Consider the following 144,179-nt stretch of genomic DNA (forward strand, 5'->3'; position numbering starts at 1 on the left):
CACTTTGAAAAAGAAAAATGTGCTAGAATTGAATGGTATATGGGCTGATGGTGGTCATCTTTTACCATCTAGGTGATCTTAAGGGGCACGAGGTATTTTTAAGGCTGAGAATATAACACTAGTTGAATTTATCCTCCTGTGCCTTGCACAGCATTTAAGCTAATCCCTATGTTGTGAGGGAGAAATTAATGAAATAATAAAAGTCTCTTGTACATAATTGCTATTATGATACAGTTGAAATGCATTACTTGTAAGTGGAAAACATAAGGGCTTCAACACCTAAGTTAGCAGTTCAGATTACTACATTTTTAGGTTAATATGCAGGAATTTATACACACACCACTGATTAATGATATTTTACTTCTTGAGACTACATAAATTTCTGTAATTTACTTGTCTAGACAGTTTTATAGTAGTCTGCTGTCTCCTAGATAATTTCTGTTGTTCAATTGTCTGTTGTCTCCCCTTGCCATGACAGAAGGGATACATTTCTCACTGTTTTGTTTATTCCACATTTTCAATAAGATGGAACAATTATTTCCAAAGAGGTTCATTTGTATTTCTGTCATAGCTGTATTGCATGACTAATGTTTATCATATTCCTTTCCCTCTTTTTTACTCATTTATTCTTAAGCTCTTTTCCTTGACATCTCACATCTTAAATTTGGATGAGAAGTTGTAGTAAATAGGTGAAGGATCTGCCAATGCAGGAAGCCAGCTTGCTGAACTGGCTTCCACCTCCCACAGGGCATCCCTTGTTTCTCAGCCACCACTAAGGATTCTACCAACCTGAACCTTGCCAAGTTTCTCTTTCCTGCCGAAATCCTTTTGTAGATTAAATGGATCTCATTCTGTCATGAAAAAAGGTCATGTGCATGTTGCACATTCACTGCACATGGCTTTGAAGGAGCCGGGTGTGCGCCCCTTATTAAGCCAGCTATAGCTTGAATGGAAAGATACTGGTGGAATAGTTTTGCAGTTTATTTATTTATTTAAGCATTTTTATCCCGCCATTTAGCCAAAAAAAGGCTCTCACGGCGGTTTACAAAAATATTTCATGACACTCCCTGCTCACAGGCTTGCAAAGAAAGAGACAGATGCCAATCTTTGGGTTTAAAATGTTGCCCCCAACGTGGTTGTTTACTTCCATTCATTAATGTTCAGCAAGGATTAGTTTGCATATTTGGTGCAGGCAAAGACTTTTATATCTAATTAGCCCTACCCAAAGAACTGGTCTGGGTATCCAGTCCCAAATTGCCCCTTGGGCAACGTGGCTCAAACCTGAACCATATGCTACATTGAATCCTTATGCCTAACTATAGGGTTAGGCAAAGAGCAGTCCCAACCCCAGCAATTGCCCAGCCTTTCTGGGTGGTCCTATCCCTGCCACCCTGCTGCTGTTTACAGGAGCCAGGCTAGCTCTGGTTTCTCCCTGACCAGTGCTAAGAGCATTAGGACAGGTTTGGAACCCCTGCCCCATTTTTCTCCTTCCCCTGTTGATTTGGTCCTACTGTCCCACTTGCCAGCTTTGAGGGGTATTGCTTAATTTTTAATTGTGATCCATATCTGGCTGCAGTGAGGTTGCTCCAATGATGGCGAAAAATGTGCCCATCCAACAACCAATCAGCACAGCACCAACCCCCCCAAACCTTCCTGACCCCCCCTCCAACTAGAGGCCAACCGGCCAATGCCTGGGATAACCCAGCATTTATTGTGGTTGGATGAGTTGCGCTGCTTGTCCCTTGGTGATGAGTCCAAATGGCATCTTGTTGGCCTCAAAATCTCATGATAGCTGGAAAATCTCGCCCATTTTGAGATTACCTTAAGTCTTGTGATGCCTGGGAAACCTCCTGATATCAAAAGATTTACGTCTTCAAATCTTGCAGCAACTGGGAAGGCTCTGCACTATATTGCATTGAAGATGTCATTCTCATGCTTCATGGTAAGCAAAAGACAGCCAGAATATGCAGTGGCTAGAGAGAGAATGGCCACAGCTAGACCTAAGGTTTATCCTGGCATCATCCAGGGTTCGCCCCTGCCTGAGCACTGGATCCCCTGTGTGTCACCTAGATGAACAGGTTTGATCCCTGGACGATCCAGTGGTCTAGCTACGGCCAATGTGATTTACTCTATGTCTTTAAGTTAGAGTAGGTTACTCACAAGTAACCTGCCTTAGATACAATCATACCATTCATTTATTTAGGCCACAGCTAGACCTAAGGTTTATTTTATTTATTTATTTATTTAAGGATTTTTATGCCACCATTCAGCCAAAAAAGGCTCTCATGGCGGCTTACAAAAGTATTTCTTGACAGTCCCTTCCCACAGGCTTACAATCACAGGTTTGACCCCTGGACGATCCAGGGATAAACCTTAGGTCTAGCTATGGCCTTTAGTCTACTTGCATCCCACCATTTTCCCCATGATGGAACTCAATGAAATGTACACAGAGCAACATTGGCTGTCCAATGTTGCCTCATAGTTCTCATCTGTACAATCATAAACTAACAAAACTTGACCTCCGTGCTGTAGAGTTTCCAGGCTGTCTCCCATGCAGGCACTGACCAAACTCAGACCTGCTTAGCTTCAGCCATGTGGTTGCATTGTCTCCTTAGCATGGATGACGCTTCTTGGAGGAACAAAATGTACATACTGCTCTAAGATTGATCATCAAGTATGTTCTTTTGAAAGCAGAAATGTCAACCAGGGCAGTGAGCATGCACTCTCCTGACTGGGTAAAGCTCTTGCATGGAGACAAGACTGTGGATTGCATGCATTTCCCTGGCTAAGAAGAACAGATTTCTTCTTTGGTTCAAGTTCATAGTTCAAGTTCACAGGGGGACTTACTCTTCCTAAGCTTTGTAGAAACATACACTCTCTCCTGGCTGGGGGAACATATATGCTGTACTCTGACCAACCTTTTAGGACTGCTTACTCCAAAGAAAGATACCTTACCATTGGAGATGGTCTGTGGGACTATGTGCACCCTCTTGTGGCTGAAGAGAGATCATGCACTATCCCGCAGCTCCAATCTAAGGAAGCAGATAATTTACACATCAGATAGAGACAATAACATGGAAGTCAAGTTTCATTTGATTATGGCTGTACAGGTGTGAACTATGAGGCAATATTGCAAGCCTTTGTTATCCTGTGTACATAACTTTCCTTTTCTGTGTTCTGCTGTGGTCTCTGTCAAAACTATTTTCAAGGGCTTTATTGTTGGTGAAGTTGAAACTAGCACCCACAATTGTGACCACCCACATTTTGGTGTAAGTACCATAACCCATGACAAGCAACATATTTCCTCAAACAGCTTTGGCAGTTTTAAGGTTTTTTTTAAAAATAATAATAATTGTATTTCTCTATATACACAGTATCTGTTTGGATGTCTCATTGTCATTTCAAGCTCAACATATATAAGACAGAACTGTTCCTTAATCCATAAGCATTAACACCCCTCCTTTAATCTGTTCATCAGGCTTACAGCTGTGGCTTCATCTTTGATTCTTCTATCTCCTTTCTTCTACCTACTCAATGAGTTGCCAAATTGTGTCGCTTCCCCATGCATGAAATGTCTGTGCCACTGACTCGCTTTCTGTCCCGTCCTCTATTTTCCTGTACAACTGACTATTTTAGATTGTATATTGACAGCAGGTTCTGAAAGGCACCATGTACACTACATGCACTGTGTGTTCTGATGATGATGATGATGATGATGATAATAATAATAGAAATAGACATGAGGTCATGTGGAGTCATATAGCCTCATATAGTCACTCATATAGCCCTTGAAAAAGGAATAGCTCAAGGTAACCTGTTTCTTCACAACACAGGACTGCCAGCTCAGGAACATTACCTTGTAACATCTATTTTTCTTCAATGTATACTCCCATTTCACAGCATTAATTAATAATAATACTACACTAGCAGTTTCAGTACACAATAAAGCCTATTCACAAGCTATGGATGACACAGCTGCAGCCAGCAGCACTTGGAATGGACCTCCATTTAAGCTGTATCTTTCATTTTGTCATCTTACACTAAAAAGAATGCTTTACAGAGCAGTCCTATGCATGTTTACTCAGAGATGGGTCCAATGGGTCTTACTTCCAATGTATAGGATTGCACCGTGTTTAAAACAATGACTATTTTCATGCTTTTCATTTCCTCTTCTTAATATAAATCGGCAGGACTTTCAAAGTTAGCATGCTGAATGGATGGCCATGTCTGCAGTTTACACCTATTTATTTATTTATTTATTTATTACATTTTTATACCGCCCAATAGCCGAAGCTCTCTGGGCGGTTCACAAAAATTAAAACCATAATAAAACAAACAACAGGTTAAAAACACAAATACAAAATACAGTATAAAAAGCACAACCAGGATAAAACCACGCAGCAAAATTGATATAAGATTAAAATACAGAGTTAGAACAGCAAAATTTAAATTTAAGTTAAAATTAAGTGTTAAAATACTGAGAGAATAAAAAGGTCTTCAGCTGGCGACGAAAAGAGTACAGTGTAGGTGCCAGGTGGACCTCTCTGGGGAGCTCATTCCACAGCCGGGGTGCCACAGCGGAGAAAGCCTACTTCCTAAGTTTAAATCTGCACTGTAATATTCATCTGAACTGTAAGTCATACAACCAATTAACCCTCAGCATATGTGCAGTGATTATGTTATGTGAAAGCAGTTAATCCAGCCTATCCATTACAGACCAGCTTTCATGCACATCTTTTGCCATGTAAACATCCACATTTAAATTTACATGACTAGTCGAAGAATATTACATCTTGCAGAATATCACATCGTGCACTACCATCCATACGTGGGTCTTCTATTCACACTTTATTAAAAGCCTCTATCCTTAAAAGTGGATCTGAAATTGCCTTTTCAAGCAACTGGTTTTCATCTATTTTACTTTCAAAAATTCTAGGTCTGCAATCTTAAACGTACCTAGGAGAGTATAAACACCACTGAACATAATAGGGGTCAATTCCTAGCAAACATACATAGTACTGCACTGCAGATTACCATTCTACTGAGATGCATTGAAGATGCTTCAGTATAATGCAGAGGCCACCAGTGAGGGAGGAAGCAGCAGCCAGGCACCTCTCCACCGTGCCTGGGTCCAGCTCCAGCTGAGAGCCCCCTCCCTCCTGCTGCCAACTGTCTCTGGAGAGGCCACCAGTGAGGGAGGAAGCAGCAGCCAGGCACCTCTCCACCGTGCCTGGGTCCAGCTCCAGCTGAGAGCCCCCTCCCTCCTGCTACCAACTGTCTCTGCAGAGGCCACCAGTGAAGGAAGAAGCAGCAGCCAGGCACCTCTCCATCGTGCCTGGGTCCAGCTCCAGCTGAGAGCCCCCTCCCTCCTGCTGCCAACTGTCAACTGCTGAACTTTGCAACTAAGATTGTAGTGCCTGAATTTTCTTTCCTTTCCCCCCTCCTCCCCCCTCCCAATCCCCTTTCCTTTTGTGTCATGTCTTTTAGATTGTAAGCTTGTGGGCAAGGACTATCAAGAAATACTTTTGTAAGCCGCCATGAAAGACTTTTTTGGCTGAATGGCGGCATAAAAATGCTTAAATAAATAAAGAAACTCATCATTTACTTCAATATCAACTGGCCATATAAAATGACCGAGGTTTCCTGCTTCTTCAAAATGTAGGTTGAAAAATTAATTATAGGTTTTGAAACTGCTGCCACCTGTTTCTTTCCCCCTCTACTTTTGGAGAAAGCAGCCAAGCATTTGAATAACCAAGTTGGCTTTTTCCTCAGTTCATATTCTCAACCCCATTTATAATATGTTAAGTACTAGAACTAAGAACAGATGTCACCTGGTGGAATTTAGGCATCTGTTTAGCCCTAAATTATAAAATGTCACTTCATGAAAACTAAATTGTAAAGCATGTTTTTCTCCAGAGAAAACTGGGTACAAATGGCCCAAGCCGGTTTGGTACCTGATATCACACCAGCGTTATACTGTGCAATCACTGTGAATTGCATGCAAAGGACTCAGAAGTTTTCCACCTTATAATCTGCTTTGATTGTGAAGTACTCCCTGCTTTAATTGTGCTTCAAAGGCAAAAGATTCGCCATATTCAGCCCCTGCTTTTTGAGCATATCTTCCGAGCCGCCGCTAGGGCGCAGGAGGAGGATTTTAAAGAAATGCTTACATCTGCGTAAACTTTAAAGATAAAGACACCAAAATTGGCACATTAATAGATATTAGGGAGAGCTTTAAGCATACCAAATTTGAATTGAAGTGGGTCATCTGTTGATTTGTAATGATTTTTTACATCCCCCCCCTTAAACTAACTTCCTGGTATGCAAATGATCGCTCTCGCCCAGTAGCAAAAACAACAACAACCGCAAAAGCTAAGTGCTACGGGGATAATCCGAGGGAAGCAGGTACGTGTGATAAAGCTTTGAGACAGAAAATCGAAATGTTGCCCCTAGTGGTAAAAATATAATAAACAAAATAACTGGCAAGTTGCTGGCATCAAGGTACCCCAGAAGTTCCTGTCTCTCACTTGGCCCAGTTACAGGATTGACCTTGCCTTTCGCTCAATGGTGCTACAATATAAGCAATGATAATATTATGCTAAAAACAGATGAAATGTCTTTGATAGAGCAAACTAAGAAAAAGGGAGGATTTAGAGATCATTTGTTTTACTCACAGCCTACTAATTGCCCACATAGCACTGGGATTATAACACTTTAAGGAGAAATGGAGACTGATAGGTGGGGAATTCTTTTTAAATGGCAGCCCAATGGCAAGAAAACAGAGAAGAAAAGGGAGAGGTGAAAGATAAAGGGCGGACAGGGATTAACACATTTGAAGTAATAGAAACACAGGGTCAGATGAGATCATGGAATAGATTATTTTGTGGTGAAGACAAATATACTGACGAACTAGCTTTTCTTTTCTTTTTTTTTAAGCCCATGGGAACTTGGCTGATGCAGGTGTTAGAGGATGTAGTGGTTATGGATAAGGACACTGTGTCTAAAATTATATACAGTACTGGATGTCTTCACAATGAAGCCAGGAACCTGCCATGTGTGTCAATCACAGAAATAGCTGCCAAGCCTTAAGCATAGCATGTTTGAGGCAGTGGAGGTTGGTGGCTCCAATGTCAGTGGGGTGGTAAATCCACTCCAGCTTTCACTCAGAACCAGTCAAAACTGGTTCTGACTGAAACCCAAAGTGGATTCACCACCCCACTGACAGAGATAGAAGCCATCAGCCTCTGCTGGCCTGAGGGATTATGAAACAATGTTGGAGTAGAACAGGGATGAAAAATCTCAGGTCTCTGGGCCAACTCTAGCCTGCCTGGGGTCCCCATCCAGTCCTCTGGAGTTCCCAAGATGCTATGCTCTCTTCCTATGGCCCCACCTTCTTTCCCTTGATGGCCAATCATTTGATGGCTTATCGGCTTTTGTGGGGGTTTTCCCATTGTAAAAAATTGAAATGCCTCTCCGGCTTAGTTACTGGTAGTAAGAGTTTTAAGTTAAAACATATTGGCATTTGTTGGTATTTTGGCCCCTTTTGCCTTCCGCCCTGCCCAACGGAATGCAGCTCCTTCATCACTGAATTTGGCTCTCGGTCTGAAAGACGTTAAACAGCTCTGGAATAATACACTGATAAAAAACTAATCCCTTTTTCCCCTCTTCGAGGCGGTATAGTCTTGCTCTTTCTAGACAGCATATCTTCTATATAGCTAACAAGGAGCTAACTCTTCTCTTAAGGAGGCACTGCAGTTCAGTGCACAATATCCACATTTGATCCTAGGCACATTTGAGATAGACATAGCAAGGTTTGGTACCTCACAAAAATGTCCAGAAACCAGACTACCTTGCTTTTCTGTTAGAATACGAATAGTCTTATCTCAAATTTAAATTTGTTTTCACAGGTCTCTACTGCTCTGAGGAGAAAACTGAGGTGGTCAATACGTTGGATAATTCAAATGGGTCAATTTTCACATGGAGACCAGGGAGTGAAAGAGAAGAAGATGGACTGTGAGGTTTGGCAGAAGAATGTAAAAGAAGGCATAGCTTTTACCAAAGGTGTGCTCAGTTAATGTCTCTGCCTGCCACTGGCCTTTATTGCTTCTCTCACCAATAGTGCCTGCCAGCTGAAAAGAAGTATGAACAGATATTCTCATAAACAAGTATATCCTGGGAGGTGATGCCACTTTTGGCTAGGGATATATTGGAGAAATCCACAACAGGTTTAAATGAGTTTGGATTTTTTTTTTAATCTGACCTAGGCTTCTGCAGCAGAGCAGCTTTTTCTGAATTGTGTGGATTTCACAGACTTGTGGATTGATTTTTTTTTCTTTTGGTGGGGGGAATTTGTGCAAATTCACATTTGCACTAATGCACATTAGTGCAACTGAACTTTGCATACAACCTTAAAAAAAATCCAGTTCTGACAATCTGGGAAGCATAGATAGAACAGATTTAACAAAACCAAGATAGGAAGGGAGGAATTAGGGCTGGTGCAGAAGGTAACAGGAAACTGAGGTTAATTCTGATGTTTGCTGGCAGTTATTGTTATGATAAGAAATGAGAAATAATGGATATTAATATAATTTTCAATCTTAGGGAAGATACGGATATTCTAAGGCCATATTTAACTGTAAGCAGTATGAGCTGAATGAACTGTGAAACACTGGGGCCTAAACTATATATTTTTAGCACACGCATGATGTAATTGCTCTGAATCATCTGCTGATTTTGACCTTAATTAAATTGTATGGAGTCTAATTATTGCTTTTGTAAATTTAATACAAACTATTTAATAAGAAATAAAGCAACTAATTTATGCCGCACTGAATGTTTTTCCTCAGTCTTTTCCTTCCTTTCTAGCTCCCCCCTCCTTTTTAAAAGTCTACAATAGAGATCTACAAGCTTTTTGAACACATCTGAATTTTTGAGAAAATGTTGTGGGCGCTGTTACAAAGTGGCTGCTGTGGATGGGGGAGTCACAAAATTTATTTCTGCAACAAAACATCCATTTCATAGAAAGGCAGACTGTTGAGGCTAAAGGACAAACACCTTCCTCTGAACCCACAGTTTTTTTGCTCCAATACAATACCCATTTCACAGAAAGGCATGCTAATTTCCTCAAATTCCCTCTAAATACATTCTTCTAAAACTAATGTAAAGCCACAGGTGCTAGTAGTCTGAGGGCCTTGCTAGACCTACCGGGTGTTCCGTGGTTGGGGAGGGGTGAAACCGGATTTTCCTGTTTAGGTGGTGACGCCTCATGGTCCACACGTTGTGTGGATTATCCCGGTGTTGGAGGGGGGTAGTTGCAGGAGTTTGCTCTGGTTGTGGTGCTGTCGGGTCGAGCACGGGTTGCGCAGCCACACCAGCCTGAATTCCGGGTGTGTGTTTTTCGCCCGCCGCACGATTTGCGCAAATGAGAAAGAGCACAATCAGCGTAGATCAGCGGCGGCTGAACTGGTGCTGCTGCTGTTGTTCCGTGCCCCCCCCTCAGGCTGGGCACAGGGGAGCCAGTTGGGATTGGGGGATGACCCACAGGGGGCGTGGCCAGCGGTGGCAGGAGGATGGGAACGAGTGGCATTGTTGAGCGGCAACATTGACAAGGCTGGGATGCTGTCATTTGCTTTCGGGGGTGATGACAGGCATTTTAACAGCATTTTAACAGCATTTAATAACGTTAAGTTTGTTTTAATGGACCCCAGAATTGTTGTTTTAAATGAATACTGTTGTTGTTTTTATACTGTTTTTATGTTTTTTAATTTTTTTTGTATACTTTTAATGTCTACTATTTTTAATTGTTGTAAACCGCCCAGAGAGCTTCGGCTGGGGGGAGGTATATAAATGTAATAAAATAAATAAATAAATACTGTGATCCGAGGACAGCCGTCTGCATGGGCACTCTGCTCTTACACATCCCATCATGCCTCTGGGTTTTGCCGGCGATGACCGGCCCTGTACCCTTCCCCCCCCATCCCAACATCCTTCACACCACTTGTATTCAATAAATGCATTCAAACTGCACGACGTCTAGTCTTCCTGAGTCTACTCCGAAGGGCAAACCCTGCTCATTGGCATCGTTAGCAGGAAGAAGTGGGGCTCGTCAGTTTCCGCACCAGCGGAGGTCTGAAACCGGCGTCAGCAGCCTGCCGCCGTCACTCCCCCCCCCCAGCAAATGCAGTCGGAGGGATAGGGGAGTGTATTGACACAGTGCAAAGGGGCCCCAGGGCACTTGCCCACCCCTGGGCTGATGCTTCCCTGACCTTCTGCCTGCCACCGCGTGGCCGATGGAAGATGGCCGCCCACCCTCGCTTGTTTCCCCCTTATAGCCAGCTGCCGCATACCCACACCAATAGGCACACAGCCCTGCGTGCCTCTACCGTGCCCATCATTCCCCGCTCGCCTTTACATCTTCCGCGCAGCGTAAACCACCGGCATTAGGACGGTACCTGTGGCTGCCCCCCGCACCAGGTCACCAACTTCCCATTACAGTTGGATGCCCGCCTTCCCGAAAAGTGACCCACACAGAGGTACCGAGCTGCACATAACCCACACATCCACCCCCCCCAACCGCTCACCAGACACTTTTTTGGTCCTCCGTTCGTGTGCAAAGCGGACCCGTTTGGTAAAAAAACCCAAAGCAGCCGCGCTGCACCGCTGCCACAGCTGCGCACGGGGTGCAAACAGCGGAGGTTTGGCCGAAACCGCTGACCAATCCCCTTAGCACGACTTTTCCTGACCAGTGCTGACCTCGCCGGAAACTGCGCTGACCTCATTTCGTCCCACACCTCCGCCTCCCGTATCCAAATTAGCGCACGCCGACAGAAAAAGCAGTGCTTAAGCCGTTTCATAAAACACGGGAAAACAGAGGTTTCACCACAGGACGAACACGGATCCTGGTGAACGTCATGTGGATCTGTAAAGACGACGATGGTATGTAAAGCGAGCTACAGCCCTGTCTAGCAATGGCCTGAGAGTGATTGGATGAAAATATGTTTGGCCATTTCCCTTGTGACTGGAACAACTTTTATTTATTTATTATTGCATTTATATCCCGTCATTTTTCCTCCAAGGAACCCAAGGTGGCATACATAATCAGGCACTATTTGGTTCAGAGCAAATAAACCAGTGCTGAACTCTAGAGCAATAGGAAACTTTTGGTGTGGGGCAAATAAACATACTGTTTTACAATTAAAGCTCAAACTTTGAACTTTTTCAAAGTTCCCAAATTTCTGCATATCTACACTATTCAAGCTTCAGTTTTTGTTTTTTAAAAAGAGCAGCATTGGTCGGGTAGATCTCTTGTAATAAGCCACACACACACATACTCTCATTCATTCATTCATTCAGATAACCACATATTCCATTCATCACACACATACCTCCCTCCCCCCACTCCCAAGGTTGCTCTCCAGCTGCCCCCCGACTTTCCTCTGCCCACCATAGCTCACACCATAGCTCCCACTACCTTGCCTTCCCTCTCTCTCTTCTTTCTTCACCAGTTTTCTGACTCTCCTGAACAATCAAAATGGTAGCATGGCCTGAGAGTCAACAGAAATTGGGTCTCAGCGGTCATTGTAATTTATAATCCAGCAATGAGAAGACCAGATCTTGGTGGGCACCTTGGTAGGTCTCTGCGGACATTACACTGGTGCCCGAGGACATCACACTGGGGACCCCAGAGGCACCATTAATAGATGTCACAACATGTAATGTTTTGAAAGGGACTTTTGTTACACTCTGATCAGTGATAGTAGAACCCGAACAGTAAACACAATATGATGTAACTTGTTAGAGAGACATTCATTGGGTGACCTAGAAATACTGTTATTTTTCAGCACAGTGGTGGCTCTGCCACTCATGCTGATTGTGCTAGTTCATCTGGATTAGTAGTGATTAAAATGGAGACTAGCCCTTTTAAAATGTTCATTGCATGTGACTGATGGTCTGATTCAGAAGTATGCTTAACAAAATGACACATTGTGTGTTTTCTTAGATTCAGTGAATCTAAAATATTTTGCATAGTTGTATCTTCAACACCATATTGCAGTGATTCTATGATGAATTAGGATGCAGTCACCCTGGGTGTGTGAAGGTGCAGCTGTGTATCCATGAGTGTAACATGCAACTTTACATAGACATACCTCAATGATTCAGAAGCCCTGGGAAATCCAGGAATCTTATTGATGCTTATTACATTTCTATACTGCCCATTAACCAAAGCTCTCTTATCTTACCATCAACCATGCTGCTGCTGTCCAAAGAAGATCACAACACCAGTCCTTCTTGCAGTTGGTAGGGAAGGAAGCAGCGGGTTTGGGATTTGGGATACTTCCACAATCACAGAGGGAGAAAAAGCTGCTCCCCAAGCCCCTGCACATGCCCATCATTTGCATGATTCCCCATGTTGAAATGCAGCTTGGTGTGTTGTCTGACGCCAACGTGGCAAATTTTCGATACGGGAACCAGACTCTGTTGCAGACCCAGATGCAAACTCAGGCAGCACTGTTCCAGGAACTAATACTGCAATCCACAACATCAGGAATTCAAAAACCTGCTCAGTTGGGAAAAAAGGGGACTGAGCGGAGATCTGATAGAAGTGTACAAAATTATGCATGGTGTGGAAAATGTGGATAGGGAGACATTTCCCCCCATTCCCATAATACTAGAACCCTGGGTCATCCCATGAAGCTGATTGGTGGGAGATTTAGGACAGATAAAAGGGCTTCTTCACATAGTGGATAAACTATGGAATTCACTACCAGAAGATGTGGTGAAGCCCATCAATTTTGATAGCTTTAAAAGGAAGATGGATAAATTCTTGGAGGAGAAGTCCATCAATGGCTGCTAGTCCTGATAACTATGTACTATCTTCAGAATCAGAGGCAGTAAGACAATACACACCTGTTGCTGGGGAACATGGGTGGGAGGGTGCTGTTGAACCAAAACCTGGCGTGGGCCCCTGGTTGACCATGGCGTGCATAGAGTGCTGGACTAGATGGACCCTTGGTCTGATCCAGCATGGCTCTTATGTTCTTTTATGATAAATCATTTGCCAGCAATGTCCTATTACATTCTACATAGGACAAACAAGTCAGTTTCAACACAAAAGAATAAATGGACACAAATCTGATATGAGGAATGATAATGCAAAACAAAACATAAAAACCCCAGTAGGGGAACCTCACAGGACATTGTCAGTGACTTTACGGTGGCTATTCTTGAACAAATAAATTTGAAAGACAGATATCAATGCAAAACTGCTGAAGTACATTGCAATGTTATGTTATCCCCCAACAATATTTTATGAATGACAACTGTTAATTATCATTGTCTGCACTTTTTGCATTTCAGTTTCCTCTGATGGTTTACATTCCCTTTCCCAGTATATGATTTGAGGTTCATGCATTGGATGAAGTGAACAGTGTCCACGAAAGCTACAATAAATGTGTTAGTCTTTAAAGTCTTTGTTATTTTCCCTTTTGCTAGTTGCTATGCCTTTATCTAGCCATAATGGCTATATGCTATTTCCAGGATCAGAGGCAGTATGCTTCTGAATGTCAGTTTCTGGGCAACAACAGTGTGAGAGAGCTTTCGCCCTCATATCCTGCTTGTGGGGTCCTAGAGGCAACTGGTTGGCTACTGTGGGAAACAAAAATGCTGGACTAGAAGCTCCATCCGACAAACGTTTTATTGCATGTTCATTACTGGGCACTCAAGGAGTTTGCTCAAGTCGTTCACATGACGTCTTCTGTCTCCTGCGCGCCTTCCGCCCTTTCTGGCCTTCCTTGTGCAACAAAAAGTCTGATGTTTTTTTAAACTCGGAATTGCTGCTCTCTCCTGCTGTGTGCAGGAGAAGCAGCGCCATTAGAACAGCGGACTCAATGGGCCTCGTGCTAGTTGTGTACTTCCTCCTTTGAAAAGAGGAAGTAACTGAGTAATGAAAACACGGGCATTGAAGTGAAGGTAGGGAGTGTGTTAACCCCCGTGTGTGACGGAGCTTTAATAAACCTTTGCTCTGATCCAGCAGGGCTCTTATGTTCTTTGCTTATTGGAGGGCTTGTTAAAGCCATTGCTTTACAAAGCTTTCAAAACATCTTTGGTGATGAAATAACTGGCAATCTGAATTCTTTCTTCTTTTCCTCCTTTCCTGTATGATCTCAGGAATGTTTGGTGAGATGAAAATCTGTGGGGAGAGGGATGATCAGGAAATGCTTGATTTCATTAAATGTTGAAAAAGTAAAATATTGTAAATAGAAAAGATGTTGCTAAGTGCTCTAGCTAGGAAGAATATGAACTAATAATGGGTATAGATAGATCAAAAGACCTAGTATCTGCAATTCCACATAATTAGCAGAGAAAAGAGTAGGGAGGTGAATCCTCTGAGCAGAATTTCCATTCTTTAGGGATGTTCATTCCATTCTTGTATCTTCCTTTCTTGCTGTGTAATTTCCATTTAGACAATAAAACTTAATATCCTCTGAGTACTTAAGGTGTTGTACTCAAAATGTCATATTGGAAAAATAGAATGAGAATAGAATGGGATTCAAAATTACTTGTTAATACTACTGAATTTTAAAAATTGAATTTGTTTATTAAATGTATATACCGCCCCATAGCTGAAGCTCTCTGGGCGGTTTACAAAAGTTAAAAACAGTGAACGTTAAAAAGTATACAAAATTTACCTATTGTATTATGCCAATTTAGCTAAATCAATTGGTGTTACCTGATAATATTGTGTGCCTTACGTGAGTTCTGATGCTGCAATCCTATACACACTTAACTGGGAGTAAGTCACCTTGAATTCAGTGGGATTTAGTTCTGGGTAAATATGCATTTGATTGTGAATAGTTCAAATGAAACTGGAGTTAGGTTTTTAAACTTAAAAATATTGGCCTGGTTCAGACAACACGCTAAACCATGCTGCTTAACCACAAAATGGTTAAGGAAATGCACTATTTTGTGGTTAAGCAGCATGGTTTAGCGTGTTGTCTGAACCAGGCCATTGAGTTGGATGCAGCCTTAATTAAACTTAGAATAAATCCATGACTAACTTAAGTCCCATTGATTTCAATAGGTCTACTCAAAGTATAACTAAGAGTGTAATCAGACAGGGAAAAATTGCGTTTCTCTACTATTGCTTCCCCCCACCGCTTCTGTCCCACAATACTTACTCTTTCTTCACATGGGGAAGAAAGAGAAAGTAAATAATGACCACATGGCCCATTCAGTGGGTGATTTTGTCCTGCTGCTTCTGCTGCACACGGCAGGAAATAGTGGCACATTTTGCTACAGCTAAAAAAGGTCGGATTTTCCAGGTCTTTTTTTTTTTTGGCAACAGGAAAATGAGCAGAAGGGGTGGGAGATGCGTGGGAGGCGGATGTCATCGTCAAAAGGACCTGTGAAAAACCATGAGTGGCCAGCAGCGAGCATGTGATAAAACGTTCATCTGATGACGCCTAATGACTTGATCAAACCTATCAGAGCACAGAAATGGTAAAACAGAAATTTATTACTTGTGTATTTCACTTTTGGGTGGAGGCTTAGGAGTACAGAGTGGGGTTGACAGGCACAGGTTTACCTCAGACACCTGAACGACTGGACTGTTTTGGAAACTCACAGAAGGGCATGGGATTGATTTTCCTGAAAGGGACTTATTTTGAGAAACCAATTTTCAGGCCTCAGGCCATACTCCTATCAATATCACGTCTCATATCGGTGGACATGGCTAGAAGGTTGCTCTCAGCACATGAATAAAAGCGCTCCCCCCACCCACTTTTTAAACCATCCTGGTGAGTCTTGGGCAGTAAATCCTGGCAACAAAAGGCGACGAGAAGCTGTGGTGAGAATCTGCCTTCCTCCACGAGGGCGAGGAGGCAGCCGTTGCTGGCCCTGAGGGCTCAAAGGCCGCGGCCTGAAAGAAACAGTCTCGTGACCTAAACACTCAGGACCCGAAACCTCCTCTTCTCGGATCCCCACTTTCTTATCACGGCGCAAGAGATACCGCCTTCTTCGCGCCTCCCATGGGCCAAAAGGGGGGAAATAGAGAGCCGGGGGTCCTCCGCCCCTCTCGCAGTCATCCCAGAGGGTGGTTTCTGCCGCCGCCGCCGCGGCTCCGCCTCCCTCTTCCTCCGCCCCAGTCCTGGCAGCGCCTCCCTCCGCTGTCAGGGAGCGACGGGACGAGTTGGGCCGGGCCGGGCGAGCGAGCGAGCAGGGCTGGACTGGCCCCGTGATTTAGAAATGGCTCCAGGGAGCCCGCGGTGAGCAGCCCGGAGACGTCGTTACCCTGGAGGGGACGTGACCTCTGCCACAATGTTTAGGAGGATTTTACAGAGGGTAAGGGGGAAGTGGCGGCGGCGGGTGGCGGCGGCGAGGGCGTTTCTGCCGTGCCTCCTGCTGCAGCAACAGCAGCAGCAGCAGCGTTAGATGCCCGAGGTCCAGCAGGGGCAGCGGCACGGGCAGGGGGCTGCACTTCGTGGAGCCGGCCCAGCGGCAACGAGGAGGCAGCAGCCCAGCACTTGAGCGGGGTCGCGTACACACGGCCACGGCAGCTGGGAGTCTGCCGGGCTTGCCTGCCTCCCGGCCGCCGTGGCTAGCCTGGCTCCGCTCTTCGCTGCGAGCAGCCGCGTTTCCTTTACTTCCTTCTTCTCCAGGCCGTGGCCGCTTGCGCTCTTAGGCCCCTTCCTTCTCCCTTGCCCATTCCCGGGAGAGGAAGGGGGAGGGAAGTGGCCAAAGAGGCTGGCTGAGGAAGACGGAGCAACAGGGGCTTTTAATGATGGTGGGGGTGGGGAGGAAGGCGAGGCTGGCCCCATGGAGGCGTGGATTTGGGGAGGGGGCGAGAATAGGTTCTGTCAGACCGTTGGTGTTTAGGCTAGGCTAGATTATGGTGGGATGGGGAGGGAGGAAATTCTGGGGCTCCACCTCGGTGGTGGGGAAAAAAGGGGGAGTGATATATCGAAAGGAGGAATTGACTGGGAAGCAAATGGGGTCTCCTCCCTATCCCCTACCCCCAAATATATGTGGAGCTTAGGCTGCTTTGAGGGTTTTTGGCCTGGCTCTTATGAATCTGAGTTCAGCTGCTGTAGGCCTCAGCACTTGGCAGGGTTAATCATGGCTCGCTTCTCCCTCTGACAGGGAGGTGTCTCTGTTGAGGGTGGAAGACATTACTCATTGATTCTTCCAAGGCTTGTGTTATTAGACATAGCAGCAGATTAAATCTCTCTGTGAAGTTGCACACTGGCTCATATTTATTCTACACATCTATCTGAGGGACGGCTTGTTCATGCATACTGAAACGTAGGTGGTAAAATAGTGTTACCGTGCCTCTAGTTATTGACAACTGTCTGAGTCTCCACGTGCCCATTTTGCCACTCTCACATGCTGTCTGGGAAAGGAGTTGTAAGTGGTGAGAAATCCAAAGGAATAGAAATAGGGAGTAATTCTGCGGACTACTGTGTTCATATGTACTTAATAGTAGGTAGTACATGCAGTGGGTGGAGCATAATAGTTCTGTTGCTTGCCAGGGTGGGTAAGTATTACCCAGGGTTGGACTAACATTAAGACTTTGGTTAAAATAAGATGTGATGACATCCATCTTACTCTCTCCCCTTTAAAATTCTCCACAGCTGAGAACATGGGAACTGTTCCTTATCACAAGACCAGAAAGCAGTAGCCCAAATTCTATTGTGAACCCACAATTATAAGGTGGTGGCAGAATGATTGTGCTATATAACTGGAATGATACTTTATGTACAAGTGGGAGGCAGAGGCTGCTACCATTGTGTGTCTTTATACATCTCTTTGAGTCCTGGCAGTGGAGATGTTATAGTATAGGCCCAGAATACTGGACACCTATATTTCAGATCAAGTGCACTTCCTGGTACTATTGCTTGATTACAGTGGATGCTGTGACATGTCAGGCATTAGTCACCAAACTTTAAGTACAATCTCTGTTTAAAACTGTGCGTTGAAACCTCCCAGGTTCATACCCACAGTAATATTGGGTAGTGCATTTTTATTCCACTTTTCTCTTCTGGTGGTTCATAAACCCAAAAATACTCTTGTATTAAGATGATGTCAAATACCTGCCAAATCAATGCATACCATGCCGCTGTCTTGTATAGCTCTTTTAATCTTTAATCATGCTTGTTGCTTCTATTTTATACAATCTTGTTATATGTCTTTGTGATTCCTTTCATTTGTACCCTGTGGTGAGATTGTGGAGGGACCATAGCTACTGCTTTATGTGTACGAAGTCCCAGATTCAATCTCTAGCTTTTGCAGTTAAAGGATCTTGGATAGAAGAGTTAGGAAAGATTTGTACCAGTGATCTTGGAGAGCTGCAGATGGTAGACAACTCTGAGCTAGATTTACTAGTGGTCTGGCTCAATGTAAGGCAATTTACACTGCACCAGTTTGTTCATACACACTGTTTAGGTACACTGATTGAAGATTAGTAGCCTTTACTTCATGTTTTCAAACTAAGATAAAGTGAACATGATGGAAACAACAATCCTATAATATAGAGTTGCCTCTTACTGGTGGATAGACATCTCCTAAACGAAAGGACATTCCTTTCTCTTCTGAGTTTTCAGGTCTAAACTATACAGAATACAGTCAAGTCATTTAGGCTGCAATCCTATACACACTTAGTTGGGAGTAAGCCCTGCTGAACTTAATGAGAGTTGCTTTTGATTAGACATGCATAGGATTTCACTATTAGTGAGTTGAAAGAGAGTGCTCCAGTTTTTGAGAATCTTTCATATAACAGTGTAATGAAGAACTGAGATCATGTGGTGAAAACTGCAGTCTGATATCCATTACAAAAGTCCGTGAAAGGAGCCTGAGAACTTTAAATATTTTGCTGGTAATTAATTTAGTTGTCTTTGTTGAAGAACACTTATGATAATAAGAATTAAGCATTTTTACTGTGGGTTACAAGATCTCAAGAAGTTTTAGAATATCTTTTGCTGTTGAAAGCTTGATTACCCAATGTTGCTTTCACTATTATGTAATTTCTGAAAGATCATTATCTTTTACAGGTAATTGTTTTCTGATTTACTTATGACATCCTAGCTAACTTCTAACTTTTAAAATAAAATGCATATAAGAGCAGAAAGTGTATGCTTTGTAGTCTTGGGCCATGCACTTGAAGTATGTACCTCTGGTACTTGAGCCAGTCATTTTATTTTTATTGTACTTTTTTTGTTCATGAATGACCTTTTGACTTAATTTACCACTGCAATTTTTCTTCATGGAAAAATGCATTTGTTTGTTTCACAGTAATTAATAAGTACTATGTATATTAAATTTATATTACAGTTGGTCAAATCTTCCTTCATTTATGAAGTAACCAAGATGTAGAATGGCTACCAACTTTAAAAAATGTATGTTGGCATAGCAACTTAAATCTAGAGAAGGACAGGTGGGGATCCAAATATTCAGTAGGGCTTTAAAAAGTGTTCAGCTGTTCAGCAAAAGTTTTTTTTTAAGTGCCATTGAGGGTGATCAGTCTCTAGCACATGTTCAAAAGGGCAGTGATATTGTTTTAAATCATGCTTAAGATCCACATTTTATATGGAAAGCTCATGAGTGGTTACTAGTCTTTCCTATGAAAACAAATGAAGTGGGAACAGCATTCTTGTATCTTTGAACATCCATGTAAGTACATCTGGGACATTATTTGGCTATGGATGGTTTTTGTTGCATAGTCTATTGAAAAAAATGAGCATTTGTATCTTGCAATGAGAGATGTATGTTTTTGCCTTACATATTTTATATGGCTTTTTCTGTTCAATCTATAAAACTTCATACAGTGTTGTTTCTCCACTCCTTAATGTGCCTGAACTCACGTACAGGCTGTGTTCAGACAACATGGTAGTCAATGGTGGGGTAATAATCAGCTTGACAGTTGTTTATCTAAGGGATATTCCCTACATTACATGATAATAACCATGGTCTGGATTAGGATCAATGTTGAGTTGACTGTTAGTCCACACTGAGTTGACTCTCTCCCCCCTCAGTCCTCCCGCTAGTATCCCATCAACCATTGCTGCCAGAAATCTATCCTGCTGGCTGGACTAGAGTGGCATCTGCCAATTTGACTGCTCTTGCCTTGTGACTCTGCTGGCTCGTGGGGGTTAAGATAGGATGGAGGTGCCCTCTTCTAGCAGGGGGGCATATTCTCCTGGAAATCCAGTTATGCCTGTGGAAAACTCAGCAGGCGTACACACCTGTTGGTGGGAGGTGGCCAAACACTACTTTTCTGGGGTGGGAAGGCAGTAGCTTTAGATCTGTTGTATGCAAAGCTCCTTTGATCCCCCCAGGGATGGTTCAAGATTGGGTCTATAAAGTATGCTACTCTGGAAATGAGATATTTCTTCTCTGTTGTTTCAGTACAAAGGGTGGTGGGTGATTTTTTAAACAAAGGATCCCCTGCCAGGCTGCTCCTCCTCTTCCACCCTGACCAACATGAGCCAACAGAGCTGTGGAAGTAGCAAAGGATTTGCCACCTTCCTCCTCGTCTCACTTAGAATTTCAGTGTTGCTTTATATTAAGGTGATATATTACATCTTTTCCCCCCACAGACTCCAGGCAGAGTTGGGTCTCAGAGCTCTGACTCTGATTCATCTGCAGTCCCTGGAAATGCAGTGGATGTCAACAATGAGAGCTCTTCAGAGGTACTGTATTGCAACAATACATTTTCTTAAAAAAACCCTTGGATTTATTTATTTACTGGCATAGCAAATCTGAGGATGGGGTGTAAATTACTCAAAATAAAATATCCATGAGTGCATGTCTGTGTATGAGTGTATGCTTAGGACAGGGGTGGCTACACTTCGGGCATGTATGATCTACTTTGTGGACTTTAGGGCTCTAGTAAAACACAGAGCCACTTCCAAAATAGTGAGGGCTAGGAGCTATATTTGAATACAGAGCTACATCCAAGTTACAATACATTAGGGATTCTAACACAAAGAATAGAGGTGGCCAGTAGTTCTGCACAAAAATCTGGTCAAATGAAACCTAATACCCATACTTATTTATTTTTATTTTATTTATTACATTTTTATACCGCCCAATAGCCGAAGCTCTCTGGGCGGTTCACTACTTTACAGGAGAAGAATACTGAGGTTAATAGATAAGTGATTAGCACAAAGGTAGCCATGGGGGAGAACTTGTACACTGGTCACTTTTATTATTAGTGTTAGAATCTTTATCTAATTAATCTAAATAAATACCTAACAAAATTGTCATATAATATAGCAATAGTTGTGTTTTTTGCACATTTTAGCAGATTAGAAAATCTCAACTTCTGTGTTGTTTATTTATAATGATTGGATCCTGACTTGTCCACAAATGGAAGTTTTTAATTTGGAGGAGGGATCTTGCTAGAGCAGTGGTTCTCAACCTTCCTAATGCCGCGACCCTTTAATACAGTTCCTCATGTTGTGGTGACCCCCAACCATAAAATTATTTTCGTTCTTCTCTACACGATCCATTGTCATGGGATGGTTTGCTAATGAAAATAATACATAACAATAGCTTTAATAATACAAAAGATGATACAAGACATAGTTCAGTCAATACAGTTTCCTAAGACCATCAGAAATATGTGTTTTCCGATGGTCTTAGGCGACTCCTGTGAAAGGGTCATTCGACCCCCCAAAGGGGTCCCGACCCACAGGTTGAGAACCGCTGTGCTAGAGGAAGGCGGTGGCTTTTCCTAATTCCCTCCTTGCACTGTAATCCCAGAGCCACTTCCCACTCTGTTTCACACATGACGGCCCTCCAACCTTCCAGAGCACAGTTTTGGAGGATGGAAGGGGATAGGAGAATCAGCAAAAGTCTACTCCCCTGTCCCTTTTGCTGGCAGGAGCAAAACCTGAATCCAACATTATATAATTTACGGTCATGATGAGGCTTTAAGATACACTAAGACAGAACTCTTGTGAAGTTGAGAGTATATTCATTTGATAATTAACTTGTAGAGTTTTCATATTTCAGTTTTGGAACTTAAAGTAGGAAATAGCATAGACCTGAGAGGTTTTTTTTCCTGCTTTAGGACGTGTTTAATTCTAGGGGTAATATCCAGGCCTTCCAGCAAATTAGCATAGGGTGCTGTGTGTCAGTCAGCAACTTCATCTGTGCTAGTTTCATTTTAAAAAAATGGGTTAGATGCAAAAGTAGGTTTCTTGAGCGTATCTTGTTCATTTCAGTGGAATTTGCACATCATGGTACAATCCCTTGAAATTCTGTACGTTTTGTGAAATTGGGCTGTGTTAGGTTTCAATTTTAATTCTCAGGGGTGAGATTTAGTAGTCCATTTGGATTTCCCATGTTGCTGATTACCTGGTATGCATAGGGTGACCATATGAAAAGGAGGACAGGACTCCTGTATCTTTAACGATTGTATTGAAAAGGGAATTTCAGCAGGTGTCATTTGTATATATGGAGAACCTGGTGAAATTTCCTCTTCTTCACAACAGTTCAAGCTGTAGGTGCCCTGCCCTCTTTTAAATCTGGTCACAGTATAGCTGCAGAATAGCTCCTGCGGCTTTAACTGTTGTGAAGAAGAGGAAATTTCACCAGGTGTGACATGCCTACAAATGACACCTGCTGAAATTCCCTTTTCTATGCAACTGTTAAAGCTACAGGAGACCTGTCCTCCTGTTCATATGGTCACCCTAGGTATGCATAATATACTCCTTTCACTGAGTGAAAGTAAAATGGATTCTTCTAGGAATATATAGGAATATATGAAAATATGTTCTTTCAGATGTTGGGTTTAGGAAATACGGGTTATTACTGTGATACTTAACTGCCAGGGAGGGAGTTGTTCTGCAAAAAAGAAAAGTGTTACATCATTAGTTTTGCTTTTATTAATGTCCAAGCCCCAAGCTTATTATTTCAGTAGTTCCTACCAAAGCCTTTTGCCTAGTTCGTGTTTTCAATACTATACATACATAGTATTTCTCAGTTGAACTGTTGGATAGGCCAATGCTATCCCTGCCCTTGCATCTGTTGGGTTCAAATTCTGTGCCCATCATGATACTAAAATCCTGGCTATGTTTCTGATACTGTGCACATCCATGAATAAATATATAGACTTGGACTGAAGTGCCAGCAGCCACGTGTGAGAGAAATATATGCAAACAGTTACAGGTGGGAGAAAAGAAGGTTGGCCCAAGAAATCTGTCATCACTAGTAGGCTAAGGAAGAGACAATTAGCCATTGAACTATATAGTGCTGCCGGATACTGAGAGTTCTCTGTGGTGCTATACCTATTGTTTTAATAGATTATTCTTATAACAAAGCATGAAACAATGCATGAAAGAGGAAAGCAAAAAAGAGTTATACTTTGACCTGGTTTGCATGTAATGGTGGCATGCCACCGCCATTTTGAATATGCCGCCACCATTTTGAAGATGGTGGATTGGAGATTATTTCCAATCAGCTGGATTGGAGATTATTTCATGGTGTGTGAACCTGCTCTATCGGTTAATCGTGGGTTTAGAAACCCACAGTTAACCTATGATTACTTCTTAAGTTAACCTTGGGATGTTTAACCCACAATTAACCATAGCATCTGGGTTGCATGTCACAGAATAATCTCTGATTGGGCTGATGAGAGGTTGCTTATTAAAAATGGTGGCAGCATATGTCTGGCATGCATCTCGGCAAATCATGAATTATAATTAACTCATGTTTTGCCACCACTACATGCAAATGGGGTCATTGAAATGGTCCTTAACTCATTGTTTCCTCCAATAATGGATGTCAAGTCTTCTCATAAAATCAGTAATGGAATACATGGAAATATTGTTCTATTGAGACATATGATGATACATTAGAAAAAAAGTGATAGCTAGGTTATTTGGCCAAAACGTGGTATTTTTGGTATTGCAGTGCTTTTTTAGAGCAACCTGAAGGCTTCTTGAAAAAAAATTGTACTGATCACTGTCATTTAAGTGCTGCTTATTAAGTTTAAATGTAGATAGTTGGATTAAAAACTGGTGCTGCAGTAAAATAATTCTAAAAAGAATTGACAGTGGATTACACTAGCTTTTCCAGCTATAGTGCCTTAGTTTTTTTATTTGTTGTCTAACTTTTAACAGCTCTACCTTTGCCTACTTTGTTAATAGATTAATGTATTTTAAAAACTTGTCTAAAAACATAAACAAAGATTACGCATAATTCTAAAATGATGGTACTTACTGAGAAATATCGGGTTTAAGCTTTTGACATTCAGTTTGCTTATAATGTTTAAAAAGATATATATGCCTAAAAGCAGCTGTTTCACAGGGCTTCATCTGTCCAGTGTGCATGAAAATGTGCGTTACTGCCACTGATCTGTCTGAACATTACCAGAATGAGCACGTTGGGACAGAAACAAGAAGACTGGAACTTCAAGAATTGCCTGCTAGTACTGTGGGTTTTAAAAATTTGGTTTCAGTGGCTTGGTTTTGGGATACTAATAACAAATTGGTGTTTTTCCTTTCTGGTTGCTTGGATGCGGGCCTCTTCAGCTTTTCTGGATAATACCTGCTATTATGAAATTGTCATTTTTTCTATTTTTCATAGAAAGTGTATGCTAAGCAGTGTATGTCCTGAGAGTGTTTTATGTTTTCTTTCTGGTTTGCAACTGTCTTTTATGGAATGGCTGAAGTATTCAAGACTGGAAAATAGTTTTGCAAGATTTTCTTCTTTTCTAAATATTTGAATGGTTTGATTTATGGCTTGGATTTTTTCTGCATATGTCATACTGAACCTACAGAATAATATATAAACATTTAACTGTTTTAGGCTGGTTGACTTCACACTTAGAAATTCTCCTAATAGGTTTTCTTGATATAGGCAGAAGTGGGTGGCATGGTTTGTGCTAAAAGATTTATTTTTTTTTGCCACGGTGTTTCAAGCCTGTGTGGAATTATCAAAACCAAAAATATGCTTTAAAATGAAGATAGCTGGAATAGTCAATATTGGGATTTCAATATCTTTCAATATTGTAATTATTTAATTCAAAAGTTTACTTAACAATGTTGTAGATTGCACTGCAGTATTTTCTTGTTTGTGATATTATTACAGGACATACAACTTGACCCCTTACATTTTAGAACATGGATAAAATTACTGAAGTTAACTATATTACATGCTGATAGTTAAAGCTTGAACTTCCACCCTTTAAGATTTCTATTCTTCCTAAAAGCTTAAAGTTTACCACATATATTGGTTTGGTTCCAGATTTAGACATACATAGATTAGACTGCAGCAACCATGTAAACTAGGAGTTAATAATCATCAGTGATGTGCTTTGTTATGTAGATAAAGAATCTCAGACTTGACTTGGAAGCAAATGTTGTGTTGTCCTGCTTTTTGCATTACATTTTTCTTTGTGTAAGTGTGTATAGAATTGCAGCCTTAGTTATGTATTTTAGTTGCTAATGGCTGACTGGGTGAAAATTGGATGATTGATAGGTAAGAAAAAAAGTTTACATTATACTTGAATGCTATATCTACAGTTTAGGAGCACATACATCCGTAGTATTCTTGCATATAAGGCAGGGTACTGGCTGAGTGGGTAAGTGGAGTGATCAATGCCTCCCTTCGCCAAAGCAGGGTGCTAGCCTGCTTGAAGGAGGCAGTGTTAAAGCCCACGTTGAAAAAGCCCTCTTTGAACCCCACTGTATTGAATAATTATTGGCCAGTCTCCAACATGACATTTTTGGGCAAGGTATTGGAGCGTGTGGTGGCTTCCCAACTTCAGAATTCCTGGATGAGATGGATTATCTATATCCATTTCAATCTGGCTTCAGACCTGGTTATGGGACAGAAATCTTCTCCTGGAACTGGACAGGGGGAGTGTGTCCTTGTTGGTTCTGCTGGACCTCTCAGCGGCATTTGATACCTTCAACCATGGTATCCTACTTGGTTGTCTTGCTGAGATGGGACTTGGAGGCACTGTTTTACAGTGGCTCCATTCCTTCCTGGAGGGGCGGACCCAGAAGGTGGTGCTGGGGGATTCCTGTTCGACTCCTTGGCCATTGGCTTGTGGTGTCCCTCATGGTTCTGTTTTGTCCCCCGTACTATTTAACATATACATGAAACTGTTGGGACAGGTTGTCCAGAATTTTTGGGTGTGGTGCCACCTGTTCGCTGATGACACCCAACAAGACAGAGGTGCTCCTAGTCAGTCAAAAGGCAGATTAGGGAATAGGGATTCAGCTTGTGCTGGATGGGGTTACACTCCCCCTGAAGACACAGGTCTGAAGCTTGGGGTACTTCTGGATTCAGCCCTGAGCCTGGATGCCCAGGTTTCAGCAGCGGTCAGGAGTGCATTTGCACAGTTAAAGCTAGTGCGCCAGCTGTGTCCATTCCTAGAGATGTTGGACCTGGCCATGGTCCAACCAGTTATATCCTGATTGAATTACTGTAACATGCTCTACGTGGGGCTGCTTTTAAAGAGTGTTCAGAAACTTCATCTGGTTCAAAGAGCTGTAGCCAGAGTGTTGACCGGGACTAGTTACGGGAGCATATAACTCCCTTGTTAAAACAGCTCCACTGGCTCCCATTTTGTTTCCGGGCACAATTCAAAGTGCTGGTTATAATCTATAAAGCCCTATGTGGCTCAGGTCCAGGTTATCTGAAAGACCATATTCTCCCTTACAAGGCTGCCCATGCTTTAAGATCTTCAGGGGAAGCCCTTCTCTCAGTCCCACCATATTTCTATTTCTATATTTCTATTAATAGGTTTTAAATGTATATGTTTTAAATTTTGTAATGCTGCCTTGAGGCCCAGCATTGGGCAAAAGGCAGGATACTATTACTACTACTACTACTACTACTAATAATAATAATAAGGCAAATATGACGTTAGAAACATCTCTTAGTGATGGATGCCTACTGTACTATATTCAAGAGTTTGCAAGATCTTGATTATTGTTTTTATTACAGGGTGGATAAATTATCACCCTTCATTTGATAATATCATAGTAATTCCTGATGCAATTATATTACGTTTTAAAAACATTGTTTGTACTGAATAACCTGTTTTACAAACACCTCAAAGATGGTTCAAGAAAAATTTAACATCAACAATATTCACTACAAAAATAAATGTAATACAACATAAAGATGCCTTATGTTCTATTAGCTAATCAAGGAGAATACAAGACCAAAACATTATTTTTTCTTTATTCTTCCATTAGGGAATTCATCAGCTATTCCACCTTGTATTCATGCTTGAGAGTTGTATATAGTGAGTTCCATGGTGAATATACCATTTATTTTTAAGTGGTAACTTGAAAATGGTCAAATAAAAAAGCAAAGGTAGTTGTATTGGCCAAAAGAAAATCCCAAAATCCCTATCTCACTGTAATACTTTTATTAGGCCAACTCAAAAATCACAGAATACTATGCAGGCGTTTTAGTCCTCTGTAACCCTAAAACTCTAAATCAGGTGAGATGGTAAACAAAGTAAAAGCGAGGTATGTGGAAAAGTGGCTAATGTTCAAGCTATAGAGTTTGCATTTGGTTACAGCCTTAGGATGGAAAGTGGGAGGAGTGCGCATATATTCAAATTAGGCTCTACCAGATACAGAGTTGGTTTCATATGGGGAATGCTACCTACCTATTTTTAATACCCAGGCTAAAAGAAGCTGCCGATTGGCCATTATGCATGTAATCATAGGGATTTAATAGCTAAATGGGAAAGGCTAAGCTAAATTCTCTTAATTTTTATTATAAATTATGTTTATAATATATTTTATTATGTTTTGTACCAAATGTGATACATTTACCTTGCTGAATTCTGCTATAAGGGATCTATTCATTGTCATTATTTTGAGAGTGAGATCAATCTTCATGTGATCAAACCATGTGAGTCCTTTGCTAAAAACTCTTTATTGTTATACTTAGCAATCAAAAGACTATTGTGTAACATGGTAAGTAAACAAATTGAGAATATATATCTGCATAAAGTTTTGTCAATGTGTAACAACACATGATAAATGCAATGAGATCTAGCAATTACGGTATCCTTGCAGAATTCAGTGTTACTGCTTCTTGCTGTATTTGCATAAAGTTCCAATGTATATGTAGAACATTTTTCTTCCTAGAGGAGAATAAGAAATCCATGATTGACAGACTTCAAAATGAGTTGGTAGTCTGTGCTTGTTGGCCTGATTCATACATTTCTTATATAGAAATTGTTTCCATAAATAGTCATATTTATTTATTTAAAACATTTGTATCCTGCCCTATATTATTAAGATCTCAGGGTACAGATAAAAGCATACAGTATAAAACAATAAATATACACAACTAAAAACAAATTAAACCATGAACCAAGTTAAAACAATATATAATTTAAAAACAATTAAAACAGTCATATGTGACAGTTGCACCTGTGTGTACATGAGAAATTGCCTTGTACCAAATCAAGCCATTGGTTCATCTAGTTTAACATTATCTACATCTGATGCAATGGTGGTTCTCCAGGATTTCAGACAGGAGTCTTTGTCCAGCCCTTTTTTTTTCATGTACACAAGCTGGGAAATGTGCAACTAGCGGTGGCTTCTTAGTGGGTCTTAACACACAGAATAGCTATAGTTGAATGATGAAACACATACTTTCTATGCAGAAGGTCTCCAGTTCAGTCTCCAGCATCTCCAGGGAAGACTTGTCTGGAACCCTGGAGAGCTGTTGTCAGTCTATGTAGGCAACACTGGGCTAGATAGACCATTGGTCTGAAGGTTTTCTTTGTTTATTTATTTATTTATTACATTTTTATACCGCCCAATAGCCGAAGCTCTCTGGACGGTTCACAAAAATTAAAATCACAATAAAGCAACCAACAGGTTAAAAGCACAATTACAAAATACAGTATAAAAAGCACAACCAGGATAAAACCACGCAGCAGAAATTGATATAAGATTAAAATACAGAGTTAGAACAATAAAATTTAAATTTAAGTTAAAATTAAGTGTTAAAATACTGAGAGAATAAAAAGGTCTTCAGCTGGCGACGAAAGCAGTTGATGATAAGAGACATAAATGTGAAATTTCCACCCATGATTTTCTGCATGATTTTCTTTTCCTATATGGATATGCTCTGTGTGTAAAAAATCCGCCACTCCCCAGAGCCCCTGGCTCAGCTTGTACTTGCAAGCTGATGAGCAGGCCATTCCCCCAAATCTGGGAACTTTTATGGTTTTCCATGGCAGAAAACAGAGGTGGCGCCTGTTAAACTTTATAGAGAAGCCAAAGTAAAAAAATTTTTTTATAAAAAGATAATAGAATTAGCAAGGCACCCATCCTCTTGTCGCAACCCTTTGACACTCTCCTCACCACCTTGTGCCTCACCTCCTTTACCTAGGCAGGCGAGGGCACAATGACTCCCCTGAGGAGAGTCCTCCTGGAGGCCAACATGGCCTCTCCACAAAGTGCCCTGGAGAAAGTACACGCTGCTGCTGTACTAAAGCCAGGCCACTGAAAGGCACTTCCTAGTGTGCCTGGAGGTGGGCAGGCTGGGAAAGGCAGGATTTGGTTGGGTTCCCCTCTCTTAACTAGGCATTTATGTAAAGCAAATTGTAGCTGTAATTCACTTAATTTGCTCATATTTCAGTTTTATATGTGCAAATTAAGCAAATTAGAGCCATAGTATGCTGTATAGGCAAATTGCTCCCACAATTTATGTAAATGTCTAGTTAAGGGAAAAACCAACCAACCAGAAATCTACCAGCTGGCCCGACTTGACACAGGTTGAGTCAGGCCAGCTTGCCGACGGGCAATTCAAAGTCCAGGGGGCCGAGCCACTGAAAGCTTGGCGGACTTCACCCCACACCCCTGGCGGAATCCTCTGAGATCCCTAGTACAAAGTATGTTGTGGCACTTCTGATTCACAAAAGAGTATTAAAGCAGTAGTCATGCAGGTTGAGCAATGGCAGCTTGGAGCTGTAAAGAAAGAAATTAGCCTATTTGGAAGTTTTACTATTGCAATACTGGATTAGTTCTGCTTTGGCAAGTGGCTGATACTAAACAATTTGAGCAAATTGATTTTAGTTCCCTAATATTGGTATTATCTAGATGCACAATTAAAAAACACTGTGGGTTTGACCTCAAATGAATATTTGGGAATAATTTTTCTAAGAAGATTAATGATAAAATTGGGATTTTGGCCAATTGTTAGAACAGCTAGGGTGCAATCCTTTGCATGTTTAGATAGAAAAATGAAATCCTACAACACCCAGCATTCTCCAGGCAGCCATGCTGTAGGACTTTTTTCTGTCTAAACATGCCTAGGATTCTGCCCTTACTGAATGAAAGACCACTGTCTCATGTCATGTAAGATTTAGGAAAAATGTTTTAAATTTCAGATCTAGTTTTCGGTCTTAATTTTTATAAAGATTATGAAAAGGGTGGTTGACTTGCCCAAGGTATTGAAGAAAGAAGAGAAATGCACTTGTTACCATATGAAACCTATTTCTCTCTTCTTGAATTGTAAAATGTGAATGAACTAATCGTATGCCTCTGATCATATGTTTTTATAATTCTAATGAGAGATTTCATGTAAGAAAGAATCAAGAAGAGGAATAAAATATCCAAATACAAAGGTGGTGTCAATATAATGGGTTTAAGGGAAGTGTAAAATATCACACTCATCGTGGCGTCAGTTCCTGAGTTGCTTAACTAAAGAGTGACAGGGATGAGTGCCCTATCCGAGTTATGTTCTTTTCATTTCCACTTTTAATTAACAATCGAAGAACACCCTTTCCTGGTTTTTTTTGGTGATGTGTCATGCCAGACATTCTGGATTGTTTATGGGTTAAACTATCCAGAGCTCACCCAACAACAAGCCATGGGCAATTGTTGTGTTCTCTGGGATGTTAAATCCATAAGCAACCCAGAATTTCCAGCTGCACTTGGACCATACATGCATTAAGCTCAAATTTAGGCAAGTACAAAGATGAGAGGCTGGATTTAAGGAGTACTATAAGTTGAACATAACTGACCCAAAAAGTGATAGCTATGATACATTGTCTGCTATTGACTTAGTATTTTTTTTTTTGCATATTGTATTCAAAACCAAAGCTGGTGTTTGCTGCTGCAACTATTGGTAACACTCCCCCCCCCCAAAAAAAAGAATCTGTCACATGCATCTCAAGTTGTTTCTCTAAGGAAACATTAAGAAATCACTGTTTTCCTGTTTGTTTTTTTGCCGCAGAATTAGAACATCATTTATTTAGGTGTAATGGTGAAAGAAAACCTGGAACTTTTTGCAAATTCAGTAAGGCCAATGGAAGTACTACAAAAAGGAAGAAAACAAGAAAATTCTGTTAACTATTTGCTTTTTTGCTTCATGTTATAGGGATTTATTTGTCCCCTTTGTATGAAATCCCATGGATCAGCTGAAGAACTTTTCAAACACTATGAAGCAGTTCATGACTCTGGTATTGATACAAGTCATGGAGGAGAATCTAACATGTCTCCAACAAGGTGCTGAGCAATACTGGCTTATTCATTTGTTTTTATAGTTACTAGTGTTAAATAGTAATAATTTATTGTAATTGCATTTAAATATGTACTAATTGGCACTACATAATACACTGAAATATGTTAATCTGCAATTGCTAAAAATGGTACAGTTGAATGATGGAGTGAGGGCTGCCAATTTTAGAAGGCTTCAAATGTGTTTTCCTACAGTAATATAGAACAAAATAAAATGAGCTAAAATTTCATGTTGTCTAGCAGGTTGGATAGCTTCCTGTTTTGCAAAAGACCGGAGAAGGGAGAGACTGATTTTGCCACAATGTCCCCTGGGATATGTGCTGGAGCTGGCTGGAGGATTAAGGGAGAAGGAAGCGGAGAACAAATCACGGCAAACCTGATCACCTTTCAGGCGTATCGTGGGTTGTTCTGCCACTGTGGGTTGTTCGCAGAGTGGCTTAGCATGACATGTGAACATGCCCATTTTATTTAACTTTTATTTTGGAATGTACAATTGAAAGTGACTTGTTTTAAATATATCATTCTGGACAAATAAATTGAATTTAACTGCAATCATTTTAACACAAGTTTAAACATTTGTCTCCTCTTTAACATGGGATGTGGTCAGAGATGACGTAACACTACTGCGACAAGAAGTTCAAGACTTGCAAGCTTCACTTAAGGTTGGAAGTGTGCAATACTTGTGTATGCTGTTCTTTATTTTAAATTGCAAAATCCACCAGAAGATTGTCAAAGTTATAAGCTCATAAAATGCTTTTAATTTCCTTTATTAGGAGGAGCGATGGTACTCCGAAGAGCTGAAGAAAGAATTAGAAAAAGTTCAAGGGCAGAGGCAGCAAGTAATTGCTTTAAAAATACTTGAAGCAGGTTTACAACAAGCAGTTTGTTATCAACCTTGAAATGGAAGATTAATACCCTTTTTGTAAGGCACGTGGCCTGATTCAGTTAGTTCCATAACATGTTTACTGAAGTATGTAAGAATCTCACATGTGTATTGTATATCCCATTACATATTATATTCAGTAATATTTCTTTAACCTATGCAGTAGTACTAATAGTTTGACTAGTTTTTATCCTAAGACAAAATATGTTCATTTCCCCATCCTGCTGTTTTATGTTGGTCCTTGGGTCCCTACTGAACTATGGACTCAGATTTTCTCCTCTGCAACTTCCCACCATCTCAATTCAGTTTTATATTCCTGCTACAACAATTTCCTTCTCCTCTGTCTTTCTTCTGCTAATCCTTCTTCCCCTCTCTACTGCTCCTTAAAGCAGTATAAGCTACTCAGAAATTGTTTAAAGTGCTTTTAAAATTCACTCTAAAAATAACATTAGATACCAGCTCATATTTGCATGTACTAATCAAAATATATTAGCAGAAAATACTGCTCCTGTCCATCACTTCTGTATTTACTTATGTTAGGTGTATCATTTTGCAATCCATGTGGTGCCATTGCTGCACAACCTGTTATTCATTTCAGTGGCGTGCGAGTGAAATGTATGGAGGTTGCATAATAGCAGAGCATAATGGATTGTGCCTCTAGTGTGTGTGGTGGACTTTCATAGAAACATTGATGTGTAGCAGAGGATGTGTTAGTCTTGGAAGCATACTGAAGTGCAGGATTATTCTCACTTATACAACTCTATTTAATATCTTGGTATTTCTGTGTTCTCTGGTGGTAATTACACAAATGATCAATACTTAAATTGCTTATAGCATGAAGTATTAAAGTGTGTATCTGAACGGAATTCCCTTAAGTAGCTGTTAAAATATTTCTGTCATCCCCAATGTCTAGTCAAGCATTTTTCTTTTTTTCTTTTCTTTTTTAGGAGTCTAAGCCTGATGGATTGGCATCTGCTGCATCTACAGGTGAAAAGCATATTTTATTTATTTATTTATTTATTATTTATTTATTACATTTTTATAGTTCATGTGGGTAATATAGGAAAATAGATTCAAAGAACAGGATTCAAGATTGGCTAGAGCTGTAGGCCAAAATGTCTGGTAGGCCACAAGTTGCCCACCCTTGCCAGGATCCTTTAATTACATAAACTGATAAGTACATATAATATCACACAAATCCTGAAACCTTTACAGACCTAATTTTAAAAACTGTTTCTATGGTGGTGGTCTAGTAATTATGAGCGAAAGAAAGAACCCTAATGAAACTTAGTTGTCAAGATCATATTGTTACATGATCCACATACCTTTTTAGAAAGCATTATTTCATAACATTGTCTACTTCAGTAATGGGCTGAAAGCAGCTATCCTGCAAATATCTCAATTTAAAACATATTTCAAGTACTCCAGAATTTTGCAGATTTCTCTGCTTTTGTTTAGAGTCCATTCTGTAGCTTTAGAAAACCATATATCAGTTCTGTGTGTTGATGAAAGAATGAGAGATAAATTTTCTCTTGGAGTGTGTATGCCCATGTAGCTGTGCCCCATAGAACATTGTGCCCCTGTTGTCTTTGGTTTGATCAACGTTATTACAGCTACAACATAAAGATTTTAAATGACCTTTTTTATTGAGAGCTAAAACCACACTTGCTATTTTTACCAGATCAAATAATTGGGAAACCATTACGGTTTATAATTAACACACAGTTAATTTGCTTAACTAATTAGGTGCTCAATTTGCTGTGGAAATTGCTTGCAGTCTCCTAGTTTAGTAGCTATATTAAAACAAGCAGGAAATTCTTCTAGTTCATGTGGGTAATATAGGAAAATAGATCCAAAGAACAGGGTTCAAGATTGTCTAGAGCTGTAGGCCAAAATGTCTGGTAGGCCACAAGTTGCCCACCCTTGCCAGGATCCTTTAATTACATAAACTGATAAGTACATATAATATCACACAAATCCTGAAACCTTTACAGACCTAATATTGTAAAATATACTACAACATAAGCTAAATGTGTGATACAAAGGTCTTTGTTGGTGGCCTAATAATATTTTAATTCTTGGAATTCAGATAGTAGATATGTGTTATTCAAATCAGTGTTTTTTTGGAAATTGTGTCTACCAACACAGTTTAGATGGCCAACTACAACAGGTGTTGGAAGAGAATAGTTTAGTCTTCCCCCTCTTAAAGTTTTGCATACAAGAACCAAAGCTTGTTGATTTGTTATGACGTGTCAAAACATGTTCAGCTTCTACAAACCACAGTTCCCTGAGTTTGAATGAAATGTGAAACTGCAGTTTTGAACTAGCAGGAATAATAGCTTTATGTCTCCTCTTTTCCTGGCTAGTTATTTATGAAATGGTTAGTCTATTGCTCATCATGGCAAGCCATGGTTTGTTGTTATGCCTGAACTGGATCATTGACTGTTTTTTATAGAACCATGGATTAAACATACAAAAGTTATATAATCTACATTTGATATAATAGGTTAGCTAGTTTACAGTGATGCTAGAGGTGCGATTGTAAGCACACATTGAAACTTATGTCCAGGTAAGCTGAGGATCAGGCTGCATGTTTACTTAAGCATGTCTTTATCAACAAAACAAGATTCCTCTGAATTTTTTTTTTTAAAACCCAGCAGGTTAATTTGATATTTGAATCAATATAGGAATTTGTTAAAGCTATTCTAGTTTGAGTTACTCAATAATATTTTCTTTTTAGAATTAGAATCATTAGAACATCAGCTAGAAGAGAGCCAATTAGAGAAGTTTAATATTAAGCAGATGAAAGACTTGTTTGAACAGAAAGCAGCACAACTTGCAACTGAAATTGTGGGTAAGTGTTCATACATATAATGTAATATGGTTCTTGTTCCTTTTTAAATTGAGTGAATGATCCTTTTTGCAACCTTTCCCTTAACCAGATCTTAAAGCCAAATACGATGAAGAAACAAGCCTTCGGGAAGCTGCAGAACAGAAAGTGGCTAATTTGACACAAGAGCTACAGAAGGAAAGAGGTGTATGCGGAGATTTAAAAACAGAGCTGGTAACTCCTATCACGAGATCATGTTTTTATCATGCTGTTTCCAAATTGGAAGGGGACGGTTCCAGCTGTTTGATCATTTTTAACTAAAGGTTTTTTTAAAAAAAAACAACCTGCCATTGTTCATCTTTGAAATGATTTATTTATGATAAAAAGGCCCTATTATTATTATTATTATTATTATTATTATTTATATAGCACCATCAATGTACATGGTGCTGTACAGAGTAAAACAGTAAATAGCAAGGCCCTGCCGCATAGGCTTACAATCTAATAAAATCATAGTAAAACAATAAGGAGGGGAAGAGAATGCAAACAGGCACAGGGTAGGGTAAGCAGGCACAGGGTAGGGTAAAACTAACAGTATAAAGTCCGCACAACAATAAAGAATCTGTTCTCTTGCCCGATAATCAAAATAATATTCTCGATGTGGGATATATAATTGTCTGTACATTACATTATTTTTTCTGTTTACCAAATTTATCGTGAATTTGTATAGTCTATTGCTAGTGGTTTACTTTGTGCTTGTGTGGGTATTTTGGTAAAATTTGCAATCTTCATTTATAAACTATACACTCTGCATTTTCTACCCAGAAAACGATTTCCAAGTGTGGAAAGTAAGTATATATGAGTTCAAAAAGAAAAATGCTAAAATCCAGATTAGTGTTATACCTTTATTAGGCGAACTCAGAGGTCACAAAATACTACAAAAGCTTTAGGTTCTTCAGAACTCTTTACCAAGCAAGAAGCAAAAACGTGGGGAGAGGAAAAAAGTGATTGATGTTAATTTTATTTATTGCATTTATATACCACCCCATAGCTGAAGCTCTCTGGGTGGTTTACAAAAAGCCATGGAGCCTGCATTTGGTTACCATTTTCAGATGGAAAGGAGGTGGGAGGTGCAGACATTCAAATTACAGCCCTACCGGATACTGAGGGGGTTCCAGCTTACACCTGGGACCCCCCCCCCCAGTTATTAATTGTAGCATTGCATACAATCATAGCATAAAAGTAACTTGCAGTTTTAACCATCTGACCTAGAACTTGTCTGAACAGCTCCAGAGGATGTAGTTTGCTCAGTAGCAAGACAAGATTAGTGTGAAGACATTGATTGGAGTTAAAATAACGAAGTGGAACATGGGAGCTATTATTCTAGAAATTCTCAAATGCTGAAATATAGCTGAAACAGCACATGATATATTTTTGAATGCCTGATATGCTTCCCAATCTAAGATGGAAAATTCTTGTGAGCCATATTGATAGCATGCTTTCAATCTGATTTCCACAAGACATATTGTCATTCTTTTGCTTTTATAAAGCTTCAGAGGCCTGGTGTTGAAGATGTTGCTGTTCTAAAGAAGGAATTAGTCCAAGTTCAAATGCTGATGGACAAGATGACTTTGGAGTGTGAGAGAGAATCTGAGAAACTGAAAGATGAGTGCAATCACTTGCAAGCAGAATGTACAACCTCAGAGGTAATGAATCTAGCCAAAACTATAGTTGAATAATCCTCTCATGAAAATAACATGTTAATCCATTTGTATTATTACGACAGTTGCTTTACTTTAATGAATAACTTTGATATACCAGCATTATCAATTCATATTGGGCAAAAGGCGGGATACAAATAAATATATTATAATAATAATATTGATAATAGCTGCTTTGAGTGCCATTTTCTTGGTAGAAACCAGGCAACAAACAAAGAAACAAACAAATAAATCTGTTGTTCCATTTTTAACCTAAGTATATGTTGAGGCCTCTAGGAATTTAGGAATTGTGTGGTGGAATGGTGATATTCCTGTGAATAATTTAACATGTTTTGAAACTGACTTGCTACCTGCTTGCTCAGCTTACCTTTTGATGGTTTTCCAAAATGAATTAGCACAAACCATGTTAATGCATTTACAGAGATGGTCATTATGATAAAATCCCCTGAAGAGGGGACTTGAAGTAGCTTCACCATATTAAAGTGACTGCATGAATTTATTCATTCTTGTGTTATCTACTTATCATTAGTAGATAAGACTAATGGGAAAAGCATTATGAATGACACAATTTGCAGTTCTGAGATTAGGTCTTACAATGTTAAGTTCAGTAATTTAAAATATTTACTTCTTAGATTTTGTTGTTGTTGCCCACATTCAAATGTTAAGTTTGTTTAAAATTCTTCCGCTGTTTGCTGGAAACATGGGGCCTATGCTCTTAGAAGGATTACCTTTGAACCCCTTCGAATTAATGGAGGAGTTAAAATTTAAAAATACTTGAAAACCAGTTATGATGTCTTCATTGCCCTTTTCTCTTTCTTTCAAAGGGGCAGTATCCAATAAGGTTGCTCCACCTCCACTAGTTCTGTTGCGCTCGTAGGATCCATCCCTTGTGTAATGGGGCTTGGCAACTTCTAAAAATAACCCCTGGAATGAGTGGAAATGCTCATTTCCAGATTGGGGCAGGTCGCTGGAGCTCCCTTCTGTGAGCTGTATTGACTTGCCTGTTCTGGAAACCAGCATTTCTGCTCGTTTCAAGTTACTTTTTGAAGCATCAAAGCCTTGTTGCATGAGGAGTGGGTCCTGCAAATGCACAGGCACAATAGGATATTAACCAATGACCTTATTTTAACTTAAGAACTTATTAAGTGTAGCTAAATGTAATAGAAGACTTTTGTAAGGGATGATACTGTAGCTAAAGATTTTGAAAATAAAAAGTAAATATGGAATTTATTTTCCACTCATAGTTTTAACAATTGTTAATAAAATTAAATGACTTCTTCAGGAATTATTAAGTGACTTACAGAACAATTGTATACATGTCTACTTAGGAGTAAGTCACATTGAATTCAATAGAGTTTGCTCCCAGGTAAGTAGGTAGAGGATTGCAATTTTATGCCCTGATCCTGAGTAGGCTTATACAGAAGCCCACTTGTTTCTAGTGTTCACTTGAGAGAAAGTCCCATTGAATTCAGTGGGTCTTACTTCTGACTAAACATACTTAAAATTGTGCTGTTAGGCTCTAAGAAGATTGACAGATAAGTTGCCTCTCTAGACTGTCAGCTCTGCAATCATCCTCATCATCATCGCTTGTTTTTTCAGTATTTGTTACATGTTATTTCTTATTGTTGATACTTGAAAGTCCTGCATAACTCATTATATAGAAGAATTAATTGAAAGGTTGCCACTAATAGAAAATGTGCTTAAATTGAACATTTTGCTTTATTTACATACCCTTTACTAAAAGTGCATGTTCATAAACTTTTACTGTACTGAGGTCCTGGATTAAATACATACTAAATAATACTTCTCTACACCTTCTGTAAGAAAGTTGGCTACATATTACAGGACACAAAGTTATTTAAAGATTAGTATTATAATTTTATGCATGTGTATTTGGAAAGAGTCCTACTATATCCACTGGATCTTATTCCTAGGTAAGCATACCTAGATTTCACAGCCTGTTAATACAGTCCTGTATGTCTACTCAGAAGTGAGCCCCATGGAGTTCAGTGGGGCTTACTCCCAAGTAAGTGTGTACAGGATTGTAGTTTAAATCTATTCAAGTAGTTCCATGAAATTCTATGATTAATGTTGTAATAACATTTATCATTGCTTCCTTTCACCATTCACCCATCATTTTTTTTGCTGCTTTCTAATGGAGGTCTTTAAACTTGAGGTAATATTTTTTTAAAAAACTATCACTGAATGTATTTCATTTTCCAAAGATAACTTCAGCATATTAAATCAGATAGGAACTTATTTATGTAAGGGTCTACAAATCAAAGACATTATAATAAACCCTTTGGCAATTATTTTAATAATTCTATTAAAACTTAGACTTGCTTGATCTCTGATGACTTTTAGGTGGATTGTAAAAAAATGTTTATTCTGCTTGACTTTTAATGGTTTGTAAATTGAGATGGAATGTTTTAACTCTGTTCTTTTTGGTTTTAATGTAATGTTTTAATTCTATTATTTTTTAAATTTGGTTTTTGTATGTTGTTTTTGTAAAATGCCATGGGCTCCTTGTCTTTAAAATAAATTCTGTAATGTGTCTTGGTATGTATATGAACAATGCCCCAAATTTGACTATACAAGAAGAAAAAGTAAAGGTTGTGATCCAAAGAGACATACATGATGCATTTGTGGAAGCACAGGGGCAAGTTAAACCTTTTGATTCAGGCGATGGATTGGGAGGGTGGGGAGGAGTGAATGCCTCTCACTCTGCTAGCAGCTTATTGGCTGCCCTGGCAAAACTTCACTCAGTGCTGCAGGCCACCTTCAAAATGGAGAAAAGGCAAGAGGAGGTGGCCAAAGCAAGATGCCCAGTCCCACTTTTCTTTTTTTAAGGCTGGCCCAAAGCTGACTGAAATAATCGCTAACCTGAGTGGCTGCTGTGACCACCGTCTGGGTTCCCTTAAATGTCTCTGAGTGCCACTCCCAATGTAGTATCCTTTCAGGAGCCTGAAGGAATTTGAGGGAAGGGAGGAGGGCATTTGTGGCAGCTGTTTGGCCCAGTGCTAAGCTCTCCTCTCAGTGTTGGATTGTAGTTTAGGCTAAGAAGAAAAAAGCAGGGCTGAGCACATCAGCACTACTGTCTGGTAAGCTCACAGGACATGGATCTGTGCCTGAAAGAGATTTACAGTCATATAGGTCCCAAGCATACCCTTGTATTTCACTAAGACTTAAGTATTTGAGGATGTGTCGTACTGAAGGACATGATTTCTTGGGGTGGGCTGGGGGAATCTTAAAAGATATAATTTGCCAAACTTAAGGAAGTTTTTTTGTATGCTTTCTCACTAAAACTTCTGCACTAAGGCACATGTTAACTCCAGGTGGGTTATTATAAATCGAGATCTATTTATTTATACAGTCATTATTTCCCCTTATCTTTCTCTCTCTCTCACTTCCACATCGCTATTAAACACATCCTCCGTCTGATATCAAAGAACAGCTGTTTCAACACATTCACTAAAAAAAAAAAGGAATTGTGATCATTGTTCGCCTCTAGGTTGTTCTTTACACCAATCTATTTTTCTCTTGATTGATTGCCATTCTGCTTCTAGAAGGGCTGCATTATTTTCTCTCCTCTTGCTAGTATTTACATTTCTTAAAACCTATTTTTAATACTGCATGTGTACACACACATCACACTGCACTCAGCCTACAGTCAATCTTGGTCTGACAATGGAGAGATTTACCACAGAGTCTTGAATTTTTCTCTCTCTGCCTTTTCCCTCCAACCCTCCCTTTTTCACTTCAAGAAGGCACCTTCAGTGATTGGCATTCCCCCAGCTTGCTGTCCATCAACCTGTGTAAACAAGGCACTGATTGACTGCAGGCCTGTCCATACTGAGCAGCCTGAAAAATGCAATTATTGACCTCATCATGTGTGGGGTTGGTTTGGTGAAAGGATATAAGCTGGGAATTTATTTCCAGTAACCCCTTCCTCCATATACTCCCCAAACTGAGGTAAGGCCTACTGTCCCTTGAATCAAAAGAAGGTTGAAGAGTGGATAAGATAAAAAGGAAGAACAGAAGGGGAAACAGTCTCTCCTCCCTTTGAGTGAGTAGGGACCCTGTACCAAGGTAGGATGGGCAAAACAGCCAGGAAGTTTACAGCATTTAAAGGGGGAGGGTATGGAAAGGCAGAATTTAAGGTCCTCCAATGAAAGAAGGTAAGAGCCCAGGTGGGAAGAGAAAGGGTGGTTGCCGCTCTTGTATTGCTGGACTGATCACTCTGCCACAAGAAAGGAGGCTAATGTATGAACAAAAGGATTTGCCTTTGTACTTTTACAAAATACTTTAATTTTCAGAATTCTTTTGTTCTAAGTGTATGTCTTTTATTCTAAGTGTATGGATCTAGTGTATGGGAGTTCTAGTGAAATCCAAACTGTATCTTACATGCTTGAAGCATGCTCATCCCTGCTATAGTGTGGTAAAAAAACGGAATCTGGTGAGGCACCAACTATCCAAAAGTAGGAGTGGTTATTTACACCAATGGTATGACAATGATAACTAGTAGTCTTATTGTGAGGTACAAGCTGGTAACTGTTACCCAGGTACAGTATATATATAAGGATGTGTATATATGTAAAAGGTTTTTTATATGTATACATACCTCTCAAGGGTGTAAGCTTTGGCACCATATTCTCTATTTTTGCATTTATAGTAACTTACCTTTTTTCTATGCCCAGAGCCACTCAAAATATCTTAGCTTTTATTTATAAAATAGTTCTTGCACTTATACTAAAGTTCAAAAGCTTATATTTCATGAATGAAAGCTTAATATATCAAGTCAGTAGACAAAAAGGGTTTTCTGAGCTTGGTATCTTCTTGCTGTCCCCTATACATCCTTATCCAATAACAGTTAATGAAGACATTTGCTCATGCAGCAGCTTCCTTTCTGGAACATTGTTTTTGTTTACCACAGTTAAATGGTAGTTGTTTCCTCTTTTTTTTTCTGGAGAAATTGGAAGAAAAGGCATAGTGGAGAAGCTTCCTCTTCCAGAGATGATTTTATTTATTGCAGTTTTATACCACCCAATAGCCGAAGCTCTCTCTCTCTCCTATATACCGTATTTCTTCGATTGTAAGACGCCATAGATTGTGAATCGCACACTAATTTCAGTACCACCAACAGGTAAAAAACCCCTAAGACATACCTGCGATTCTAAGACGCACCCCATTTTTAGAGATGTTTATATGGGGGAAAAAGTGTGTCTTAGAATCAAAGAAATAGGGCAATGTTCGGTGTTTTAATCTTTGTAAACCACCCACAGAGCTTCGGCTATGGAACAGTATATAAATGTAATAAATAATAATAATGATAAATAAGCTATTTTTTCTGGTGGTATACAAAGCTAATGAAAATTCAGTTTCATTAGGTTTCCATTATAAAATAAACATATATTGAATTGAAGATATTAATTGATCTACTGATATGTCTTTTTTTAAAGGCTACCATTAAACAGCTAAGAGCTGAACTTGCCAAAGGACCACAGGAGGTTGCTGTATATGTACAGAACCTTCAAAAACTTCAAACTTCAGTTAATGAGTTAACACAGAAAAATCAGGTAAGAATTATGTTGGCATTACTTTACTTGAAAGTGTCAACTGACAATCAACACTTTGTAGGTGCTTAGCTACAGCTCAGCACTGTGTCCTGTGTACTCTGTAGAGTTGATAGAACTAGTAGGTAAAATAATTCAGTGGTTCAGATGTAGCTTTACTATTTCAGTAATTTTTGTGTTGTTAAAATAATCCAGTGAAAATACAGAGGCCTTAACCCTTGGTGTGTGAAAGAGCTTGCTTTTGATTTCAGGAGGTATAAACAATACAATTTTTACATTCACACTTATATCAGCCTCCATGTACTCCTAGGCAGAGTTAGTAGAGGTGTCATTTGTGTAAAATAGTGTGTAGGAGCTGCACTTGCAGCCACCATGATTTGTGCTATTGTGACAGGCATTTCTTGGGCCACCACAATTGCATTCATTGCAGGAGCTAATGTGGATGTGCCACTTCTCATAGGCAGCGTCTTTGCATGGGTGCTGCCCTCCTGTTTGAAGCACTTGTGTGAAGGCCTGCATAAATGTGATCTGAACAGAGCATTCTGTGTACCTCTGTAATGCTGAATTAGTTAACCTCCTTTGCCAGGTTCAGATGACACAACATCCCACCATGGCTTAATTAAGCCTCAGGACGCCGCAGTGTGTGCTCTCTGCCATTATAAATATGCAAGCCCCAGTCAGAGGTTGCCGTGGCTTGTTATGTCATCTGAACCTGGGTGGCAGGGGCTATTTGAGGGTTAAACAACCCACTATCTGTTTTAGGGCTATGTGGTTTTTTATCCCTCAGGTAACCCTTGCTGCCTGGGTTCAGATGACACGATAAGCCACAGCAGCCCCTCGCTGGGGCTTGCATATTCATCATGGTGGTTGGCACGCAGCACAACTCTTTACGGGTAAATCAACCCACAGTGGGCTGTCGTGTTGTGCGAACTGGCCCACTAACTATGGAGGTGGGTTGTGTTCATCACACCATACAGGTATTGAGCCACCACACCAATCCATGTTATATTAGAATTTCAGCTGATAGTACCTGATCACAGCATAGTGCAACATTCTTGTTCTTAATGGTTTCCATCTTGATTGATGTTGTTTCCCATCATACTCATGCCTTCTTTTGCTGGTGTGTTGTTTTTTGAGATCAGTTTGTAAAATTTAGGGGTGGTTCAGATGTGGCTCCAGTCCCAATTTATTTGCAGTGGAGTAGTGGGATTGTATTTTCCTTGCTTTTGAGGCTGCCTGATGTTACAAATACAGTGAGACATACTAGAATCTCATATTGGGAAAGGAGAATTGCTGTCTCATTACAAACAACAAATAATGAGAGATTGGAAACCCAACCTTGGATTATTCTCTGGTAGATGCTGCTATCAATCATGCAAGGATACGAAACAATGGTCTTATATACCAGTGCATTAGTTTTACCTACAATACACAGTATTCCAGTTATTTCCAATTTTAATTTTAAATTAATCTGATATTGTAGAGTCTAGCAGAAAAATTGAAAAAGAAAGAGTTGGATTACACTCGTTTAGAAGAAAGGCAAACGGAAGAATCATTAAGTAAAAAGAATCTGCAAGCAACCCTTAATCAAAAAGACTTGGACTGTCAACAGCTTCAGGCGAGGCTATCTGCATCTGAGGACTCATTACAGAGGTTACAGAAAGAATTAGGTGAAAGAGGAGAGGCAAGTCAGAAACTTAAGGAAGAATTGTCAGAAGCTGAGACCAAATACCAGCATCTTAAAGCAGAGTTCAAACAGCTACAGCAACAAAGGGAGGAAAAAGAACAGCATAACCTGCAACTTCAAAATGAGCTCAATCAGGTAAAGGATTATTACACAGAAGGCTTGTGAAAGGTTTTTTTTTCCTTTATCCCCCCCCTCCGCCCCACCCCCCATTTAGTATTGAAAAACAGAACATAATAGATAGCAAAGACCACCACATTAGGTAAAAGAGTAATTGTAATGGTAATTGTAATGGTGATTACAATAGTGGGGTGTGGGTGTGGGGAAAGCAAGTTCTGAGGGCTTCTCCTTCTGCAGTGTAAGAGGCATTCTGAGCAGTTGCTGCTGTGGTTATCGTGAAAAGGAACTGAGAAAAGGGAGAGGAGCCTAGACGTTCCCTTTATCGAGTAGCTGGAGACTTGGTGAAGAATTGAATGGAGCAGGACACTCACAAGTTCAACAATTAAAACCCAGAGGATTACCTTGCTAAGTGGGTGATATTCCTCCCCCCTTTCAGTGCAGTTACTGCTCCGGATCTTTCCCCCTTTTCCAGTCATGTCACTGTCAGAAGTATGGAAATTATTGCATATGCAGTGTCCTCTTGTCAGTTTTCTTGTATGTTCATTCCCGTTGACAGCTGAAAAAGGCATTGATGAGGCAAGGCTATACATATCTGACACCCATAAGTGTGCACTTGTGCATTTCCAAAAGACTGAATTTTAAAAAATAAAAAACAATTATGGCCCCATTCGCGCAAATTTCTGGGGTCTGTTTTTTTTTTTTAAAGCCAGGCAATGAAAAGGGGTCTTGATCAGAGTGGGGATGGGTGACTTCTACCATGAAGGATACTGGGATAGCAGCTGGAGGATGGACAGGGAAGGAGGGGGAGAATAACTCACAGTGAGTCCGACTGTCAGTCCGGTGCACTGTGGGTTGTTTCGTGAACAATGCAGGTTTATTGTGTCGTTCATACCTTCTCCCTGTGTTCTGTAAACCAAAACATATGAAATCTCTAGCTACTTATGGTTCTAGCTGCTACTCTCTGCTGTTTCTTTTTCTGCAAATTATTAGGGCCCTTGCTACTCCTTCATCCTTCAAAGGACAGCTTCAGAGTTATCTGAAGGATGACTGAAACCCCTGGGTGCTCTGGCTTCTAATATTATTTATTTATTTATTTATTTATTTAAGCATTTTTATCCCACCATTCAGCCAAAAAAGGCTCTCATGGCGGCTTACAAAAATATTTCTTGACAGTCCCTGCCCACAGGCAGGGACATGACACAAAAGGAAAGGGGATGGAAGGGAAGAGGAGGGGGGAAAGCAAAGCAAATTCAGGCACTACATTCTTAATATAGTGGAGGGAGCAGTAGTTCCCTCATGTGCACCAGTAAAATAGTCATCTGGGCTTATGTTTTTAGGTTTACACATCTCTTGTGGCTTAATGGAAATTTGTTGATTGATAAAGTTCTTTGGCAATGTGCCGAACCTGAAGGTTCTGCAATCTTGTTTTGGAATTCTGTTTGAAGAACTTGCAGTTGTCTCCCTAGCAATCAAGGATAAAAGTTCTAGAAGCGCATCTAACTGATTAGTTCAGCTGGAAATTGATTTTGTGGTCATGGGGTCTGCTGCAAATTAATAGGATTTGAGGGAAAGCATTTTCTGTGGGAGAAGTATTGGGCTAATACATTTCAAGAATAGAAAGTGCAGCTCACTGAAATTCGTGATACTATTACAAAGGGTTTCATTCTACATAGCTGAAGTTTCATCATGGAGAATCTGAATATTATCCATGTAAACCACAGAAGCTTAAAAAAACTCATACCCATCTAAAATCTCCAGTGCCCTTGTTATTCTTGCTGCTAAAGGCCAAAGCAAATACGAAAGCCTAACAGTGCTTTCAGGAGATACTCAAGTTTCAGTACGGCTCCAAAGAAAGCAGTCCCTAAGGAGATCTCTCTAGTTGCTCATCGACATGCAGATAATATAATCAAGATGATACTGAAGGTCTATTTTGGAGATGTAGTGGAGAAGGTCTCGTATTTTGGGGACCAATCTGTTAAGCTGTGAAGTACAAAAATATTATTTTTTTCTCCTAGCTCTTCTATTTGAAGTGTCTTATTGTTCTTAGTGCATTCATTCACCTTTAACCCATAAACCCAGCACTTTGAAAGCTGTAGGACAGCTAGTATAGGTTCTGAAACACTGATGTAATGTGCTTTCAAAGACTGACCCCTGTAAATAGGAAGGCTGCCTGATTCTATTTATCACATACCGCTTTAGCAAAACTACTCAAATAGGGGTAGGGTCCATGTTTTGCAAGGCTCTATTCTATGAACGGTGGTGTGTTACACACTGGTTTGTTTCTTCCTGTGTGGTAGATGAAGCCTAATTGCTGGCACATGCTGTCTAATTTCTAATAGAAGAAACATAGGAAGGATGTCTGGTCCATTGCCTTATCTGACTTGAGAGAGGTTTGTCTTTTCTGGCTCCTTGAAAGATTTTCTATAGAACCATTCTTAGTTTTTACAGTATTCACTTACTTTAATGGTACAGTTGACAAATAATGTGCTTGTTGACTGTAGTAATATGAACGGTTTCATTCATTTTATGTACTTGTGCAGTTCATTTATCTGAAAGAAAGTAGCCTTAGTGTGACTTGAACTGAGCGTAGGCAAACTAGTTGTCAAAATCTAATCAATTGTTGCTGGTTATATATTTAGAATATCCCCAAATGAACAACGTAAGATGAGATATGGGACTGACCTCACCCTTTTCGCTGAGGTCTACTTGGGGTAGAAGAGAGAGGCATTGATTGAATTCCCCTACCTGCCAAGCATGATCAATTCTGAGAACTGTGCCTTTCTGATTGGGCTGTATGTTTAGTTCCAGTCCAGTGATGTGAATCATGCACACCTTACTCTGTGCTGTTTGTATGCAAGTATAGCACGTTAAAAATAAATAAAGCATTACTTGTCTATCAAAAACATTTTTGGAGAGAAAAATGAGACTAATTTTCCCTCCCAGTTGCACAATAAACTTCTGGAGACAGAGCGCCAACTTGGGGAAGCACACGGCCGGCTAAAAGAGCAGAGACAGCTGTCTAGTGAAAAGCTGATGGACAAGGAACAGCAGGTGGCTGACCTTCAGCTAAAACTTTCACGTGCTGAGGAGCAGGTAGGTATTGAAACCAAGATCTAATTCTTCCTTGCATTTAATTTATATTTTATTGTTGGTAATTAAAATACCCTTTTCATGCTGTTGGAAATTAATGGAATATAATCCAGGGACCTAGCAAATATGCGATTTGCCTCAACAAATTGATCAAACGCAAGACTTTGAAGTGCAGTGAATACATATAGTTTCGAGGAAATAGCAAGCATAGAACTGGCCAAACAAACTGTTACTCAGCGATACCAAAGTAAGGGGGAGAGGTGACCACCAATAGAACTGCCTGCTGCATAGTGGCTAGATGGACACAGACATTCTTCACAGGGACTTTATCTGTCTATGGGATTTGTGAAAGGGGACATGGCTTGTCTTCCCCTTGAAATTGAGCTCAGTAATCTTGCAAGCTGCCAACAGTCTCTTCCCTCTGCCCCCTTCCAGTGCTTATTTGGGACCTCCTGTATTCTGCAGCTGCACTGGATATATAGTCAGGATGGGTAGTCTTAGCTAAAGATCTGTGCTGTCCAAAAACCCATTATTCTATTCCCTCTCCTCCCTTTCCGCTCTGAAGACATACAAAGTAAGTAAGATGATAACTTTTAACGGATCAGTGTATTGGTCCTCCTTAGTTAAATTAGGTTGTTTTAAAACATTTATTTCTCCCTCAAGCCTTCTTCTGTGGTTAAGCAATAATTTCTTTCTGAATTTAAAAGTGTGCAATAACTGTGAAGTTTATTGTTACACTAACATGAGGCATCTAAAAATTCTGATTATGTCAAAATTCATATTAACGAAACAGCAGCAGATCTCTCTCTCTCTTTTACACACAAGTTTCCAGATATAAAATTAAATAATTTTATTATAGTTTGGCCTCTGTTGGTGTGAACAAGTTATTTGTTGATGAAATGTTGATTTTTTTGGTTTGTCTAGGACAAACGTACTTCTAAATTAATTTAAAAGGTATCTGTTGTAAAGTGCTTCAGTATTAGAGTAAATGCTAAACACTATTAAACTACTGAATTGTGCTTATCAGTTTTCAGTCAACAGTCTGTGACTATTTTTCTAAGCTAAAGGAGAAAGCAGGAAATGCAACTGAATTGCAGCATCAGTTAGATAAAATGAAACAGCAGCACCAGGAACAACAGAATCTTCAGCAAAGTACAACAGCAAAGCTGAGAGAAGCCCAGGTAAGAGAAGTCACTAGGAAAAGATCATGTTGCCAGGTAATACTAGATACACCAGTTGTGCCCACTACTGGTGTAAGACAAGGATATGACTACTACCCCTCGTGCTTTGGTGACTTCTAGAGTAGGTTACTGTAGTACTTTTTAATGTGTGTCTATCATTTAATGGGCTGAACAGCTCAACTGGTTTAGAATCTGCTCATCTTCTGAAGATAATAAGCCATGGCAAACATATGATACATTTTGAAACATCATTACTGTCTGCCACCTTTTCCAGGCCAAGATAAGAGTCTTGACTTTTAAAGCCTTAAATGACCTAGGTCCTGTCCTATCCTAGGTATTAAGGCCTGCCAAAAAGGCCCTGCTTTAGGTGCCATCCATTGTGGATTCTAAACTGTCCTCAACAAAGGAGCAGGGTTTTTCCCCCCTGTGGGTGGCTCCTGCTTTTGGAACTCTTCCTGTTTTGAGATTTGGGGTAGGCACTATCTCTCCTTTATTTGGGGTCAGTGGGTGAAAAATTGCCTTTTTTGTAGTCTTAAGACGTTTAAGTAAACAAATCCTTCTTGCTTTGTATGTTTCTCATTTTGAAATGCTTATTTTGATTTGGCTTTTTGCCTATTGATTATTAGATATATTTTTAGACTTGAATTGTTTTAATTTGTTCTTGTTGCAAATTGTTTCAGGAGCCATTATAGCTAAAAGGCAGTCTCTAAATAGAGTAAGTAAGTAAATATACATGTTGCATAATTAATTGAGCTAATATATTCCCCCTCACTCCATCACATCCTAAGAATGATTTGGAGCAAGTATTACGTCAGATTGGTGATAAGGATCAAAAAATTCAAAATCTTGAAGCCCTGCTACAAAAGAGTAAGGAGAATATCTCCCTACTAGAAAAGGAAAGGGAAGACTTGTATGCCAAAATTCAAGCTGGTGAAGGAGAAACAGCGGTTCTTAACCAGCTACAGGAGAAGAACCACACTTTGCAGGAACAGGTAAGATCTTTTCTAAAGCAGAAGTTCTAGTGTATTATAGAAAAGGTGTTTAATCTTTGATCTACAAAATGTGTTGAGTGAAAAAGTGAAAATTAACAGAAAGTGTTGGTTTTCCCCACAACAGCAACATCTAAACAAGCATCACACATAATACATTGTACATACCCACAAAACTACGTATAACAACTACAATTACTAAAAAACATTTAAGGGTGAGGTTAGGATATATATTTCTTCCATGTGGTGTTGATGTATTTTAAAAACCAGAATATTGTTTTTTGTTGGTAGGTTACTATGTTTGACGCTGTGGTGAGACACGCCATGTTAGGGTGCTAGTTGGGGCATGGAAGTGAGGAACAGGGTAGAGCTGTATTAAGCCCCTAAGATTATAGTAAGTATCCAGGAGAGAGGGATTAGGTAAAACACCTTTCTCTGAACTATACAGGGAAGTTTCAGGAGGAAGGAAAAGAGTAAAGATACTTCCCAGAACATTGTTTTCTCTCTCCCATATAGCATCCATGTCAACTCTGCTACTTTTCACTGTTCATGCTTGTTGATGTCCTCCGCATAGACATATATGGAAGGCACCAGTCCAAGCTTGGTGAAGACCAAACACCATCATATCACCAGCCAGCTCAATCAACACCGTATTTTACAATACACAACTAGGCAGCCAGGATCAGATCGCAGGCATATCTAGTTTAGCATTCTATTTCCACAGTGGCCAACCAGATGCCTTTGGGGACACCACAAGTGGAGAGTGCCGCCTACAAATCTCTATGGCCTGTGTAGGAAGGCAGCAGTTGTTGCCTGTAACCATAAGCTGCAGGGTTCCCTGCAGGAAGAAGTTGGAAACCCTCAAAAACCCAACACACACAGGAGATCTGCACACCACAACCTTTTTGCCAGGGGGAAAGGCCAGCACCACAGAGGGAAGGAAGACATTCTGCTTTAATCACAGTAGTTAGCCAGTTCAATATCCTTGCTATTAAGGTGAGGCCAACATGGAGAGCAACAGGCTTCCCAGAACATACATTCGAGTCCCACTGTGATCAATGGTCCCCCACAGATACAGTTCACGACACTACATGAAACATAGTCTGTATTGGTGTCTATGTAAGGGGTATGCATATTTTGAAAGGAGAGGGCTACTATAACACTACAGTACATTAACAGGAGATTGGTGTTAAAGAGCAATGCAATGAGGAACAGAAGTTGTAGGTTGAAGACCTGCCTGGGGAGATGTTGATATCAATAAGGCAAAGCTTGCCTTTTGGTAATTCTGGCAACATCAATAATATTGGAGGCAGAAGGGGAGCAGTGAGTTCTGCAAGCAAAGTTTAGGAATGGGCTTTGTTCAGGAGGACCCTTATGCTCATGACAGCTGCAAGACAAAGCAGTAACAGATGTATCTCTGTGCTGGGTAGTGCTGCACCTGTTACATTGTCATGGAGAAGAAGGTATTTGGCCACAGTGACATGTGCTTTAGTCAATGCACTCCAAATGGGGCTGCCCTGTGTTCAGAAACTACAGCCTGCTGCAAAACATGGCAGGCAGACTCGGCTGATGTGTGTTATATGGACCACATTACACCAGCTACCAGTTTGTTTCTGGGCTCAATTCAAGGTGCTGGTTCTTACCTATAAAGCCCTAAATGGCTTGTCTTGCTTTTATTTACCATTTCCCCTTATTTATCATTAATTGACTAGTAATAGAAGACTAAATATGCACAATATATTATAGGAGTTTCAGTAATTATCTAAAAGACAGGCCCACAGCCTATGTTATTCTTCATATTTTAGATGAGATATTTTATTAATATTTTTCCTTCTAATTATGCTTTCGTTTTGTTTGTAGGTAACGCAGCTGACAGAAAAATTGAAAAATCAGTCAGAAAGCCATAAACAGGCTCTAGAGAATTTGCACGAGCAGGTGCAGGAACAGAAGGCACATTTAAGAGCCTCTCAAGACCGTGTTCTCTCCTTAGAAGCAACTATAAATGAACTCAGTAGTCAGCTAAGTGAAAGCAAAGAGAAAGTGATGCAACTTGATTTGCAGGTAATCTGACTTTATCCTACATATTTATAAAAACATGAGTGGTGGAGGTGTTGGTTTATTTTCAGAAAATCCAGTGATTGTAATCTATCTTGATGAGCTTCAGAAAGTCGTGTGACCTTAAACAATGTACATAGTGGCGGCCTTTAGACCTTTAGACATCATGATAAACTATGTTCTTTTGTTACAAGAACAAGCTGCAGTGAGCCTTGGCCTTGTGTACTCCCCCCCCTTCTACTCTGGTACAGTTGTGGGAAGAAGATTGGAAGCATTTGTTTCAATTTTTGATTAGCCATCTTTTGTCTGAATCTGACAAATTGGTTAATCTTAACTAATCTTAACTAATGATTAATTGTGGCTGATTTTCTTTGTCACAAGCCAGCTTTAAGCAGTAAGTTATGAAGCTGACTTGTTTCAACAAACTATAGTTAAGATTAACCACAGCTTAGGGGTTGAATGCTTTGAATCTCTTCACTGCCATGCTAGAGTAGAAGAGGGAAAGAAGGAGCATGCAAAAGATCCTCTCCTCGACACGGCTATACTGGAGGAGATGCTGGGGGAAGAGCGCAAACCTGAGGCTGGCTCATTGTGGGTTGTTCCTTTCATGATTAGCCATAGTTTATCATGACATCTGAATGCAGTGTGTTTCAGTGGGCTGGACTAGTCCAAAAGCAAATATCACTACATCAGAAACTGTAAGTAGTAAGAATATAAGAAAGGGGGTTTTGGAGCAGACCAAAGGCCTAACAAGTTCTGTTCTTGCAGTGGCCAACCCGATGCCTATGGGAAGTGCAGTAGCACCCTCCTGCTCACATTCTCTGGAAATCAGAGACCTACAGATTCTGGAGGTAATATATAGGCATCAAGACTAGTAGTCATTGAGAGCCTTATCCTCCAAAAATGTGTCTATTCCCCTGTTAAATGCCACCCAAGGTGGTAGCCATCACTAAATCTTCTGGTAACACCTTCCATAGTTTAATTCTGTACTGCATGAAGAAGGACTTCCTTCAATCTTGGGCTGCCTTGAAAATGGTCTGGGAATTTCAGCTGGTCCAAAATAAGATAGTGGATTGTTAACTGGGACTGGACAACGTCATCATATTCTGCCAGTACTTTTTGATCTATACTGGCTGCCAGTCCATTTCCAGGCCTGATTCAAAGTGCTGGTATTAACATTCAAAGCCCTAAATGGCTTGGGGCCAGTTATTACCTGAAGGACCTTCTTCTCCCAAATACACCTGGCCTGAACCTTAAGATCATCTTCAGCAGTCCTTCTCTTGGAGCCCCTGCCAAAAGAAGTGAGGCAGGACGCTACTGAGAACAGGATCTTTTCTGCTGTTATTTTTATACTGCAGTATTTTTTTTAAAAAAATATATCGTATTTTATCATCTTGTATTTTATGTTTTTAATTGTTGAGAACTGTCAAGAGAGCTTCAGCTATTGTGTGGTATAGAAATGTAATGAATAAATAAATACCTGTCCTGAATCTCCTACTATTCAGCATTCTGTTCATAGTGAGATTTACTGCACAGGACATAGACCATAAAATAAAATAAAGTAAATGACATCTTAAACCAGTTTAATATAGTGTAACCAACATTAAAAAGTAAATTTAGAACTTTCAGGAAAAAAGTGAGATTTTTTCCCCCTTAGGGTTCTTCAAAAACACTTGTAATTTGTGACCCATTTTGGAATTGAATTGAAATTTGTCTTTCTCATAAATTGATGGACAGTTTAATTGCTCTGGTAGAATTACTAAATTACTCCCTTTAGGGGAAAAATGTTTCAAGGAACTTCAACGACTTAATATTTATAGTGTATATTGAAGCACTTGTTTTAATTCTGTCAGGTAAAAGCAAAGACTGAATTGCTTCTGTCAGCGGAAGCAGCAAAAGCTGCTCAAAGAGCAGACCTTCAGAATCATTTGGACACTGCCCAGAATGCATTACAAGATAAACAGCAGGTGAGAGAAAACAAAAGGTTATATAGAAAGCTTTCATGAAAGTCTGATTCATTTAAAACCAAATCACTTGGGTGAACGATGCTATAATCACTTAAAATCTATAACTCCGTGATGACCTCTTTAAATTCAGCTTAAATTGCTAAAATAATTGAGTTGAGATAAATGTTAAATGAATTACTAAAGGAGATGCATTACTAAAGGAGATGCATTCACACTGTCACTTTTATCACATTGTTATTCAGTTGTGGTGGAAGAAATCAGGTCAGATTTCACTGGACTTGTGCAACTTTTGGGCAGTCAATTGACCATTAAAGGATGGAGTATAAATTTCAGAAATTAATAAAATAATTATTTGGAGTCTGGTCTACATTTTTCAGTTGGGAATGATTTTTTTAAAAAAACTGATTAATAATCCAAAATGGATAATCGTACTGTTAAATGTGGGTGTTGGAGGAACCTACAAATTCTTGTGTTTGAGCTTGATCTGTATGTTTATATTTGAATCCAGATTTCTGTGAATTATATAGATGTTCTACAGTATGAAAATGTTTGCGAACTGCATTTCCCTTTAAAAATAATTGAATAATCTATTAAACATGTTTCAGATACAAATTAGTACTCCTTTCACCAAACAAGTATGGCAATACAGGTTTTTCTAAAAAAATATACTTTTAAATGTTTATTAATAGGAGCTAAATAAGGTCAGTACACAGTTGGATCAGGTTACTGCTAAGCTGCATGACAAGCAGGAATACTGTACCCAGCTGGAAGCCAATCTTAAAGAGTACAAAGAAAAACATCTTCATTTAGAGCAAAAAACTGAAGAGCTGGAAGGTTACCAGAAGGTTTGTACTCAGGAACTCCCCCCTCCCCATTTGTTTATACCTTGTATATAGTGGGTGTATTATCAACATTGCTAAGATGAGGAGGGTGTAGGGGTGAATAGAGGTTTGTTCCAAAGCTAGCATTGATTCTCTATCAGCCTTATAATTGCCATCAAATATATAATTAGAACAGGGACCCAAATGCTAAAAGGGATGAAAAATGTTTTTTTCTGAAAATGCTAGGAGAAAATTTAGACAAACATCAAATAGGCACTGCAGGGAAAAGTTGATCTTCAGTGTCCTTATTGGATGTTCACTTCTCTGTCTATATAGGAGGTGCACAAGTACTAGCTCCTAATATCACTGTGTATAAATGGTGAGCAAGAAGAAGGTACATCTGACCAGCACCTTAGTACTTCTTAAAATTGGTGCTACATAAGCCTGTGAGCAGCATTGCTTTAGCATACATTCCTTATTTTTTTAATTTTTTTTTTTATTATTTATTTATTTATATAGCACCATCAATGTACATGGTGCTGTACAGAGCAAAACAGTAAATAGCAAGACTCTGCCGCATAGTTTGCACCTGTCTTTATATAGTTTTATATGATTAGGGCATGACTTACAATGAATGTTATACTTGAGTGCTTTTAAAGTGTGTGATAACTTAGGCTTGACAGAGTTTTTAAAAGTAAAGATTGTAAAGCAATAATTTTATTAAGAACGGTTTCTATCCATTTGATCACAATATTTGTACAACCTGCCCTAAAAGTGGGATAGGGAACAGTAAGCATCAAAATAAATAAATACATGGTCTTTGTTCAGAAAGGGATGAACAGAAGGAGTGGAATATTTTTCTAAAGTAACATTTTGGGTGTAACTTGGATATTATTTGTTCAGCACAGTTGGACTGGTCAGGAATATTGATGCATAAACATCACATAGCAGAGATGTTCTCCTGTTGTGCAGTATGTTTTAGTGCGTGAGGTTGAAATGTTGATCAGAGTTGAGAACAGGTTTAAGCAGGATACATTGCTTATGGATAAATATTTGAATTGTATCTGAAATGTAGTTTATCCAGAGTGACAAATAATAGTCTTGAAAACAGGGAATTGTTGGAATGTTTGCTGTCTTCCCATATTAATGTGGATAATTATTCTTGTATTTCATATTGGGAGAATTTAAAAATAATGTTAAAAACTCTATCATTAAATATACCAAATGGATTGCACATAGAAAATTCAAGTTGTTGTCTGGAGTGCCATGACAGAGGAATTCAAATGTAATACATAAGAACACTTTGCTTCCTTTCCCAGGTGTGCAGTATAAGTCCCTACATTGGGGATTTCTCCTCTAGGTAGAAAGACAGGAGATCAGTCTTTTATCTCACCATGTTGAGGAGCTGCCTATCCAAACCTATCCAGTCTTTTGGACTAGAAGCAGGTCTTTGGTAGACCCCAGGGTAGCTTAAAAGGAATTTAAGACCTCTTAATTTTGTTTAAGACATAATTTTCTTCCTATTTTTATTTATAATTTTGCTCCTTCACGTTCCTCTGTCTTAGTTAGGTATCAGAAAGGATACTTTTGGGAGTCCAGATAGGACAGCAGCCTACCCATGCAAAATTAAGTAGATCCATACCCATAGGCACATGTTGGGGAGGTAGGCAAGACCACATAGGAATGTCCTGTCCTTTTCTTTTCAATTATCCTTTTAAAATTATTAGTTTTCCATGGCTGTATTTATAGCCTTTCCTCCAGTTACTATTTGTGTTTCTGATGAGTGAGAGTGTTCCCTACTCTGCCAGTTTTGGTCTGGGTAGGCAAGGAGCTCCTCTATATATTGAGATCAAAGATGGACCAGGACTCCCTATCATGTGGAGATGGTAATCCAGATACAGATATTACGGAAGGCCAACTTGCGACTCTCCTTCAACTCTTCTTACCCCTCAAAATTTGCTGTGCTGGTTGGGGCTGATGGAAATTGTAAGCCAAAATGTCTGGAGGGTCACAAATTGCCCACCTCTGACCTAGAAGAATGATAATTTACAGTAAGTTTAAATAAGCTCCCACCCCTTCATTGTGTCAGTTTATTTTGTTGCAATTGTTACCTTTAAGAACGTAAGAAGAGCTGCACTGGATCTGACCAAAATCCCTCTAGTCCAGCACTCTACGTACACAGTGGCCAACCAGCTGCCAACCAAAAACTGACAAGCAGGACATGAGTTCAATAGCACCCTCCCACCCATGTTTCCCAGAAATTGGTATACATAGGCTTATTACCTCTGATACTGGAGGTAGCATACAGCCATCAGGACTAGTAGCCATTGATAATCTTCTCCATGAATTTGTCCAGTCCCTTTTAAAGCCAAATTGGTGGCCATCACAGCATCTTATGGTACTGAATTCCATAGTTTAACCATGTGCTGTGTGAAGAAGTACTTCCTTTTATCTGTCCAGAACCCCCACCAATCATCTTCATGGGATGAGTCCAGGTTCTAGCATTATGAGAGAAGAAGAAAAATGTCTCTCTGTTAACTTTCTCACATCATGGGTAATGTTGTTTAAAAACTGTTTGTTACAGAAACTTGAAGCCGACATTGTTGAAATTGTGGGAAGTAAAGAAAAGACACTTCAGGAGCTGAAGCAGCAAAGACAACAATGTACAGACTTAAGTCTAAAAGCTGCAGAACTGACCAAACAACTAGATGCGGAAAGAGACATGTATGCTAAATTTCTTAAATGTACTGCTTTTCAGAATTATATCAAAATGTTAAAGGCACCCAGAGTTCTTGGTTACAGAAGACTTCTTCTCTTCTCCCCTTTAGAAGAGTTGCTTCTATAAAACTATAAATTGACAGCTGTCTTAGTTTGCTTTATACTAGCAAACTATTTAATTTATGTTTGGCATAAATTGGCATATACTGGCATAAAAACTATGTAATTTATGCCAGTATATTTAGCTATCAGGGACAGATTAACATTGCTTAAGCTTAAAATATTAGTTATTACTGAAAAGATATGGGAAGTGCTTGGAATATTTGAAATGTGCCATATAAATGTGACTGCTTATTATATCACGTTTAGTATGGAAAGATGTTCAATTATTAATTTGTGTTTGTACAGAGTATCTAGTACTAAAGTAGACCTACAAAAGAAATGTGATACTTTAGAAGAAGCAAACCAACAGATATTGAAGCAAGAGGAAGAAAATGCAAGATTGCAATTGGAGGTTGAGAAATTGCGCCAAGATGCGGACAAACACCACAAGGAACTAGATGGAAGGCTGCAAGCAGTGACAGAGGATTTGAAGAAAATGAAGTTGGAAAAAGATACTCTCTTAAAAGAACTTGAAGTCATCAAAGACAAATTGTCAAAAAGTACTGAATCTTTGAAAGAAACAAAGGATGAATTGGAAAAGGAGAAACAAAAAGGAAAGGCAGCGGTGGCAGAAATAGTGAGTCATTAATTTTAAACAAATAGACATTTCCTGCGTGGCCGATTTGCACATCTATCTATAAACACTAGCTGAGCTGAGCTGCCTGCTGTGAAAATTTAGGGCAGTATGCTAGTGGTTGATGGAGTTGACAGCGGGATATTAGTGCTCTTAAGAATACTATCTTGAGTATTCACTAATTAAATGTACAACATTGTTATATGTGCATGCTTATCTTGGAGTGTTGGGCACTGACCAGTCTGTTGTTAATTTTTGAACAGTATTGGAAAGAATTTGGAAGAGTAATGAAGAAGGTTTATTTCATGTACATTGTGGAAGAAATATTGAACTATGATGATTTGGAAGCCAAAAAAGAAAATAATAATATTAGCAGGAGTTTTTTTATGGCTTTAAAATAATTAGATGCCTTATAAAAGATGGCCACATGCTTGCTTGAGCACCCTATAGGATTACTTATATTGCATTAAGTATAAACAGATACATAATGACAATTGTCATTCTTTTGTGGGTGATGATACTATTTATTTATTTTTATTACATTTCTATACCATCTAATACCAAAGCTCTCTGGGCGGTTCATAACAAAACCTTAAAATACACTATGAAATACAATATGAAATGTAAACGTTGAAAACTACAGTATAAAAGTACAAACCACAATAAAAACTAGTGCCAATGCAGAGATTTAAAATACAAAAACAAAATAATGCCTGGGAAAATAGAAAGGGCATCACCTGGCTCCAGGAAAAAAACACAATATAGGCGCCATGCGGGTCTCTTTGGGAAGCTCAGTCCACAGCAGAAAATGTCCTGTTCTCGGTAGCTACCCACCTCACTTCCTTTGGCAGGGGCTTATGGAAAAGGACTACTGAAGATGACCTTAGGGTTCAGGCAGGTACATATGGGAGGAGACAGTCCTTCAGATAACCTGGCTCCAAGTCATTTAGGGCTTTGAATTTTAATTCCAGCACTTTGGATTGGGCCCAGACATGGACTGACAGCCAGTGCAGATGGAAAAACACTGGCATAAAAGGATCACTTTGGCCAGTTCCCGTTAACAGTCCTGCTGCCCTGTTTGGACAGCTGAAGTTTCTGGACTGTTTCGAAGGCAGCCTCACATATAATTTTTTGCAATAATCCAGATGAGAGGCTATCAAAGTATGGATAACTGCAGCTTGGCTAACTCTATCCAAATAAGAATGTAGTCTGTATATAAGCCTAAACTGATAAAATGTGTTCCATGTCACTGAGTCCACTGTGCTTCACGTGACAGTTCTGGTTCCAGGAGCACCCCCAAACTATGAACCTGATCCTTTTGGGGGAGTGCAACCATCTCTAGAACAGGTTGAACATCACTTAGGCAGGCAGATGAATCACCCACTAACTGCACCTCTGTCTTGTTTGCATTGAGTATCAGTTTATTGGCCTATACGGTCTGTTACCATGCCCAGGCACGGATTCAGAGCAGCCACTGCTTCACCTGGATTTGGTGAAGAGGGGAGATAGAGCGGGTTGTAATCTGCATATCAATGACACCTCAGTTCACACCTCTGGATAACCTCCCCCAGCAGTTTCATGTAGGACAAATGAGCCTAGTGGTCTGATGGATATGAGCTGCAGGAAAATTGCTTGTTATGATGATTACATTTACTAGTTTTTTAAAAACTATTGTAATCTCAGCTAGAAGAAATTGCCTACAGATGACCAGGTGGGCTGTAACAAGTAGCAGGAAGCGATTCATTCAGTCATAAGAACAAAGGATTTTGACCTCCTGGAATAGTGACCTGCTGGAACAGTCCAGCTTATACTTGGTGTGGATCCAGAAAGAAAGATTCTACTGGTGTACAAACCACCCCGACTGCTCATCAGTCTCACTGCCTGAGATGACTGAGGTAGTGGTAGTAGGAAACCTCAGGAATTCAATGTTCACACCAGGGCTGCTTTAGTGGGGCTGGTTTGAGACTTCATGGTTACTATGACAATCATTGGGCTTTCTCAGTATGTCACCAGCCCAATACTTTCCCTCATAGAGGAGTTGTTCCACTCTTCTGACTGGCTTCCCTTTGCTCGTATGATTTGAAGCTATATAATATCATTTTTGATGTGTGGTGGCCAGAACTCTGCACAACATTCCAATTATTGATGCACATAGATTTCTATAAAGCCATTACAATATTGGGAGTTCTATTTTTGATCCCTTCCTATTGATCTCTAACATGGAATTCATGTGTTTTTATAGCTCCTGCGATACATTTTGGATTTCTCTTTTTACACAGGAGAAATCTTGTCAAGAAGCTAGACGTCAACTTCAGCTACAATCGGAATCTATAGCTAAAGAACAGAATGAATTGAAAAACTTGCTGGAAAAACAGGAAGGGGTAATGTTGATTGTTATACCACAAACATGAAATCCATGGACTGGCTGCTTCATCAAATAGTTTTGCTAGAATCAAACTCTGTGGAAAGAGATGTCATTTCTGCTTTGTTCTACATGCAAAGCAGGTTCCATTTAAGAAAGTACTGTATTAATGCTCCTAGGTTAAATAACTTAGTGTGTGAGTATTTAACATAAGAAAGGATAACACATGTGTAGGATACTTGCAGTGTTTTATTTGTATAAATTGTTAAAGTGAATTTTTAAAAAAATGCTTAGCCAGTGATGTCTGCAACAAGGCATAATGTAAAAGCAGCAGTATTAAAATAATAGTGGTTACCGTAGAGATAACAAGTCGTCTACATTTCTATATGTAGATCTCCAAGCAGCTGGCAACAGAGCTTGATTCAGCACGTGCACAAGTCCTGCAGATTCAAGGAGTTCTGAAAGAAAAAGAAAAGAATGAACAGCAGTTGCAGCTGAAGGTGAAGGAACTGAAGGAATCTTTTGACCAAAAGAAAAAACAAAATGAAACACAGCAAGCTGAATTAAAAACAGCCCTCTTAGAAAAGGTAATAGTCACATTTTTTCTTCAGGAATACTAATGCCAATTAGGACCAGCGCAAGACAGTATGCTTCCTGAAATGAGAAGCAGTGTTCTCCCCCCTCCCCCCGTTTTAAATAGTTTTTGCTACCGCATTAGCTGTGGAAATGGAGGAACTTCTAGGCCTTCTAGTGCCATCTGTCTGCACAGTGTCTCACTCCTGGGAATGTGAGATCCTTCAGAGCAATGCATTCTATGCAAGGTTGCTCCAGACAATGCCTGTTTAAGGTTTTGCAGTTTACTACTGCTAAACTTTTAAAAGTAGTGGCAAATACTTTTTTAAAGTATAAGAGTAGTAAACTGAAATGTTAAACAAGCACTCTCTGGGGCCACCTCACCTATAATGCCTTCATTTGGGGGAGGCCTTTCTTTCAGAGCAAGGCATGGGTGAACTGGAGATTCATGTTGGAGAGTTGCCAGCTGCTTTGCTGCCGTGGCTAAATGAAGGGTGGTGACTCTGACAGGTGGCTGGGTCAGACGAGCTGGAGTGCTTCGCCAGAATCACCACCTCAGGCAAAGGGTTCACCTTGCCTAATGTGATGGCCAGTCGGCTCTGATTGCTCATTCATAGGGGAAGGACTGGTATTTGCCAAGCTTTGAAACTATAGCAATCTTGAGTATACAGGCAAAATATTCATCCAAAATCCCATAAAAGTATAGAATATTCTATTAAAGCTATTTCTGTTCTGTATATTCAATTGCAGCCTTTCATTATTAAGACAGCCTAAAATAATCCTTGGTGGTAGGAGAGAGGGGTAGTTGTGAAGACTAATACAGATTATCTTATTCTGTAGGGTCTACTACAACGATGTATTTTACTTACTCTCGGTGACAAGAGAGAATGCAGTTGGAATGTTCTTAAGAGCTAGGGAGTTTTCCACTCAATATGTATTATGGTGGCATGGATGAGGTGGCTTTACTATCCATGGAAACCATTGTAGTCCACAAAATAGGAAAAGCTTGCTAGCAAATATGAAGAGGTAAAATAGATTGGCCCATGCAACTTTGGTATTTACTGATTTTCCTTATCAACGGACCAGTTTGGTGCTGTGGTTAGACTGTTGGGCATGGCTGAATTTCACTGGGGCCCAATGCAGGTGTAACAATTGCAAATACCTTAACAATAGTTAAAAGCATGAGAACTAACGATGGTGTACTGACATTTTCACTGAAGTTAGTGCTAAGCATGGTTAGTTTTAAGCAGCATTTCCAAACCCCACTGCAAACTCTGTTTTTAAAAAAATCATGGTTAGTCTTAAGCTTGATGAAAACATAACACTATATTGTGATTTACTGATTGTCTGCCTGGGTAGAGCAACAAGCCATGGGATAAATAAACCATGGGTTAGAGTTATGTGCAAATCAGGTTAGTGTATCCGAAACCTAACCTGTAGATAATATTAGCTACATATATGTTTTTTTAAAATAAATCAGCAACATGGTTTGTTCCCATCAAGCTAAACGCTGATTTAGTGAGATGTCTGAACTATGACAGTATTTCTGTACTGGGCCTTAGGTAAGTTTTTATCTCAGCTTATCTTATTTTGCAAGGGACAAGTGAGAAAAGAATTGTAAAGTATTTTTGTAAACGCAACAATGTAATCAATAAAAATTTATCTGGAAAGGGATCCATATTTGTATGTTTCTACATTGTCTTGTAGTTTGATTGCCTTGCTATGTATGAGGAAATCTATTTTGTGTGTGTGTTAGGCAGAACTAGAGAATAAACTTCAGCAGCAGATAACATTGTCAGCACAAGAGCTTACAGCAGAGAGAGAAAAGATAACAGAGCTACAGAAGACCCATAAAAATACCCAAGAAAATATGGAAAAACTTCAGCTGGATTTTTATGGTAAAGAATCTGAGCTCTTGGCTACACGACAAGATGTTAAGGTACATTACAGTGCTTCAAAGTTGTACATGAGGGAAGAGCATCTTCTCTCATTTTATGCAGTGTACCGTTAAAAGACTCTACCTTCTATTTAGCACTTGTGTTATGCAAGTGGAACTTGCAACACAGTCTGGACTCCTCCTGTTCAGTCTTGCAGTTCTTCTTCGTGGTCTCTATGCATCACACATATGGGCTTTGCGCCTGCGCAGAGACCAGACCGGAACCTACTATAGCTGAGTGGAACGTTTTTGGCGGGAACCCCTCCCCCCACGCTACCGCGCATGTCCATGGGGTTCCCGCCCTTACCTCAGTTCTTCGTCGTCCGCCATCGTGCTTAGACATAGAACCAGCCTACTTAGCGTATTCTCTATTAAAATACCTTTTTCTTCATTCTTTTCTCGTTCGCTTCTCACTTTAACTTATCTTCTTTAGCCTTTATTCTGTCCTATATAAAAAAAAAAAAAAAAAATTGTTATAGTTAGATTTCTCCTCAGCGACTTCGGTCGCGTGAGGCCTTTATGGCAATCAAAGCACCATTTAGAAAGTGCGTTAAGTGTGGAGCGAAGCTTCCTCCCTCGGACGGCCATTCTTTGTGTATTATCTGTTTGGGAGAGGGACATGTGGTAGAGACCTGCCACCACTGTATGTCTTTTACCAAGCAAACCAGAAAAAATCGAGCAGACCGACTCCGTTCGACACTCTGGGAAAAAGCTCTTAAGGCCACGGAGGCCCCTACGATGGAGAGAGCGGCGGTTCAAAAGTCTGTTGCCCGTAAGACGGCAGTTACAACGACTGTAACGGAAAAACCGCCAGACCACAGCACTGAAGTGCAGGCCAGAGCTAATAGGGCTGAGATACCCCTCACGCCTGGTCGGTCTTTATCAAGTTCGTTGGCTAAAAAGATCTCTAAAAAAGCCAGAACTTTGATACCTTCTTCTGAGTTGGAGAAGAAGAAGAAGAAGAAGAAAAAGAGGGACGCGGAGAAATCCACCATAGTGTCACCTCGGCCGCGGGAATCGGCCAGGAGCCATTCCACCCCTCCCGCCGCGCCGACCACTTCGATACCGAGGTCTCCTTCGGTATCGAGATCGATGTCGGTACCGATGGCCACGGTACCGACACGCCCTACAAGTCTATCCGAAGGCGAGATTCGAGATTCGGTGTCGGTGGCCTCCGCTCGACAACCTGTTAGACCCCAGGAGCTCCAGGGTTTAATCCCCGGGCAGCCCTCGCCAAGACATACTCCAAGGCGTGAATGGGACAGAGTATCTCAGTACTCTGATCCCCAATCCAGATACGGCTACTACCAGTGGGATCGTTACCGACCACAGCAGTTTTTTCAAGGTGGCCAGGAGCATTACCAGCCTGAGGGCTATTATGCACATCCTCCTCCAACATCGAGGGTATGCCAGTTGCCCTTGCCTCCTCCTTCCGAGCATCAAGTCTCCACGGTATCGACCCCTCGACACCATGAGCAACATGTGATACCGATCGCTGCATCGACTGTACTTCCTACACAGGAAGAACGTTTAGACTTGCAGGTGGTGACGCTGTCCTCGCCAGAAGGGAACTATCCATCTGACTCCGAGTCGGCTCACTCTTTGGTTCCAACCGCACCTTCGCCGGACGATGCAGTCGATGATGCTGACCCTTCTTCTCCGTCTGATGATATGGTCCGGTTCTCAGACCATATGCTCAGAATGGCTAACGCATTAGGTCTCGACATTCAGCAGGCAGATGAATCCGTCATCGATCCTATTTATGATGTGTTCCAAACAACTACAAATCAACGCTTGGCCATTCCTATACCCCACGCTCTAAAACAAGCGGCTCAGTTGTCATGGAAGACTCCAGCGGTGGCTCAAACAACATCAAAAAGACTAGAGACACTATATCGCGTTAGAGAGGATGAGGCACAATTCTTGGTACAGCATCCTAAGCCGAATTCCATAGTAGTAGAATCGGCACAAGGACAGTCTCATAAAGCCCATTCTGCGCCTGTAGATAGGGAGGGGAGAAAGTTGGATCAAACTGGAAGAAGAGTCTATGCATCCTCCTCTTTGGGAATCAAAGCGTCGGCGTATGAAGCAACTATGGCGAGATACCAGATTTTCCTTTGGGAAAAGATGGGTTCCCTATGCGAGCATCTTCCTGAGGATAAAAAGGAGCTCGCAAGAGTCTTTCAGAGCGAAGCGACGGCCATAGCAAGACAACAGTTGTCCACCGCTCGACATCAAGTGGACTGCCACTCAAAGTCGATGATGGGTGCCATTTCTTTGAGGAGGCATGCATGGCTCAGATCAGCTAATCTCACACAGGAAACAAAGTGGAGAATTGAAAATATGCCATTTGATGGCGAAGGTCTATTTAATACCAAGACCGATGAGACACTGGACTCCATCTATAAAGCAAGGACAACAGCAAAAAAGATGGGGTTTACTGCTCCTCCTCAGACCCAATACCGAACCAAAAGATGGACAAGGCCTCCCATACAACAACAACATCGACCACAATATCAGCCTCAACCTCGGCAGCAACAACAGCAGCTGCAGAGGAAGAGGCCTTACCAGGGCAGATACCAACAGGATAAGCGGCAGCCCGACTTCTCTAAAAAGCAGCGGGTTTGACTTTTCGGACCCAGATCCACCTCCCTTCGCGAACCGCCTAGCACCCCATTACCATCAATGGGAGTTAATAACATCAGACTCCTGGGTGCTCACTATCATCAACTCGGGCTACGCCATCGAGCTCGATGCCCTTCCTCCCTTTTCCGGCGTGAAAGTAACGGCTCCATCCCCTCCTCTGCTTCTCGAGGTACAGACTTTACTATCGAAGGGAGCTATCTCTCCCGTACCTGCAGAGGAGCTCAACCAGGGATTTTTCTCCCGTTACTTCACGGTCCCGAAGAAGGATGGAGGTCTTCGACCGATCATGGACTTAAGACATCTGAACAAGTTCATCACCCCGAGGAAATTCCGTATGACAACGGTTACTTCAATTCTGCAACTTCTACAGAAAGGAGTTTGGTTCGCAGTGGTGGATCTGAAGGATGCGTACTTCCATATCTCCATCAGGAAGTCGCATCAAGCTTACCTTCGGTTTTCGATCGGTGCATCTCAGTACCAATTCACCGTTCTTCCGTTCGGGTTGGCCACGGCGCCGAGGGTTTTCACGAAGGTCATGGCTGTTGTGTGCGCCCACCTAAGACAGGAAGGCATTTACATTTACCCATACCTGGACGATTGGCTCCTCGTAGCAGACAACAGAAATACACTCCAGTCGGACATACGAACCACCCTCAACCTCTTGGACTCGTTAGGACTGTAGGTCAACCGCGAAAAGTCCGTTTTGACTCCACAGCAGAGATTGGACTTCATAGGGGTAACCCTATCCTCTCAGGACGGGAGAGCATACTTACCTTCAACCAGGGCAAACACCTTGCAGCAGTTAGCCATCGATACCGAGAGCCGCCGAAAAGTTTCGGCATGGACAGTTCAAAGATTGTTGGGTCTGATGGCAGCTACTACGGCAGTCATCAGGTTTTCAAGACTCAGAATGAGGGTATTGCAGGCCTGGTTTCTGAGGACCTTCGATCTCAGGCACAATGCTCGACGAACTTACCTTTCGATACCGAAGCAAGTGAGGGCATCGCTGATATGGTGGTTCTCGATGTCGACTCTTCTCGAAGGCGTTCCGTTCCAACAACAGGCGCCTTCGGTAACGATCACAACGGATGCATCTTTAGAAGGATGGGGAGCCCATTGCAACTCCCTTACCGCTCAAGGTCGTTGGCCTCGATCACAGAGAGAACAGCACATCAATCACCTCGAACTCCTGGCAGTAGAAAATGCGATAAAAGCATTTGCACAGTTGATCGAGGGCCAGAATGTCTTGATCGCGACGGACAATACTACCGTAGTGGCTTACATCAACAGGCAGGGTGGAACAAGATCTCACCCCCTGAACCGTTCTGCACTCAGGATATGGAACTGGTGCATAAAGAGAAGGACTTACCTGACTGCAATCCATGTAGCCGGCAAGGAGAACATCATTGCGGACTCTCTCAGCAGGTCCTTCCATGTCGACCACGAGTGGGAGCTCGATGTCGAAGTTCGAGAAAGTCTTTTTCGGTACTGGGGCCGCCCTGCTGTCGATGTCTTCGCTACCGAGGACAACGCAGTCTGTACCAAGTTTTGCAGCAGAGCAGGAAAAGGAAAGCGCTCTCTAGGAGACGCTTTCACCAGGACTTGGAGAGGAAACCTCCTGTACATGTTTCCTCCTTTTCCACTATTGACAAGAGTGATAGCCAAGATCCAGATGGACAACTCCAATTGCATCCTGATCACACCGTGGTGGCCTCGACAGACGTGGTTCTCTCACGCCCTTCGGTTATCGAGAGGGGATTACATCAGGCTCCCGTCGACACCGAAGCTACTGTCTCGACACCGGGGCAAGGTTCGACACGCAGATCTGTCGACCCTCAAGATGACTGCATGGAGGATAGCAACTCCTCCTCCTTCGGTACCAGAACTTTGACTGTGGACCACATTATATTGGCAGCACTAAAGCCTTCCACAAGGAAAACTTATGCAGCAAAGTGGCAAAGATTTCAGGACTTTGCTTCAGAACAAGATCAAACACCAGAATCTTGCCACTTATCTTTCATCCTCAATTATTTATTGACACTTTTCCAGCAGGGACTTAAGCTCGCATCCATCAGGGTTCACCTTGCTGCGATTACATCTTTTCACCAAGGTATAGATGGGTTTACACCTTTTACCCATCCAACAACGAAGAAATTTCTAAGAGGTCTGAAGAACACGATACCGACTGTGAAAAGTATCGTGCCGCCATGGAGCCTGTCAGTTGTGCTGCAAGCACTGACACGCAAGCCCTTTGAGCCCATGGCGTCGACAGATCTTAGGCTGCTTACTTTAAAGACTGTCTTTTTAGTAGCCATCACATCGGCAAGACGTGCAAGTGAGCTTAAAGCTCTTAGGATAGATGTTCCGTACACTATTTTTCATAAGGACAAGGTTGTGCTACGCACAGACCCAGCCTTCCTACCTAAGGTAGTGTCAACTTTTCATCTGTCCCAGCACATTACTTTACCTGCTTTCTTTCCTAACCCAACTACACCTCTTGAGTCTTCCTTGCATACTCTCGATGTAAGAAGGGCTCTTGCTTTTTACAAAGACAGAACGGACAATTTTAGAAAGACAAAACAATTGTTTATTTGTTATGGGGAGCCTTCTAAGGGACTCCCTGTCTCCTGCCAACGACTGTCACGATGGATAGTGGAGACAATTGAATTGGCCTACTCTATTTCTAAATTAGAGTTAGTGAAACCGGTGACAGCTCATTCCACCAGAGCTGTCTCAACATCGGTGGCCTTCACCAGAGGTGTCCCACTGGCAGAAGTCTGTAGAGCCGCAACGTGGTCCACTCCATCCACGTTTGTCAAGCACTACAGTTTGGACACCCGTGCGAGGCAGGACTGCTCATTTGGGAGGACAGTGCTTTCAGAGATCTTCAGATGATGCACCAACCCACCTCCAAAGGTATGTCAGCTTGCTACTCGCCCATATGTGTGATGCATAGAGACCACGAAGAAGAAATGCAGGTTGCTTACCTGTAACTGTAGTTCTTCGAGTGGTCATCTATGCATTCACACAACCCACCCACCATCCCCACTTGGTGGTGTGAGACTTATAAATGACACTGTTTTATTGTGGAATGTACTTTACTTTATTTACACTCATGTTTATGGGGGCACAATGTCGGACTCCTGTAAACTGAGGTAAGGGCGGGAACCCCATGGACATGCGCGGTAGCGTGGGGGGAGGGGTTCCCGCCAAAAACGTTCCACTCAGCTATAGTAGGTTCCGGTCTGGTCTCTGCGCAGGCGCAAAGCCCATATGTGTGAATGCATAGATGACCACTCGAAGAACTACAGTTACAGGTAAGCAACCTGCATTTAGTCAGCCGGGCTCATTCTCCTTGATACTCCATTCCATGAGTATTCTCTGTTGAGGATTCTATTCCTCCTTCCCCCCACCCCGGTCAGCATTCTTTGGCAACTTAGTCTTCATTGGACTGTATTTGGTGAGAGTGGGGTTCCTAAATATTTTTTGTATATCTGCAAAGCTTGGGTTCCCTTATGTCTGATGATACCACTTTCTAGTGTGTTGGTGGTGCCATTTTAGAAACATGAGAAGCGGCACTCTTTGCCCTGAAGGTTGGAATTAGTATCTGTAATGATGATCTGATCCAGTGTTTCTCTGCTGGAGTTGGATGACTTTGTTCTCTTGCTGTCCCTGTGTTGATCTTCATGCAGTTCTACAGCCTCATTTCGCTTCTGGTTGCAGGCAGTTCTCTTGATTGGGTAATTTATGTAAAAATGATGGAAAGATGGCTCTGCTCATGTACATACAGCAGTACCTGTCTGGGAATATGATTCAAAAGGGGGGGTTGGGGGCAGCTTGATATGTGACTGCAAGTGCACTTTAAAGAAAATGAGGTGTATGTTGTAAGGGGAATAGCTGAATATGTAAAAAGCAAAACCATAAGAATGATTTTAAAATCCATATTAATGTAATACTTTTATTAGGCTCCCCCAAATGTCACAAAAATGTACAAGCTTTTGAGATCTCCAGGTCTCTTCATCAGTCAAGAGGTTACAAAATCCTAGGTGGGTGGAATAGGTAGAGGGAGAAGGCTGACTGACTACATCATGGTCAGAGTTGTAAAATAAATAGTGGAGGAGGATTTACAGACATTCAAATTGGGCTATGCATGCGATCAGTTTTTTGGGGGGTGGGGGAAAGTGCTTGTGAAGAATCAGGAACCAAGGTATGAGGCCATTGAAACACTTGTTGAAAGAAAACAAGGATGTGAACTTGAAGGGTAATAAACATAGAAGTGGTATCACCAGTGATAACAGTTATGATGATTGCACCATCTGCTGGAGCATGTAGGGAAAGTAATTCTTTTGACTTGTGTTTTTTCATTACCTTCCTAACTAAAGGTATAGTATGAGTTAAGGTATTTATTTTTTAAACAAATTAACTAGTTTTAAACTTAAGAGTTCAAGGCAACATATATAAATAATCCTAAAAGCAGCAAATTAAAAAGTACAGCAAAGAGCAACGGAAGTGTCATCCTGTCACAATACAAGCTTGGGTTTTAAAAAGCAGTTGATTTTTGTCTGATGCTGGATACATATGTTGTGTTAGATTTGAGACAATAGCGTTCCCTGAGGGCTAACTTGCTTAGATTATCAGTGATAAATGTAATGCTACACATATCACTAGAAAGATTTGATGTTGGTTGTATTTATTTTATTAAAATCATTTATAACTCATTGACAGCATTTCTCAAATACCTGAGAGTAGAGGAAGGTTTATTCTTTTTCCTTTTTTCCTATTCAGTTGTCATGTTCCTTCTCATTTTGCCTCAGCATAGCCACCACTTCTTTTGCTCTCTGGGAAGAAATGTATGGGAAATAACCAACTGAATCAGCAATCCCTTTGTAACATGCTGCTAACGGTGCTTTAGTGTAATTAAAACGAAATCCTCTTTTTCACTTTAATACGTAATAGTGTCTTCTGTTTTAACTCAGACTGGCTCTGGGAATTTAGTAGTAATTATTTTTTCTTCAAATTTAGTCCACAGAGGAAAAGCTTGCTTTGGCTCAAGAGGAATTGGTTTCAAACAGAAATCAAATTAGTAATCACAATCAGTTGATCAAAGAACTTAAGACTGTAAGATCTACACTAGAGCAAGAAGTGTCTAAAAAAGGGCAGCAGCTGAAAGAGCAAGAAAAACTCTTACAGGAAATACAAAAAGATAAGGTAAGTGATGTTCACCCATCATTTCCCCCCCTTTGCTGCATTGAAGTAGAGTTCTGGGGGTAGTTGCTTCCCACTATTTCTTTAAGCGCATTGGTACACTATTGTAAACTTATGTCTCCACTGGAAGATATATAAAATGTAAGCAGTATAGTGCTTGTGTATCCTTTGGGAGAGTACTGATGACTTTGCTATTGCAGTTACCCAGTATGTCATGCAAACAGAATGGCTAGAAATTTGAGCTTAATAAATCATAGGAAAAAAAAATAGCTAAGTTTATCCAAGGTACATGAAATAGCCATGAGGATTGTAAGAGATATTATGTATTCTACATTACAAGAGTTAAATAGTAATTAGAGATATAATTGTAGATGTTGGCTTAATTCGTAGCTTCCAAGTAAAAATGCATATGTTTACACTGTTGGACTTATTTGTAATCTTTTAGTTTAGATTGTGATATTTTAGTGACATATCAAAATTTAATGCTATTGCAATGTTTCTTCTGTAAGGAAGAAATACATTATAACAGGATTTTAAAGAGGCAGCTCTGTTTGTTTAAAATTAAACAGCTTTTGTAGATCAATTGGAAGAGATTTTTTAAACATACTTGTTGGCTTTTTCTACCTTAAGGATTTAAAAGAAAAAGACTTGGCTAATGAAAAATCAAAAACAACAGAACTCCAGAATATAAGCAGCAAACAGGAAAAAGAAAATGCCAAACTGAGGGAAGAAGCTAGAATCTGCAAACAAGAGTTTGAGAAGGTATGTTGAGACATAGGAGTTCAAGTAGTTAAGACCATGGATTTAAATAAAGTTTGAAAGATAGGCATCACTGCTCCAAAACTGTAGCTTTGGTAAAATTAAGAGAGTTGGAATTCATTTTATTGCAGGCCACATAGTCGGTGCTAGAAGCGATTGACTGTTTCAGCTCTAAGGGCTGTATTAGAGATGTGTGGGCCAAGCATCAAATTTCTCCCCAGCTTTCTAGCTTCCGAACCATTTAGATATGCTATCATTCCATTTTCAAGATTTCCAGAATGTTGCCTTCTTTTTAATAGTTAAATGAGATTCCTGGGAAGATGAACAAAAGTTTCTTGAAAACTATAAGAAGTCTGTAAATTTGGCTGCATTCAGACATAGCAATAACCTGTAGTTTATCATGGTGGGACTAAGACTACGTAAGTCTAGTCTCTCATGCTCCTCCCCTCTTCTCTTCTACCATGGCTGTGAGAAGATTGGAAGTATTTATTTGGATTGGACTTGTTTCAGTAAACCATAGTTGAGGGTAACTGTAGTTTGTCTGGTTTTGCACATAGTGCCAAACTGTTCTTAATCAAAAACAGAAACAAAAACTTCTGATCTGCTCCTTACAGCTGTGCCAGGGGAAGGAGAGTACATGAGCCCTAGGCTAATACCCATAATGATAAGCCATAGTTTATTGCTGTCCTAGTCTTGATCTTAGATCATAATATGACTTGTCAAAAATACCTTCAAGCAGGTAGAATTGAGTTGTACTAAAGGCATGACCTTATGGATCACCATTTCATATCTTATATTTTTACGTTTTAGTTAGGTTTTCTAGTTAGTTGTGTACGTATATTAAAGTAACATCACTTAACTTTCCCCCCAATTTAATCTTTAAATATGTCAAATATTGTGACAAATGTTTATTACTTGTAATACAAGACATAAAACTAAGTTACATATTCATTTTAAATATGTGCACTTGCTTCTTTATTTCCAGTGCTGATTTAATAACACAACAGTCAAATATTTTATTGCATGCTCATGGATTTTTGTGTCATTTTCACAACGCTGTCTGCCTCCGGTGCCCCTCCTGCTCCTTCTGCTCATTTTTCTGTTGCAAAAAAAGACCTGGAAAATCCAACTTTTTGGGCTGTAGCGAAACGTGTGCCATTGAGTACTGAAGAACCAGCAGGATAAAAACACCCACTGAATGGGCCAGGTTGTTGTTGTTTGCTTTCATTTCTTCCCTGTGTGAAGAAAGACGAAGCTGTTCATCCCTATTGTGGGACAGGAAAGCGACAGTAGGGAAACATAATTTTTCCCCATCTGATGACGCTCTTTGTCTTATTTGTTACACTCTCTCCCCATTGCATTTATTTGGTAGAACTGAAAAGGCTAAAAACAGTTAAACAAATATGAGAGCTATTAAAATCTGATTATAGATACAAGTAACTGTTATCAGCTACTCGCTTGAAACATGCCAGAATTTGTTTGCTATACTTGTATTTTTTATAAAAGAGAAAATTAGATGTGCTATTTCATTTAATCTGATATATATATTCTATGAAAACAAATATTAATATACACTTGCATCCTAAAATATGGTTGATTGCTTGAACTCCATAAACTCTTTGGTCTCTCTGCCCCACAGTTACCAAAACCTACTCCTCCCCTTTGATTCTGCTTGAGGTGTAGATTGCGAACAGTGGCAATATGCTGGAATATAAGGTGCAGAGCAGGGAGTTTGTTCCTGAATCATAGTGTTCCCTCCTTTTTTTGGTGCAAATCTGATTGGCTCCATAGCAGTGTGATGTCATCTTGCTAACTACATGATCCCTGATGGGTTAGGCTCATGCAATGAAGAAGAAAAGAAATGGCATTGGAGGAACAGTGAGGCTGTGGGGCACCTTGGCTTCAAACAGTAACAAAAATGTACCCTTTAGAATTTGTTTGGAGGTATTTCTAGTTATAGACCGTAATTTAACGTAACCGTACTTTGGCCCCTAGTTTGTCTAGTGAGTCTCTTTTTTTTCTGCTTGGTCACTTGTTTGCTCAAGTCCATGCCGGCACTGCCACCTGGACTCATCCCTCAATGTTTTCTGCCTACTCATCATTGTGAGGTGATCGTTATTGCATTTCCAACTGTATACCCTCTACCATATGTGGGTTTTACCTAGTCCCCCTTTCCTCAGTTTCCTTTAGCTCTGCTGCTTTTTGATTTTAGGTCCTTTAGGACTTAAGCTCCTGAACGTAATCCTTCCCAAGTCACATGAAGAAGGACCGAGGGGACAGGAGCAGGCAGAAGTAACATCGGGGCCTGCTCCTGCTGGACTCTTCCCCCCCCCCCCACAGGGCAAACTGCCATCTTGGCCCTGTGGGGAAGAAGAAGGACCGAGGGGACAGGAGCAGGCAGAAGTAACATCGGGGCCTGCTCCTGCTGGACTCTTCCCCCCCCCCCACAGGGCAAACTGCCATCTTGGCCCTGTGGGGAAGAAGTAGGACCGAGGGGACAGGAGCAGGCAGAAGTAACATCGGGGCCTGCTCCTGCTGGATTCTTCCCCCCCCCCCACAGGGCAAACTGCCATCTTGGCCCTGTGGGGAAGAAGAAGGACCGAGGGGACAGAGCAGGCAGAAGTAACATCAGGGCCTGCTCCTGCTGGACTCTTCCCCCCCCCACAGGGCAAACTGCCATCTTGGCCCTGTGGGGAAGAAGTAGGACCGAAGGGACAGGAGCAGGCAGAAGTAACATCGGGGCCTGCTCCTGCTGGATTCTTCCCCCCCCCCCCCCCAGGGCAAACTGCCATCTTGGCCCTGTGGGTAAGAAGAAGGACCGAGGGGACAGGAGCAGGCAGAAGTAACATCAGGGCCTGCTCCTACTGGACTCTTCCCCCCCCCCCCCAGAGGGCAAACTGCTATCTTGGCCCTGTGGGGAAGAAGAAAAACCGAGGGGACAGGAGCAGGCAGAAGTAACATCGGGGCCTGCTCCTGCTGGACTCTCTCTCTCTCTCTCTCTCTCTCTTTCTTTCTCTCTCCTCCCTCCCTCCCTCCTTGACTCCTTTTCCTTGTGTGTCATGTCTTTATTAGATTGTAAGCCTGAGGGCAGGGACTGTCTTTTTTCCTAAGTGTAAGCCGCTCCGAGAGCCTTTTTTTGGCTGAGGAGCGGGGTATAAGTATGGTAAATAAATAAATAAATAAATAAATGTTATATTATTCACACTTTTAAAAAAGCATGCTTAAATTGGCAAGTTCTGTTTTGAAGAAAAAGTTAAGGCCCGTTTCCTGCTGAAAACCAGCCCCCTTTTGGGTGTTATTTGTAGGAAACCGCACCTTTGAGGGCAAATAGCAGCCTGGAAAGAAGGTGGCTTCCAGACAGAAAATGACATGGGGCCTGAGCTGATTTGGGAGCATGTTCCAGCTAGCAGCCCCATGGTTGCATTTTCTTCAAAATAGGGATTCGCCAGTTTAAGCATGCCATTTTAAAAGCATGAATAGTGTAACGGCTCAGTTCAGACAACACATTTCTCATTGGTGGTTTTAGAACTCCACAGTGGAGTTTTTCCACCACCGTTGAGAAATGTGTTGTCTGGAGGGAAAACTCCACCCCACAGTTGAGTTGTTTTAGAAAACGCTCCATGCTGAATATCCATGCTGTGCAAAGGAGAGTTCCTGAACAACCGTTGTGTTCCGTGTTGTCTGGAGGGCTCCGTGGAGTTTCCTACTGCATTTAGTGGAGTTTCCCCACTGACTATAGAATTCCCTGGCAAGAGCAGCCAAACGAGTGAGTGCCGCTCTAGGAGAGCCACCGGGATTGGGGTTTTTTTGCAGCAAAGGCTGATGGGATACCATCAGGAGGACCAGGGGAGGAGAGAGGGCAGAGGAACTGTCAATCAAACATCACGTTCCTTTTTACTCAACTCCACTGTAGCCCACAATCACACAACGGTGGAGTTAGAATATGTTGTGTGGTGAGTACCCCCTACAAACTCAACAGTTGAGTGGAGTTTTCCCACTGTGTAGAGAAACGTGTTGTCTGAACTGAGCCAACATGTAGTTTGTCTCTCAGTTTACTGTTGACATTGCCTCTTCCTTCAGCTTTCATGCCTTGGGATTTTGCTAGCTTTCACTTTCCCTGTTTCATGGTCCTTCCTCCCACCAAGTTTCAGTTTTCAGCTTCTCTTCCTCTTGCCTACACAACTGTTCCTGACTCCAAGTCCTTTGAGACTCTTCTGTGGACTGACCTTTATTTTTCTTTAGAAATATTCTGATGTTGACATTGCACTTCAAAACATTGCAGCAGTTTGAGTGATTTCAAGATCTTAAAGGCTGAAAATAAACACCACAAAATAAGAGACCAGCTGGATTTTAACTTGTTGGAATTTAGAAAACATTACCTCCCCAAACCTTTCTCTTTTGTGGTGTTGGGAAAGCTCTGGCTGGTTTAGCACCTGCATTCTCAAATTTTGCTCATGTAGTGTAGTATAACTTGAAACTTAACTCTCACCAAAATATTACCCTTTCATGTTTTTAACAGGAGATAATAAATCTAAAGGATGCCAAGGAACTATTGATTAGACAGAAGCTAGAATTACAGGGAAAAGTTGATAGCATTAATATGGCTCTTGAACAAGAGAAGAAGAAACAGGAAGTTATCAAAGATCAGTTGAAAAAGAGAGAAGAAGAACTGAAGAAAAGATGTGCTGAGATTGAAGCAAAACTGGTTTGTATATTTAATATGAGAGAACTTGCTATGTTGACATGCTTAAATATGATTATAAACAACGAGTTGTTAATGCCCTTTTTACTAATCCCTTCTTCCTGCTGGCAGAAAGGTGTGGGGAGGCAACTCCTCTTTCCCCTTGTAATGCTCTGTGACCTCTGAAAATCTGCTCCATTAGGTTGGGAGAACCTCTGGAACATCATGGAAGCTGGCATGGGAGTTGCAAGGGGAAAGGGGAATTGGTGAAAATTACCTCCTTCTCTCCCACCAGCAGGCGTCTTCCATTGGCTTGGCATCTCTTCCATTTATGGAAAGGCAACTCAGGATGCAAGCCAGGATCTCCTCATTTAGGCCATAGCTAGACCTAAGGTTTATCCCTGGATCATCCAGAGGTCAAACCTATTCATCTAGGTGATACACAGGGGATCCAGTGCTCAAGCAGGGGTGAACCCTGGATGATCCCAGGATAAACCTTAGGTCTAGCTGTGGCCTTAGTCATTCACTTTTCCCCATAGTGAAAAGGATCAGAGAAGAGCATGTGATACTACAGCCTGTTCTCTGGTTCTCTTTGGGTAGAATCCCAGGGAAAATAACCTCTGAGTAGTTGGAATGAGGATTGCTTACGTTTTAAATGTTTCTGTTGGTTTAGAAAGCTGAGGTCAAGGAGAAAGATGAGCAATATAAAAGTCATGAGGAGGCCGAGGATAAACTCAAACTGCAGATCACAGCTTTGAATGAAAATCTGGGTACAGTGAAGAAAGAGTGGCAAAGCAGCCAAAGAAGGGTTAGTGAACTAGAAAAGCAAACAGATGATCTACGTGGAGAGATTGCAGTATTGGAAGCCACAGTACAAAATAACCAGGATGAGAGGAGAGTGTTGCTGGAAAGGTAAGTTCATGAATGAGGGACAGAATAATAGATTTTGTTGCGATTTGGTTTTTTTTTTAAAGAGTACATCGAACAAACATTTAGCAACAGCGTTAATACAGATTAGATCTTGTGTAATTTTGTGCTAAAAGTCAGCTTCTCTGCCATGCAGATGAAAAATTGTGCATTCAGAATAAATTGATAGACTGGATAGCAGCTAACATTAAAAATTCTAGGTTGTGTGTTTTTGTTTTTTTTTAAATGTAGACTGCTGAGTGCATAATACTTATAGTGATTTACTCGTTGAGTGTTGCTTTCCTGGCTGGGAATCTCTGCTTGAGTCTGGGTAGCAAAAAGCCCTCAGCCACTTAATGGACTTCTTAAAGGCGTCTTTTGATTTCAGAAGTGTATACGGTTGTCTTGTTATTATGGTTGGAACCAAGTTGGAATAGTGATCCACAACTTATGAAATGAAGCTTCATCTCATAGAATCCTGGGATTATTTCTCATGAATAGAAACCAAAAGGCTTTGTTCCTTCCCCTCTCCTCCCTTTGCCCTGCTTGCTTTGATGAATGTGATCGGACAGACCTACTGCAGACTGTTCTGAAATATTCCTTCTGTACATCAATTTTATGCATTCTTCTTTGCCTGTATCTACAACCAACCACTTTTGTACAGTGACTTCAGTAAGTAAATACAGTAATCTTAGAGGATGTTAATGATATTAATTCACATGGTAATTTTCACTATGGTCTCATTTCCCCCCAGTTATAGCATTGAAAGACCATTGCATTTTTTTCTCAGAGACTTAGGACATTGTTTATTTATCATCTCCTCTGTAGGTGCCTTAAAAGTGAAGGGGAAATTGAAAAGCTTCAAAGCAAATTGATGGATTCGCGAAGAAAACTGGATGATACTACTGCAGCCATGCAAGAGCTAGGCAGAGAGAACCAGTCACTACAGGTATTCTGTTTTGGTGTCGAAAGACAGAGTCCTTGCTAATATATTTATTCAGGAATATAATATTTCTTAGCTTCGGCTATTGGGCGGTATAAAAATGTAATAAATAAAATAAAAAATAAAATAAATATTATTATTATTATTATTATTATTATTATTATTATTATTATTATTATTATTTTGCATTTCTATACCATCCAATAGCCAAAGCTCTTTGGGCGGTTTACAAAATTAAGACAATTCAAGTATAAAACAACAGTATAAAACCATAATATAAAATACAATATAAAAGCATATTTATTAATTCCTGGGTTGAGGTGGGTTGGTGAACAGAACAGTAAAAACAAATATGGTGATCTAGTCAGGATAGTTAAAATTATGAGGTTATTCTGGTTAAGCAGTTATTGTTAAATGCTTACATGGCTGGATCCTTGAGTTGGGAGATGTGTGTGTATGAGGGAGAGAGGGAGAGAGAGAGAGAGAGAGATTTTCTTAGATTATCAATGTTACAATTGAATTTCCATGAAATGGTTTTGACAAAATTTGGTGGTTTGATTAAATGTTCACTAAAACCTCTACTTTTTAATTTTTTTTATAGATCAAACATACACAAGCTCTAAATAGGAAATGGGCTGAAGACAATGAAGTTCAGAATTGCATGGCCTGTGGAAAAGGTTTTTCTGTAACAGTAAGAAGGGTATGTGTGTCTGGGAATATCTTATGAGAATTATTCTCAATAAAGCAATGAAATAATGTGTTTAAGAAAAACAAAAACAAACAAACCAACCCACTTTTTTGTGATATTGGACAGATTTATCCAAAAGTCATGTAGTCTTTCATCAGCAATGCAGTGAGAGGTTTGACGTTAGCACAGTAGAAACCATGTTCAGGCCTCGTATATTCACTATTTTAATTAAGCACTAAATTTACTCAAGTACTGCTTCACCGTTAACCTTCATGGGAAGGAGCAATACCACAGAACATCCTCTAGAGGTTTAGATAGGCTTTCTTGCTGTGTTATTTAAAAAACATACCTGTTCCAGTGTCATTTTTCTTACCAGTATCTCTATCAATCCTATGTTATCCCTGCTATTGGGGATATTTTTTGCTGGAAACTTGGGGTAAGCTGAGTGTTTTGGTTAAGAGTTTTGACCTCATAACATCTAGACATCTTAAAATAGTGAGGGGGAGGGGAAGTGTGTATATTGTTTTCATAATGAATCTCGTAAACAATGCTGTGGGTGGCTCATGCAACGCCAAACATGGCAAGTAATCTTTGTACTCAAGTATTCCACTTTCCCGTTCCCTTCCTGTCCTGCATGCTCTTATTCAATTTATTACTTACATCTTGAGCATAAATCCTAGTTAGTAGTTACATCAGAACTGGCAAACTATGAGTTATGCTTACCCTTCAAACTATGATGTGCAATCCTGGTTTGAAGACCAAGCATAAACCATAGGTTGCCACTTTGGAACTAACAGCAAACTATGGGGCTTGCTAAAGATGGCAGTAATGAATTGGAGCACACACGGGGAGAAGTGACCATGTTCATGTAGCACCAGTTCATGGTTTGCCATGATGTCTGAGCTGTGTGTGTAACTTTTCCTTCTTTGTTTACAGCATCACTGCAGGCAGTGTGGAAATATCTTCTGTGCTGAGTGCTCATCAAGGAATGCCTTAACTCCTTCCTCTAAGAAACCTGTACGTGTCTGTGATACTTGCTTCAACGACCTGCAAGGATAATTATTCACGGCTCTTAAATGTTATGCTAGAATAAAGTTTCTGTTATGCACTTCGTACAACACTCAGACTACTGTTTGGTTTGGGCTATGATTGTAACAATTGGCAAAATTATAGTATAGTTAAAAATATACTTTACTGATAAAGTCAAAGAAATGTACCTGTTGTGAGGCTGAAGTTATCTATGGCTTATTTGGTCTTGATCCTACCAGAGCTTCTGTGTTGAGTTTATAAGTCTCCAGTAACTTGTAAATAAAGTTTAAACAAAGGAGTAACAATGTATTTTTTTAATCCTAATTTGTTTGTTCAGAAGTAACACCTTTTAAAGTAAACATATTTGCAGGGATTTTGTGTATCCAATATTGCTGCTGTAATGGCATAGTTACAATTTAATGGCTGCATTGGAGTGTGTAAACAAGCCACTTTTTGCCAATTTCTCCCCCCACCCTCTCACTATGAGTGCCACTTCTATGGTGTGCACCCGTTTAGTGGAAAACTGCCTTGAGCTTTTAAAAATTTCAGGCTGTTTCATTATAGTATAACTATATATACTTGACTGAAAATGAAAAGCTATGTCAAGACTATAGTGTATATTTGACATCTCTTCTAACAATACTCTGCATCGTATCTTAACTAGCACTTTGGTAGGCTACACCATCCTTAATATGCAAGTTCCTAGTTGTAAGCATTTGAGGTAGGGCTGTATTTTTTGCCTCTCCCTCTGAGCCCTTATGCTCATTTACATTTGTTTTGTACTCCAAAAATATTTTGTTCTGTTCTCAGAAGAAACATTGGAGAAAAGAACCAGGAAAATATAATAGGAAGTGCTGGACTTCAGAAATAATTGAGGAAGAAATTAATTTGGAATTCCAGAATTTTAGTAGGTGTTTTTCTCTCTAATTTTTCAGTCCTTGCTAGAGGTTTGACTTGTGTCCCTACAGATTTGGAGTGAAATCCCAAACTCTGTTAATGGGACAGCTTTGAAGATTAGTGGAGTCTCTCTTGCTTTACTTGAACTAGTTGAAGGTACATCACAGTCATGTGTTTTACAGTACAATGGTGTCATATTTTGTCCCAACTGTAAAGTTGGCTGAAATTACTATTTTGAATTAAACCTTTGGGTTTAGGCAGCAGATGACATCTTCCAATTTCATATTGCTATACCCTTTCCTCTTTTGATTGAGAGAGATGTGGATAATCTTTACATACATATTTCTATGCACACTTTGTGTTGATACAAAATAATATACTTATACAATATAGGATTACTAAAATAAACAGCAAAAAACAATTATAGCGGTGCTGGTCCATGAGTCCAGAATCTAGGGGGGAAATCTGCAGTTAGGCAATGCCTTTATTAGTATCCATCAAAACACCACAAAAGTTTTGCAAGCTTTCTAGTTTTCCAGAACTCTCCATCATGCTATGTGATACAAGAAGCAGTGGATGGGGGAAGAAACAAAATTTCAAAACTTAGGCCAGATCTTCTGGCTGTGAGATCTGCAGTATAGACTCAGTTTCAAGAATGAATCACTGTTTTCAGAAATGGGGCTAGTCCTTGCTTCTTTGTCCCAAAATGCTAGGTGTTACCTGATATTCGTAACACCTACCAGTGAGTCATTGAGTTTGCACTCACCATTTTGAAACTGAATCTTTTTCCCCCCTGGATAAAATATATAGTGACATTTAAAGCTAAAACTTTCTATATCTGTGGTCTGTTTTTAAAATTCCATGAAGTTTTCACTGACCTATAAGAATCAGAAATAATTCCTGCAAGCAAAAATGTTGCAGATTGATAAACTGGAGTACAGACTTAGGGAGAAAGGGAGAAACATCTCTGTAACTTGGTAGTAAAGCATGTGCTTTGCATGCAGTAGGTCCCAAGTTCGATCCCTCATTCCTCTAGATAAAAAAGGATAAAATGGTTTCAAGGTACTAGAAGTAGCAAGGACCTGGAACCTTGGAGAGTAGGCAGTTCTGGGCTAGACAGTTGCGGGCTAGTGTTGGCCTGTGTTGATATAAAGTAGCTTTATCTGTTAAAAAACATCCAGATGGTAAAGTACAAATATAATGTGTGGAAATTTCCAATCTCCTGACTCAGGTATGCATGCTTTGTATACCAGATTTACATTTAACAATTCATTTATTACTTCTTCAGCGTTTTCCTCCATTATTTCTCTCTTTAGGACTAAAGGTAGAGAAAAGTAGTGTCCAAAGCATCCAAGAAGATAATTGGCAATTATTAGGGCTGTCATCTGATTTTAAAAATCTTAATCATTTGAATTTAAATCAATTTAATCTGCATAGATTTGCATAGAAATAAACTAGTACTGAAGAAAAACATACTTTGTTTTTAGATGATTCCCGCATACATCGTAGAAGGAATCATCTTAGGACAATCATTCCCTCCTGTGGAAATACCTCTTCTAAAATGGCATGTGTCACCTACAGTTGGGTTGGGACCAGATTTAAGCTGGATCAACTGCACTGGTGGAAGTGGAATTCCCTGCCCCCTCCTTCCCACAGCAGCTCCTCCACCCCCATGAAAATGCTACATGCAGAGTCAGGAGACCCTCCTGAATGGGGTTAGCTGTGATGGGGGAATCCTAAAAAAAAAATCAAGCAGAGGGACCTACCACTAGCAGAGCCCTTTCTCTTGTGGAAGGTAAATCCTGGATTCAACCCTTTAACTATTTGTATTCAAAGGAATTTTAAAAAGCAAACCACCTATTCCCCAAATTAACTGGATTTTTAAATAGATTAAAGTGGTTTAAACTAATTTAGTTGGTTGATTACACTTTGTGGCCCTAGAAATTGCACACATGTGGAGGCAGAGAAAAATCCATCTTGTCCAGAGAAAGAAAATGAGGTGTTCCTACAGTCTATAGAGATTTGAACTACTTCAGTGGAAACTCAAGGAAACCTCAGGAATGGTAAGATAATAGCATAGTCACTTGCACTACGCACTTTCCCCCCTAGTGTAATCAACACAATATGCAAGAGCTGAAAATGATATTTTGCAAGAACTGATGTAGTAGTTGGTCCACAAGGCTGTGTAGTTTTAGATAAGTGCTCATTGAAATTCATGGGAACTTTATGTTGATCCTTAAGAATATTGTATCCATAATTCTTTTCCACTTCAAACAACTTCTGTATAGTGAAGGAATTTGCATGTTTTTAATGAGCGTTGTTCAATTTTAAGAATGGGAAATACAGACATAGCAACTTTGCACATTTTATGTTGTTAGCTGAATGGTTTCCATTGTTCATGAGCTTTTGTTTTCTTACCGTTAAATTACACTAGAATTTACTTGGTCTGTTTTCCAGACCATAGCAATAAATAGAGAGGAAAATCCCCTACCTAAGAGAAGATGTTTTTGTGTTCACATTCTGGTTTTAAAAGCTAAAAAGCTTTAAAGTAGTATACAATTATAAAACCTTTATAGTTGCCATTTAAGAGTTTAGATTTAGAAAATGACTAAAAGCTGCTAGTTCTCAACATCGACTGTTCTGCCTCGGTTCATGGAACAACACAATATTCTATGCAGTCATTGAATACCAGGTAGATTGGAAGACTTTCACTGGATTAAGTAGAACATGTTTAGTGTTAGGAAACTAATCCTCTCAAGGTCAATGGAGGTTTCTTTCTCAGTTGTCATCCTCTCAAAGCCCATGTAAATAAGTTTTACTACTGGCCTTCTGGGTTTAATTTTTTTCAAACAGGTTGTTCATTGTTGACTGGCATGGCAGGCCCAGGTCTCCTGTTGTTGGCTCACCTGCAATGTACATTCTACCATGTTGTTAAATCCCAACTCTAAGCACCAAAGGGATAAAAAAAAGAATGTTACATTGATTTAGAAAAAGCAGAAACCTTTTATAATAGAAATCTGTCCAAAATGCTGCTTGTATAGGATTTGTCACTTTTGTAATAAAATTATTTTAAAACACAAAAACTCCAATCTCACACTTGATGCCACTATATAAGATTTCATTTAAACTACCTCTTGATATGAAACTCAACTTTAGTCCATTTTGATAGGGTTTCCTCACTATAATGTTAGTTATGATTGTGGTGACTGCCAAATTTTCAAGTGTGTTGTCTCACCAAAAATGTAATATTTGGGTGTGTATGTTTATGTACTCACTTGTGGTCTTTTGACCTCTATAGTTTAGTTCTACAAACCTGTAGCTGTTGGACAGAAATTAAATCAACACACAACACACAAACCATTGGGCTATATCAACTATATAGCCTACTCGGTTATATCAGCTATATATGTCACGTTGGCAACTGGCTTCTGTTAACATTTATGTGCCATAAATTAGCCTCTATTTCCAGAACTCTAGACAAGAAGTTGACAAATGCTATTATGCTATATGGATGTGTGCCACAAATTGTACTGTCCTGTTGGCCTCTTTAAAATGGTTGGTTTCTTATGGTTGCAGATGTGAATATTGTGCATAATATTGATTGATTTTTCTGTATAATTGTATAAATTAGAATTGGAAAATTTCTGTGCGTACTTTGTATTTACAGGAGATGTACTAAGGTAGCCTTACCTACATAACATTGAACTTCTTTCTCAATTGGACCCTTCCATTCACATTATCTGTAGATAGTCTTGCATGGCAATTTTTATCAGTTGGATTCTCTTAAATCCTCCTTTCAGTGGTGTGTTTATGACTTGTAGTCATGTAGTTGTGCCTTACGTTGTGAAAGAGTTTAGTTCAGTATGCACAGTAATGCCTAAACTCTGCATTTGGAAAGTAATGAAAGCTGGAGAGCAAGAAAATGACACCACGTATCAACTAATTCTGTATGAAATACATGGGTGGATACTTGTGAAAATGTTACTTTTGTATTCTAATCTGTTATTGGGCTGAAAATAAAATTAGACATTTCTAATAGATCATTTTCAGTGACTAATTTGCTGTACTTTTGCTTACATAGGAAACTATCACTGCATTGACTTGTATTCATTTGCAAATTCAGATAGTGCTCATGCAAGCATGAGTAGCATTCTATCAGTGCTCCAGATAATTGCAGCAAAGTTGTGTTCTCCACCCCCTTCCCCTTTATCTCCTGTACTTATTGGGTCTATTGTGCTTTCTTCAACAGCTCTTCAGGCAAATAATGACTTAAGCATTGTGGTCCCCACTACAAAATTGCTTCCACATGGATGCAGTAGCCTCTAGAGCTGGTTTTCTAAGTGTGCAGTGCCAAGCTCCCACGTCAGTATTGACAGCCTCTGGCAGTGCACTACCAGTTTGGATGTTTCCAAAATGATTCAGCAAGCCTATGTGGAAGCTATGGTTACATAGGAAGTGGCCTTATCTTGAGTCAGACCTTTGATCCATCTATCCCAGCGTTGTAGACACTAACTGGCAGTGGCTCTCCAGGCTTTGGGGTAGTATTCTTTCCTAACTCTATCTGGAGACCCTGTGGTTTGAACCTGGGACCTGCTGCGTGCAAAGCATGTGCTCTACCACTGACATACAGCCCCTCCCTTTATACTTCAGGCATGTGGTGTCCCAATAATGTGAAAGTGGTACTTGGTGTCAACCGCACTGCCATGTTTTACACAGTAATGTCCACTATTAGTTGCTAAAGGTGTCAAATGTGCTTGATGGGTTGTCCTAGACTGTGATCCAGCAACTCTTTTTTCAAGGGTATGGGAAAAGCACATGCACAGGGAGATTTTATTTGTTTCCATCTCAGTAGCAGCGCCTGTGTTGCAAATGACCTTCAGAGCCTTTCCAGAAATGACATTTTTTAAAAAATCTTTAGTAAAAACTTTGATTCATGTCTCAAAAGTCGGATTGGTACAGTAATGTTTGACGTGGGATAGTGAGTACGAATTGATTTCTACCTGCAATTTCGGTAGGATTGCTGTCGTCTTCCCATCGCTGGCTGAAGCTTTACAGTGAGCCATTGCAATGCTTCATCTCATTTTCAAATGTCTTCCGGAATGTGGTGAGCTATGACTTCACTATGTGCCATAACGCTGATGAGTTTTCTTCCAAGGTTTGATGAGGGGAGGAAAGTAATCTCTTGCTGATCGCACTGCTTCATAATGGTCATGTAACTTTGGCCCAAAGTAAATTAACATGGATGCTGCAATCTAATCTAAAGAGTGTTTTTGTGAAGTTCAGCACTAGATGGGGTTGGCATATTTGGTTTCTATAGAAGAGAAAAGTTCTGCAGATGGTAGAATTTAGATCAAGAAGCAAAATCTCTTTTTCTTAGCCACAAATACATTTTTGGTGACACTTAAAAGATGTTCCTTTAATGGCACTTGATTTTTTAAAATTTTGTTTATCATAAACCTATCAAGTTTCTTCTCCCCTTCTGTTTACCATGTAAAGGAAACACCCAAAAGTTTCCCTGGGAAGAACTAAAAGGGCACGGCAGCCGTGCTGTCTGCATCTGAGCACAGGTTGCCCCTTTCTTTCTCTAAACTGTCCAAGGCTCCCAGAATTTCATCTATCCTGGTTCCCATAAATGTTTGTAAACATTTTAAATGACTTGTTTTTAAAAAAAATAATAATAAAAATAAACATGTTACAATGCCCATCAGTTCCCAACTGACCACAGCTAAATTTCAGATGATTCAGCAGGTAAACTGAAAAATGAAGTTTGGAAGGAGTTTTTTCTCTTTGCATAATTTGAGATTGCAGTTTCTATCCGTGACATCCATGTTTTCTATAATGAGAAAAAAAAGTCCTCTATTAACTTTATTTTAACAAACACAAATAATTTAGGGTGCAATTCTATGCATGTTTAGACCGAAATTTAGACATGCTGGCTGGGGAATGCTAGGAATTGTAAAACTTTTTCCTGTCTAAACATGCATAGGATTGTGCCCTTAAAGTGTTATAAATTCTTCATATAGCTAATAATCTGCAGTTTGTTTTTCAGGTTGCTTCTAAACTGCAACAGTGTTTGAGAAGTTCCCCTCCACATGAATAGGCTGTCTTCTGGTGGGGAAAAAGGAGATAGATGTGGTTTTCCTTCCTTTTTTATGTTTTCTTTACATATTTTCCAGCAAGAATAATTAGGAAAGGGTGCTGAAAAGGGTGCTACTCTCCTGTCTGGATACATTTTATGCTTTTATGAAATGTTTCTTAAATACATACCTTGATAAACTCAGTCTGTGCTTGTAGCAAGAAGGCTGCTATGCACTGTTGATACCTATTTTCATGCTGTATTAGAAAAGCATTTCGTAGTCCAAAAACTAAGAAAATAATTGAAACATGGTAAGACAATGCTTTCACTTCAGACCACTGTAAGCAATGAATATATCTCTACCAATTTTCATTTTGAAACGTAGTTGTTTAATTAGATAACTATACAAGGGGTAAAGCAGATACTCACACCTCATTACCAGTGACTGCTCAGAGGCTACTTCAGTGGAACCTATAAACAATTAACTTTTTTTTTGAGATTGCATTAAATGTCAATATTGACCGTTGTGGCCCATCTACACTAGGTTTTTAAATTGATAATGCAAAGTCTAGCTCACCTGTCTAGCTCACCTGTGGAACATGTAACACACTCTCCAGCCTGTTGTCCTGGTATTTCTCCCTCAAAATTCCTTCCCCCCCCCCCGACCACATTTATGATAGGGTGTTATTATTTAGTGATTGCGGTAGCCATGTGCTACTCAGCTATGTGTGTTACAATCTAATGGTATTATAACTCTTACTGGTGGGAATGGATTCAATGCTGTAGAAGCTGTTCTGCAACACTGTTCCCTAACTTCACCTTTGACCTCAGATCAGTGGGGGAGGGATTTGTGGACAGGAAATCATGTTTGTAATCCATTTCCTCACTTTGATGATGGGGTGGCTGGTCAGCTTTTTATTTTGGGGGGAGCTTAATTTTCAATGCACACCTTACAAAGCTGTGCAGCTGTGAATAACCACACAATCTTTTTATTTTAAATTCTGCATGCCTCCAAAACTGCACAGGTGTGCATGTATTTACCAGATTTTTTGTTCTCCCCCCCTTTTTTTAAGGAACTGAAATGTCAACATGGCTTCTTACTTCTCCTGTAATTGCAGCACTACGCTATAGCTTGTGGCATGTGCTTGCACTATAAATACAAATAATAAAGTGCACATGACCTTTCAAACTTTCCCCTCAATTAAAACAATTGGTGTGTGGCACTTGTTAATGTTATCAACACAGCAGATGCTGTGCTTTATTCATTATCATGACCACAAAGTAGATACTGTATGTGGAAAAACTACCAGTACAGTGAGGCGTTGAAAATGAAAGAGCCAGTGTAGTGTAGTAGCTAAAGTGTTGGGTTGGGAGTCAGGAGATCCGGGTTCTAGTCCCCACTCTGCCATGGAAGCTCACTGGGTGACTTTGGGCCAGCCACAGACTCTCAGCCCAACCTACCTCACAGGGTTGTTGTGAGGATAAAATGGAGCGGAGGAGGAGGATTATGTACGCTGCCTTGGGTTCATTGGAGGAAAAAAGGTGGAATATGAATGCAATAAATAAATTTAAAAAATGAAAGGATCTCCTGTGTAGACTCTATCTTAGTTTTGATATACAAGTACCCAGATGTAAGGGATTGGGAGTAAACTGCCACATTGTGCATGCTCTTCCCAGCCCTCATCCCAGCAAGGCAGCAGCTTCTGTCCTTGCTTACCATTTGATGGAGGTGTGTATTATAAAGACTCACTCAGGAGTAGTTCATACAATACTGTGGAATATAAAAAGTGAAATATGCTATAGCTGGATATTAGTCCAGCATTCAAGGGGGGCTCTTATAAAATCACATCAGCTAAGTTCACACAACACACTAACCCACACTCAGTGGTTGAGTGTGGGTTGTTGAACCGTGGGTAGTTTGAACCGTGAGTCAACCTGTTGTCTGAACCCAGGACATTTTTCACAGGGTGGCTGTGAAAACAATGCAACATGGCTTGTCTCAAATGAGCCACCTTAAGAATCTGTAGTTTGTTGTCAAGCTATTCAGGGTGGTTAACAAGCTACAATGCATGATTGAAAGGGATTTAGTCAACACCCTAACCCACAGTTCAATAAACAACCCAAGGTTCAACAACAACCCACATTCAAGCACTGAGTTTTCGTTGTGTGAATCTAGCCATTGGGAAATGCAAAAGCTAAGTTTCCTGTTTCTTATTTAAGATGATTCCCACCGCCCACCCCATTAAACCAGTATTATGAGATAATATATTTTGAGAACGCTATTAATATATTAGCCCTCAGTGGGATTTCAAAGGTTATTTTTCAGGTTCACACAAGACAAATTATTTGAGCCAATTATATAACTTCATGTAACAAACATAGCTTGTTTAAAAATTAAATATGTATTCTAAAAATAGCCCTATCCAATTTCTAAGTGTCAAAAATCTGACCGCTGAGCTATTAAAAATGTCTGTGGAACTAAATAATTCCTGAGAAGTGAGAGTAGATGATTAGAGTCGGTATAAGTACTGAACTCACTGGAAATCTCCAAGGACTTCTGTTCTACAAATGAAAATGTAACATCTCATGTGCTAGTTATTTCCTGTCTTCTCCGATCTAGTTGCCTCCATTCTAATGTCAGTACTACTATATGTTCTGTTTGGCATCTCAATAGTTATGAAGAAGGTTATACAAGAATCCCACCCCCTCAATTCTTATCAGTACTAAGAGAGATTTCCAGTAAAGTGGATCTATCTAAAGTCTGAACTGCCTGAGTTACTGGCTAAAAATGCAATGCATGTGTTGTAGTGATAGTGGAGGCTGCATCTGGAAGGTTTAGTTTTGCTATTTCTATTTTTGGCTACCACCACCTGCATTGCATCTTAAATTTCCATTGCAAAGAAACAAGCATAACAATTGTCTCTTCTACTACACCTGCATGGATACAATGGTTTTAAAAGTTGAGGGTGCTTTGATTCAGGTATCAGTTCCTGTGCTGAACATTCATCTTTTGCTGTGTGTGTGTGTGTGAGTGTGTGTGTGTATCACAGTAGTCTCTGATTTTTGAAGACCTATAAATAGTGGAGGCTGGTGACTCCAATGTAAGTGGGGCTGTAAATCCACTCTGGGCTTCAGTCACAACTCTATAGGAGCTATCCAAGGTGCGGAATCTATTTTGAAGATTGGGTTCAGCATCTTGGCTAGCACATTTAGGTTTTTGACTAGTTCTAACTGAAACCCAGAGTGATTCAGTGTCCACTGATACCAGAGCCACTAGCCTCCATTCCTATAAAACTCTCTGACGCTGGAGGGATGAGTGTGCACATTGCAGGCAACAGTGCCTTTTTCATACCACCTGCAGCTCTGAAATAGCTAATGTCTGTCTTCTTCAATCTTGGTGCTAGAAGAACATAGGGACATAAAGAGGGGAGACTGGAAAAAATGAGAATTCATAGAATCATAGAATAGTAGAGTCGGAAAGGGCCTATAAGGAAATTGAGTCCAACCCCCTGCTCAATGCTCAATATATTTCAAAAAGTTCATTTCCACTTGAATAATTAGAATGGCTGGTTTAAGTTTAATGACTAACACACTATGGGCCTGTTCAGACAACACACTAAGCCATGGTAGGGCAGCTAACCTTTTTGCAGCAAATAATTAGTGAGTGCTTAAACCATGGTTATGTAGCCACAATGATTTTGAATGCTTCACACGACATGCTGTGTTATGGTTCACATGATACACTAAGCCAAAATGTTTGAACAGAGTCATTCAGTACTAAAGTGAGGCAGGTCTGTTTCATCAAATTTGATTCCCTTCAATGCACTTTGACTTAAATCTGCAAGGAACACCACCAATAATCCAGCACCATGTAAATTCTCTTCCCTATGGCTGGAAGCTCCTGGAACTGTGTACATTCAGAGGCTGTGAGGAGGCATCAGGGCTGGCCCTATCATTAGACAGAGTGAGGCAGCAGCCTTGAGCCACAGATGCTGGGATGGTGGGGGTAGTAGTGGCAGCTTCCCAGCCATTCCACTCTTGGAGGACAAAACTGCGTGTACCACACAACCTGTCCCATACTCCCGCACAGCCTGGTGCCCTTGGGGATGCTACCCTGTTGCCACTGTTGAAGTAAGATTCAGCTATCAGTCCAGTAGGAATGTCATAGAAATCCTTTTGCTGTGTGTGTGTGGTGGAGTTTGACGAGTTTTCCTAGGCTCAAGCTCCCTGGATTTTGTTTCTTTTGCCACTGCGGCACCCAACTCTATCTGTATTGAATCAGGTCAGTTTGCAGATTTCCCAGGAAGTTTGTACATTATTTTTTTTGGGGGGGGATTACTGTAATTTTAGCAATTTCCTGAGCAATTTGAGCAAACTACAATGATAATGTGTGCAAATAAAGCCATAATTTGAAAAAAATTGCTCGGAAATATGTGCAAATTGCTGACCTTCTCAAAAATATGAGAAGGTCACAGCCCACAGTTCTTCTCGCAGATGCAAAGTGAGTTGTACATGCCGTGGAGCCAAAAAAGGACCACATTTCCTAGCGATGGACACCCCCTACCGTCCAGTTGGCTTCTGTATATGGAATAGGGTGCCATTTTGTCCTGTGCCTCAGGCAGCAAAATATCTTGGTCTAGCCCTGGGAAGAACTGAGTTGGGAGGGCTGAAATGAAGAGAGGGAGATACCTTGTTTAAGGGAAGCAAGTAGCCGCTTTGAAGCAATATTAACTTTTCTAAATATTTTTAGGAGGGCCATGTTTAGATGGGCATACAGAACATTGAGCCCTACATGTATGCAATACCCCCTGCTTAGTATTTTAGAAGCTTTAACTAAGCCATATGTAAAACACATTTAACATACCTGTTACGTGGAATGAGTCAATATTTTTTACTACCATTCTGTCTAATGGAATAGGTTGATCAAGCACGGTACAATAGCTGCCTTCCTCAAGTAAAGATTGCAACTCAGGAGTGAAGACAGGGCAGACAGGGATTAAACTCGAATCAGAACCCCCATATTTCTGAAATAAAATAACAACCATTATAATGACTGGACATCCCCCATGTGTTTGTCTTGGATTGTAATGGTAGTATTTCTTACATGCAGCATTTGACTTAAAATGCTTGTGAATGCAGTCACTCTAATCAAAAGTCCCTCACAGTTATTTTTTTCCTAACATGGCACTAGTTTCATATCACAGAAACCACTCAAGTTGTGATGGTTGGTTTTTTTTTAGGTTCTTTTGTTTAAATCCAATCTATCATTAGAGCTGAAAAAAGTACAGAAAAGGGCAACTAAAATGATCAAGGGGCTGAAGCATCTTCCCTATGAGGGAAGGTTACAACAGATGGGCTTGTTTAGCTTGGTAAAAGGGGGCTAAGGATAGACTTCATAGAGGTGAACAAAACTATTCATGATGTGGAGAATGTGGATAGGGAGACATTTTTCTCCATTTGCTATAATATTAGAACCCAGGGTCATCCCATGAAGCTGATTGGTGGGAGATTCAGGACAGATAAAAGGAAGTACTTCTTCACACACTGCATAGTTAAACTATGGAATTCTCTACCACAGGATGTATTGATGACTACCAATTTGGATGGCTTTAAAAGGGGTTGGATAAATTCCTATAGGAGAAGGCTATCAATGGCTACTAGTTGTGATGGCTATGTGCTACCTCCAGTATCAGAGGCAGTAAGCCTATATACACCAGTTGCTGGGGAACAGGGGTGGGAGGGTGCTGTTGGTCCCTGGTCAACAGCTGGTTGGCCACTGTGTGAACACAGTGCTGGACTAGATGGACCCTTGCTCTGATCCTGCATGGCTCTTCTTATGTTCTCATTACATAGGTATATAGTTGATAGCTACCCTTAAGGTGCAATCCTGTGGCTTCTGAGATTCCCATGCTGAAGCTGGCAGGGTGGGAGGAACAATGAAGCTGATCTTTCACTCCCCGTCCTCCAATCTGTCTCCAACCTTTCCATCCACTTATGCTGCCATCTCCTGTCACTGTTGCTCCTAAAGGGTTTGGCCAGTAGCAAGTTGAGACTGAACTTTAGAGGTTGGCTGTCATCTTCCCTTCTTTTCTTTTTCTTAATACTGTATACTGACAAGTGACTGCTACATGTCTGCAAACTGTGGACCCATATCCCTCTGTAAATGTTATCAGAATGTGCCCTGTATGAAGGGCTCACTCTACAAAAGAGTTTGGCAGAACTGTGGTACCCCATTCCTCAATTCTTTGTAGTTTACACAATTGCTGTACCAGCAATGCATCACCGTTTCCTCACCATCTTTACTATAAAAGAAATATTTAAAAATAACTCCATAAATATTTGCTGCACCTATGGACCAAAATCGTATATAAATAAAACTGCAACATGTTTATCATTATCATTATGTACCTTTTTATGCCGGCTCGGTTTGGTAATCAATAGCAAATCATCAAATAGAAAGAGGTAGGCATCATTAAGTTTCATATGTTCTGAGGAATAAACAAATAAGTAAACTGTGGTGTGTAGGAAGAAGAGTAAAATGATACTAATATTTTATATTCTGAATTCATAATTGCATCAACTAAAAGATTCAACTAAAAGATTCAAAGCACATTTTTTTTCTAGTTTCAGAATTTTGGAATGATTGTTTTATCAGATGGAACAGTATTTTGGGGTATGCTTCTGGAACACCTCATGACAAGACCTTTTTCTTCCATTGCCCCTAGAGTACAGAGTTTGTTTATCCCATCCACATCCACAGAAGATGAGATGCTGTTCAAAGAAGTCCAGGGGCATGTTGTTCTTTCTGCTCCCCCCACACAGGTGTAAACTATGGGCTAATTTGCTCTTGGGTTTTTAAAAGAAGTTAGTAAGTACAGTGACAGGAGTCACTCAGAGCTTCTCTACATGAGTAATCTCACATTAAAAAAAGATAAGAAATAATGCACTATTTAAAATTATTGCAGGATATCATAGGTCAGTAGATGGCATTGTTTCTTTTAAGTTTATGGAGCATTGCCAAGTGGGGAAGTTTATAATTACAAATCATGTTGCCATTGGTCACCATCTAAAGGAGCTGTATACAATGCAGAAAGACCCCAGAAGAAGAAAAAAATGGCAAGGTGCAGTTTTTTCCCTTCGTGTACAGACACTCTCAGGGTGCAAATTAATAGCTCTGGATGCATTAGAGAACCTTGTTTATCTTGTTGTGTGAACCTGGTCAGTAGTATCTACTTGTTTACTACCTCCTTATGATTATGTACCAATTGCTCAAAGCTGTATTGTGATCTTAACTATCCATTAAAAATAAAGGCAAGCATTATCCAGATTTGATTCCTGCCACACATATATCCTTTTGTTCCTCATTCCCAACTGTAACCAAGTACCAAACTGAATTTGGCCACACATTCCTTCCTTCTTCATGATCTTGACACATTCTTTCTCCTTCATCTGTTGTTTCCCTCTTTTTTAGTTTGCAATCTCCTTTGGAGACACGTACCTATGTAGTATTTGCTCATGAATGAGTGAATTACTGTCGGATTAAAAATACAACTATTACCATTTAAGAACAAACAGGGCTAAGATTTCTTTCTTTCTTTCTTTCTTTCTTTCTTTCTTTCTTTCTTTCTTTCTTTCTTTCTTTCTTTCTTTCTTCTCTTTCCATGTCTTGGGTTGCCCATTCATGCTCAAATGATGCCTTTTGGAAGTCATCTCACATACTAGTCAGAGCCTGAATTGCTTGCATTGAAATTAGTATATAATTATTTTTCTCTGAGATAAAAAAACTCACCTTAACATTCTACTCAGTTTTTTTTTACTAATACTAAATTGTGGTGAAAATATTCAGTAACTTTTTGTCTAATTGTCTGAGGTAATTGGACATTTAAACCTAAAGCTCTTGCAAGATGGCAATGAAAATGAATAATTTTAACCGGTAGATAAAAGTTACATATGGGACAGAACAACGTCTTGTTTGTATGTATGATGGTAATTAAAATAAAATGCTGCATTAATCAACCTAACCCTTTAATTAAGGATCATCTAAACTTTTTGTTGGTACCAGGACCTAAAAACACACTTGTTGCCGATAGCTAAATCCTATGAGTTACAGAGGGAAATTACCCTGGCTCTGCTCTATGGAAAGATGATCACATTGGAAATCAACAGGATTATGGTTAGGAATGGCTATCTAGCCACATTGATTGCAGTGGGTTTAGGTGTGGCCATTTTTCCTTGGTTCAGTGTCCTGATTTTGGACCATGGTCATTTACATCCATTTCTTCTGCATTTAGCCAATTAAATATTCAGAATCAGATGCAGAAAATATGCATCATTCAAATGTCTGGCTGGTTTGCTTGCATATGTTTCATTGTCTCACTTTGTCTACCTTTCATTCATATTCTCTCTTTAGATTTAGAGATGATTCCATCCTGCTTCTTGTCTGGAATAGCTGCTGAATGTGAAATGCAATGTTTACCTGCAAGCATTAATCTCCCCTCATGAACAAGGGATCTCTTTGTAGGTGACAAGATGTTTTCATTGGGATTGCCCCTTAGTATGTTCTTGAGACACTTGTGATGGAGAAAGAAAGAGAACCAATTAATATATGGGATGTGAATTCATATTTAAAGTATGACTAAGACCAATCATGTATTGCCCATCAATAGAAATAAAATTAGATAGTCTATCAGCTACCTTAACAGAGCTATTCTATATATCCGTTGTGTTGGGAGGGTGGGGAGTGTAGATATATGCTCAACAGCTACCAAATCTTATATGTGCTCAGTTTGGGAAGGGAAAGGAAAGTACACAAATCTAAAACAAAATATCTGTATCTATATCTAAAAACAGGAAAATTTAAAACAGGATAAAAATGGCAGACATTTCTTTTCCCAACATCCCTGGAAACGCTTCCAAAACCCACCAGTATAAAATCTCATGCATATAAACTCTACAATAGAAAAACAACAACCTTTGAACATGCTATTGGCACTTGTGAATTAAGAAAAAGTCATCATTGTAGTTGTATATTGCAGCTACAATAGGTAATGCTGCCCTTACATTGAATACAACCAATGCTTGATCTCTCTTTGGCTCAGTTTGCTGTTTGAGGCATCATCAATCAATGTTGACTATTTCCACTTAGTGTTGTAATTGTCACACTGCCAGCCATGATGACAGCATAGTGCATAAAATGAGAAGGATTCTAGAAATCATACATCAATCCCATTTGTGTGGGAGCTCCTGAGAAGTGATCTGCGTTTTTCTTTATGGGTTCCTGTACAGGTGTGTATATAGGAAATCCTGCACCTGTACAGAGCATCTTTGGAACATTCAAGAACCTTACCTGTTCTGGAATGGCACTGTTTGGATCACTATAATATTTTAAGAACTAATCAAAGATTCAAGGTGAGCTTTCCTAAGGGATATTTTCAATACTGATCAATAAATTGCTTACCTCGGGAACAAAAAATCTTTTGTCTTGATCCCAAAGTGTAGGCCAAATTATAATTTCCTGAAGCTGTTTAAATTTTTGGAAATTGTCCAGCCATTTCACTTTCCCTTCCAAATCCCCTGAAAGACAGATGAACCACAGCACAGCAAAATTGGATTAGAAATAGTAAAATTTCTACAAGGTGCCAGTTTATGAACCTCTTATTATTATGGGCATTACCAGTCTCCATATGGAGGATTGAATGCCCTTCATATTGATAAATACTAGTCAAAGCTGACATTCTGTAGATACTGGAATATGGGGATCAACATATTTATTTATACCAAATGTGAGTCTTTTTTATTTCTTTAGTGTTGTTTTGTTCTGGTTTGAAAAGGATGATTTTATAGCTGATTTGTATGTTACAGTTTTTGCAGATAGTGAAGGCATTCACATATTTACGTTCCTTTGTACTACAGTCTTCATGTATTTATAGCTGAGCAACCAGGAACAACTCCCAAAGATACGATGATTTGACCCTCTGCTACTCACGTATTGATTTTTCCACCTTGTCCTTGAGTGAACCAATGACAGCTTTTTCTCCTGCCTCTGTATTTTTCCAGATATTCCCCAGGAGGAGGGGATAGCGGGTCAGTTTGTGTAACGGTGCAACAAGCATTTCTGACAGATGGAGCCGTTTGCATTGTTCATTGTGTTCACACCACTATTGAATACAAAGGAAGACCATATTAGAAGAGCCCACGGAAGACATTTGTCTTAACAAAAAAGAAAACAATTCTTCATACCATGGATCAGTTATCTGTTATACAAACAGTAGTTGTGTTTCTTGCCTGAAATAAATTCTAACACTTACTTTTATTTATTTATGCATGTTTGGAAAACACTTACCGGCATGTTAAACTGGGCCAGAAACACACTTGGAACCAGTGTAGCTAGTACAGAACTGGTGCTATATGCTCTGTTGACTTAGCCCCTGTGATCATTTTTCACCAACAGAAGCTTCTGAACAACTTTCAAGGTAGCCCGATGCAGAGTGCATTATTGCAGATGCTTTCTGGGTGTCAATCCAGTTCCCAAGGTTAAGGAGTAGATCAACTCCCATCCCCAAGCATCTAATTAGCATGAATCATGCCCCTCAAAAAAGCAGGGAAATAATGGTTAAATGTTATAATTCTGTGAACAAAGTCTGCACAAGAAAACAACAACAAAAATATCCACCAGGCCTTTCAAGATCTGATCATAGTATTTTTTTCTTTTTCTTCTTTTGAAACACTTTTAAAAGCCCTTGAGTGGGCACGGACATGTTACACAAGCCAGTTTTATCTGGACAAGTTCACCCAATTGTATTTGGACTGCCAGATCACAAATGTGGGGAATGTATTGGAGCTGCTTTGTAGCATCTGTTCTATATAGCTACTAGCATGTGAGAGTAAGAGGCATTCATCTTTCTTAAAAAAGCATGGATTTGTGGCCATGGAGGGCAATCCAACTATAACTGATGTAATGGTTAAGTCTTCCGGAAACAAATTAACCATGAGCTCATTATTTGGCCTTCGTCAAGCCAGTCTAACTCTCAGCCTAATCATCCTACCCCCCCTCCCCAATCTGCAAAATGAAAATTGTTGATTAATACTGATTTTAAAAAGGTATTTTTACAGGATTATTCTAAGAAATGCTGAGATAATGGCAAGGACCTAATCGACACCAAGCAGGATATTGCACCATGAAAGCGGTATCTAAAAGGCAGGAGCCAAACTAAAGCTTTAGAGCGGAATTGAAGTGCACTGACAACTGTTGGGACCCATTGATGCATACCAAATACCACTTTCATTCCGCTATATCCTGCTTGGTGTAGATTAGGCCCTGGTTTTTACTGGTATTGTATGAAAATGAACAATTTTAATATGCTGTTTTAATCTTTTTATCTTTTTATTGTTTTATTATTCCTATGTTCACTTTTCTGGAATCTATTTTAGACATGGAGTGGTTTATAAATATTGTAAATAGATAAATAAATAAAAATAGTGTCAATTCATGGGTTGATTGACCTATGAATGGTTGGGAGAGAAGGAGTATACTACCTCACACGCAGTTGCACTACCCCTAGGTTGCTTGATGGAACATTTGAACCTGGAACTCTGGGTTGTTGAGAGACATAACAATGCAGAGTTTCAACTCAACAACAAAATATGGGTTCAAACTTTGGGTTGTTTGCCCCTCAACAAATCCATGGTTTAAACATTGGGGTTGTTGTGTCACTCATTGTGAACAATTAAAAAAAATGGACAAAAGGCTGCCTTCCTCCAAAAGAAAGAGTTTCTTCCATCAGAGGAAAGGAATCTTTGAGTCCAACCCTACGGACAGGAAAATATGTGGAAGGACTGGCAGAACATGCCTTTCCTCCCCTCCCCTTGGCATGCCCCAACTCCCCAAAACATATTCTGAAGGTTGGGGTATTCCCACCCACCCCTGTTTTGAGACTGATATTTAGGCTGAGTGGGATGTGGGGATTCACAAAAATCAGGTGGAGGCACCTCCAATGAGTGATCTCCCAGCTGTGCCACCTTTGCCTCATTTTCTGGAATCCCCACATCTTCTTCAGCCCCACCACACCCCATTCAGGAGGGTTCCCTCTGATCCTCAATGGGGGGGACTCAGGGGGGCTATTCACACTCCCAGTGAAGGGTTGTTCACACACCCAACACTGTATCAAATAATATACAGGAAAATCCCTTTTGCAATTTCTGCTCAATTGAAATTGCCCAGTTCTGTGCAGGAAATTTCAATTGTAATATAATCATTGCTGCGAACTGGGCACACACTGAAAAAAAGGCATTTTCCTGGGAAAGGCAACAGATTGTCATGTTTAATGTGATGCCTATATTAAATGTATTTCCTACATCAGCGATGTTTTGTTCTGTACAATGTAATAGTACTTCTATGATAGCAACCAATGTTTAAAAACTGTTGCCATAATATCATGCTAGTTTTACCTTCAAATAGGTCCCAAAATCTTCCCTCTTTTTCAGTTTCTCCAAGTAAAAGATAGCAGAGGTGTAATTCAGGCAGTATATCTGGTGGCTCTGACACAAGTTCCCTTGGAAATTCTGGAAGACAAAACATATGAGATGTGGAGCATGAGATGACAAAACACAGCCCCATACTTTAATTGGTCATAATATTATAGTACTCATGTACTTATGCTGTAACTTTTTAGCTTGTGTATATGGGCAGAGATATTTGAAATTATTAACATCTCCTTGTGATTTATAGTTGTTACATTGGATTAGGGTAGCCATTTAGGTATTGCCAAAAAAGAAGAAAAGTGACAAAATGGGAAAAGAAGAGAAGGGCAAAAAAGGACACAAGTTTACATTAGGGATGTATGGATTTTGTAAAATCCATTTCATTTGCTTTTTGCCATTCGTTCTGTTGTCTGCTGATTGGTAGAATTAGATTTTCTTCCAATTTCCTACATTTGCGCAAATTCACATTTGCGCAAATTCACACTTGCAAAAGCAGCAAATACGCCCCCTCCAAATGAGCATTTTCATGCTTTAGCCTACAGGGGAAAGGTCTGCAAATCTGCACCATCTGTGAGACTTGGGAAAAGCCAGTCTGCTGAAAAATCTGTGGGCCAGATACAAAGAAATTCAAACTAATTTGATTTCGTTGTGGATTTCTCTGATATCTCTAATTTGTACATGCTAATTTATTCATATAGATACAAATATAGAAATAATTATTATAATTTACATAGAAATACAATACATCTAACCATAGTGGGGAAGATGTATTGACCAGGTATCCTGTATGTCTACTCAGTCAGCTGTTGTCCAGGTGCAAACTGCCAATGGAGCACTTCAAGGCCCTGGCGTTCCCTCCCCAGTTACTGTTCTTCAAAGAGAGGACACCTTCAAGTAGTGGACTTCCCTCTCTAAAGTAGGGCCTATGGTTACCCTACTGCAGATTACCACACTCTGGGCATGATCCAGCTACACTTGAAACCCATTTTAATGCATGCTTAAGGCTGTGGTTATGTACACATTTACTTAGAAGTAACTTCTACTGAATTCAGTGGGATTTACGTTTGAATAAATATGCTGTGCTACAGTTCACTCCCAATGAAATTAAAGAGGTTTAAAATAGTTCATCTTGGGCTGCATTGTACTCTTTGTTTGCAAAAAGACTCTTGGGGGATTTTAGCTGCATACTCCTGCTGACCCTTTCGCATTACCAAGAAAATGATTAATTCTGGAGGAGCAGCCACGTTAATCTCTTGCAGCAAAAGCAGAGTCTTGTTGTGCCAGTGTAATGACTAAGAGCAAAGGTCTAATTGCACTGTTTTTTTTAGCAGGATGGAAAAGCTCCACAAATGGCGGGGAGACATCTGCAGTGGCATCTCCCAGTACGCCTGCAGAAAGCTCTATGGGTGGATGTGTTCCATTTGCAGTGTTCCTGCCAATGGTAGGCTCCAAATTGGAGGCAACCTTGCAGGGCTGGCCCAAGACATTTTGCTGCCTTAAGTGAAGCTTAAAAGGCCCTCTCCCATTCCACATATTGTCAATGGGACAGTGTCTCTATTACATCCAAGGACAGCAAGCTAGCTTAGGGTATGCAGGACAGGTTGTGTGGTACTCACAACTCTGCCCACCCCAGCATCTCCCACCTGAGGTGGCCACCTCACTCTGCCTAATGATAAGGCCGGCCCTGCAGCCTTGGATCTGCTGGGATCCAAGTCTTTTCATTCCTGTGAGAAGCTCCAAGATCATGTCCAGTAACTATAACAGCCTGGAGCTAGAGTAGTTAATTACACCTCCTTCATTTCAATGGAATGAAAAAAGGGTAGATCCACCAGGCCTCTTTGTGGGAAAACCCCCACCCCCACACCAACTGCCCTGTCCAGCATGAGCCAACTAGGCCTTGGAAGCGGAAGATCGTCCACCATTACACCACTTTCCCACTGAAGATCTGCCAAGCCGCAACCCTATACCTACTTACTTGGAAGTAAGCCCCATTGAACTATAGCAGACCTATACAGGATTGTGATGTAAACTCTTGATAGCCAGAGCATGCTTCATTAGATGTATGAAGTAGTTATCTAAGCAGGTTGTTATAGAAATACACAGAGAAAAGAATATCTTTGAAAAAGTCAAACAGAAAGCCAACTCCTGCTCTCCCACCTTATTTTAACTTTTATCTCCAGTTTACCCTTGATTATGTCTAACCAAGGTGGTCTTAGACGTACATTGTTGCTACATGATGTAATGGGGTCAAGTCTCTCGTAAAGACTGAAGTTAGGTTAGGATAACTCAAATTTTCTGCTTCCCCCAAATTACCAAGTACCATTACAGAATGTATGTTGTTACTTTTACCTTTGTGAGCACAGAGGTGAAATCTATGGAGGCTGTACGTTGGACAAAGTGATCCTCTATAGCGCTAAAGAAACTGCTCACAAAACTGAGGCTCACCTAGGTAGAGAAAGAGCATTATTTAAGATGCCTTTTGGTTACAACATTTGACTTTTAAGATATACAGTGACTCTTCTACTTCAATGATTTAGAGCAGGGGTGGGGGAGGTTTTTAAACCTAAGGGCCCCATTCCCTTCTGGGGGCCACATGCCAGAGACACGTGGGTCTACGCACGCTCATTCACACACTTGGTGCCACCTCCAGGGTTTTGATTTTCCTTTGGGCAGGATATGCACAACAGGCCTCGTCCCTCAGTGAGTCTCCCTTCTCATGGTCATTTTCACCAGCTGTTATTGCTCCTTCTCCTCTTTCTCATTATTGCTACCACTTGCTTGCTTGACAGAAAGAGAGCCAGTGGGCACATAGGCAGTGGCATGTATTGCTCCTCGTTTTCACCACTGCCATAGTCTGGACCAGAGCGAGGGGCAGGCAAACAAGCAGGTTTCAATGGTGAAGAGGAGGAGGAGAAAGTCCAGGGGGCTCTTTTCAGTGGGCCCCTCCTGAGGTGTGGGCCCTTGGCAGCTGCCTGACTGTGCCTATCCTGCATACACTAAGGGTGTGCACGGACCCCCTGCTCTGCCCCGCGGGCCGATCCGAAAATTTCGGATCGGCCTGCTCCGCGCCGCTCCGCCCATACTCTGCTCCTCTTCGCCGCGGAGCTCCGGCTCCGAATCGGAGCTCCACAGTGAAGGGGAGTGGCGCCAGGTAAGGCCGGGAGAGGAGGGCGGGAGGTTTACCGGGCCCTGCCGCCATCGCCGCCCGTGCGGCGACGGCGGCAGAGCCTGGTAAGGGACCAAGGGGGAGGGGGGGCCTTACCTGCCTCCGTCCGCGGTCCGTCGGCGTCTTCAATTGAGCCCGCGGTTCAACCAGGAAGTCTGGGCCGCAAGCGGCCCAGACTTCCTGGTTGAACCGCGGGCTCAATTGAAGACGCCGACGGGCCGCGGACAGAGGCAAGTAAGGGAGAGGAGGGTGGGGGGGTTTACCGGGCCCTGCCGCTGTCGCCGCATGGGCGACAGCGACAGCGGCAGGGCCCGGTAAACCCCACTTACCTTTCCGGCGGAGCTCCGGATCGAGGCGAAGGATCTGCCTTCACCTCGATCCTCTTCGCCACGCTCCGCCGGCCCCCCAATCCTCTTCGCCTCCGCCTTAAGGGCAGGCGAAGCACCCCGCTCCGCTTCTAATTCGCTGGTCTGATTAGAAGCGGAGCACATCCCTAGCATACACCCATCCTCACCCATAACACCCACACAACCGCCTACCACAATGTGGTGAAAGTTCTATGCAGTCTGATGGCTGTGATGTGCTGGGATAGCCACTGGCACAGCAGTGCAAATGACTCCTGCTTTGTTGAGACCAGGTCCCAGTTCTGCCTCGATCCATTAATCACGGCACTTGCGCTGGGACCCCGCCATCCAATCCCACGCACCAGTGTGCTTGTGCACTGCAGCCTTGGGACACGACTTGAAACAGAATGAAAGTGATTTATAAAGAATAATGTCTCCTTGCAAGGTGGAGACTATGAGTGCTAAGTCTTCTGAACTGTCAGAGATGGAAAGCTCTGGGTCTTTTTCTAGCCTGCCACTAAACAGAGTAGCGTAACAGCTAGTTAAGCATGAACAGACAGAAAAAATATTTTCTGGAACCTCATAAGACAGATGTCAAACATGTCCAGCACACACCGCTTCACTGTCTCAGACTGTCACCCATGGCCTGCACGCTGTGTAATTGAAGGCCAAGCTTGGCTCAGAGCCTATCTGCAGCTGCTTTTAGGCAAATGCACCAGGGGCCTAATTTCACGTATTTTATATGTCTCATTTCCCCCAAAGTGATTATTTAAATAAGCAGGTCCTATTACTACTGTTCTTTTAATTATTTAACAATCATGTTTAATCAAATAGCATGGCATGTCCCTGTGCAGATACCCATAGTTTACTGTCAATCTGTCATTTAAGACTTGTTTTTGTCACCTGATTCAGTTCTTCCAAGTTTGCAAAAAGCAGCCCAGTGTCTACATCGGCGAGGAACTCCTTGCTTTGCAGGTACCTTAATGTATCCATAAATATCTTTGAAAAAATAGTAAATCTCAGTTAATTATTTCTTCTCTGAATCCCAGAACTTCACAGTTGCTACAGGTTCCCTTGCTTCATGAAAGCATTCCTTACCAGCAGAGGCTGGTGGCTCCAATGCCAGTGGGGTGGTGAATCCACTCCGGGTTTTAGTCAGAACCACTCAGAACTCTAAAGGAGCTATCCAAGGAGCTTCACAGTCAGAGAGTTCTGACTGCAATAACCTGGCTCCAAGACATTTAGGGCTTTATAGGTTAATGCCAGCACTTTGAACTGGGCCTGGAAGCACACTGGTGGCAGGTGCAGATCATAAAGCACTGCTGTAAAGTGATCATATTGGCAAGTCCTTACTCAGGGTTGTTGCTGGACCATTTTCAAAGGCAGCCCCATGTATACCACATTGCAGTAATCCAAAGGAGAGGTTACTAAAGCATGGAAAATGGCAGCTAGGCGATCATAATTATTATGATAATTAGTGAGCCCTCCCTCCCTAGCAATGACACCCCCACTCCCAAAAATCCTTCCCATGCTGCAAATAAGCTTTTAAAAAGCCTCCATCAGCAGCAATAGGGATTTTCCTTAAATTGAAATACAGTTCAGTGGTGAAAGTTAGAGAGAAGAGATTTTGGTCAGGGGAGGAGCCTGGGGATAGGGGGTGGTGCCAGGGGAGAAAGGTGGATTCAGGGAGACAAGCTGGCAGACCAGATGGGAACTCCTCATGGGCCGTATCAAGATCTTTCATGGGCATATGAAAACCTTGGGCCAAAGGTTCCCCATGCTTGATATATCACAAGTGATTGTATAGAACTCATGTCGTCTTTAAAGGGAATGATGAGAGCTCTTCAGAATAGCACGGAATTTTTCTCAAGGGTTTTCAGTTCTAGAGGAAGCTCTGGCTTTAACTAAACACACTTCCCCCTTTAAGTATGTGTAAGGTTTCTTTTACTCCAAGTGCATGCATGTATCTTGACTTCTGATGATAGCTTAGAAGCCAGCTGGCAAATGTAGAAGTGAAAACAGAAGAAGGCATTATAGCGAAAGAAGCCAGTTACGCTAAGGACTGTGAAACTAAAGCTGAGAATGCAAGACAAGAACTGTCAGTGGAGCAAAGACTCTTATTACAGTTTCGTGTGATCTTATTTTCAAACAAGAGATAACTTTGGGTGCCATTGCTGGTTGGTTCAGTGCACTATTTAATCTTTGGCCTTATCTTTAAGTCTTGCCAGGCTCTCTTTGATTGGTCACAGGAGTATATGCTGAATTGTCTCTAAAGGCTGTAAAAAGCCACCTCCTCTGGGAATAAATGGTTGCATGAAGCTACCTCCCGCTTAGATAAACAGGCAGCTATTGCCATGCCACAGGTGAGGGAATGGTTCTGAAATTCAAACGTACCATTTTGAGAACCAGAAGATGATCAAGCAAGTATGTGCATTCAGTTGTGAAGAGTTCCCACACTGCTTCTTTCGTCTTTGTGTCTAAATGATCACCAGTGGCTCTTGGCTCAAGCTGATGCATCTCCATGATTTCCTGCCACGTTTTATCCTGTCGGTTGAGAATACAAATATTCTCCATCATCTTTTAATTCCTGAGACCACTGTTGGTATTAAGTACTCTTGTTTTGGGTTATAGTGTTAAACCTCATATAGTATAATAATGAAATTATTGGTACTCTACATATTATAGTTAAAGGAAATCAAAACAGGAAGATAAAAATGAGGATCGATAGAAAAGATCTAGAAGTGTTTCTGTACCTTGACGCAGTGAAATTCATAGCCGCTACAGTCTGACATCTTGATGGTTACAGTAGAAAGACAACTTTCCAGGTCTGATATTTGTTTTTGTTTGTCTTTACTCTGTTTAAAGATAGAATTTACATGTTAATTCATGAAATCTATTGTCATACATTTAAATGTGGGGGGAAATGGAGATTCTTTCTCAATGATGGATGACATTATGAATGCATATGATTTTTTTTTGAAAAAAATAACATGATTGTCAATAAGTATGGTGCATAGATCCAAAATAAAGTAGAATGAATTAGTGGGTCAGTCAAGACTAACATGGAAAAATATGTGTGTCGCTGTGGTGAGAAGTGGTTATACCAATACTTTGTGTTTATAATGACTGGGCAACCTGTGGGCCTAGGTCTCATGTGGCTCCCAGTCTAATTTCAAAAGCCCTCTGCGTGTGATTGGTTTGGACCTTTGGCAGGAGCAACCTCCTAGGTGGGAAGCGAGAAAGAGAAAAGGGAGTGGCAGAAAGAGGAAATGGGTGATTCACCCACTTTTGGCCTTTGTGCTGCCCACTTTAGGCCTGCTCACTGCCAATATGCGCCTGCAAACAGATAGTCATGAGGGAATGCAGCCCTCCACAGGGGAAAAAAAAAGGTTGCCCACATCTGGTTTAGAATATGTACAGAGCTTTTCCTAGTGTTTTGAATGCAGTAGAATCACTCAACTGTAACCTTAATTACAGTGGGGAGTTTGTATCCAATCCACCCTGGGCATGGCAGTACGCCTACTCCTGTGGTGCCAGAGTGAAAAATTAGAGCCACGCAAGGCCTTGGCGTGACACAACATGTGTGTCCATGCAACCTACTTGGAGCACAGGCACTGTAATGGCGGCTAAGATGTTGGAACTAGGCTTGTGCGCGGCTCAAACATCAGCTGAATTGTTCTTTGAATGTAACTTTCTATCTGGCCATTTGTGATTTAAAACAACCTTCCAAACCCTGTCCATCAGCAACTCCAAATATCTTCCTAAGAAGAATGCACGGGAAGGAGCACGCAAGGAGAGATTTTGTGCACAGAACGTACGCATAAGAGATAGGAAGGGGGAAAATGCTAAAAAGCAGCTGAGGGGGTTGCTGGTGGAGCCCAACCAATGCTTCAATATTTCAGTCTGTATCAATATCAACTAGGGTTGGGCTGGTGTGCGGTGGGGTGGAGAAAACTTGCAGGATACTCACCATTCCTTTTTTAGCAAATGGCCACCAGGGCTTTTTGGATTCTATGGTATGGAACAGAAACAAGGGCTTTGTTAGCTAAAATGACCAAAAGGTCTTCCATAGACAATTTGAGCCCATTAAAATAAAAAAATAAAGGCAGTGACATCTATTTCAATAACATTTATGTACACAGAGACAGTGTTGCCCTTAAAATTCTTATGAATGTTGTCCTGATAGACAGAAGCCATACATAGCTGCCTGGAAGACAGGGTGTCTTGGATCCTAAAATAAGTTAATTGAAAGAACGTTTCCTTGTCCCTCCAGCCAGCTGTACCCCCGTCTCCCCCAGATAGGCTTTCTGGAGGAGGGGGGCATCTGAACATTGGAGGATGGGGCACAGGAGGCTGTTGCTGTGGTTGCCCAAAATCAAGGTTGGAACTGAAAATAAATTAACATAGGGCTTTTCTACATGAGCCATTTATTGTGTGCTTGTCATTCCCATAGTTGTTTACAGGTTCTTTAGACAACGTTGTGACCCTCCAGTCTCTCTTCTGTGTCTAACAAGCACTTTTGGCAAGCTTTTTTTAGAGCAGGGAAAAATACGGCATTTAATTGTGAAAGTGAAAGAAAGTGCAGTTTCCTCATGTGTATTTGTGCTATTCCGCTATACTACAGCACCACCTAGAGGTTATTCAGTGGAAAAGCAAGTAAGGGAACACTCATTGTGTAGTGCTCGGATCTCAATTCTGTGATGAAACTGAAAGTAGATATGGTGGATTAGCAGTCAATTAAGATCCTCGTGTACAAAAGCTCTAAGTGTCAACAGTGCACAAGCCACACAAGCTGTTCTTAGATTTAAAGTCCACCCATATCCTCTCCATCCCTGACCTGAATTTTGCAGTGATGCTGAATGGTACAGGAATTTTGCTGCACTGTCTGATATCAGCAGGTCTCCTGGGAACATCTCAAGTCCAGGCAAACTCACCACCACAGAGCTATGCCTGCGTTCTGCAGAGTTGTATTGACTGCAAGGGAAGCACAAACATTTGAGCATTACTACTTCCAAGAAAGGATATTCAGGAGATGGTCACTGTTAATGAAATCGGAAAACACAAGCCTTGAGTTTATTTTCCACCCAAACACCCCTGCATTAATAATCTGAGTATTAAAATTGTCAATTTCATGTTACATGTTTAAATGATAGCCAGCCTATGGGCATTTCTACATGAAACTAAAATCCCACATCCTTACTAGGGCTTCTGCTTCTGTATTCCTTGCAGGATTAAGATTGGCTCCTTTTCATGTGGTTTCACCTGGATTTTTTTCTTTCAGGGCAAGTTCTATATGTTACAGAAATTCACCGGAAATTTATCACAATTCAAAGCATGATAAAATCTCATCACCTTTTCTGCATTGAGAATAAAGTTGCTAAAATGGCCAGAAAGCATGGGTGAGGCCCCGGAGGTTGACGATGTCATGTAAAATACCTACAAAACTGTGAGTCACCATCATAAGCACACAGTAAGTGCCTCGTGAAGAAGTGCTTTATGATAGTTTGCTACTATTGTTGCACAAATTACTTGCATTCTAGAAGACAATGGCCTATGGTGAATGACCATGTGATAGTAATTTCACATGTTCAGGTTATCATGTGATAACTGAAAAAAAACACACAACTAATATAATGGATTAATTCAGCCTACTCAAATAATCCTAGAGGATTATTTGCATATACACTTAGAAAATTCATATTGCAAATGAACAGAAAGGAATGGAAAGAAACCCTGTCAGTATCAGCATTGTAGATTTGTTGACTGTCAATACTGCTTAGGGTTTGGAAAAAGCAAATATGTGCTGTGTTTAGTCAACCTTAACAACAAACTGATATTTCACACTGTCAGTTATAAGCAATTTCAGATCACAAACAGGTTACCATGCATTCTGAAACTTTAGGGCTTATGCGACATGTTATACTTTAAGATTTACTAGAAAGAATGAATTTTGTTGATCACTGGATGCATCAAAGTGTTTGATCAATGTGCCCCACAAATACGATTATTGTGCCTGTGCTTTCCAGCCTTGCTTTCAGTCTTGTACAGATTCAGGTAAACTCATCACACCCAATGATTTCAGTGGACATACCACATCTAATTTTGTGCTTTATGTATATAAAAAAGCTACAAAAATCATCACCAGCAACAATGGAAGCAATAAAATAAAAAACAAAAGAGAGGTTTATGGGACCCCTCTGAATGTAAGCCTACTTTCTACTCCACCACACCGATGGGTGTGATGATTACATTTCTAAAAACATAAGAAGAGCCATGCTGGATCAGACCAAGCGTACATCTAGTCCAGCATTCTGTTCACACAGCGACCAACCAGCTGTCGACCAGAAGCAGGACATGAGTGCAACAGCACCCTCCAGCCCATGTTCCCTAGCAACTGGTGTACATAGGCTTACTGCCTCTGATACTGGAGTTAAGGTGAATGTATGACAGAAGTTACAGTGCTTCGCTTTCCATTCCTTTTTCAGGGATGATGTATCAGAAGAGCTTAAGAATTCTAAAGGAGCTGTCTAAAGTGCTCCACTCCAGGTTTCAGTCAGAACCTTGGATAGCTCCTGTAAAGTTCTGACTGAGACCTAGGGCAGATTCACCTCCCCACTGGCATTGGAGCCACCAGCCTCCACTGATTATTGGTCTTACCCAGCATGGCAGTTCTTACTTTCACTAAAGTTTCCCCAAATTCGGAAAGTCACTCTACGTAAAAGCCTTGCTTATCTATGTATACATCTATATTTGCAGCAGTACTTCGCCTCATGCCTTGCGCTTGGGTAGATCTGCCTTCAGAATGGTCATGGTATGCATACCTTTCTGTTTGCTGATTATATCAAGTTCTTTTTTTAAAAAAAGATCAAAACAAAATGGAGCATATTAAGAACAGAAGAAGTGTCATGCTGGATCAGACCAAGGGTCCATCTAGTCCAGCACTCTGCTCACACAATGGCCAACCAGCCGTTGGCCAGGGACCAACAAAACAGGACATGGTGTAATAGCACCCTCCCACCCATGTTCCCCAGCAACTGGTGCACACAGGCTTACTGCCTCGAATATTGGAGATAGTACACAACTATCAGGGCTAGTAGCCATTGAAAGCCTTCGCCTCCAGGAATTTATCCAACCCCCTTTTAAAGCCATCCAAATTGGTGGCCATCACTACATCTTGTGGTAGCGAGTTCCATAATTTAACTATGTGCTGTGTAAGAAGTACTTCCTTTTATTTGTCCTGCATTTCCCACCAATCAGCTTCATGGGATGACCCAGGGTTATAGTATTATGAGAAAGGGAGAAAAATGTTTCCCTATCCACATTCTTCACACCATGCATATTTTTTACACCTCTAGCATGTCTCCCCTTACCCTCCTTTTTTCCAAGCAAAACAATCCCAGTTGATGTAACCTTCCCTCATAGGGGAGATGCTCCAAACCCCTTAATCATTTTAGTTGCCCTTTTTTTCAGCTCCATAATCTGGTGCGGTGACCAGAACTGTACACAGTATTCTAGGTGTGGTCACACCATAGAACTGTACATTCCTTATTCCTAACATAAGGATCAGCTTTCCCGAATCAGCTTTCAAGAGGCCGAGGCTTACTAGCAATTCGAAGCTGTTGTGTCACAGCTCTTTACAACCCAACTTGAAAGGCTGGACTAGAATAGCTGGGCCTGCTGGAGAGCCGATAGGCAACCTGTAAAGCAGGTCTCGCTAACAAAGACAGATGATAAACAACTCAGTCATAGAACTTTTCAGCAGCGGTTCCCTAAATTTAAACGGAACTGATCTTGTTAGGCACGGTGACTATGTCATGCTTACACTTGACTTCACTAAAAAGAGAAAATAATATATTGCTATTGTTGTTTCTTTTCTTTGTTTTTTTTAAGGAATATGATAAACCACATACATACCTATGAGGTTTATGTAGATCTAGTTCCTGAAATAAAGTGAGGCATCACACATTACTCTTTAGGAAAGGAAACAGTCTGGCATTTTGCATCTCACATGGTCTTACTGCAAGAAGGAACTACAAGGATAAATTTGAACATTAATAATTTCTCAATGAAGGATGCAGTCCTACAGCTGGCATTTGGCCAGGAGGGGCATAGAAAGCAGAGTAAGTGCTGTTCCGTTGGCGGAGAGGGAGACCCTCCAGCAGGACGGTAGTTATGGCAGTGATAACTCCCCCTATCCCCAATACCCCCGCAAAAAGGTCTGCAGGCATGAATGTCCAACCACCACTGCTGGGCAAAATAGGACATTCTAAGGGTGGGGTGGGGATTTGTTGGAATGGCTGAAGCTCTGGAGGACGCTCCACCCTCTTGCTCCCTGAAATCCCCCCAAAGGCCCCCAAACTATGCCAGCCCTCCCACTGATATTAATGTAGTGGCGGTAGTGGCGGTGATGAAATCTGCCCCCTCCAACTCCTGGCCTGGCCACTGAGAGCTAGTCTCAGTGAACTATCCTTGTGAACTGGATGGTTTCATCTCTTAGGGGAGGAGTCCTTTGCAAGTGGGAGAAGTAAGAGGGGAAAAAGTCAGCTTCTTCTGCTGGGAAGTTGAATGCTGGAGAACTGTTGGATAATTCTGGGCTCTTATCACCTTGTATAAGGTAAACTGAACTAATATTTGTGTCAGTGGAACCTGGTGGCTCGGATGCCAATGGGGTGGTGAATCTATTCTGGGTTTCAGTTGGAACCAGTCAGGGTTCTAAAGAAACTATCCAATGTGCTTCTGAACCTCCACTGATTTGTGTATAGCTGAATTGCCAGGGGATGGGGGTTATCATTTTTGGTATCTCTGGTGTTTGTTATATTTCTGTTGTTATTGTGCAATTTATAAGCTGGCATTCGTGCTTGTCCTGCGATTTGGAGGTATCTACAAAAGATTACTGATCTGTCCAGCATCTTGTGGAATCAGAGAAACATTGGGCTAACTGCAAAGTTGCAAACAAGCAATAATACAGTATTTCTATTTGCACTCAGAATTATCATTCACTGCATTTGTGCTGGGACAATTGCTGTAAGTTTTTGTATACCTAAGGAAGGCTAAAGGCCTTCTTAGCTGACCTTAAACTATAGTGGGCTCACAAGGGAGTAGGTGCTTCCTGAAATACCCAGGGCCCAGGTCATTTCATAGCTTGCTCAGGGTCATCCCCCACATTACAAAAGCTTGATTGTCATCACACGTCTTTCCTGTGTCTGAAACAGCTATGTCAGAAAATTTAGATTCACATTTACTCAAAAGGGGAGTATGAAGATGCCAAATTATTCCTGGGTTCTTGGCAATTTCTTTTTTGACAGACGTTTCAGCATGCTCACAATCCAGTTCAGCCAAAATACATGGTTAAAAATTAACTAATTTTATCTAATTCTAATATTTATTTTAATTGTTTATTGATTGATTGATTTAGTATATTTCTAACCTGTTCAATAATTAGTGTTCTCTGGGAAGATTACAACCAGTTAAAACACTAAAATGGTATTTTAAAACACTTGTTGTTGTTGTTGTTGTTGTTGTTATTATTATTTATTACATTTATATCCCGCCCTTTTTCCTCCAAGGAACCCAAGGCAGCATACATAATCATTCTTCTCTTCATGTTATCCTCACAACAACAACCCTGTGAGGTAGGTTAAAAATATAAAATACAGTACAAGTATTTAAAAGAATTCAATGCAATATAATAAATAGCATAAGAACAGGTAATAGTCCAATGGATAAGAGCCAATGGATAATCCCATTAAGGTAAATTATTTCAATTTAACATTATATCATTTTACTTGAACCAATGGGACCAAACTGATGTAAATCCAGGTAGTCTGGCTTAATTGGATATGGCCTAGGATGTCACATGCCAGATCAAGTTCTACTTAAATCTAAGAGTGGCAATGGCTTGATTTATTACACCAGCCTTTAGTAAACGTGAAGCAATAAAAAAAAGCACATGCCAAGCCATGGAAAGAAAAATCACATCTTTTTGTTGTAGGCCATTACTTACTTGAACACATGCCTTAGAATTGGGTTCTCCTTCAGAGAGGAAAGAAGAGTGGTTGTCCCCATTGTTCTCCAGTGTTTGATCATCACTGTACTCATCTTTAGGTTGTGATATGGGTTCAACCAATGTAGAGCTTTCTCTTGGAGTTGGTGCAGAGTATGAGGAGGAATTGCAATGCTGAGAACATGATGGATGACTTTGACAAACAGGAAGAAAAGAGTCCATTTGCTGCATCTGCTTGCCCACTCTTGAGCTTTCTGAGCCATCCTGGAGTGGAAACACTTGAGCAATTGATGGTCTACTGCTTCTCAGCCTCCTCAGAGTTGGAGAAGTCGAAATCCTTCCTGGAGCATGTCTATTAAATTGGTAAGGTATGATGTCACCATCGTCATGCTCCAAGGATGGAATCTTCAATAGGTGTGGGTTATCGCTAACGCCCCGCCTTCTGGCGATGCTGTTAGGGCACATGTTTTTTGCTGCGCCTTTTGGGGCTGAGGTGTCACAGGATGAGAAGTCAATGCTTCCCGTGTCACTCTTTACTATCAGATTCAAACTGTTTTTCCATGGTTCAGTTCCCTGAAGATTCGGACATTGTTCTTCTATGTACGTTACTTCCTCCACCTCAAAAGAAAATTCACACTCCACTTTTTGCATCCTTTATTCACAGCCAAACCATCTATAGCCATTAGAACAGAAATAAGAGTAAAGCTTTCATTCCCACAGTCAGCATCTCTTACCATTTGTTTTCAAAACACTGTATACCACCTTATACCTTTGTTGAACAACTATTCAACTGCTGTTGAAAATCATTTGAGGCTTCATTTCTCTGAAGTAGCTTTACAGCCAGCATAAAAAAATTACTCTCCAGGAAACAATGGAGTGCAGAATTTCCAGAGATACTAATATGAGGAGTTTTCCTTCTTACATAGCTGATAGCTTATTTTTTGTGACCGTTGCTGCTCAAAATGAATTGCTCCCTAAAATTGTTCATAAAAATGTCATAGTTAATGATTTCTGAATGTTGTACCATTTTTATACCATTGTAGCCATATAGGATATCTACTCTGTGTAAGCTATTTAGTTTGGACTGATCCAGTTAGATATTTTCCTGGCACTGTATTGGTTTATTGAGTATAAAACCCACAAAGTTTGCACTTCTATGCAGACTAAAGTAGGATCTACACTGGAGCCTCTTTTGTTTCTGAGGCACATTGTACCAGTTCCTTTTTTTTCAAATGCATTTACTGTGCTGTGCGCACACACCTTAGTGCAGCCTTCCCCAATCTTTATACCAGTTGCTGGAGAACACAACCAGGAGGGTGCTATTGCACTCATGTCCTGCTTGTGTGTTTCCCACAGGCAGCTGGTTGACCACTGGGTGAACAGAAGGCTGGACTAGATGGACTCTTAGTTTGATCCAGCATGGCTCCTCTTATGTTTTTAACTTCCCCCCGACATTTGGAACTACAGTGCCTAGCATTCCTACCTATTGACCATGCTGGCTGAATCTAATGGAAGTTATAGTCCAAAACATCTGGAGGGCAACAGGTTGGGGAAGGCTGCCTTAATGAATACAGCAGTTTCCACAGTGTTTACAATGCAATTTGGGACCACAGACTTTGCATGCAGAAGATCCCAGGTTCAATTTCTGGCACCTGCAGTTAGTGCTAGGAAAGAATCCGGCCTGAAACCCAAGAAAGCCATTGCTGCAAGTCTGCATCAACAATTCTGAGCTAGATGGACCCATGTCCTGGCTCAGAGTATAAGGTAGCTTCTTACGTTCCTAAAGTATAGCGTTATTGCAAGAGAAGCAGGACTTTGAAAGGGCACATGTGTTTCATCATGTGATTATAGCGGGAACGCATGCCACAGACCGTGCTACACTTGCCGGAGAAGTGGGAGGCCAGGCTGCCATTTCAAGGTGATCCCCCCGCCCCCGTCCAAGTCTGTTAACTGCATGCACACGTGTGCGGAAATACAGTTTTACAAATAAATTGTGTGGCTATTCACAGCTGCACAGCTTTGTAGGAGCTTGGTGGGGAAAAATAGCCTCCCTTTACGAAAAACACAGCATGGGTACTTGCAAATTCCTTCCTTTCATGCCTGAAGTCAGTTCAGAGCCGAGGGAATGTTTGGTTGTTTATTTATTTATTTATTTCTATACCTCACTATAGCTTAAGTTAGCAGCTTCCTAAAAAAACCCTGAACCCTGCAATGTTTTCCTTTAGGAATTAACCATTTGCAACCCCAGTCTTACTTGGCAAAGGGATTGTTCTTCTTTGCTTTTCCTTTTGTTTTCCTCCTCTGTTCCTTCTTCTCCTCCCCACCCCCAACCATCTAGATAGAAGAAACCCATTCAGCAGCCATTGGGCTCCATCACAGAGATGGAAGGAGATGCAGCAGCCCCAACACCAACCATGCTCATAGGCAGGTAGGCACGTTCTATCCATCCATCCCAGAAGCCAGAGGGAGCACTGGAAATCAAAATACATGCAAGGAAGGAATGGAGGAAAAGGAGAAAGACATTGAGGGAAGAGAGAAGAGTCTTCATTATGCTGGGATTTGGAGGATATGTACACCTGTAGCATGTAACCAAGTGGCTGTCTACTAGCCTGTGAGGAGAGCGTGAGCACAGAAGCATGTCCCAACAGGCTGGGGGATTTGGGATGGGACGGGGTGAGAGATTAGCCAACGCTGAGAAAAAGATGAATCAAACTAGGGTGACCATATGAAAAGAAGGACAGGGCTCCTGTATCTTTAACAGTTGTATAGAAAATGGAATTTCAGCAGGTGTCATTTGTATATGTGGAGAACCTGGTGAAATTCCCTCTTCATCACAACAGTTAAAGCTGCAGGAGCTATACTAGAGTTACCATTTTAAAAGAGGGCAGGTAACCTGCAGCTTTAACTGTTGTGACAAAGAGGAAATTTCACCAGGTTCTCCATATATACAAATGACACCTGCAGAAATCCCCTTTTCAATACAACTGTTAAAGATACAGGAGCCCTGTCCTCCTTTTCATATGGTCAGCCTAAATCAAACCCTAATTGCAGATGGGGTTAGGGTAACTCAGCCCTTGCTCTGCATATGCTTGAGGTAGCACTCTGCACATGCTTGGGGTAGCAACATGCATATTAGGGCTAAGGTAGCCATCCTGAATGCCCTGGTTCAAATTTGCCCTCTGAAATTCACTCAAAGTGCAATGTTTATTCAGAAATCAGCCCCCCCCTCACTTCAACAGGACTTACTCTCTAGTAAGTATATTTAGAGATTGCAACCGTTGAACAGTGTTGGGCTGATTTCTGAGTAAATACACCTAGGATTGTATTGCACATCACCTTAAAGTACTTTGATTTGACTGGATTTTGAGAGTTAATTATACCACGAACCCGAAAGACATACAAAAGCTAATTAACAAAATTCTACAAAAAGGAGGACGAGACAATGACGTTTTCAGAGAGTGTCATCTGATAACGCTCTGCTACTCATGCTAGCTCATTACTTACCGTTTAAACAGCAGATGCAAGGGTACAACTAATACTGTCAGTTTCTAGGGGGTTGACATCCTGCACAAGATAAATAACGTGGAAATTGCTTAGAACCACTGCTGAGTCTTCGGGTGTCTTTACTGCCTTTTTAGCCTTAAGCGCAGAAACTCCTCTGTCCTCTTCCCAAGCCTCCTTTCTGAATGCAAGAATGGGGAACTTGTTTTTCCTCTTTGTATGTTTCCATGGGATTTCTTTATCTCAACAGTCCAGAGGGAAGTGGTAACAACAAGCTAGTTTACAGAAGGTAACATGATCTGCCTTAATACATAACTGATGATCTTTGCTCTTGAGAAATGTTTGCTTAATTCCCCTTTGCCTCCCAATTTTTAATTTTTCTATCCAGATTAGGGGATCACTGTTTTGGCAAATTAGCTGCACTTAGGGGAGAAACAAAAACAGATGAAAGGGCATCAAGGATCGTGTTGTCAGGGGAGATTTCAGCCACTGTGACTTTCCTTTGTGAATAAATGCACAACTAGAACAGCTCGTCCTCTCCGTTGCGACTTCTCCTTGCTGTCTGTTAACACAAAGAAGTTTCTCATGCTCTTAAAAATGACATCCTTTAAAAATCCCCCTTCAAGAACTTCCTTTAACCCCCTTTATAAATTCTCCATTCAGTATGATGCTAAGACACAATTTTCCCCCTAACTATATTGATAATAGCTAGCTTGTACATCTAAGTATGACTCAGAGCTTCTTCGGATGGGGTGGGAGGCGTGGAAATCGCGGCCCTCCTGTCACTTTGCTTCCTGCTACTGTCCCACAACAGGGACAAGCAGCTTCCTCTTCCTTCACAAACTGAAGAAAGAGGAAGTAAACAAAGTCCATGTGGCCCATTGAAGTGGGCATTTTTATCACGCTGTTCTCCCTGCACACAGCAGGAAATGGTGGCACATTTCACTGTCGGAGGAAAAATCAGATTTTCCAGGGTCTTTTTTTTATTGAAAAAACAACCAGAAGGAGCAGGAAGTGCATGGAAGGCAGCCGGCATTGTGAAAAGGACCCGTGAAAATCCGTGAGTGCCCAGTAATGAGCATGCTATAAAACACTCATCTGATGATCCTCTCTTATTGCTGATGGTACAGTAATAACACTGGTGGACCATTCTTTGGTTGTGATAATGCTATGTTTACTTATCTAAGCTATCTAATCCACTGTATTGATTGACAATACAAGTATATTGTTCTAGAGATAATGTAGTGCATTTCTACATGAGGCTTCCCCCTCCCCCCCCATTTACTGGTGCTTCTGCTTTCGGATTCTTTGTGGGATTAAGATTGGCTCCTTTTAGGAACGTATTTGCATATGTGGTGGGAATGTAACTATGTTCAGAAATTGTGGAAGATGGTGTTTTTGGAGATTGAAGAAATTGTGGAAATGAAGATAGAACGAACACCAAAAGTTGCATTGCTGTCACTATTTGAAGAAGACTTTAAATGTAAAAAGGAAATTAAGGAACTGATAACGAATTTGTTGATCGCAGCAAGATTGATTGTAGCTAGGAACTGGAAGATTCAAGGGGAATATTCTATTGAAGAATGGTATAGAGAAGTTTGGGATATAGCTATTAATGATAAATTAACAAGTAATATTAAATGGAGAAGAGGTATAGCTAAATCAAATGATTTTGAAGGAATTTGGAAACAGTTCCTAATATTTGTGTTTTCTAAAGGAAGTGGGAAACCACCAGCAGAAGAAAGTATGAGATTCTGGAATCAGGAATGAGATCCCGAGGTGGGGGGTGCACTTGTATGTTAATTTTGATTATGTTATTAAGATAAGATATTATGTATTCAATATTCAACATTATGTAGTATGTTGTTGTTGTTGTTTTTTAATGTGAAATGTAATGGTATGTTTAAGTAATGTATATATATATATATATATATATATATATATATATATATAAAGATTGGCTCCTTTACATGTTTTTTCCCTGTGGCTTTTCTTGCTCTGCACTTCTATATGTTCCATTACAAAGCCATTAGGTGGCACTGCGGTATAGTGGAATTGCGCAATTACAGCACATGGGGCTTTATAACACCATTCAGAAAAAATGCCACACTTTCCTCATTAGGAAAAGAAAAACTTGTGATAATGATTGCAAAGCATGGGAGAGGCCCTGAAGGATGACAATGCTAAGGACCTGCAACCTGCCATGGGTGGGCAATCATGAAACACTCATAATCATAATGAGTGTGATTAGAGAGCTAGGACATCCCTGTGGTTCAAACCTTACCTTGGCTACAATGTACTTGATATACCTTGGGCAATTGAAGGTGTGATCTCAATATTGTTATTTTATTCTTACTAAGGGGATGACTCTGATAGAATTCATTACTATTGGTAATTTTTCTATTTGTGTTTATGGATTTGGCCATGCAGATTCCAAATGCACACCTATTACACACCAGTCTTCCTTTTTCCAGTGTATACCATACCTCAGCAGCTGTGGTGTAAGAAATGGCAGAGAATGTGGCACTCTCCAGGGGGGTGTCTACGTGACATGCTTTACAGCTGCTTCCTCCCCAAACCCCGCAGCACAATGCTGCAGGGAGGGAGAGCTAAATCTAGATGGGAGGAGGGAGTGCAGGCTATCCGCTGGCCATCCCACCTGTCAAGCCTATTCCCTGCCCAACTGCCTCTAGGAACGCCCCCAAACTGAAGCCACCACTGACAGATGGGAGAAACAACATGGTGGCATTGGAGCAAACAGAAAAATCACAGCCAAAGGACACCTCGAGAAAGCACAGTTTCAAAGATAAAACCCTGATGTGGCTGCGAGTTGGTGGCTGTGTCATATAAACAAGGCAGCGCCACTGAACAACCACTATGGGGTATTTGGTTGTATAGACAACCCAAATGTGAGACTACAGTTCCCACCAATGGCCAGATGTGTGGTTCATGTAGTTGGCTTCTATCTGGGGTTCATCAGCCTCTTTATTTGCAGGTCTTCAGGAAGGTTCTGAAGACCTGTTTTCGCTGGCTTTCGCATAATCTGTAGGCTGCAGGTTTTATTGGTGCAATCTGTTTTAATCATGTTTTATACTATTTTATTGCATATTTATAGCCTGTATATTTATATCCTATTTCCTGTACACTGCCTTAAGAGATTTTTACCCTTAAAGTTGGCCTAAAAATAATTTTAAATACAATCCCATACTCTCCCAGCCTGCACAACCAATGACCATACTGGGAGGGGATAATGGGAGTTGTTGTTACCAGGTTGGGAAGGTTCGGTTGAGCACTGTGTGGTGCCTTCGTATTCATTCCCATGCATTGACAGCAGAGGCAAGGTGCCTTCACATCCCACTCCAAGATTTAACTGCTAGGAATCATTGAGAAGGAGCTGAACCTTGAAAACAAGGCAAAATGTCAAAAGTAGGAACAAAAAAGTGATTTACCAGGATATATATATATATATATATATATATATATATATATATATATGCTGTCACTAGTAAATCATAGCTGGGACCAATGCTGGGACCAATGCATCTCCATGGCCCAGTACTAATCTATGCCTTCTGCCTGCTCACAGCATTGCCATCTAAGCTTGTTTGTTTAGGGACTGGCTCCTATAAATACTGCGTAATGCTGTACCTACTTCAGATGTGCCTGGGCTGGCCCTAAGCATTAAAACACCCCCTGACAGATGCTTGGAGCAGAAAGATCCAGTTTGGCAGAATTTCCAGTTAAACAAAAAATAACATTTGATTGATTTTGAAAATAATTAATGTTCAAGCCTGTCCAACAGTTCAATAAAATGATTTACATACAATGTCGACTTATTATATATTATTAGGACTGTGCCTGCAAATTATACAGTACACAGTCTCAACTAACACTACTTTTTCACTTGGGACGTTTGGAGGTTTCTAATCTTTAGATAAAGTTTTTTAAAACGTGGTGCTCAACAAAGGACAGAGATCTTTACACCTATGGGACTGAATTAGGAATCCCTAGTTTTTATTTTAAAATGGGTTTGTGATGATTACATGTAATTAACCATTTCCTCTAATACCAAATTTGGTGGAATAGGACTGACCAGTCAGGAAGAGAAATGGGTCCACCCACAGACAAGGAAGAGTTTTTGCATATTTGAGAGACCCTCTACATATACAGAAACAGTATATATTGTTGTTGATTTTTAAAGGAGAAAAAGCAGCTCCTTTCCTGTGTGCTGGCAAACAAACCAGGTAGGGTGGCCACTTAGACATTGTCCCAAAAGAGAGAAACCTGTCACTAAAAAAAGAGAATGAAAGAGGATACCATTTTGCATAACATTTGCACATGTAGAAATTATAACTATAGAAATACAATGTATCTCACCATAGTGGAAAAGACTGTCTAGGAGCGTTTTCAGATGGTGGGGGCGGGGGGTGGAATCACGTTTCCCTACCATCGCTTTTCCTTCTGCTTCTGTCCCACAATAGGAATGAGCAGGTTCCTCTTTCTTCACTCAGGGAAGAAAGAGGAAGCAAGTAGCGACCATGTGGCCCATTCAACGGGCATTTTTGTAGCGCAGCTTCTCTTGCACACAGCAGGAAATGGCACTAATTACTGTCCGAACTAAGAAGAAATGGATTTTCCGAGTCATATTTTGTAGTGGAAAAAACAGCAGAAGAAGCAGGAGATGTGCAGGGGGATTGTTGCATTGTCAAAATGACCCACAAAGATCCAAGAGTGGCCAGTCATGCGCGTGCGAGAAAACACTTGTCTACAGACACTCCAGTGACCCGTGCCTACTCCGTCTGCTGTCCAGGTGCTAACTGTGGATGGGAAGCTTCAAGTCTCTTGCTCTCCCATCTTAAGGTTCTTTGACTTTAAACTAGACTTGGACTGGGAAACTTCTCATATAGAGGGCACTTTCAAGTGAAGGGCTGTATTCTGCCAATAATAATAATAATAATAATAATAATAATAATAATAATAATAATGGACTGTGTAAAGTAGAACACCTGACCACTCTAAAACCTAAAATGGTTGACTCTTCAATTAACCATTGTTTTGCACTTTGTCTGAACTGGGTGAACATGGTTTAAATTTGGCTTGTTCTGAAGTTGGTAGTCACAGATGTGTTTTGGACAAAACAGGAAAGTGTGCTTCCTGGTTTGTTTACTCCCACTGAAGAAAGGGTCTGCATGCATGGCCAGAAAACCCCGCCATATCTTGGTTTATTAAACTGAGATTTGATAATCCAAACCCAAACCTACCATGTATCTCTACTTGCAGTTTCTCAGTCTGTATCAGATGAGACATGCAAAGATCGCTGGGAGAAAAGGGGAAGGGGAATTAGAAGCAGGTGGTGTTGAGCCAAAAGGAAAGGAATTATCTAGGAAATAGATGTGTCTATACATAACCTAAAGAATTATATTAAAATAAAATATGAGAGTCCAAATACCACATGCTACAATATTTTACTGGTGTTTGCATACAAAGCAGTGACAGCAGACTTAATGAGCTTTATTGTTTTAAGAATGTGCTCTTTTTGCTATATATTCAGCACTATATAGCAAAAAGACTAATTTGGCATTCCCTTCAAAGCCATTAGTAAGAGCCAAAGAAAACAAAACAAAACAAAAATACCATAGCAACTGAAAATGTAGAATAATAGAGAGAGATAAAAATTGGATTGTTCACGTTTAAAATATTATAAAAAAAATCTGTTAATTATAAACAGGTTTTAGTGGTTGAATTCACTGTCTGGTTATTGAATCCTCTGCTGTACGTCCATCACTTATCCCCCAGTGCATTTCTGCATTGCAGAGCTTTTTAAAAATGAGCAAGCAGACACAAAATGTGCAGTTCTAGAAAATAATCTGTCATTCTAAAAGAAAATGTGTGCAGTTCAAAATTCAGTCATGCAGAAGTTGTATTTTGTTCACCTGTGTAAAAAAGAGAGTGATAACTATGTGAAAAGTAAAATCTACGCTCCTCTAGAACCCTGGCCCTTGATCAAGCATTCCCATTCCCCTTCTCCCTGCCAGTGACCCCCCCCCCCCGACTTCATTGCTACCTCAGTCTACACCAAGTGTTTACCAATGTTTCCAAGGTGAAGAAAATTGTTCTAGAATATGGAGGCTCAGAGTTGTGAAAGTTATGGCGATAAGGGTCGTACCAAAAATATCTAATATGATGATTTTAACAGGGATCTCTTTGGGGGCAAAGCTACCTGAAATATTTGTATCTGAAAGTATTAGCACAGCACTGCACCCAGTGTAAAAGCAGTGTTGGAGCTTTGTAAAGATCCCACCAAATACAACGAGACAATGCTCAAGGACAAAATTACAGTGTTTTAAGGGAAGAGGCATCTATCTAGGTTGATAATTGTATTGAGACGTGAACCACATACTGACTTCAAAGAGGCCCTTGTGAAGTATGAGTTCTCAGTTCTGCCAAGATCCCTCCTCTGCTCCGCTCTAGATGGAAACACGCTCTGTCTCTTTACACATGACAAGTCAGAAGTCGACTGATGCCTTGCTTAGATCACACAGTGATCTCTCTCTCTCTCTCTCTCTCTCTCTCTCTCTCTCTCTCTCTCTCTCTCTCTCTGGGTTTAAAAAGGGCCTTAAATTTACAAAAAACCTTCTGTTCACAAAGAAATCAATGATTTTATTTTAACATTTTGTGCACACAGAATTGCACCCGAAAAATCCCCACAATAAGATCAAAAACGTGTTATTTTGGGTTGGCCATCTCTTTGTTGACTTCGCGTGAAGCTTGTAGATAACACTGTTCTGCATTAATGCTGTCAAATTCCCATTTCTGAGGATTTCCTCCCACTCTGTATAGGCCTCTAAATGTCATAGAATGTGGCTCTAAGCATGTGTGTGCTGCACCCAGGGAAAATGCCCATGTGCGTTGTAGCAGCAGATGCTTGAATTAGAGTCATTACCACGGTGCAGTTCAACATTTTCCTTTTTAAAAAGCCCTTGGGTAAAGGTTTGGACTGATGTACAATTGCCCCAAAGTATCTGCACCATACTATGGGTTGAAGCTGGGACTGAAGCAGTGGATGTAGAAAATAGCCTAGATTGTGTAAGCATCCTACCAGGTTGCCACTGCTAGATGGATGCCTCCTATCTCAGAGGCTTCCAAGAATCCTATGCTGTGCCAGGCTACTGCATTTCAGTGGGTCAAATCTAAGTAGGACTAACATGAATACATTATTTCTACATTCTCCTCTTCATTTTTAAATGAAAATATTATTTTGTGCCCAAAAGGAAGCTCAGGCTATCAGAAAATCACAGATCTTATATCTAACCGTGCTCTCTCATGACAAAGCACTGAAACTTTTTTTAAAAAAACTTTTGTCAGAAATGCTAGTTTATGTCATCAAATCTAAAAGGACGAGATGGTTCCTCTAAACTCTCTCACACAAAAAGTAAGTGGGAACTAATGGATGCTGTCGACAAAACTATACATTGGCACTGCTCACGCTTAGTGCTGTCTCAAATCTATATTGCATTTTGAAAATAAGTATAATAAAGGCTGCTTCTGAATTCATTTGTAGCATACGCCATCAATTGGAGATTGCCATTGTTCGGTGAGTAATCTTATTAGGAGACTTAATTGTTTATTACTCTTCAGTGAATGCAACAAAGATGGTCTTCAAAAAGAAAACAGCTGTTGCTTTAATCCTAGGATTTACCTTTTGAAATGTTAAAGCACGCACATACACACACACACTCCATGTAAATCGTAGAATTAGAAGACCCATGTTTGTCTAGAAAATGAGTCATATTTAGTCTTGGCTGTTCTGGATCTAGCCATCATGGGGAATGGTACTTCTCTCACAACTGAACCATCTGAGAGTACTACAGTGAGACCAACGCTTTTCCCAAGAGCTGGATATGGAGTCTTGGCTTTCCTCATGTTTCTCAATGCCTTGTTTTCAATATTTAATAATTCTTTGGTTATTGCTGTAACTCTAAAGAACCCCCAGCTCCGTAATCCTATCAACATATTCATTCTTAACCTCTCCTTTTCAGATCTAATGATGTCTCTCTGTGGCACCACTATTGTCATAGCTACAAACTACCATGGATATTTCTTCCTGGGCCAAAGGTTCTGCACTTTCCAGGGATTCGCTGTTAATTATTTCGGTAAGCCAAACCACTGGATTATTACTGCTATTATTATAGTCATTATCATCAATGTATACATTTAAAATACAGTTAAAACACAACAAGGTCTAAGGCCTTAGCTAGACGTAAGATTTATCCCAGGATCATCCCAGGGTCATCCCTGTTCATGTAAATGACACACAGGGGATCCCGGGAGCAGGCAGGGATGACCCCGGGATGATCCCGGAATAAACCTTAGGTCTAGCTAAGGCCTTAATCAGCAGCACCTAAAAATATCAAACTTAGCGTAAAATCAGTGTCATTCAATAAAAAGCTAAATGTTTTGTTCTCTCTTGATTTGACAGTTGATTGTGAGATCTTTGAGTTCTAGTATGGTAAACTAAACAAGAGTTGCAGTTAAAAAAAATCAAGAGGAATGAAAAAAAAATATTTGGCAAATGTTGGAGCACAGAACAAAATCCTGTATAGGTTTACTCAGAAATAAGGTACATTGAATTAAATTGTATTTACTCCCAAATAAGGAGATACAGATTACAACTGGAGGCTTTTAGAAAATTTCTGTAGCAACCTGATTCCATCCATGCTTGGAATTAAATCTACGGAGTTTGATGTTACTTCCAAGCAGATGCATAAGTGCGTGTGAAAGTATGCAGGCTCTCTTGGGAATAAATCACATTGGAAACGTGATGGTTATGATTATTTCTGTTTGAGTAAACATGGATAGGGCTGTGTTGCATAGCTGCAATTTTAAGATTACAAACAACGCATACCTACATGTGTATCATTTATCTATTTATTGCATTTTTATACTGCCCAATAGCTAAAGCTCTCTGGGAGGTTCAGAACAATAAAAACCATAAAATACAGCATAAAATACAATATAAAATTAAAAAGTTTAAAAACTACGGTATAAAAGTAAACTCAAAATAAAACCTAGCAGTTCCATTGAGACCAATAGTGTTTATTCCCAGATGCATGGGTATAGGATTACAGCCTTAATAGGAACTATGTTCCTTTAAAATCAGTGGGGTTTACTTCTGAGTAACCTGATCGGAAGATTGTAATATGGCTACCTGACAGGAAGGATCAATAAAGAAAAATCTAGATATTGCAATAGGGCTATAATATGTTGATTTTAAAAGTGTCTTTTTAGAGGTTTATCACGTGTATGTTTTTTTCATGCTCACTTTTTTTTCCCAATTGGAAACTCTCTGTGCTTACAAATTAGACATGAAATTTGAGGAATAGTGTTGAAATTTGCCATATTGTGGTTTGATGATTCCTAGCGTTTAAGCCCTTCTTACTATTTTCCAGGAATCGTTTCTCTTTGGTCCCTGACAATTTTAGCTTATGAAAGATACAATGTGGTATGTCAGCCCCTGGGAACTCTCCAGCTGAGTATTAAGAGAGGTTACCAGTTGCTTGGTTTCATCTGGATTTTCTGCCTCTTCTGGGCTGTGGTTCCACTTTTTGGCTGGAGTTCTTATGGTCCTGAAGGAGTTCAGACCTCATGCTCTATTGCATGGGAAGAAAGATCTTGGAACAACTACAGCTTTTTGATTGTATATTTCCTGTGCTGCTTCTTTATTCCTGTTCTGATCATTGGATTTTCTTATGGCAATGTCATTAGGTCACTGCATGGGGTAAGTAGTCGAGCATGTGTGTGTTTCTAGTTGTTGATCAATTACATTTCATACTTTTCTGTCACCAAGTCCATTTGTTCCTAGCCTTAATGTATACATAGCTTTGCAAAACGTACATGAAATCCCAAAGGATCCCCACCTATTTTTATAATCCTACTTCACTGACATCATTATGTAAAACTTTGCAAAGACCTTTAAAGCTGTGTTTCAAGAAATGTACATACCATCATATAGACAATGATTAAGTTTTTCAAATATCAGAAAAATCCTTTCACGCGTGAGTGCCTGTTTGAGGACACCATAAAGTGGCTTTAGTGAAAGAGGGTTTTTTTGCACTTGAATGAAAAAATCCAAATCATTCCCTTGTGCATATACAATCCCAAAACATAATTAATTTTTAAAATGCACAAGTTGGACCCCCCTCTAATATCTCTTGCCCGAGATCACATCACTTTATGCTAAGGTCAATCCTGAATTGAGTTTGCAACTCATCGAGTCAATCACCTTTATATTGCTGCCCATTAGGCTATCTTTCAGAAAGCGTTAGTAATCCCATGTTTTTATCACATAGTAATACACTTTCTGTAAGACTGGCCTTGCATGTGAAGCCTGGGTTTACTTGAAAGCAGTGTCCTGGTTTTCTGCCTTCCAGGTGTCCTCATAATACTTTGCATCATAAAATCAAAGTGTATCAGCATTTAAAACAACAGATACAAAATCAAAATTAAACCAAAACACAGTAAGAACAGATCAAGAATACACTATGCTAACTGAAAAGATGTCCAAGCAGCAAAAAGAGCAATAGTATTCTGGAAAATGTTTGCTTTCATGCATCTTATATGTGTTGTATGACAAGCATGAAATAATCATTAAAGATTAATGTCTATATTATAGATAAATGATTAATATGAGCCCATAACTGGCTAATGTTGTTGATTTGATTTAACAGCTAAATCAGAAAGTTGAACAAATGGGAGGAAAAAGTAGTGCGGAAGAAGAGTTCCGAGCTGTAGTCATGGTGCTTGTGATGGTGGTGGCTTTTCTAATCTGCTGGTTGCCGTACACTGTCTTTGCTCTCATTGTCGTCATTGATCCAGCACTGAATATTTCACCTCTGGCTGCAACCATCCCAACTTATCTCTCAAAGACAAGCCCAGTATACAACCCCATTATCTACATTTTCTTGAACAAACAGGTATTGGACCGTGTGTTGTATATTTTGTTGGTAAGGTACATGGAAGGCTGTAATGAAATCCACATTGTGGTTTCATTGGAAGCTGCAGGTTGCACGGCATCTTCAACTCTTCTAATTATTGTAGAATCCTTGTTTGGGCAGCCTTAGTCTGTTCTCACCTGCCTGTTAGTTGGAGAGATTTTTGGAATTATTTGTCCACAAACTTTCTGTACATTAACGCAAGCATCCTGACCTAGCAAGGGCAAACAGCACAGCAAAGTAGACTTTCACATGCAGGCCCCATTCTTGATTGGAGTCTTCTTATGTAGCAGGATCCCTGGATCCAGTAGTAGGACAATGCATTGTTTTCCTCACTGCTGTACCAAGGCTGCATATGTAATGGAAAACAGAGGGTCAGCACAGCCAGTATTGTTGACACTCTTGGTAGTAGTTCTATTGTTGTCTTCTGGATAGTCTGACAATTGCCTCCCCCCTCAAGTATATGGTACCACAGTTTGGGAAAAATAATTCAGCTGAGACCTAAATAGTGCTAATGATATTGTCTTGGATACAATTTTTTTTCCTCATGCATCTCGAAGTTTCTTTTGTTTGGTGCTGGGGTGTCAAAATTCAAGCCTGTGAGCCTAATCTGGCATACTTGGGCTTCTAGTCTGGCCCACTGAGTTTCCCAGATGATCATGCCCCCTTCCATTGGCCCCACCCCAAATCTTAAGGCTTAGGTACTGGCAGTAAAAGATTTAAGCTAAAATAATACTGCCCTCTTTTTGTATTTGGGCCCGACCTGTTTGCCTTTGCTGCCCTCCTCTTTTGTCTCCAGCTCCACCTACCATTGGAATGTGGCCCCATGACAGCTTCTCCAAAATTGAGTTTGGCCCTCAGACTGATAAAGGCTTGAAACCCCCTGTTTAGTGTAATAGCATTACATTGCTGAGTCATGTGCATTTTGTAAGCCTCTATCAACTCATGGAAGATTTTAGTGAGGGAGATTATGGCTCAAAGCATTTTAAAGCAATAATAATATCTCTGACAACCTGATTCTGTGTTCCCCTACCCAGTGCCAGAGAGTACAGGAGTCTCGCTGGGGAGTAGCAGCCATTCTAGGCTTTATGAAGTCAAGAAAAGACTGGGCTGAAAGATTGGGCTGTCTCACTTGCCAAACCTTTGACTGGGCCACGGTAGCTATCAGTAGTATCAGGAGATGCCATTTGCACCTCACAAATTTGTACTTTCCAATGTGTAACATTGATTTGGTTAGTAATCTGTTAGGTTCCTCATTCTTTTTTGGTCAGCCAAGACCCCCCCCCCCAATTCAACAGGAAATTCCAAGACTAAAAAAAAATTAAGTGGTGGTACTAGTAACCTTTAGTTTGGGCACCAGATTTCGATGTCAGAATATCAAATTCCAGTGAAAATTGGTAGTGTTCAGAATAAGTAATAAACCAATAGTTTAGCTGAGGGATGGGGAACCTGCACCCTCTCCCCAAATGTTGCTTGACTGCGACTCTATGCTGAAGGTGATAATGGGAATTGGAGTTCAATGATATTTTGAAGACCATAAGTTTTCTATCTCCTTTTTAACTGAATCATTGAAATCTCAAAATTCATATTAGGGCAATATCTTTATCAGGCCAGTCCAAAGTTCACAAAATAGTGTTCTAGCTTTTGTGTTCTCCAAAACTCTTCATTAGGCTATATGGTAAACAAAGAAAGTTGTCTAATATTGAAGTCATGGTATAGTATCCAACATTAGTCCTACGTAGAGTAGATCTATTGAAATGAGTGGGACTTAGTCATGACTAATTTGTTTCATTCATTTCAATGGGCCTACTCTATGTGGGACTAATGTTGGATACCTATAGAGTCTGCATTTACTCATGGCCTTAAGATGGAATGTGGGAGGAGGTTGCAGACATTCAAAATAGGTTCTTCTTGGTGCTGTGGTGGTTTCTGGTTGCACCTAGGCTGCTGGGATAAGGAAATACATAATGGTTGTTCCCCCATTTTTGAAAAAAACAAGAACTCAGGTAATATCCAGCTCTATCTCAGTTCTAAGTTAAAATACACTAGTTCCTCTGGAAAACAGAAGTAGAGAAAAGCTAGCCAATTTTTCTATTAACAAAGCTGAAGGTAATTTTAGATGGTGCACTAGGTTTAAAAAGTCAATTGAAACCAAACTAGGTTGCTTTACCTAGTAGCTGGAGGGGGTTACCACCAGAAATAAGCCACCAGCTTCATGTGGCATAAAATCCTAGCATAGGATCCCACTGTTGAATGGTTAAATAAGGCTTTACACAAGTCACAGAAAAGGCACTGTCGATCATGCTCTTTCTGCTTTGACAGTGAATTTATATCTCAGCAGAGGGCAATTCCCATTCACTTCAATGGGGCTTGCAAAGGAGAATGTCCTGGTAGATTATGCCCAAACAGATGAAAAGGTTTAACCCTGGTAAGCCCAAACAGAAAGGTGTTGCAACCATTTTGAAAGAGGCACATGTATTGTACTGTAATGAACTAGAAATGGGTAGAAACATGTTGCCCAAAGAGCCTAGGATAACTAGGATAAGTGTATTGTTCCTGAATTAGCTCAGATAGAATATAATGTTATTTATTTGTTTTTTACATTTATATATTGCCTCATAGCTGAAGCTCTCTGGGCAGTTTACAAAAGTTAAAAACAGTAAACAGTAAAAAAGTATACAAAACTTAAAACCATCAAACACATAAAAACAATAGTATAAAAACAACAGTAATTATACTATATATACTAGAAGGTAATATTATTTAAGTGTGGCACCATAACAAACATAATCATTTTGTTTTCCTCCTTTTTCTTGTTCAGTTTCGTGAGTGTGCAGTCGAATTTCTAACCTGTGGCCAAGTTGTTCTGGCAAAACCAGAAGAAGAAATTTCAGCTTCAGTAGTTCCAGTTGAATGCAGATCACCTTGTAAGGTCAACCAAGTGTCTCCAGTCTGATATTGGTTGTCTGAAGTTCCTTTTACTGCATTTTATAACACTTTGTACAGTTTCAATCAGAGAAACATAATAACGTATTTCGTCAGCTTTTATTAGTCTATGATCCATGCCAGAAGAGAATAAAACTTTGAAGTGCTGTTAATAAGTGGCTTTCCATGTGAGTATTTGCCCAAAATAGATACAGTTTTTATGTGCTAATGTCACAGACTTCCTTCTTATGCCAAATATTCCCTAAACAATGGGTTAGATCCAGACATAGTCATACTTGGGGTAGATCTATTGAAATCGATTAGTCCCACTGATTCAATGGATCCACTCTATTTATTTATTTATTACATTTCTATACCGCCCAATAGCCGGAGCTCTCTGGGCAGTTCACAAAAATTAAAACCATTCAAAGTATAAAACAACAGTATAAAACCATAATATAAAATACAATATAAAAGCTCAACCAGATAAAAACAGCAGCAATGCAAAATTACAAATTTAAAACCATGTTATTTAAAATGTATAGATTGTTAAAATGTTGGGAGAATAAAAAGGTCTTCATCTGGCGTCTAAAAGCATATTAGGGAGCTCATTCCACAGCCGGGGTGCCACAACAGAGAAGGCCCTCCTCCTGGTAGCCACTTGCCTTACTTCCTTTGGCAGGGGCTCACGGAGAAGGACCCCTGAAGATGACCTTAGGGTCCGGGCAGGTACATATGGGAGGAGGCGTTCCTTCAGATAACCTGGCCCCAAGCCGTTTAGGGCTTTAAATGTTAATACCAGCACTTTGAATCGGGCCCGGACCTGGACTGGCAGCCAATGAAGCTGGAAAAGGACTGGCATAATGTGGTCTCGTCGGCCAGTCCCTGTTACACATTACTTATTTATTATTTATTTATTTATTTATTTATCATACTTATACCCCGCTCCTCAGCCAAAAAAGGCTCTCGGAGTGGCTTACACTTAGCAAAAAAGACAGGCCGTTGCTAGACGAAGCGTTAGCGCGGTGTGAGGCCCGGTCTCCCTCCTGTGCATCCAGATGACGCAGAGGGGATTCCGGGGTCAGGCCGGGCTAAGACCTCCCTTAACCCGAGATAAGCGGATTCGCTTATGGCCCGGCTTTTCCACAGCCCTGGCCTCAGGCCGGGGCTGCGGCAGGTCTAGCAGGGTCCGTGGCTTTTCCCAGCTGCTCGCTTACTCGAATCACGGGGGGGGAGATGGGGGGAAAGAGCTGACCCGGCAGGGGAGATGGGGGGGGGGAGAGTGGAGCCAGGGCATGGCGAGCGGGCACGGGCAAGCGGGCAGGGGACAAGGCATGGCGGAGGGGGGTGGGGAGAAGAACGGGGAATTCACTTTGGGGACAAGGTTTAGGACTTCAGATAGCTCCTTAAGGGTTCTGACCAAAATCCAGAATGGATTCACAGCCCCACTGAAATCAGGACCACTAGCGTCTACTGGCTTTCTCCTGAGTGCTCTCAAATCGCGGAATGTGCTCCCTGAAAAACTAAATTGGTCTCCATTCTTGGCTTTTAGAAAAGATGTGAAAACACATTTTTAAAAATTAAGTACTTTTAATGTTTTACTGGTTTTAATTTTCTTTTTCTTTTTAAAACAAATGTTTTAAAGTTTTATCATTTCAACTTGTTGTACAGTACCTTGATAGCTTTTTAGAAAATAAGGGAGTATAAAAATGAATAATAATAATAATAATAATAATAATAATAATAATAATAATTTTAGAAAGTCAGCCTTTTGGTAAAGAGCCATATTGACTAATAGTGCAATCCAATTTACGTCTACTCAGAAATAAACCACAGTGAATGGAATAGTTAAGGTGTGCAGAGCGGGTCTGCTCCACTCCTAAAATTGGAATGGTACTCCAATGAGGTAATTCTCTGCTTCAATTTCCTGAGTGGCTTTGCTTGTCTGACCCGTCAGATTACCCATCAGAGAACCATTCGTTTTTGTATAACTGTCCTATTATAGCCTATGGGAAACCAAAATGCTTACAGCTCTGTCTTTTTTAAAGGTAAAGAGATTAAACAGCACCTTGGTAGCTCTTAAGTAGGGATTTAGCCTGCCAAGTTGGAAGCAAATCCTTTTATCCCTTGATTTTTAGGATTTTAAAAAGAATTCCCCCCTCAAACCATTCCCCCACCACATACACACTTGAAACTGCGCAGGACCTTTTATCCTTTACTTTGCTGATGCACAATTGTCCATCTTCAGTTTATAAAAATAGAGATCTGCTCTGTTCCATGACCGTTTGCTCTAATGGGGTGAAATGGGTGTATGTGTGCTCTCCATATGAGAGGTCAGACAAGAACAAACATAAATATAATACCTTTATTTTTCTATATATTTTTCAACACATATAAACTTGAGTCCTGCCATCAAAACAGCAGATACTAGTACTACCAATAGCAAACTTTTTTCTCATTGCCCCTTCTTCTCTTGACTTTACACCTGGCTGGGTTACGTCCATACTTGCGGTACACACCTTTGGCACAAGTTTCTTTTCCGTATCCTAATATTGGCTTGAAGGACTGTATGGATTTACACTGCCTGCCAGTCATCATCACTTCCTGGGACAACTCATTTACATGGAATGGTTTTCATTATTTTCATAATGTGAGCCACTTTTCCTAAATCCTTCCTTTCAGCCAACATCAATTTTTCAAGAAGTGAAGAAAGTTGGTTGTAGTTCCATTCTAGTTCAGACACAGCTCCCAATTATTTAAACATATGGTATAGTACCAATCGACACATATGGGGGACTTTGATTTTTGTAGGAGGTTAGTTTCAGTTTCTGAAACTTCTTCAAGCTGTTTTGAGAGAAAACAAAGTCCATATGGGGAGTGGAACTTGGACTCCTTCTTGTTCCATGAGGTAGCAATTTAATGAGTTCCAGGGCAGGGAAAAATTGGTTATATCATTTGCAATCCCTCCCCCTAAGCACTGTGATTGGAGGGGGAGACAGGAAGGAGATTGTGGCTATTGGTTAGCCACAGATGTCAATCTCAAAACTACCCCTCCTTCACCCCTCAGTGACAGCATCTTCCTAATATGGAAGTGTTCACTTAGTTGTCAATCAACATGCCCACACACCACCCTCACGTATTGATCCATTTGGGGCTCCAAATGATCTTCTAACCAAACTGCGGTTTTCCAATGGTTTTAAACCCACCCCCCTAAATGCACTGCAATTTTGGAGGTCCATTGGAGGTCAGTTGGAACCCTGGATTTTTGGTGCAGAGCACACAACCCTATTAAATAGGTCTTTCTCCCAGATAAATGTGTTTATTTAACTATTGCAGCCATAGTTAAATAAATGATTATCCAAAGGTATATTTCCTTGCCTGCAAGATCTGCCTCTAATGTCAGTGCTCTTTCAGTTTTGCTTTCCTAACCCAGAAATTATCCCTGTCCTTTACTGCCAGAGAAGCAAGAAAGCATGTGATGGTATCTAGGTGACCTCTGGGCTTGCATACTGTACATTCCCTGTTGCCTAACATCCATAAGGCAGTGCTCTCAGTTGACCTGGCAATTGGGGCAAATGTCCCATTGATCTTATAAACTTGTCACATGTCAGTTTTGACAACTGGAGATGCAAAACTGGAATCAATGCCCCAATAATTATATTTGCTTGTTGTCATTGTCACATTTGGCTCTTTTAAGGTTATGCTCATATCTCCTGGTTCTTAATATCATTTTTTAAAAAATTCCATTTTGGAGATGTAGTTTTTCATACCCATTGGTATCAAACACTACATTGCCCCCCTCCCTTAGGGTTTCCCACCTAAAGACAGTGGGCAGTATCCAACACTGCCTGCCTGCTTATGCTATTGATGTACCACTAACATAAGTGACCTCTAACAGTACAACAATAGAGTTTGTTTAGGGAAACCTATCACACCAGTTTACGATATTGGCATACTGCTAGAGCTCGCTTACACTAGTGGTACATCAATAACATAAACAGAGCAGCAACGTTGGATACTGCCTATTGAGTTGTATCCAATGTTAGTCCTACTTAGAGTAGACCCATTGACATGAATGGGATAATATTGGCTAAACCCTATTTTCTGCTTCTGCAAAACATGGGGTTCTATTCAGATGTGAATACCTCTTTCGTCAGCATGGGTGGTACAATTTGGCTTCATCAGCAATGTCACTCACAACCTGAGCATCAGAAACAGAGAGAATAGTCAAATATCCAAGTATGGATGTGTAGTCAAATTTATTACCTTTGTTTAGTAAGCACCTGGCAATTTAAAATTCAAGGAACATTCAGGCAGAAAAATCTGAATAATGTGAAAAATTCTGTTGGCATTCAGAAGAATGGAACCTCTTGCATCCATTCTTTGAGGCAGAAGTTGTGAATAAATGTAAAGTAATAAATGTAGAAGTCTAGAATCTTAGCTTCTTCCTCAATGGTTACATTTTATAAATATTTACTGATATTCTTTAAACTTCTGCAGTGTTTGCAACTCAGAGCAGGACAGCTGAATGCAAATTGTACTGGGATAATCTGACATAAAGATATGCAAGGAAAAGCTGTTTAAATCTAGCAAGTGCTCCCGATGTCTGTAAGCTAATGCATTAACTTTATTTTGTATCTATCCTTGGGCATACTTCAGAGAGAAGCTTGTCTGCTCAATAAGCTTGTATGATTGCTCTATCTATTCAAGTAGGATGTGCTCTCCTATTAGCTAAGTTAATCTTCAGTTGTGCACTTTGACAATCCATTCTTTATTATAGCTGACCAAGATGTTGTACAGATGTTCCTACATGTGGTTAGAGTTCAGCTACACAAACTGAACTAGGCAACAAAATAGTATATAATACTTAACAACAAAGAGATGGATCCAAAGAACCTACTGCACAAGCAGAAAGCCCCTCTGCTCACACATGGTATGCATGTTGCCAAATCTCTCTCCCACTACCACTCTTCATGGCTCACAGCTGCCAAAAACTGGCTCGAGATGATCAGGGTATCCTCCTGAGCAGCTTTTCAGGTGAGACCGGGGCTGAAGATGGGGGAAAGAAATGGTAGACTGTCCCTGCATGTGCAAAAGAGCTTTCCCCTTATGCATCTCCAGATACAAGCCAGAGCAAATAAAATCCTCCCTGTGTCAAACACTAATTTTATTTTGGGCACTAGTACCTTTCATGCACACATCTGACATGAAATTGACATGTCATCAGAATTGGGACAACTTAACACCAACATGATGTGTTCTTGGATTCAGTACTGGTAAATATAGTAAACATGAGGCAAATAAAATAAAGATGATTGGATGGTATAATACAGCCTTCCCCAATCCATACCTCTCCACATCCCTGGCACTATAGCCTTAGAGGAAAATTCATACTCCGACACAGATGGGGCTGATTTGCTCAGGCTGTGGAGTGTCAGGTGGGTGGGGACTTGGTTCTGCCTGTCTTCGCAGTGGGAAGCAGGCCAGATGAGTCTGAACTCTTCAACAGCAAGATACGCTTAGGAGAAATGCCTGAGATGCAGGAGCATAAGAGACTTTTTGTGGAAACTGAAAAGGTCAGGGACTCGACTGAGGAATGGGGAACTCAGGCCAGTCTCCTTGGCAATGAAGGCAGCTAAAGAGACTACAGGAGAGACATCCAGTTAAGCGTTGTTCATCCTTTCCTTCATGGTTATGGACAGCATTTTCCTGCAGAAATTGGTGGACTGGAAGAGAGCTCTAGGCACCCCATCTCTGTTTAAAACCTGTTGCAGAGACTACTGTGTTTTGTGGGTACAATGTCTCTTTCACTGGAAAACTCTCTTGCTTGGACTACACCTGAGTCTTGGGCTTTTGACTTGCTTAGATTCCCAAGTCCTTGGGACCTTGTCTGGAAATATACTCCTGAACTCTTGTAAGCCTTGAATCCTGTCCTTTTAGGATTCTATCTTTGATAAAATGGCCAGACTTTATTACCCTGTTCCTGGCTCTGGCTTGGTTTGTTCTTGGAACTGAATGCTTGATTTTATAACCCTGTCAGGGTCTACACTACTGCTTTATAATGGTTTATAATGGCCTTGATAACTGTTGGGGCCCAGGACACATTCCATATTCAGTTTTCAAAGTATTATATTCTGCTTGGTGTAGATCTGGCCCGTCTCTGGCTTCCATGTGGGTTATCTGATCTACTAGGACTGAAGGCTATGAGACTAGCTCTGGTGCTATGAAATGTCAAAAGAGGTTTCTTTATTTTTCTTATCCGAAATATATTCTCCCCCCCCCCCAAAAAAAAAAAAACTTTCAACCAAACTTGCACAATGCTCAATGTTTTGGATCTGGAGATCCTTCATCAGGAGCTGCACAATGAAATGAATTATTTTTTGAAACCTTATAATTTATTTTTTTTACAAGACTGCAGTCGTGTTCATTCTGTCTCCATCAGCAGTCAAACTGACAGAACAGTCCCATAATTCCCAGTTAGCCATTCCCATGAATATGCTAAATATTCAGTGGAAAGGAAGACAGAGAGAGCAGATGTCACTCATACAATATGATGTCTTACTCATGGGACTTGCATGGCAAATTTATTGATAAATTTATTTTAGGTATTTCTATACCATCCATCAATAAAAATGTTTACATAATACAAAATGATAAGAATCCATAATGAGAAGAAAATGCAAACAATAAAAATATTGGGCTGGGGGATAGTGGGATTATTGCAGATGGTGTCACATGTATGACTATCTGGCTGCTGGACAGTAGTTCGCTGGCAGTTTTTTCTCTTGAGGCTAGGGACATCATGGGTGCCTGGTTGGGGCTTGAGGCTCAGCGATTTCTTGCCTGCTCGGCCTTCCAGTCGGAAGTCTGCAGACTACCACGCTTGCCTGACTCAGCACACACCAGTCTCCACCGGTCTGCCGAGCTGCAAAATGGTGGCTCAGTCTTTTCTGTAAAGAGCCATTTTGCGCAAATGGCAACCATAAAAAAGGCCAATTTATGCAAAATTACAGGTGTAAATGTGTGCTGAGAGGTGAGTTTGGCCATCCGTACCTGAAGCCAAGGGAGCTGACTTGGAGAAGCTGAGAGTGGCAGAGTGGTTGGTAGTTGAGGGCCTTGTGGATGTGATAGAGCATCCCTCTCCTAGCATGATAGCTCCTTTCCTGTCATGCAGAAAGGATCATGGGGGATGAACAGGCACCTTCTCACACCGAGGATATGTCTCTGGGATGCTGGCAGGGCCTCTGGTAGTATATAAATATGATTCTTACCTAGACAGGGTTTAGGAAGGTGTGAAGTGCAAGAGAATATGTCACAATCAATTAACTTTTAGGAATGCTGTTAGGTCCAGGGCTTAGCTGCAGCCATGGGATCCCAGGAAAGGATGACACATCAAGAGCTTTGTAGATATAGTAAGAGACTGATAGACCTAAGAGAGATAGAAGTAGAACTCTCCATTTACATTGAAGAACAACCTGGGCAGTAGTGCAGTTAGGTAATTTTAGACTCTGTGCTTAAGGGTCTTATGGAGGACCACCTCTTTAGATAATAATGTATGTATTACTTCACTTCAAAATATGGTAAGCCAGGCAGGGGCCCTTCTGTTTAGTCTGGTGAGTGGGGACCTGGGCATATGCTCTGAAGTCCTGCGCTGATGGCTGCACTGAAATTGGGTGGGGGAGGAGTTTAGATAAAGATGAGCTGAATCACAGAGAAAGCTGGACAAATACCTGGAGAACTCTGAGGAGCTTGGAGTCCAAGCTCCAAGAGAGGCAAGTTAGGGGCAGGCAGGCGGGGAGGCAAGTCTCCTTCGCTAACATGTTCAGCCAACATGGGGGAATGCTGGACATACCAAAACCCAAGTAAAGCTGCATTGCACATTCAAGTCTTTGCTTTCTTGGGTGATGCTGCTTGTGACAGAACAAGAATTTGTCTTCCTGCACTGATAAATCTACCTAATGAGTAAACCTAATTTCATGAGGTGATCATATCTAATTTCTAAACATCTTCTAAATAAGGAGGCACAATAGGAAAATAAAGCTTGGCAAATTACCCAACTATCTGGATGGCCATGAGAGAAATATGAAATCTGGCAATTTTAAATTTCTGAGCTGAATTAAACATGATTTTGCAAGATGATATTGGATTTTCAAAAACTTGGTTATATATGCTCCTCAAATCTGGAAACATGTATTTTGTGTGTGTGTTTGGCTTTTGTAAACAAAATATCAATGTTCAAGAAGGACATGGTTTCAATATCTTCTGAATATGATTCTTCAAGAAGATTTAATTTTTCCTCCAAAATGAAGAGTACTATTGAATAGAACAGGAATTGTTTATTATCTAAAACCATCAGTTATGGCAAACACAGAGCACAATCCAGCCAAATTTTAGAACTGAAGTCCTATTGACTTGGACCCAAAACTCCTGCTGTGAGAGCAGATGGGACTGAAGTCTCATTAATAAAGGCTACAACAATTCTTTTGTAATAACTTCATAAAGGATACAGGTAAACAAATGGTGCTAAAGCTGTATTTCACCCCACATATGCAATGCACACATATAGCGCAGTGCACTGAATATAATATTGATATAATACTGAAAATTATACTATCATCTATCCAAAACAGCAGATGGCATAGTTTGATAGTATAGGAAGGCAAAGGCTGTTCCCTGAGAGTTGATGGCTAAAATTGGCAAGCATATGGATAGGGCTTCATAGGAACAAAACTGTGTTACAAGTACATTAGCATGTATGAAAGCTAACATTTCTTGTGTTTGCAAATATGAATGGGCTTTGGCACTGGCTTTTGTTATTGGATGCATTTATTTCTTAAAAAGAAAAGAACAACAACAACAACAAAAAAACCAGGAATGTTATGGAGGCAAAATTTTGAAAACATGATAACTTATGATTAAAATGATAGTTTGCCATCTGTAAATAATTGCTTTTCTTCTGCAGAAGTGGTAAGGTGAGAATTAATTGATTCTTGCTGAAATCTGTTCCACTGCCCCCTGCAGCTCGAACACTGGTTTCTTGCCTCACACAGATATGCATGTAAACATACACTCATATTTCTTTGTAAGTGCCTTTTAAAACAATTTGCGAGGCATTATTCAATTGTCGACTATCATATGAAAACACCAAAGTATTGTCTTCTTATACCAGGAGTATCCAACTTTTTGAGGATGGGGGCACGTTCGGCATTTTGAAAAAGTGCCCTGAATATCCTCATAATTCAATAGCACTAGGGGGGTTGGGTGGAGGGTTAATCACAAAAATGTTGGGTGTGCCCCATCTGTGTTTGTGTGTGCACATTACTCACTCTGCTACTCCTCCCTCTCCCTCTTTCTCTAACTCATCTCTAATTCTGGGTCTTTCTCCCCTCCCCATCCTCTCTCCCCTCTCTCTCTCTGGCTCCTCCTCCTCTATCTCTGTCTCTATACTCTCTCTGGCTCTCTCTCTGGCTCCTCCCCCCACCTCTTTCTCCCCCCCCCCCCCGACTCCTATCTTTGGCTCATCCTCTCCCTCCCTCCCCTCTCTCCCCTTCCCCAGAGGGTGCCACATTGGAGACCCCTGTCCTATACTATGTTCCCAGCAACATCATTTCATCCCAGGGCTGCCTTTAAAATATGTAGAAACTCATCTGTCACTTTAGTATTAGGGTCTCCAAGATGGTGCAGTACATAAATATTGTAAATAAATAAATAAAACTTGGATAATTCAAACTATTGAGGCATTATTGACTAGATATTATTTAAATATGTGTATTGTTATTGAAAACACATTTTAGTGTTACATAAAATTTGGCAGGTAACTTCAGCATTTAGCTCTTTTAATTAATAGCAACATTTGACTTTTAATTATATCTCCCCAATGAAATGTGGAACACAATCCTATGCATGTTTGCTTAGAAGAAAGTTTAATGAGGCTTACCTTAAGTGAAGTCTGCCTTACCTTGGAGTAAGCCCCACTGAACTCAGAGGGCTTTATTTTTGAGTAGACATGCATGTGATTGTGCTGTTATTCCAATGTCGAATGTACCTTTACCTTATTTGCTTGTGTAGGGATGATAGTTTTTCAGAGACTTGAAGCTATCATTTCTCATGAATATACCTGCTCATTTTGTCTATTTCAGTGTGGTCTCTGTTCAGATTTTGACAGGTTATTGCAGACTTGCAACTAAAACAAACAATACAAAGCCGACGGCTATGATCACAAATGTGTATTACGTAACAGCCGTCATAGTTCAAGGCCACAAGATGGCAGCACAGCATTGGATGGGCCCTTCACAACATCCTCTTCCATTTGAATAGTCTTTCCTGATTTGTTTGTTTGCAGAGGCTGCTGCTAATAGCCAAAACCTATAGAGGAAAGGTATTGTAAATAAAATTCCTTTTATGTGTTACTATTTACCAATAGATTTACCAATAACATACTTTTTGTTTTGCTGAGTTGCTGCATGTAGATTTCACCCTGCAAGTTCAATAAAGCCCTATGTGCCTAGATATTTCTGATCTGAAGACCACCCCCCACTGCAAGTATGTATGGGTGTGTTATGTCCCTGTATCTATAACCCTCCTCAGCACTCATTTCTGGGATGGTCCCTTGAAATAATAATAAAAAATAGTCCACAGGGATCTGGAGGCAGTGAAGCAACCATGTGGTTAACCTCAAAGGAAGAGGAGATGTCACAAATTCTCATAAGACCCTGCATAGAACACGGTGGTCAGACTCCCTCAGAGGAGTAAGCCATGACAGCTTCTTCTGCTTGGTACTTAATTTGTGAGGAGACACATTTATTCATAGGATTTTGCTACTGCTCCATGTGTTAAGCCAGGAGTCTGTGGCAGTTGCGGGAAGGTCTACTTCACTTGGGTGAAAGAGATTAGGGGCCTGGAGAAAGTGTGCTTCTGTGATGTTCAGCTTGATGTCCCCAACTTTTCTAATGCGCAGCTTTGCGGGAAAACCCCATGGTGGCTGTGAAGTGGCTGCTGCATCATATAACTGATGCAGTGCTACCGTACAGCCATTGCAGGGCTTTTAAAGCTCATAGACAGCTCCTATGTGATGAGGATAATGTGGCAAGAACGCACGCAGCCTATGCAGTCTGCATGCTATTTCCCTAAATCACTGTCTGATATTGTAATTTCAACACATCTATAGCACAAAGGTAGCAGGGGAACTTGCAATAAATGGGGGCTAGAAGACAGCATTGATCTTCTAAAATGACCCATGTAGATATGCCCTTAGGTGGTCCTCAGCACTGATCTTCTAAAATGACCCATGTAGATATGCCCTTAGGTGGTCCTCAGCATTCAAAAGAGTTTCCTTTCCTTCCTATGCATTTTTCCCACGTGGGCCCCCCTGATGATTATAGGTACATAAATTGAATGTATAACCTACCCTCTTCCCTTCACAATATACTTATAATTATTGCAGAAACATAGGCGAAATAAGGTAGTTATAACCCCTTAACTGCTCATTATCTGGCAATTACCAAGAATACAACTGTTCTGATTACAAATCTTCAAAGGAAATTTCAAAGCACCGTTTACTTTTGCAACTACATGCTAGTTTTGGTGGATTAGTAGCAGAGTTAGATGACATTAGTTCAGTTCAACTAAGATGCTCAGAGCTTGAAAATGTAACTGTAATACTTCATGGCCTATTATACAGATAGCATAAACAATGCCAACTCCTTTATTTTATATAGTAACTATAACCCTTGGAAATAAAGGGTAGGTGAAATGTCTGAAGAAATGAGGATTTGAAATTAAATGGCTGTTTTATACACTGGGGTATGCAACAGAGAGGGTTATAAAAGACTCTCTCTCTCTCTCTCTCTCTCTCTCTCTCTCTCTCTGTGTGTGTGTGTGTGTGTGTGCGCACAAAGGCACTTTTGATGGGGTTTTTGTTTTCTGACTGAAATATCTCATAGCCTAACCTTATGGATTGCCTTAAACTGCACTGTTGCAAGCAATAACTTGCCAACTAATGTGCACTCTTACTTACACGTCCTGGCAAGAAGAGAAGAGCTAGCTAGTTCTTGGATCCAAGGCAGATAAAATCTTCATCTGGCAAAATGGTTGGTTGGGGATCAGTAGCTTTAAATGTGTCCTAACATCCTCCCCAAATCCTAAGATGCAAGATGTGTTATGGATATTTTAATGTAAGAGCTGGGGGTTTATTTGGCATCTAAATCCACAGGGGGGGAAAGCGTAACCTCTCGATGATGGAATAAAACAGCATGCTAATGAGCCTCAACCAAGGGCCTAGAGTACATTTGTATAAGATCTGAGATTTGTGGCGCTGAGAACAAATAAAAGGAACTTTAGCTCAGTGTTTCAAATTCTCTTTGCTTTTACTGCTTTCTGGAGTGAAAAGGAAAAGGGAGCCCTGGCTGAGGAATTTGGGATGCATGAATGAATCACTTTAGTTTACCTCTATTGAATCATAATTCCATTACATCCAATTTCTGCATCAGTCTGCAATTTTTTTAAAAAAAAATCCATGAAAAATTGCAATTATTTCCGTATGCAGTTTTGCCAAACACTCACCATTTCCCCTATTCCAGGGGCAGGCAACCCTTGTGGACTCATGGGCACATTTGGAAGTTTGACGATGTGTTGTGGGCACCACCACAAAATTGGCTGCCATTCAGGTATGACTGTCGGGGGGCGTAGGGACGTCACACGGAACCTATGTGTCAACATGGTCATGTGTCAACATCCGTCAACATGATTAAAGGTTGACTTTAGAATAATTTATTCAAACTATCACTAAGAATATAAAATAAATTCAGGTAAAATTCACTCAAGAAGGAGCTGACACACAGCAGAGACAGCAATCACTTATCCATTCCAAAAAGAACACTGGGATTTTCTTGGAGGGGAACTCAACTCATTCACAACAGCTGCCCCCACCACATTCACCCAGGATTAACCGAATTTGGCTAAAGGACTCACCTCCAAAATAGCTGTAACCAGCACCACAGCCCGGGCCGGTGCCAGACTATTTTGTGCCCTAGGCAAGGTGAGCTACTTGCACCCCCCAAAAAAATTGCCAACTTCAATTGTTAAGAGCAGATTTTTTTTAGAAAAAATAAAAAGCACAAAACTTGAACTCATTATGGTTTTTTTCTTAAAACAGCTAATTTGTATAAAACTGTGACCCTTAAATGGCAGTACTGCGCCCCTCTGAGGTCTGCACCCTAAACAGCTGCTTAGTTGGCCTAATGGTAGCACTGGCCCTGACCACAGCTCCACCTGCTTCTCCTCCTCCCCCTGCCCAAGATTTCTTTCTCCCTTCCACAACCAGGCAAGAGAGACTGCAAAGGAAGAGGCAGAACCACTCTGGTAACCACAAAAACTACCAGCGACGGAAGGGAGATCACAACCAGGCAAGAGATGACAGAAGGGAGGAGAAGTAGGAGGATAATATGACTTGAAAAGAGGAGGTTGCAAGGAGTCTGGCAGGCACACTCTCTGGTAGGTGCAGGTGCACCCATGGGTGCTGCGATACTGCCCCTTGCCTTGCTACATACACATTTGGGACTGGAATGGCCTGCTGGGAGAGATTCGTCAGCTTAATAGTCTTTTCGAATTCAAGAAGGCTGTGAAGACTGATCTCTTCCAGCAGGCCTACCCAGATGAATTTTAAGATATTTGACTGTTATGTTAATATTGTAGCCGTTTTATATGTTTTTAATCAGTTTTATGTATGTTATGGTATTTGTATCTGATGTTGTTCCCTGCCTTGATCCAGAGGGAGAGGTGGGTAAGAAATAAATAAATAAATAAGTATATTATTTTCTATTTATTATTATTTGTATGCTACTTATCCTAATATACACATTTTTGTGTACAACTTTCCCTAATGTACATACTTTGTTTTTTAGTATGCAGTTTTCTGTATGCAGCTTTGTGTACAACTGATGTATTCATTTTTGTGTGCAATATTTGAGCCAAGAACTGCATCACAAAATTCAGAGAAGTGAAGAATCTGAAGGATTGTGTGCAGGAAGTGTGAGTTTGCTGAAAAATGCCAACCAAATAACACCCCCTTCCTGCTGAGGGTTACCTTTTTCAGATTGAGCACACAGAGGAGAAAACATACGCCAATCATTTAATTTAAAAGTAAATGCTAATTCTTGATTAAAACTGCTCAGTATGTCATGAAAAACCTTCAG

The 144,179-nt window shown here is 40.5% G+C and overlaps 3 protein-coding genes across 5 annotated transcripts; 2 read left to right on the forward strand and 1 right to left on the reverse strand.

The window, feature by feature from the left end:
* Positions 1–16,173: 16,173 nt before the first annotated feature.
* Positions 16,174–84,581, forward strand: EEA1 (early endosome antigen 1). Of its 3 annotated transcripts, none has more exons than XM_063133801.1 (29): positions 16,174–16,338; positions 20,589–20,681; positions 31,369–31,496; positions 32,116–32,170; positions 32,282–32,347; positions 33,339–33,378; positions 35,132–35,245; positions 35,334–35,455; positions 36,772–36,927; positions 42,402–42,518; positions 43,999–44,337; positions 47,263–47,412; positions 48,471–48,590; positions 49,379–49,582; positions 51,440–51,640; positions 53,488–53,601; positions 54,291–54,446; positions 57,007–57,146; positions 57,549–57,879; positions 60,156–60,257; positions 60,631–60,825; positions 62,568–62,750; positions 70,416–70,601; positions 71,229–71,360; positions 75,877–76,062; positions 76,712–76,950; positions 77,773–77,893; positions 78,489–78,587; positions 79,512–84,581. In XM_063133801.1, the coding sequence occupies exons 1-29, from the start codon at positions 16,315–16,317 to the stop codon at positions 79,632–79,634; spliced, it is 4,236 nt and encodes a 1,411-aa protein (XP_062989871.1). In that variant the 5' UTR covers positions 16,174–16,314; the 3' UTR covers positions 79,635–84,581. The 3 variants fall into 3 exon arrangements, with proteins under 3 accessions (XP_062989871.1, XP_062989872.1, XP_062989873.1); XM_063133802.1 differs by having other exon boundaries at positions 35,138–35,245; XM_063133803.1 differs by lacking the exons at positions 16,174–16,338; positions 20,589–20,681 and adding an exon at positions 24,210–24,432.
* Positions 84,582–86,198: 1,617 nt separating this feature from the next.
* Positions 86,199–116,417, reverse strand: PLEKHG7 (pleckstrin homology and RhoGEF domain containing G7). Its single transcript, XM_063133804.1, has 17 exons — positions 116,075–116,417; positions 112,571–113,243; positions 110,482–110,507; positions 107,405–107,541; positions 106,538–106,578; positions 105,321–105,422; positions 104,962–105,111; positions 103,471–103,566; positions 101,407–101,502; positions 99,025–99,138; positions 96,563–96,734; positions 96,035–96,150; positions 95,054–95,147; positions 92,986–93,065; positions 91,442–91,601; positions 86,769–86,866; positions 86,199–86,334 (listed from the first exon to the last, which is right to left on the reverse strand). The coding sequence occupies exons 2-17, from the start codon at positions 113,219–113,221 to the stop codon at positions 86,227–86,229; spliced, it is 2,241 nt and encodes a 746-aa protein (XP_062989874.1). The 5' UTR covers positions 113,222–113,243; positions 116,075–116,417; the 3' UTR covers positions 86,199–86,226.
* A 7,476-nt stretch (positions 116,418–123,893) lies between these two features.
* On the forward strand, positions 123,894–130,034 carry LOC134404108 (opsin-VA-like). The gene is made up of 4 exons (XM_063134687.1): positions 123,894–124,224; positions 125,521–125,849; positions 126,799–127,044; positions 129,884–130,034. The coding sequence occupies exons 1-4, from the start codon at positions 123,894–123,896 to the stop codon at positions 130,016–130,018; spliced, it is 1,041 nt and encodes a 346-aa protein (XP_062990757.1). The 3' UTR covers positions 130,019–130,034.
* Positions 130,035–144,179: the final 14,145 nt, after the last annotated feature.

Source organism: Elgaria multicarinata, chromosome 9 (assembly GCF_023053635.1).
Source record: "Elgaria multicarinata webbii isolate HBS135686 ecotype San Diego chromosome 9, rElgMul1.1.pri, whole genome shotgun sequence".
Classification (NCBI taxonomy): domain Eukaryota; kingdom Metazoa; phylum Chordata; class Lepidosauria; order Squamata; family Anguidae; genus Elgaria; species Elgaria multicarinata.

What these genes read in the sequence shown, in the direction of transcription:
- LOC134404108 (XM_063134687.1), top strand. Translation starts at nt 123,894, where the DNA reads ATGGGGAATGGTACTTCTCTCACAACTGAACCATCTGAGAGTACTACA. An exon ending in TCATTAGGTCACTGCATGGG is followed by an intron (nt 125,850 to 126,798) that starts GTAAGTAGTCGA and finishes TTGATTTAACAG; the next exon opens with CTAAATCAGAAAGTTGAACA. An exon ending in ACATTTTCTTGAACAAACAG is followed by an intron (nt 127,045 to 129,883) that starts GTATTGGACCGT and finishes TTTCTTGTTCAG; the next exon opens with TTTCGTGAGTGTGCAGTCGA.
- PLEKHG7 (XM_063133804.1), bottom strand. Translation starts at nt 113,221, where the DNA reads ATGCAAAAAGTGGAGTGTGAATTTTCTTTTGAGGTGGAGGAAGTAACG. An exon ending in GATCTACATAAACCTCATAG is followed by an intron (nt 107,542 to 110,481) that starts GTATGTATGTGG and finishes CTTCCCTTGCAG; the next exon opens with TCAATACAACTCTGCAGAAC. An exon ending in CACAGACTGAGTTTATCAAG is followed by an intron (nt 86,335 to 86,768) that starts GTATGTATTTAA and finishes TTCTCATTATAG; the next exon opens with AAAACATGGATGTCACGGAT.
- EEA1 (XM_063133801.1), top strand. Translation starts at nt 16,315, where the DNA reads ATGTTTAGGAGGATTTTACAGAGG. An exon ending in AAACAGCCCTCTTAGAAAAG is followed by an intron (nt 60,826 to 62,567) that starts GTAATAGTCACA and finishes TGTGTGTGTTAG; the next exon opens with GCAGAACTAGAGAATAAACT. An exon ending in CTGAGATTGAAGCAAAACTG is followed by an intron (nt 76,063 to 76,711) that starts GTTTGTATATTT and finishes CTGTTGGTTTAG; the next exon opens with AAAGCTGAGGTCAAGGAGAA.